The 133,760-nt window shown below is 45.9% G+C and overlaps 2 protein-coding genes, 1 long non-coding RNA gene and 1 other non-coding gene across 9 annotated transcripts; 2 read left to right on the top strand and 2 right to left on the bottom strand.

Annotated features, from left to right (window-relative positions):
- Window positions 1-29,646: 29,646 nt before the first annotated feature.
- DDX47 (DEAD-box helicase 47) lies at window positions 29,647-45,568 on the bottom strand. Its single transcript, XM_002712659.5, has 12 exons — window positions 45,416-45,568; window positions 44,709-44,802; window positions 37,632-37,820; window positions 37,309-37,380; window positions 36,990-37,108; window positions 35,428-35,499; window positions 35,183-35,299; window positions 34,493-34,639; window positions 33,538-33,675; window positions 32,521-32,591; window positions 31,848-31,977; window positions 29,647-30,185 (listed from the first exon to the last, which is right to left on the bottom strand). The coding sequence occupies exons 1-12, from the start codon at window positions 45,500-45,502 to the stop codon at window positions 30,054-30,056; spliced, it is 1,368 nt and encodes a 455-aa protein (XP_002712705.1). The 5' UTR covers window positions 45,503-45,568; the 3' UTR covers window positions 29,647-30,053.
- Window positions 45,569-66,329: 20,761 nt separating this feature from the next.
- APOLD1 (apolipoprotein L domain containing 1) lies at window positions 66,330-132,196 on the bottom strand. Of its 6 annotated transcripts, none has more exons than XM_051850267.2 (4): window positions 131,901-132,196; window positions 117,450-117,588; window positions 93,575-93,696; window positions 66,330-70,478 (listed from the first exon to the last, which is right to left on the bottom strand). In XM_051850267.2, exon 4 carries the CDS (start codon window positions 70,298-70,300, stop codon window positions 69,560-69,562), a length of 741 nt encoding a protein of 246 aa, XP_051706227.2. In that variant the 5' UTR covers window positions 70,301-70,478; window positions 93,575-93,696; window positions 117,450-117,588; window positions 131,901-132,196; the 3' UTR covers window positions 66,330-69,559. The 6 variants fall into 6 exon arrangements, with proteins under 6 accessions (XP_051706227.2, XP_069905501.1, XP_051706228.2 ...); XM_070049400.1 differs by lacking the exon at window positions 131,901-132,196 and adding an exon at window positions 119,055-119,625; XM_051850268.2 differs by lacking the exon at window positions 93,575-93,696.
- Window positions 112,400-115,234, top strand: LOC138843874 (uncharacterized). Its single transcript, XR_011378997.1, has 2 exons — window positions 112,400-112,827; window positions 114,154-115,234. It is a non-coding gene; the product is annotated as an uncharacterized lncRNA (long non-coding RNA).
- LOC127492203 (U6 spliceosomal RNA) lies at window positions 125,441-125,542 on the top strand. Its single transcript, XR_007921363.2, has one exon. It is a non-coding gene; the product is annotated as a U6 spliceosomal RNA (small nuclear RNA).
- Window positions 132,197-133,760: the final 1,564 nt, after the last annotated feature.

The raw sequence follows: 133,760 nt of genomic DNA, 5'->3' as shown, positions 1-133,760 counted from the left end.
TGCTCTGGTGGCTCCCGTGGGAGTCATTGTGTAAGCTACTCCAGGGCATTTAGCTAAGCAGGAAAGCCTAGGATGGGACCAATGCTTGTTTAGTCTTGTCCCTTTGGTGTTCACTCACTGTTTCTTCATGGCTGGATTTGCTTGGAGTGAGGAGAGCCAACAAGATAGAACAGTTTTAAGCGGATATGCACATACACACACATACATAGATAGCATAAGTAGACATACATTACACACATGTAATTTAAGGCAGTAGTAATTGGGCTTAATCAGATGCTCACTCATGAACCCAAGCAACATTGCTTGGCCTATCAGGAACCACACTCTGGAGAAAAGGATGTAAATTAAGTTTTCCCTGTCCTTAAGGCCTTCGCAGTCTAACAGGAGACACACATGTATAAGGACATGATTACAGTACAGTGACATGTGCAAAGCTGCAAATAACCTGGGAATTCAAAAGAAAGGGCAATTTCTCCTGGAAGGATAGAGAAGTAGGAAAGCTTTTCACAGTAGAAATTGCCTGTGAGAATGAATCTTTAACCGGGTGGTTAAGATGCTCATTGGGACACCCAGAGTGTCATATCCAGAGTGACTGGGTTCCATGCCCGGCTCCAGCCCCTGACTCCAGCTTCCTGCTAATGCAGATCCTGGGAAGCAGCAGGGGGTGGCTCAAGTACTTGGGTCCCTACCATTCATGTGGGAGACCTGGATGGGACAGGGAGCTGTGGTGGACAATGTGCAGGGCACTGCCCCTTCTCCAGAGTGAGCAACACAATTTGCAAAGGCAAACACCCTGGTGGGAAGGGATGGGGGTCACTTGAAGAGCAGGAGATGGCTGAGCACAGAGGTTGGATAAGGAAAGTTTGTTCCCTCTCACCTCTCGCTCAGTGGAAGGCAGCCTTTGACATGAGCTCCAGCGGGAAGGCCCATCCAACCTCCCTATCTCTTGCCAGAAGCCTGTTGTCTGTCTTAGGGTTCAAAACCATTCTTGTTTTAAAACGTGAATGCTATAGAAGGTATTCAGCCTGGCAGATAAGACCCTTATTTGGGACATCTGCATCCTATACTGGAGTGCCTGGGTTTGAGTCCTGACTCTGCTAGTGACTCCAGCTTCCCACTAATATGAATGAACCCTGGGAGACGGACTGGCAGAGCACCCGACAGTGCCTGATATTATTACTCTTTGACTTTCACATCCCAATCTCAGACTTTCAAAAAGCCAGTGATGGAAGCTGCCATTCACGGCACCCTGAGATGAAGGCTATGCACACATTTTCTCATGCATTCCTCAGAACCACTGGATGGAGTGGACATTACTTGTATCTCCACTGTACAGGAAAGACCTAGAGGCTGACCAAGGTTGAATCACTGGCCAAGGTCACAGACCTGGCCAGAGAGAGAGAGAGACAGAGACAGAGACAGAGAGAGAGAGACAGACAGAGAGAGAGAGAGAGAGCCAGAAGACAGGCACTGGCCCTGCTGGGCTAAGGAGACTCCACAGAGGAGCTATCTGCTCAGGAGATACCCATTCCTAGTGTGGGGCTTCCAAAGGGAGCAAGGAAGAAAGACTGTTCCTCTCACCTGGTGCCTGATGGTGTCACTTGGAGGTGAGAGGAGACTCCCATGAGATCCTGCTCTGAAAGGGGGAGGCAGTCTAGTCTCTCCAGAGAGGCAGTGCTGCTGCCCTGGAAGAAGTTCTTCATTCACTTGACATTTAGTTACTGTCACTCATCCATCACCAACTGTGCCTCAGTTTCTGTGCTAGGCCATGATTAAAATAAACATAAAACATAGAAAAGATATCAGAGGGGTGGGCATGTGGCACAACTACCAGGACTCCACTTGGGACTCTCCCTATCCACATCAGAGAACCTGGTTCAAGTCCTAGCTCCTTCACCTCTGACCTGGCTTCCTTCTAATGCACACCTTGGAAGACAGCAGGTGACGGCTCAAGTACTTTGGCCCCTGCCACCCACATGGGAGACTCAGATTGATTCCAGGCTCCTGGCTCTGGGGTGGCCCAACCCTAGCTGTTACTAGCATTTGGGAAGTGAACCAACAGATGGGGAATCAATCTCCATCTTTCATATAAAATAAGAAAAAGAAACCTAATAGTCTAATTTGTAAAGGAGCCAGGTAGGGAAACATGTAACACACTATAGAAAGTACTAAAAGCAAGAAGCAGTTTAACTATGTTAGGGTGAGACAGGCTGGGTTTTCCTTCTGTGTTTGGCACCTAATTGTGGTGGATTCATTCAAATGGCAAACTTCAGTTTCTTCATCTCTAAAATGGGAATAATAGGACCTACCCCAGGGTTTGTTGATGTCTTGCGGATGTTTGTGAAATGTTTAACCCCAGGACAGTCGCTGGCTCACTCCTGAATGAATACCAAGCTTTACAGTCCTGGCAGATGGCTTCACCCTTCCTCCTCCTCTGCCCAAGCTATAAAGTGGCAAAGTCTTCCATTTCTGGATCTGCCAACCAGCAGGGGTTGCCTGAGAGGTATCATGGGGATACAGAAGGAATGGAAAACCGTCAGGGGGCTTTAGCAAAGCTGTGAGGTGTTGAGGGCAGCACCACATTAGACAACACGACACCATGTGGGAGTGGGCACTGAGGTATGTGGCAACCGCTCTTCCTCTGCGTCTCTTCAAAGGCCACAGAAGATGAGTGATGGGTGGGTGCCCCACAAGGCCCAGAATGGTGAGGGAAGTCTTCCCACAGAGCTGGAACCTGAGCTGAGCTTTGAAGAACATATAAAACTCTAACCATTAAATCCCCCTAGGGAAGCAGGAACAAGCCGGGATGCCTGCGGACAAGCAAAGAGATCCCAGGAGACTTTCCGTGTCGCCTCAAGTAGTGGACGAGAACACCACAGCCTCATTCTTCTTTTTCTTTTTTTTTTTTTTTTTAATGCTTTTAATTCATCCTATTTGAGAAGCAGACAGAGACAGAGAGCCCCTATCCACTGGTTCACTCCCCAAATGCCTCCCAGCAGCTGAGGCTGGGCCAGGCCAAAGCCAGGAACCAGGAACTCAATCCAGGTCTCTCCCACATGGATGACAGGGACCCAACTACTTGAGTTATCATCTACCTTCCAGGGTGCACATTAGCAGGGAACTGTTATCCAGGGTAAAGCCAGAACTCAAACACAGGTACTCCCTATGGGATGCAGGCATCCCACGTAGTGAATTAGCTGCTAAGCCAAATGCCAACCCTACCTCTATGCTCATTCTTTGTCCAAGATGCTGGCAGACACCCTGGCCATTTCATCTTTCCTCAGAAGCCCACTCCCCCATAGGGTTCCTCTCCACTCATCTCTACACAGCAACCTGAATCCAGGCCTGGACCTTCTAGGAAGGTGAACCCCGTGACCAACCTGTGTTAGTCCACAGAGAATGTTTGAGGGAAACAGTGTGAAAGACCAACATCACTGCAATGAAGCAGCCAATCACCTCTTACCAGTGTTTATAACCCAATTAAGTCAGAAAAGGCAAATAAACACTCCCAGTCAAGCCACAGGAGAACAAATGAAGAAGTTATGAGAAGATGGGTTGGGACCCCATAAATATAAACCAATGGTGGGGGGATAACCCTCCCCTCCAAAAAGGATGACTCTGCCCATTTCCCTTGGAGAAGGGAGTCTCAGGACACATGAGTTATTATTATTAGCAACTGCAGGCCCAAGCAATGGAAATGAAAACCAGACCTCCCAGAAAAATCACCTCTCCCCAGGCACTTGTAGCCACTTCTCTATCAAATCACACATATAAAACTCATGCCTAAATCAACAAGTATAAAAGGTTAATTTCCTGGCAGGAAATTCCTGTGTACCTAGTCAGCAGCTCCAGTGCCTGCTCTGTCACTAACTAGCACTGTGACCTTTACCAAGTACACCTCTCTCCATCACATACATACCCTTGGGCCAGGCCACCATGTCCCTTGCTGACCATGATAGTTGCTAACTGACCTCTCTGTCTCAGGTTTCACCTCCCTCATGCATCCCATCTGCAGAGACCATTAGTATAGCGGGCTTTCCAAAACCTCAAATCTGGAAAACTCCCCCCTGCTTAACCTGTCTTCATTTACTCTAGGATACAATTCAAACACCTATGTGTGACTTACAACATCGTTCATGACCTGGCTCCTGTGGACCATTCCAGACTCATATCTCACCATTCCCCAACTGGAATTCTATGTTCCAGCCATATTTACATTCCCACGGTTCCCTCTACAGTGTTGATAATCGCAACAATGGCCACTTACTGAGTGTTTTCTATGCATTAGGTATTGTGCTAAACAACTCTTCATGAATCAAGGAAGTTAATCTTTACAACTCTGCTCAGTAATGACAACCACCACTTACTGAGTGTTTTCTATGCGTTAGGTATCGTGCTAAAGAACTCTACATGGATCAAGGAAGTTAATCTTTACAACTCTACTCAGTAATGACTATGGATTATTTCCATTTCACAGATGAGGAAACTGAGACACCAAAAGGTTAAATCAGTGTCCAAAGTCTCCCGAACCCGACCCCTGCAAGTAAGTGGTAGAACTTGAAGAGTCCATGCTTGTCATCCCTCCCCTCTTCCCTCTGAGTTTTCATACAAGTCTTCTGCCTGGAAAACTCTTCCCTCCCTCCTCTTTTCTCTTCCCCACATATATTTGCTTGGCTAACTCCTAATCATTGTCTTGGAATCCTCATGTATATATCCTCTCCTCTAAGAGGCTCTCCCTTCGCAGACTACCGACTCCCCTCTGGAGCACGTAATCTCCAAAGATGGTCCCCATTGCATGAAGCCTGCTGATATTCAGGCCCTTATGTAATGACCTCACATACTGAAAATCAGTTGACCTGTGACTCACAATGGAATATGGTAGACATAATACTGAGTAACTTCTAGGGTTCGGTCATAAAATGTCTCCACCCAAGTCTCCTGGAACAGTGACTCTGAGGAAAACTGACAGTATTTTTATAGCAAGTATCTCATGCTGTGAGAAAACTGTGCTGGCTACATGGAAACATTCTATGGAGTTGGAAAGATGCCTGACCAGTCCTCAGCTGTAATAGGCCATGCACTAGACATATGATTAAGAAGCCATCTTGGAAGCACATCCAGCTCATTTGAACCTTCAGCAATCAAAGGAGGCAACCCAAGAAAGAACCACAATGACGACTAAGCCCAGTCAACACACAGGACTATGAGATTTAATTACAAATTGTTCCTATAAGGCACTAAACTTTAGGGTGGCTTCATCATGCAGTAATAGATAACCACGACAACTGGGGACTCACTGGTGAACAGTAGATGTGTCTACCCTCAAGTAGCCTTGGTCTAGAGAAGAGAAGGTCAAGTATAACACTGAGGAATTAGTTTGGGTGGTGGGGGAAGGATGAAGAAATAACAGTCTGGTCCTTAGCACAAGTGAACTGTAAATCAACAAAAGAAAGCAGTTTGGTGTGGTTGATAAAAGCGTGAGTTTTTGGGGTGGGTATCTGGCACAGCAATTAAGATGCCACTTGGGGCTGGCACCGCAGCTCAATAGGCTAATCCTCCACCTGCGGTGCCGGCACACCAGGTTCTAGTCCCGGTCAGGGCGCCAGATTCTGTCCCGGTTGCCCCTCTTGCAGGCCAGCCCTCTGCTATGGCCTGGGAGTACAGTTGAGGATGGCCCAAGTGCTTGGGCCCTGCACCCACATGGGAGACCAGGAGAAGCACCTGGCTCCTGGCTTCGGATCAGTGCAATGCACCGGCCGCAGCGCGCTGGCCGCGGCAGCCATTGGAGGGTGAACCAACTGCAAAAGGAAGACCTTTCTCTCTGTCTCTCTCTCTCACTGTCCACTCTGCCTGTCAAAAAATAAAATAAAATAAAATAAAATAAAATAAAATAAAATAAAAGATGCCACTTGGAAAACCATGTCGCATATCAGAGTTCCTGGTTTTGAGTCCTAGCTCCACTTCCAGTTCTAGTTTCCTGTTTATATACACCCTGTGGAGACAGCAGGTGAAGGTCCAAGTACTTGGGTCCCTGTCACTCAGATGGAGACCCATAATAAGTTCTGGGCACCCGGTTTCCATCTGGCCAAGCCTGGCTGTTGCAGCCATTTGGGGCGTGAACAAGCATATGGATGATCAATTGATCTATCTATCTATCTACCTCTGTCTCTAGAATTTTTTTGTGTCTCTCTGCTTTTCAATTAAAAACTTTTTTTAAAAATTTTAGAGCATGAACTTTTGAGTTATATGGAGTTGTATTTGACTCCTGATCCTCAATTTGTTTGTCAAGTGACTAAAGAAAATTTTCTCAATCTCTCTTCATAATCTATAAAATGGAGACAATAATGCTTACTTTAAAAGACAGCTGTAAGGATTAAATTACATACTGATTCGTAATATTTATCATAGAGCCTACTATGTGGTGATACATATCAAATGTGACTAAATACACTCACAACTAATTATAAAATATACTCATAACTAATTATAGAAAAGGTATCTATATCAACAACAATAATAACCTGGGCTTTTCAAAGCTCACACCAAAATTAACACTGGAAAACGTGATTATCTCAATGTTACAAATTTTACTACAAAATCATTACTTGCACTCCATTTACTTTAAAGTGTATATCTCTGGAAAGAACCCAGAGGGAGACTGTCTCTCACACTTTGACTACTAAACAGGGGACTGACCAGGTTTCCTTCCTTCTTTGAGAGCATCCTTATACCCTGTGCCAATAATAGCACCTTATATATGGTAGCTGATTAATGAGTTTGAGATAGATAAATGAATGAGTGAATAGAAAACTCACAATGACTGAGCACACACAATGTCTCACAGTTAAGTTGAGCATTTTATCTATAGTATCTCATTTACTTCTCATAATCAGCAAGCAAGCTGATTAAAACTATCCTCCCATGTGCTACACCTTACGTTACCTGTCACACAAACACAGAGATGATCTTTCTTAGGATTAGCATGCCTTAACTTACCAGTCACAGAGAAGACTCTCACTGCCATAAAAATTTGTCTTTCAACGGCCACATGAGTATGTGCATAATCTTTGAGAGTTCAGATAAGCTGCAGAGGAAAGACAGCTGAGACAACTGCAGCATCTGGGGCAGGGTGAGGGCCACTCAGGCAGATCCCAAGACCATTAATGAACACTTGCACTTCATGGATTTCAATCAGGGAAATTCGAACAGACGTCAAAAGACTTGTTCAAAGACCCTGTCTTGTAAGAAAAGAAGTCCCTGCATTTTTGCTTCTTGTCAAAGAGTAACTACAACTGCATTAGTCCAGGTAAAATCAAAAAGCAGTATTCTAGGCGGTGGATGTCTGGTACAAAATCTTATGAAGCTCTGATAGGAACAAAACAATAAAATGTTAAAAATAACTCTAAAAGCTAAGGGAGAATAATCAAGGAGAGGTAAACTTGGAGGGAGGCCCCCTCTCTGAGCCTGGTGTCAGCTCTCACTGGAGACGTGGCTGCAGCATACTGGATGGCAGAGAAGCGGGCTGCCCAGGCCAGGCACAGTCCACAATCTCTGGGCAACCAAGAAACAGTCCTCCAAGGTGTAGATGACCAGGGTGTAGTTCAGGCAGGTGTGCAGAAGGAATTTAGGGCACCACTATGGATGCATGGCTTAGAGCTTCCCGCATATCTATAAGGAAAACCATAGGAAGTTGGTCACTGGGAATGAGGGGGTTGGGTCATTAAAAGACTGACTATCTGGTGTACACGCTGCGGTCATACTACCATTAGATGTCCTCATAGGCCTGTACTCCTGACCACTCATGAAGAAAGAGCAAGAAAAACCAAAAAACACCTGGGCTTTTCATTACTTTAACTAAAATAGGTGAAGGACCTTCCCAAAAAGGAAAAGGCTTATTTGGGCACCTTACAGTTTGGAGGTTCACAGTTTAGGACTAGGCAGCCCCATTAGTCTGGTGTCTAGTGGAGGTTGGCCATGGCAGAGCAGGTATGGAAGAACCATCAGATGGTGAGCCAGGAAGCCGAGAAAAAATCTAGGCTGAGTGCAGCTGAAATAATAACCGACTCTTTCATGAGAACCACTTTCTGAGGGGAAGGCCCCCGTGACCTAAAGGCCTCCTACCAGACCCACCTCCAGACACCGTAATTAGACCAAGTCTCCACGCTTAACCTGTCAACCTTTCACATTAACTTCAGAGTTTAAACATCTGCATGAGTTTGGAAGCCAAGTTCTGTTCAGTGCACAACACATGGGAATCAGGAAGCAATGCCTGAAACATTCCTCCTTTGCCCACTAGAGCCATCATTTAACACCACGGTCACCAAAGTCAGTGCTTTATCATGGAGCAAGTATGAAAGGGTGAATTTGGAGCGGATGGGTCACAAATTGATAATTAGCACAGCTATATGAAAGAAAAATAAATTAAGAATTTCCTATATAGACACAAGAACAAGCATGTACTCTTTTCCCTGCTACTCTAAAAAGCAAAATGAAAATTATTCTCTTTATCAGAGTTCTGACTCTCACCATGGTATAAAGAAGTGGGCATGGGTTTAGCTGCCCAAATCTGCCCTGGCAACAACATTGAAGTCTAAAGACAGTTCCCAAATGTCCTAGTTTTCCTTGGTGATTTCATGTGATTTTGTCGTCACTTATGCTACCTATGTGCTTTAACAAATGAGAGAAAAATCTCAACCTACTTCTCCCTGAGTAATTATTAGTTAATTTTTAAAACAATATTTATTAATTTTGGTCTACATGAAAGGTTAAGTAAGAGAAAGAGAGAGATCTTCCATCCATTGGTATACTCCCCACATGCCCACAACTGCCAGTGCTGTGCCAGGCTGAAACCAGGTGCTCAGACTTCCACCTGGGCTTCCCATGTGGGTGGCAGGGGCCCAAGTACTTGATGCATCATCTGCTGCCTCCCAGGATGGATTAGCAGGAAGCTGGATGGGAAGCAGAGGAGCCAGGACTCAAACGGGTACTCCAACACAGGATGCCAGCATCCCAAGCAGTGGTTTAACCTACTGTACCACCATGCCTGCCCCTTATTTAATCACACTGTGTGAATATCTGTATGCAGTGATGCAGCTCACAATGGCTGTAGACTCAAGGGTATCTGCTACTTAAGTTATTTAAGCAATTTAAGCTATTTAAGCAAACTTAAGTTTCAGCTTGCTCTATTCCACAGAACCTTGGTGAAATGAGTTTGAGTCTCCTTGTTTGTATCCTAACTGGCTTTTCATAACAAGATCTGGGGATGGTTTTGCCTTCAGGGAATGTGGATTAACTTCCTGGATTAGCTTGCCTTATCAAATTACTGAAACCAGGATGACTTAAAATAACAGAGATTTCTTCTCTCCAAATCTGGAGGTTAGAAGCCAGAAATCAAGGAGTCGGCAGGTCTCTGCTCTCTGAAGGCTCTGGGGAGCACCTCCCCAGCTTCTTCCTAGTTCCAGGTGATCACCACAAGTCTCACAGGTGGTCAGCTTGTAGGTGCACTACACTAGTCTCTACCTCCATCATCGCATGGCTTTCTCCTTGTGTGTCTTAATCTATGGCCAAATTTCTCTCTTAAGAGGATACCAGTCAGGGGCCAGCGTTGTGGCATAGTGAATAAAGCCACATTCTTCAATGCTGGTATCCCACATGGGCACCAGTTTGAGTCCTAGTTACTGGCCCAGCTCTGGCAGTTAAGGCAATTTGGGAAGTAAATCGGCAAATGGAAGACCTCTCTCTGTATGTGTGTGTATGTGTCTCTCCTTCTCTCTGTCTCTAATTCTGCCTCTCAAATAAATAAGTATATCTTAAAAAAAAAAAAAAAAAGAACAATCTGGTGCCCTGTTGTGGGTAGAATGATTGCACCTCTCCAAAAGTGTTCTCATCTCAATTCTCCAGTGCATTTGAGTGGGACTTTATTTAGGAATTCATTAGTCCTTCCATGTCTGTGGAAGGTGGGTTCCAGGACTCCCTATGGATACAAAACCTGAGGATGTTCAAGCCCTTATACAAAATTATGTAGTATTTGCATAGTACTTGCACAAATCCTCTTGTGTACTTCATTAGACTATGTGTGTTACCTAACTGTAAATGCAGTGTAAATTTGGTTGCTGTGCTGGATTGCTTAGGGAATAATGATAAGAAAACAAGTGTGCACATGTTTAGTACAGATGGAATTTTTTTTCCAGTATTTCCGTCCCCCAGTGGGTTAAATCCACAAATGTAGACTTCGCAGATAAAGGCTAACTGTCAGTCCTTGCAGATGTAATCAAGGTGTGATTAAGTCATCCTGGATTAGGTGGGCCTTTGCTCAATACTGGTGTTCTCTATTTTTTTTTTTAAAGATTTTTATTTTATTTATTTGAAAGGCAGAGTTACAGAGAGAAGAGAGGGAGAAATAAGCAGAGATCTATCCATGAGGCTAAAGCTAGGAGCTTAGAACTTCATCCTGGTTTCCCATGTGGGTGCAGAAACCCTGGTTTCCCATGTGTTTCCCATGTTGGGCCATATTCCATTGCTTTCCCAGGCACATTAGCAGGGAGCTGGATCAAAAGTAGAGCAGCTGGGACTTGGAACTTGTACCAGCACCCTCTATGGGTGCTGGTGCCATAGGCAGAGATTTAACTTACTACGCCACAATGCCAGCCCCCAGATTCTTCTTCCATTTCCTCTAAGCATGAATAAGCCACATGTAACACTCACCACCCAGCTAAGGATCCACTGAGCAATGGGAAAACTGCAGCACTAGAACACTGTAGAGGCTGAACCAGCTTCCACACCTTGGTTGAGGAGTCATCTATGCTTCTCAGAAATGGTAAGAGGAATCCTGGTCTGCCGGCGCCACGGCTCACTAGGCTAATCCTCCGCCTTGCGGTGCCGGCACACCGGGTTCTAGTCCCGGTCAGGGCACCGGATTCTGTCCCGGTTGCCCCTCTTCCAGGCCAGCTCTCTGCTGTGGTCTGGGAGTGCAGTGGAGGATGGCCCAAGTGCTTGGGCCCTGCACCCCATGGGAGACCAGGATAAGTACCTGGCTCCTGCCTTCAGATCAGCGCAGTGCACCGGTCGCAGCGCGCCGGCCGCAGCGGCCGTTGGAGGGTGAACCAACGTCTAAGGAAGACCTTTCTCTCTGTCTCTCTCTCTCTCACTGTCCACTCTGCCTGTCAAAAAAATAAAAAATAAAAAATAAATTAAAAAAAAAAAGAAATGTACCTAACAAAAAAGAAGTGGTAAGAGGAGAGGTATAATTTAGGGAGGAGTTTTCTGTATTTGGAGACACTCTTGGAATGAGGGTAATTCCAAAAGTGTAAGGTAAGTGAACCAGTCCAGCAGGCACAGGTACTACTACTGTGGGTCTGGGAACTGCCATGCTGGGGTTTTGTTTGCTTGTTCTCAGCTCATTTCTACAGAAAGATCACTTATGCTTTGCCTTATTTGTCTCCCTCCCTTAAGTGCTTCTTCTCACCTCCCCAACCTTTCCTAATTTTCGGCCTCTCCATGTCCTAGACCCCCTGTGGGGTCTTTTTCACTAATTCTCCAATTCATTCCACAAATATCCACTGAGTGTCTATTTGGTGGTTGGCACTTTGCTTGGTGCTCAAATACAGTGATATATAAAAACAGATTCTCAGTCTTCATAGGGCTTATAATCTAGAGAGAAAGTGATAGCAAACAAATACCTAGATGGATACAATACTGTGACAAGTGTGAGAGTAGGGAGAGTGTGTGTGATAGGAGTACCTCTGATAGGAGGATTGGACCTAGGCAGGGAACTCAGGCAAGGTTTTGCTGAGGGGTATGCTTGAGCAGGGGTCTGAGGGATAGGTAGAGGTGGTCTGGGAGAAGGGTGCAGAATTGCAGAAGAAGTAAGCAAAGTATGATGTGCAAAACCTTGCGGCAGTCAGAGGTCAGGCCAGTGAGGGAGAGAAGGCAGGTGAGACAGGAGCTGCAGAGGTCAGTGGTACCACGCAGAGCCTTATGGGCCATGCTAAGCTCTCTCTTTATTCAAGGGGAAGACACAAACGAGTACATGGTGAATTGGTTGGTGGTTTGTCTTTGAGGGGAGATAACATGACAAGTTTTGTTTTACCTGGTGGGGAGCTCTGAATAAAAATCAGAATTTGTGGCCAACCTCTCCTTAGGCTGATGTGAACTGCCTCCCCTTAGCTTATTTGCTCTTATGGTCTGTGTCCCTTTTTTCACAATTTACCAGCTGTGTGACCTTGAGAAAGCTACTGGTCTGGGCTTTAACTTTTGCTTGTGGAAAGGAAAATGCTTATCATAGCTACTTAGAGAATTTCTGTGCCAATTAAATTAAATAAATCACACACACACAAAAAAAACCAGCACTCTGAAAGCATTTGACACACAGCACAGGCTCAGAAATACTGTATTAGCTGTTATTATTTTATAATTACATCTTAACCATTATTTTCTCTCTTGATTCAGTCTTTAATTACTTATGCCAAATAATCAGCACTCCATTTCAATTTTCTTGAATTATCCCTTAATTGTGTACTTAATTGGAGCTCTCCTATTAGGAGAGCTTCTTAAAGGCAAACTCTATGAGATCGCTCATTGTTTAACATATTTGTTACCTGATTGGCTTGTTCTGTATGCACATACATGTATTTTGCAGCAGCATCAGAAGCTGAGAGAATGATGTGAGCACGTGAAAAGAGGTCAGAGAAGGGATGTAAGTTTGGATCATGAACATTGGACCTCCAGGTTAAGTGCTCCAAAGAGAAGCAGCACATGTGCACTTAGACACTTCTCAGAATGCGGAACAGAACTCATCACTGCCGCCATGGTCGTCATCACCACCACCACCATTTACTGAGTGTCTGTTCGCACAAGAGTTACACTTTCAGTCCTCACAGTAACACTGGGCAAAGTGGTATAATTATGAGGATACTTCAAAAGGTTCATGAGAAATGGAATTAAAAGACTGGTTTAGGGGTGGGCATTTGGCAGCGTGGGCAAGACCCTGCTTTAGACACCCACATCCCACTTCAGAGTGCCTAGGTTCACATCTCAGCTCCACTTTTGCTTGCAACTTCCTGCTAACATGAACCCTGGGAGGCAGCAGGTGGTGGCTGATGCAGTTGGATCTTTGCCACTTTCACGGGAAACCTGGACTGAATTTCTGGCTCCCAGCTTCCACCTGGCCCAGCCCCAGCCATTGCAGGCATTTGGGGAGTGAACCAGCAGATGGGAACTCTGTCTCTCTGCCTTTCAAATACATGAAAATAAATAAATAAAATTTTAAAAATGAGTTCATTTGGGAGTTAAATTTTTGAAACCCAGGCATGTGAAGGATCTCCAAAAAGTTTAGGAAAATGCATATTATGAAAAAACTAAGGATTTATAAACTTATCTTTTAATTCCATTTCCTTGAAATTTCTTGAGTAGCCTCCTATTACCCACAATGTGAGGTCAGAAGAGGAACAGCAGTACATAGAGCTGCCGGCCCCTTGGGCCCCCATGTAGCTTCCTGTCACTGAAGCCATTGAGAGTACCTTGGATTCCGCCATCACCCTTGGGTTTGAGTGGTATATCCTTGGCCTCGTTCCTGTTCTTTCAAGGTGCCCTCTATATTAGGCCTGTGCCCCAGGAAGCACTGCCTGCCCACATTACACTGTGTTCCACTCCACCTAGCAGAGGTTTAAAGTCAAATCACCTGAATTGTCCATCTGCTGTCTCCTAATTTGAAAAACAGGAAGTGTGAAAGGGGCCCTCATCAGCAATCTACACCTGCCTGGCACAGAGCAGCACACATAACCATCTCCATCAACCCCCTCACAGCTGTGGGGCCAGCAGGGTTCTGTGCCAGGCATCTGGGCTTCCCAGACCTGGGCATTCCCAAAGCTTCCCCTGTCACTAGTGACTGCATTTCACGCTGGGCTTTGTACAATAGTTGTGGCGTTTGGGCATCTGATAGACGTTGAGTTAGAAAGACTTATCATAGCATCGCTGCATGTATATTGCTTCTCCCTTCTCCCTTGGAGGATCTAGTCTCATTTTATGGCTTGTCCTACAGGTCTTAGTATTTTTCAAAATCAAAGGATGAAAAGGACACAGAGTCAAGCCTCCCCAGATTAATTTTTTTTTTTTTTTTTTTTGACAGGCAGAGTGGACAGTGAGAGAGAGAGAGACAGAGAGAAAGGTCTTCCTTTGCCGTTGGTTCACCCTCCAATGGCCGCCGCGGCCGGCACGCTGCGGCCGGCGCACCGCGCTGATCCGATGGCAGGAGCCAGGAGCCAGGTGCTTTTCCTGGTCTCCCATGGGGTGCAGGGCCCAAGCACCTGGGCCATCCTCCACTGCACTTCCCTGGCCACAGCAGAGGGCTGGCCTGGAAGAGGGGCAACCGGGACAGAATCCGGAGCCCCTACCGGGACTAGAACCCGGTGTGCCGGCGCCGCTAGGCGGAGGATTAGCCTAGTGAGCCGCGGCGCCGGCCTCCCCAGATTAATTTGACAGAGAACTGGAGGAGAAGATAAAAGAGTATTGTTAACATTGACTTAAGTTAAGTCTCCCAAAGGGAGGCGAGAGAGTCATGTGCCATTTAACCTGGTGGCAAATCCCAGGCTCCCCTTCAATACCAACCAAACCTGTCTCAGATTTACAAGGTGTGGTGAAAAGGGATGTCCTGTACCAGAAGACCTGAGTTGAAAATATCATACAAGAAAAGGCAAAACAATTAGGACAGAAAGCTGACGAAATGTTCTGATGGCAGGGTTCTAAAACTGGGTTATGGTGATAGTTGCACAAATGTGTTAAAAGTCATTGAACTGAACAATTACAATGGATGGATTTTATGCTACATAAGTAATATTTCAGCAAACTGTTCATTTATATATATATACAGATATAGAATGAAAGAAGAAACAAAAGCATCTCAACTCCAAAACAATTCCCAGATCAAAAAGGGTGAAGCGGAGATAGGATGGATGGCAGGACAAGGAAGGAGGTGTCTGCAACAGGGCCAAGGTCACCTCGGATCCTAAATCTGCTAATCAACAAACGTGTATATGTCCCAAACCATTAGGAAATGGGCCATATCACTACATAATAAGGCATCTGTGAGACAATGGTGTCTATCATTTTTCATCCCTCTTCCATATAGCTAGCAATTATCATTGCATCAGTTACGTTATAGTCATTTGTATGTGTATCTTTCACTCCCACTAGGCTGTAATCCCCTTATGGGTAGACACTGTGATTATCGACTTGTTTATATACCCCCACAGTCCCCACCTCAGGGTCAAGTTAGGAAATCCACTCAATAAATTCTTTATACACTTTATTTATATTTTTTAGAGTTATTTTGGGGATGGTAGGTAGGTAAATGTATTTGCATTGTTCAAAACTCAAAAGTTCATTAAAGGTATAGATGGTGAGTGATTTTCATCTCTTAGTTCCCTCAAACACCATTTTTCCATCCCTGGAGGTTATTGATGTCGGCTGCTATCAATTTCTTGTGTAGTCTTTGGGAGTTATTTCATGAATATTAAAATAAGCATATATGAAGTAAGCAATGCTACATGGCATACTAGGATTAATCCTAATGGTCTCTGAGGAGAAAATGGTTAATCACTTCTAATTACAGCCTCCTTGCCAAAAGAGGTCTCTTGGGAGACTCAAGACTTTTGAAGCAGATAGAATTATGGCTTTGCAGTTAAGGGTGATAATCTTACTAGAAATATGGATCTGGGTGACTTCCCTTACATCTTGATGTCATAGCTAGGGGACAGGTAGCAAGAGCAAGGCTACACCTGTCTTGCAACCAATCCTAACTAAATTTAGCAGCTGGCAGCCAACAGATTTTGATAACCTCAATGGTTAGCACAGCTCCTGACACACAGTAGGCATTCTGAATGAGTTAATTAATTATTTTGTGAATAATTGGCCTCAATACAGCTCAACTGAAATTCATCTAATGATATGATTATTGACTTTGATCTCTAATATTATAAAAATCATATACATATACAATGGTACTTTGAAAAGTTTGTGGAAAAATTAAATTTATTTTGGTGCAAAAAATTTTGAAATCTGTGAACATGAAAGATATTTCCATGTACTCACACAGTTCATGGAGAATGCATATTATGAAAAAAAACTATGCATGGATTTCAGAAATTTCTGCACCAGGACCAAGTATTTGGCCTAACAGTTAAGATGCCCATATCCCATATAGGACTACCTGAGTTCAGTTCTTAGTTCCTGTAACTATTAGCCACGTCTTCTGATCAGCATGAGCAGACTGCTCCAGGTTCCTAATACTTCTACACAGTACCAAGTACTTGGCCTTGAAGATGGCCTATGTGGTCTCATTTTGGGTAAACAGAAGATTTCTATTAGGCTCTAGAAATAGAGAAAACAGTTGACCTACCTCCAGTGAACTTAAGGGTCTGGAGAATAATCCCTGGTTTGAATCCCCTCCATCTGTGGAGGCCCCACTCATTTCCAATAACCTGTAATTTTAAAAATAGAAGACTGCATTGGCATTTCATTTGCAAATTAATTTCAGAATGAAACATAAATAATGCTTTCAAAGAACTGCTTTCAGAACAGTTCACTAGGGCTGTAGTCCCAAACTTTCTTGATAGTACACCTCTACTCAATGTAATACTTTTTAAATTTCTATGAAGGGAACAAATTTCATATATAGTTTTAAGAACATAAGGATACTTCCCATCTAACCTCCTTCCTTCCTTAATTAGCACCCTCCCTCCTCCTTCCTTTCTTATTTTTCCTTTAATTCTTGCAATGACATACTTTTAATTTATAATCGCAAGTGTAATCCTCCACTAAATCAAGGCTTCAACAAGTAGAAAAACCACTTCAACACAATATTTTCAACATGCCTTCATATTTGTACATAATTGGCGTCTGCAGGTTCAGCATCCATGAACACAACCAACCAAAGAAGGAAAATATTTGGGGAAAAACACTGCATCTGTACTGAATACATATAGACTTTTTTTATTATTTCCTAAACAATACAGTATGACAACCATTTAGACAGCATTTACATTGTATTAGGTATAAGTAACCTAGAGATGATTTAAAGTATCTGAGATGGGGCAGGTATTCAGCCAGCAGCTAATACTTCTGTGCACCACACCAGAGCACCTGAGTTCATTACCCACCTTCAGCTCCGAACTCCAGCTTCCTGCTAATGAAGACTCTGGAAGGTAGTGATGATGGTTGAAGAAGTTGGGTTGCTGCCACCCATGTGAAAGAGCTGGATTGAGTTCCCAGCTGCCGGCTTTGACCTCAGGCCAGCCCCAGCCACTGCAGCACTGGGGAGAGTGAACCAGTGGATGGGAGTGCTCCCCTTCTCTCTCCTGGCCTCCTAAATAAACAAAAATTTAGCCCCCCAAACTGGATTTCCACGTCCAGAAATATGAAGCAAGACCCCTACCTTACACCTTACACAAAAATCCATTCAAAATGGATTAAAGACCTAAATCTACGACCCAATACCATCAAATTACTAGAGAGCACTGGGGAAACCCTGCAAGACATCAGCCTAAGCATAGAGTTCCTGGAAAAAACCCCAGAGGCACAGACAATAAAAACCAAGATTATCAAGTGGGATTACATCAAATTGAGAAGCTTCTGTACAGCAAAACAAACAGGAAAGTAAAGAGGCAACCAACAGAAGCAGGGACATTATTTGCAAACCATGCAACTGATAAAGGATTAATAACCAGAATATATAAGGCAATCAAAAAACTCAAAAATAGCAAACAACCCAGTCAAGAAGTGGGCAAAGGACTTAAATAGACATTTCTCAAAAAGGAAATCCAAATGGCCTACAGGCACATGAAAAAATGCTCAGGATCAGTAGCTATCAGGGAGATACAAATCACAACCACGATAGGGTTTCACCTCCCCCCAGTTAGAATGGCTCTCATACAGAAATCAACAAACAATAAATGCTGGCGAGATGTGGGGAAAAGGTACCCTAATCCACTGTTGGTGGGAATGCAAACTGGTAAAGTCACTATGGAGGACAGTTTGGAGATACCTCAGAAATCTGAATATGGCCCTACCACAGGACCCAACCATCCCACTCCTCGGAATTTACCCAAAGGAAATGAAATCAGCAAATAAAAGAGCTGTGTGCACCTCCATGTTTATTGCAACTCAATTCACAATAGCCAAGACATGGAATCAACCTAAATGCCCATCAGTGGAAGACTGGATAAAGAAACTATGGGAGGCCAGCGCCGCGGCTCACTAGGCTAATCCTCCGCCTTGCGGCACCGGCACACTGGGTTCTAGTACCGGTTGGGGCGCTGGATTCTGTCCCAGTTGCCCCTCTTCCAGGCCAGCTCTCTGCTGTGGCCAGGGAGTGCAGTGGAGGATGGCCCAAGTCCTTGGGCCCTGCACCCCATGGGAGACCAGGATAAGTACCTGGCTCCTGCCATCGGATCAGCGCGGTGCGCTGGCCGCAGCGCGCCGGCCGCAGCGGCCATTGGAGGGTGAACCAACGGCAAAGGAAGACCTTTCTCTCTGTCTCTCTCTCTCATTGTCCACTCTGCCTGTCAAAAAAAAAAAAAAAAAAAAGAAAAGAAAGAAAGAAAGAAAAAGAAACTATGGGATATGTACTCTATGGAATACTACACAGCAGTTAAAAAAAAATACGAAATCCGGTCACTTACAGCTAAATGGATGAATCTGGAAAATATCATACTTAGTGAAATAAGCCAAAGGAAAAAATATCATATGTTCTCCCTGATCTGTGACAACTAACAGAGCACCTAAAAGGAAACCTGTAGAAGTGAAACTGACACTATGAGAAGCAAATATTTGAACAGCCTTTGTCTTGACTGTTGAGGAACAGTTTATTTTGCATTTTTTAATTCTTTTTTCCTCTCTACTTAATACCAGTGGTTGAACTCCTTACTTAACATAAAATTAATCATAGATGTATTAAGGCAATCGAAAATAGATCCCAGTTAAAAATAAGAGTGGGAATGAGAGAGGGAGGAGCTGTACAGATCAGCACACATTCCCACAGACTTACTCCTAAGGGTGAAGCTAAAAACTTTCGATGGGATTCCAAATTCCATTTAGCTGGGTGGCACTAATCCCATCTTATGTGATAAAGTGATCGTATTAAGTATGGAATTGATCATATAGATAGGACCATAAGTCAAAGGGATCACATAAATAAGACCAAGTGCCTATAGAAACACTATATCCCTAAAAGCTGTACATATGAAAATTTGTATTCATTAACTAAAAACCTTCAAAAAATTTAAAAAGAGACATATAAAAATTCCTCTTTTCAAATATACCCAGAAAAAAAAAAGCTAGCCTCTGTAGATTTTGATGTCTGTAGAGGTTTTGAAAGCACTTTCCCACAGATCTAGAGGGGTAATATATATGCATTATAAATTGTTGCTACAGCAGTACTTTGTGTACTTAGTGAAACATAAAAACACAGAGATGAATGTTAAAAACTGAAAGTTCTAGGGCCTTCCCTACACACCCCAGCAGATTGTCATACAACCTCTTGTCCCTGGATGCCTGTGCCCCACTTGGAAACGGCTCCTCTGTGTCACAGGGCAGGAAGACGAGCCCTGGCCACAAGCCACTGGCCGGTGAGTAACTCAGGGAACTTGCAGAGTGTTGGGACCAGGCAGGAAATGACTACCCCGCAGCTGGGCACCATAATCTCCGAAGTTGACGTCCAGGCTGTAAATCTCACCGGAGCACCGCTCCCCTTTCCTCTCTCCCTGACCCCGCCCAGCTGGGCAGCTCTGCTTCTATTCCCACACAACCCTCTTGGCCAGGACCTTGTCTTTGTGTAGTCTTCTGTCTCCCTCAGGGCTGCCCTTGGTGATCTAGGCATTAACTTGAGTATCCCAAGACAAAGTCATGGAAGGGCTAAGGTAAGAAGTGTCTTACATACATTCCTCCTGCGGTAACTTCTAGAACTTGGTTAGGGGCAACACCAGCATGTGTTAGGAAAATTAGGCTAACCTGAGTGAGCTACAGCATATTTTTGTCCTTAATAAGTCTCCCACCTCTCTTCTCAAAAATAGATTTCAGTCTCAAGATGCTAGCGCTGGGGGGCCGGTGTTGTGGAACAACGGTTCAACAACTACCTGCAACACTGGCATCCTGTATGCGCACCGGTTTGAGTCCCAGCTGCTCTGCTTCTGATCTAACTCCCTGATCCAGCTACTGGGCCTGGGAGACCAGTGGAATGGGCCCAAATGCTTGGACTCCTGCCACCCATGTGGGAGACCAGGATGGAACTCCTGGCTCCAGGCTTCAGCCTGACCCCAACCTGGCTGTTGCAGACATCTGGGAAATGAATGAGAGGATGGAAGGCATCTCTCTCTCTCTTTCTCTGTTATTCTGCCTTCCAAAAAAAAGTAGTCCTGAAGATCAGGCATTTTTCCCCAAAAAATATGAATTATGAACTAAACCCCACTACAGGAGCTGGCACCGTGGCTCACTTGGTTAACCCTCCCCCTGTGAGGCCGGCATCCCATATAGGTGCCAGGTTCTAGTCCCGGCTGCTCCTCTTCCAGTCCAGCTCTCTGCTATGGCCTGGGAGGGCAGTGGAGAATGGCTCAAGTGCTTGGGCCCTGCACCCACGTGGGGGACCAGGAAGAAGCACCTGGCTCCTGGCTTCGGATCGGCATAGCACTGGCTGTAGTGGCCATTTGGGGAGTGAACCAGTGGAAGGAAGACCTCTCTCTCTCTCTCTCTCTCACTGATATTAACTCTACCTGTCAAAAAACAAAACAAAACAAAAAACCACTACAACATTTTTTAATAAGAAGAATCTGCTTTAGTGTCTCTTTTTTTTTTCCCCTCAGGTTTTTCATTTGTTCTACTTGAGACACAGATAGACATTTCCTATCCACTGATTCACTCTCCAAATGCCCAGGTCTAAGACATGGTGGCAGGGACCCACGTACTTGAGCCATCATCCATTGAGCATGGACAGGAAGCTGGAGTTAGACACTTGAGCCAGAGCCCTGGCATCCATGCCAACGTGTGACACAGGTGCCTTAACTACTCTCCTAAATTCCCACCCCTAGTATGAGCCTGTGGGTACATTATAACACTTATAGAAATTTATACACATATGAATGTTTCCTTTAAGTTTCCAAAGAAGAAATAAACAGATTTTGGCTGATCAAAAGATTCTCTCAATCCAAAAATTCTGACTTTGTGTGAGGCAGTGTCCAAATGTCAACTTTATTTATTTCTACAGACTTGGTGCCAACACAAAACCATGAAGGGGAGGAAATTTGCTCCACTTCCTTCTTGACCCCAGTCCCTCGAAATCCACCACAACCAAATAGAAACAGAGCCACATTTTTACTTCATTTTGTCAACATAAGCTCACCCTACAACTCCACCTTGGGTGAATTTAGAAGTTATGGAAGACACCAAATAACGAATGACTAGGTTGTGGTTTTTAAATACCACAAACAAGTTTTCTGTTGCCTCCAGTCCATGTGCGAGGCAGCAAAAGCCAATGCTGTGCACACAGCAGGCTCACCCCAGCCTTCTTGTAAAGACTCACTCTTTAAAAGCAAATAAGCAGTCACTACAATGCACAAAAAGTACACCAAATAAGAAACCAGGGACAGTCCCCACTCTCCTGACCCAACACAACAGGCTATTGGTTTGAGGTTGGCACTGCACTGAATAGCCTGGGTTAGAGAGTGCTAAAGACATGGAGTACTAAGCATGAGTCAGCAATGGACTCTTGTCCCTACAGGAATGCTTAGCCAGCCCCCAAGTCAGTGAGCCCAGTATTTCCAACCACCAGGCCTGATTACTACTACTACTCCTTTGGACACAGAAGGACGATTATCCATCAGTTTGACCTGAAGGACATGTCTTTAGAACAAAAGGAATGAATAAGTGACTCATCAGCTACCCAGCACCAAGCTTATCTGATGAAGGGGTGAGGGCTTTGGAACAAGCCTAAGGGACTAATGACTCCGGGCAATTTACATTCATAAATACAAATCCTTAGCATGGTAGGCATGGGGAATACCAATATTCCTAAGTCACAGGCTGGGGTAGGGGACAGAGGGCAAGTGACCAAACATCCCAGGAGGGAAGGACAGGCTTTGGAAAAGAACATAGCTGCTCGTCACCTGGGGAGCCAAGAACACAGGCTGGGACACGGAAGTGGATAAAACAGTGCCATGCGGCTTTTTCTTCTTACCGGGTCTGGACTTCGGTTTACTTTGGTTCACCCAGTTGCCATCTTCTGAGTCAACCCACTTATCCTTCTTGAAGGCAGGCACTCTTCAAACACCTGTAGGTGCTTCTCATAGCCACCTGCCCATGAGCCCTTGGTCACCTTGGGCCACACACCACACAAAGAGCCCCACACCCTGCCTCTGTGCCCCAGTCACGCTCACTACTCATCCTGCTGCCCAGAATGAACTCTTTTCCATTTGGGGGTGATTGTTTTTTCCTCCTGCCATCTACTGGTGAAAGTGAAAATGTCAGATTCTATTACCTGGCTGCTGGCAATTTGAAAATAGGTTGGCATCTGAAAGCTCAAGTGTACTTATTTATTAAAAAGAACATTTTCTTTTCCAAAGGGGAAAAAAAAAAAACAATAAATGATGGTTCAGCCATTTACTCAATAAGCACTGACTGAATGAATAATATAACATGGAATTACACATACACACACACTAACAGCACATTTAGTGTAAAGAACAGGGACTTGGAATCAGCTTTGGCTTCAAACTCTTACTTAGCCCCTTACCGGTTCTTCGACCTAAGCTGGCTACTTAACCACTGTTCACTTGCACTAACGGTAAGAAGGATTATAGTGGCTGACATTTACAGATCATCATGATGAGCCATAGTATGACAGCACTGCAAAAAGTTCATGGAAAATGGAAAGCAAAGACGGGTTTACTTTGAATCAAAATACATGTTGAAATCCATGCATAGTTTTTATATAATACACATTTTCCATGAACTTTCTGAAGACCCCTTCTATGTTTGTTTAAACCTCACAAGCCAAGGAGGCAGGTACTATGATGATGATGATGATGATGGTAAGCAGATTGAAACAAAAACAGGTTAGGTAATGTGTCCAAGGCCTCATTGCCATAAGGGGCCATCGGGCAGTCTGACTTTGTGGCTCATAATGGAAATGACCATATCCGCCTTTCAGGACTAATGCATATGGCGCTATTGACATTTATTGAGTTACTGAACACACTTTGTGTGTCAGACCCTGTAGATGTCAGTGACATCACTGAATCAGCCATGGTCCGCAGTGTAAGCACAGTCAGGAGCAAGGCCAAGGCTGACTTTTACATTTGTCTTTGTAGAGCCCAGCACTGTGGCCAGGACATTACAGACGCAGGAAGGCAGAGAGAGGGAGAACAGGATTTCTAAAACTAGGTTCCAGACTCTGTGAGGCAGAGAGGAGGGATGGTCATATTTCCATACTAGCAAATGGGAAAGGTTCACAGAGGTCAGGTAACTCGAATAAGGTCACACAGCAAGGGCAAACGGGTCCTGTGACACTTCCCACACTCGACTGTACTCCTCCTGCTCCTTCCAGCCCCTTGAGGACATGGACAGGTTATTAAAGAGTGACAGTTAACAGGGGACATCCTTCCTGTTTGGAAGGTTATCTGCTAATCAAATGAGCAGACAGAAGTGTGCAGGACATCAACCACCACCTGCCCCCACCTGAGCCCATTTGCTTCCTGACTCCTTCCTCCTTGGCACACATCAGCTCTCTATGCTAGTTGCCACTTTTCAGTGCTGTTCCAGACTTCAAGTTTCGGCAGTTATTTTTAGCTACTGTTTTAGTGCATACCTGGCACAGGTGAGGCATGAAAAGGAATGTAGGTGTGGGTCACTCTTAAATCTCTAGGGCCCTGCTCGGGATCTCTTGTCATTCCAGCTAAAGAGAAGTGACTCACACCTTGATTTATTATCTGCCCTGAGGCCAGATTTCACCTTAAGCATTAAGCAGAGTAGAACTTCTGGTATTCTCATTTTAGTTTCAAGGACCAACTTTCTTGATGGTGTTGTTATCTGCTTTCAGTAACGGGGGACCTCTCATTTACTGTAACCCACACCATAACCTGCAGTTCTCTCTGATCCTATCTCCCAGGGTCTCAGGGACCTGTCTGTGGATATCCCTGTAGGTGGGGCTTCAAATGGAAAGCAGTCTCTGGATTAGGTCTGTGAATACCTGTGCAGCTGGGATCCTACCTGGAAAGCACTGTGGCTGTAAACTTGCTGTCTTTCAAGAGCCAGTCATGTCCCAGGGTATTCATCTACTTTTGTGAGACTGAGAATCTTCTTGGTTGAGTCTACACTGCTTTAAGCTACAACTACAATCCACTAAAGGGTGCTTTAAGCCAATTTCACCTGATTGAAAGCCCATGACTGGGATCCTCAGATGCCCTCCTAAGAAAGGGGTTTTCCTCATTCTCATTTTCAACTCTGTACAGAGGAAGTAAAACCAGTAGTATCATGAAGCCAATTCTGTATACAATTCTGTATACATCTGGATACAATGAATACTTTATAAATTGGTTTTATGATTCAGGTGAGGAATGAGGGAGAAATTTACTCTGGGCTGGCCTAACATGACTATGGCCTTTACTAAGTCATAAAAGTTAGGTGTGTTTGTTCACAATTTGGGTGGAGGGAGGTTGTTCAGGAGCCCACAGAGTAACACCAAGGAAGCAGGAGAAAGGTCAGAGGGCTCCTTCCCTGCTTCTACATCTAGAGTCTGGTATTTTGACTGCAAAGGAAGTTTACACTTCATTTAAGAGAATGTCATTTTAAACTCTATACTTCTACCTAGGCCACTTCTGAAGACCTATCTGCTGTCTTCTCCTCCTTCTTTGCAACCAATTCTACCCATCATTTCTATTCCACAGTGTGATCCTAGACCCCAAAGAATGCAGCAGGATCTACAGACACTTTGAAGTACACTGATAGTGTCCCCCCAAATTCATGTCTACCCAGGACTCTGGGTGACCTTATTTGGAAATGCTTTTGTGGAGGTAATTAAATATGCAATCATACTGGATTAGGCTACACCCTCAATCCCATGACAAGGAGGCTTATGAGGAAGCCACGTGAAGACAGGAAGGCACACAGGACAGCAGGCCACGTGAAGGTGGAGCACAGGAACACCAATGATCGCCAGTAACCATCAGAGGCTAGGAAGGATTCTTATCCAGGCGTCAGAAGGTGCATGACTCTGCCACACCTGGATTTTGGATTTCTAGAATCTAGAACACTGAGAAGATGAGTCTTTGTTGTTTCACGCCATTTGCTTGGTAGTATTTTCACTCAGCGGCCCTCAGAAATTAATCACACCTCATATGGGTTTCAGTAGAAGATCCGACAAGTCGGCCACAGCAAACAAGAGTGCACAGGGCATGCTCTGAGCAACAGGCAAACCCACGGGTCTGTTGCCCTTTACTCACGGATCACAGGCATTTAATTCTGTGCAAGAGCATCTTTGCTTTCTATATGGGACTTGGGCTCTGGCCCTCTTACTATGCCTGATGCCATGTCATCCACATTCTCCCCGTGTCCCACCTTCCCATCCCAGCAGTGTCCCTATATACAGAGGCAAGGGTGATGCTGTGGAGTGGTGGCTTTTAACCTTCTAGCCTGCCTGGAAATATGCACATACCTCAGGAGCCCACAGACAGGGTAAGAGAACACTGCCACGTGGAAAGTTCAGACTCTTTCAGGAGAATTCCAATCTGTTCCCTTCCCCCACTGGTACCCCAATTCAATTTCAACTTGCTTCAGTCCTCCCTGAGTTGAAACAGCACTCACCACTGGCTCAGAGGCAGGAGTTCTTACCCAAAGCCTCCCTCCCACCCACCCAGGAAAAATCTCTATCAGGAAAATATGTTAATAGAGAATTAGCCCCAAATGGTAGTCCCAGCTCATAACAACTAGTCACAGGTGTGGCTCCACCCAACTATTTGCCCCTCCTTTTCTTTTATCCATTTCCCCCTTTCCTTTCACTTTCTGTATTTTGGCTCCTCTAATCTATCCTTCATTCAAATACACCATAATGAACAGTACTGACACAGCAAAATAAGCCATGTGCTAGATCTCAATTCATTACAAATACCTTCAGCAGAGACTCCCTTTAACTGTGGTTGAAAATACCCTACCCCTACATTTAAAAAGATCTTCCTGGAGTGGATGTTTGGTGCAGCAGTTAAGACATTGCTTGGAAATCCTGCTCCATGTTGGAGTTAGTTTGAGTTTCAGCTCCTTCTTCCAATTCCAGCTTCCTGCTAAACGTATACCCTGGGAGGCAGCAGGTGATGGCTCAAGTATTTGGGTTCCTGACATCTACCTGGAAGACATGGACTGAATTCTCAGCTCTCAGCTTTGACCTCAGTCTAGGCCCAGCTGTTGAGGTTTTTGGGGGAGTAAAATGAAAGAGAAAAGATCTCTTTCTGTGTCTCTGTTTTATTCCACTGCCTTTCAAATAAATAAAAATAAAATAAAAAAATTTTAAAGACCTTCTTAAAGATTTTCCTGGAGCAAGCATTTGGCCTAGCAGCTAAGACACTAGTTAACACATCTGCAACATGTATCAGAGTACTTGGCTTCAATTCCCAATTCTGGCTCCTACCTTCAGCTTCCCGCTATCAGCTTCCCGCTAATGCAGACCCTGGGAGACAGCGGTGATGACTAAGTAACTGGGTCCCTGCCACCCATGTGGGAGACATGGATTGTGTTCCCGGCTCCAGGCTTTGGTCCAACCCAGTCCTGGTTATTGTGAGCATCTGGGGAAAGAAAACAGCAGATGGCAGTTCTCTCTGCCTCTCAAGTGAAAAACTGGATTTAGGGTGGGGTGTGGGAGAGGCAGCATCATGGCAGGACACCCACATCCCATATTGTAGTCCATGGGATCCAGTCCTGCCTCTCATTCTAATCCGGTACCTGGGAGGTAACAGATGATGACCCAAGTACTCAGGTTCCTGTCATCTACATGGGAGACCCAGATGGGACTTCCTGGTTCCAACCTGGCCAAGTCTCAGCTGTTGTGGGCATTTGAGGAATGAACCAGCAGATGGCAGATCTGTCTCTTCCTCCCTGTCATTCTAAATTAACTAATAGAGGCCAGCGCCGCAGCTCACTAGGCTAATCCTCTGCCTGCGGTGCCAGTACCCTGGGTTCTGGTCCCGGTTGGGGTACTGATTCTGTCCCGGTTGCTCCTCTTCCAGTCCAGCTCTCTGCTGTGGCCCGGGAAGGCAGCGGAGGATGGCCCAAGTGCTTGGGCCAGGCACCCGCATGGGAGACCAGGAGGAAGCACCTGGCTCCTGGCTTTGGATCAGCACAGAGCGCCGGCCATAGCAGCCATTTGGGGGGTGAACCAACAGAAGGAAGACCTTTCTGTCTCTCTCACTAACTCTGCCTATCAATAAATAATTAATTAACTAATGTAAATCGATAAATATCTTCCTGCAATGAAGAGTCTACCTCTGAACTACTACAGAGAATTTTACACCTTGTATCTCACTTCTCACCAGATACCTAAGCAATACAATCTTTGAAACTGCGCTTTTCAGGGCTGGTACTGCGCGATAGCAGGAAAGGCCACTGCCTGCAGTGCCGGCATCCCATATGGGCACCAGTTCATGTCCCAGCTGATCCACTTCCGATCCAGCTCCTTGCTGATGTGCCTGGGAACATGGCCCAAGTGCCTCAGCCCCTGCACCACGTGGGAAACCTGAAGAAGCTCCTGGCTCATAGCTTCAGTTTGGCCCAGCTCTGGCCATTGAGGCCATTTGGGGAGTGAACCAGCGGATGGAAGTTCTCACTCTCTCTCTGTGATTTTGCCTTTTGAATAAATAAACCTTTAAAAAAAAAGAAAAGAAAAACTCCACTTTCCACACCAAGGCACAGAGTTACTATTCTGCCAAACTTCATTCCCAGAATTAATCCAGCACAGTGACTATTTGGAATCTCTTTACCTTGGTTCTGTCTCTGTGGATACACCCTAATAATAAAACTGTTGTCATTAACAAAATGAGGTATTTTCTACATGTGAAGCCCTAGGACAAAAGACTGCTCATGACTGGGAAGCTCAAAGTTATTTCTGGTTTCCAGCAATCCTCCCTCCCTCCCCTGGTCCCTACAGGGCCAATAGCTTCTTCCTCCCTCCTGAATTCCATCACCCAATAGATGGGGGCCAAAGGAAGAAGATAACTGGCCAGTGGGCACCAATGACAAGTGAATGAAATGGGTCTTAGAATGACCCTACCTTGGCCGGTGCCACAGCTCACTAGGCTAATCCTCCGCCTTGCGGCACCAGCACACCGGGTTCTAGTCCCGGTCGGGGCACTGGATTCTGTTCTGCTTGCCCCTCTTCCAGGCCAGCTCTCTGCTGTGGCCAGGGAGTGCAGTGGAGGATGGCCCAAGTACTTGGGCCCTGAACCCCACGGGAGACCAGGAGAAGCACCTGGCTCCTGCCATTGGATCAGCGCAGTGCGCCAGCCGCAGTGCGCCGGCCGCGGCGGCCATTGGAGGGTGAACCAATGGCAAATGAAGACCTTTCTCTCTGTCTCTCTCTCTCACTGTCCACTCTGCCTGTCAAAAAAAAAAAAAAAAAAAAAAAAAAAAAGAATGACCCTACCTTCCTGATGACTTCTGATTTTAACCCTCATCACCTAGGGATGAAGGTCTACATAGGAACCCAGTCTTTCCAAGCACCTGCTTCACCCAAGGAACAGGGAACCAGGGAAGTGAATCTGTTTAAGGATCTCAAGACACTTACAGTGGGGCAGGCATTTGGTGCTGTAGTTAAGATGCCCCTTGGGATGCCCACATCCTGTATCAGAGTGCCTGGGTTTAAGTCCCACCTCTGCTCTCAATTCCAGCTTTCTGCACAATCTGGGAGATAGCAGATGGTAGCTTATGTAGTTGGATCTCTGCCTTCAACATAGGAGAACTCAATCAAGTTCCAGCTCCTGGCTTTGGTCTGGTCCAGGCTCCGCTGCCATGGGTATTCAGGGAATGAACCAGCAGACAGGAGATCTCATCTCTCTACCTTTCCAATAAATAAATAACATTTTTTGAAAAAGACCCTTACAGGACCAGTGCTGTGGCACAACAGGTTAAAGCCCCATCCTGCAGCACCAACATCTCATACAGGTGCTGGTTCAAATCCCAGCTGCTCCACTTTCCATCCAGCTCCCTGCTAATGTGCCTGGGAAAGCAGCAGAGGACTGCCCAAGTGCTTGGGTTCCTGGCTTCAGATCGGCTCAGCTCTGGCCGTTGCAGCCACTTAGGGAATGAACCAGCAGATGGATAACCTCTCTCTCTCTCTGTAACACTTTCAAATAAATAAATCTAAAAAAGAAAAGACAAGACCTTGGCACTCTTACTGATTGTTCTCCAACCCCCCAAAAAAACACAACCTCCTTTTAAGCAGGATTTCCCTCCCAAAACTATCATCTTGTTGCTTTGATGAGCATTTAAAAGTCATAAATAATGTTTAAAGAACCACCAATGAATTTGACATGTATCCGCCACTGTCAAGTTCTCACCTGTCAAGAAAATCTTACTTAAATCTGTAAAGCTCTTTAACTCCAAGGTTTTCAAGGAGTTCGAGTCTTTAAGAACAATACTTAAATTTATTGTCTCACATAAGGTCTAATGATGGAAGCTAAGAGCTTAGGTCTCATTTACAAATATAGAAACTTCTTTCCTTTACACCTTGCAGTCCTGGCCGGGCAGCTGAGAAAGGCAAAGGGTCACTGGGAAGTGGTTGGGGCACATCCTCCTCAGGGAGGAGCAGGGAAGCCAAGCTGAAGATCAGCGACAGTCTTGACACCAGCAGGCCCACATTACTGTGCAGTAATGAACTCCAACACAGAGGGCAGTGAGCACTGAATGAGCTGAGCAGATTCTGGACATAATCGTGAAGACTTCAGTCTGAGGAACTCTGCTGGGAGGTTTCATTCGCCCCTGCGATCCCCTTTCACAGATGGGCAGTGGAACGCCAGTCTTTGCAGAACTGACTAACGGCCTTTCCGTTTCTTCATTTTTCCTCCGGCCACCTTATTCCTGACACCCATGGCACCCTCTGTGTCATCATTATCCCCAACATCCTCTCGCGCACGCTTCTTCTTTTCTCCGTGCTCCCTTAACTCCTGTAAGAAACCAGAAAGGAGGGGACTGAATTTGAGTGACTGTCACTGAGGCTAACACAGGAGCAAACACAAGTAAGCCCTGATACCTGCCATTAGCAGAAGACTATGACCCCACTCCAGACACATAAAACTGCTCACCTTACAAGAGATCACAGCATGAAAATTAAATTCATAAGGTACTATCATCACATGGCAAATTTGGAAAGATATAAGAGAATGGTCATACCCAGAACTGACCAAGGAGTTAGGAAATTCACATACACTATCATTGATGATATAATCTGCTGGCCGGCGCCGCGGCTCACTAGGCTAATCCTCCACCTTGTGGCGCCGGCACACCGGGTTCTAGTCCTGGTCGGGGCGCCAGATTCTGTCCAGGTTGCCCCTCTTGCAGGCCAGCTCTCTGCTGTGGCCAGGGAGTGCAGTGGAGGATGGCCCAAGTGCTTGGGCCCTGCACCCCATGGGAGACCAGGAGAAGCACCTGGCTCCTGGCTTCGGATCAGCGCGATGCGCCGGCCACGGCGGCCGTTGGAGAGTGAACCAACGGCAAAAGGAAGACCTTTCTCTCTCTCTGTCTCTCTCTCTCACTGTCCACTCTGCCTGTCAAAAATAAAAAAAATTTTAAAAAAAACCATAATAATAATCTGCTATTGTATTTCTGGGGAAGGAGGCAATGTGACATTTTAACTGTGTATATTCCTCAGCTCAACACTCCCAGGAATTTATTCTAAGGAAATAAGCTAAGTATGTGAAGTTATACATACTAGAATGTTCAACACAGTGCTAAATAGCAAAAAAATTACAAAAAAGCATAAACATTTATCAATGAAATCATGTTACATATCCATGAGGGAATTCTTTAAAAAATGATCACATAGATCTATATTGAAACAAAAAATGTTCATCATTTATAATCAGGTAAAGTCTAATTATGGCTAAAGAAAGAAAAACAGCCAAATATCATTAATGGTTCTCCACGGGGACTGGTTTACCCCTTCACATACTACTTTAATACTTTCTATATTTTCTGAATTTTTCCCCAATGCACATTGCTTACCAAAGTTAACACTTTTAAAAACACCAAACAAAAACTTCCACGTGGGCAGAAAAATAAAAACAAGGCTCAGAAAGCAACCCATGAGCGAAGTTCCTCCAACTCTCAGAGGAGACCTCAGGAAGCGGCAGCACTCCCCAGGGTGTGCCTCTAGAACCTTCTCATCCCCACCTCTACCGCTGCCACCACTATCAGTAGCTCTGTAGGTTCTATTAGCTTATCTGGTGATCATAAAAACCTTTAGAGATTCAGGTAATTAAGTCCAACTTATAGGACAGGAATGGACTGTGGGAGATTAGGCAAAATGTCCAAGTTCACGGTTCACAGCTGGGCCTTCTGAGTGGAGTTTTTGGGGTCATGTGATCCATATCCAGCAGCTGAGAATGTAGTCACTCTAATTAGCTCAAGTCCAAGCTTTGATTCAGGCACTCAGTTGGATGACTTAAGGCAAATTACCTATCATTTATGTGCTTTAATTTGCTCATCTTAAATCTGTAATAAAATATACCGAGCTTCAGTTTCTTACGAGGATTCACATAACCACATGTCTGACACTTGGTTAATATCATCTACATGAAAGCTGGTGAAAAAGAAAGTGGGGTGCATACCATGCGGGCAAATCTTTGGGCTTCAGCCACTCGTTCTGTCAGCATCATAACCTCATCATCCTGCGTTGGAAAGACAGGCAGTTTCTTCCCAATTAAGTGTTCTATGCGCTGGAAGAGTTCCACGTCATACCTGAGGAAGGAAAACGGGTATGGCTTTGGCTGTCCGACAATGCAAATGTGTGTCCATTCCCCAACCCCAGGGTTCTCATGCGCTAGGGTGCAGTGTGAGCCCCTGTTTGAGGAATCGGGGGCATACTCCTCCTCTGAATGCTGGCTAAGGGCAGTGTTTGTGCACCATCCATATGAAAATCACCCGCCGCATTCTCTACACACAGAAGAGCCGTGGATACCTAAACATTTGCTCCTTTTTTAAAAAAAGATCATAAATAGTTATTTTAATCCTTTCAGCATGAGGAGAAGGTCACTGCTGACTTTAGCAGCTGAAAGAAACAAGGACCACTGTGCTTCTAATGTGTCAAATACCATACTACATCTTTTACATACATCCTCTCCAGTTCTCACCAAAACCCTGGTAGGTGTTATTATTTCCATTTTTTCAAACAGGAAAACCAAGATGCAGGAGTGTAGGTGATCAGAAAAGCACAGGACAGAACCTGCCTATCACTCTGGCTTCAAAGTCCTGCTCTACGTTGCTCTGCCAATTTTTACTTACTGAGTGACAAAGGTAATAGCCTTTCCAGAGCGCCCAGCTCTAGCTGTTCGGCCTACTCGATGGATATAATCCTAAAACAAAAAGAGTTTATGAATTCAAGCTATAAAAACTGTAAGTGAAAAAACGACAGACGCAAAGTCTTACTGCAAACCTTTGAAAGAAAAGAGATTCATGTTGAAACATGGAGAAAATGGCCAGGACTGTCTCTTGAGACTAATCCATTTCATCTTTTTTATTCTTCTCGAAGTATAAAATTGTTCCAAAGGTTTCTTTCCTTTCTTTTATAGAAAGACAAATCTACAAAGCATTATCTAAACAGTTATAGGTAACATGGTATAAAGAAAAACCCTGGACCTAGAGGTTTTACCAACTGCCAGCTACACAATTATGTGCAAACCACATAACCTCTCTCAGCCTTGGTTTCCAGCTATAAAACAGTGACAGAAATACATACCCAAACTTACAGCGCTATTTGCGAAAATCACGTGACACAGCACTGTGCCTAGTCAAAATACAAAGCCAAGTGACACCCTTGTTCTCAACCAGGGGCAATTCTGTCATCCCTAGTGGACATCTGGTAACACCTAGAAACATTTCTGGTGTCTCAACCAGAAGGGTTGCATGCATGCAGTGAGGAGAGGCCACAAATTCTGCTAGCATTCCACAATGCAAAGAACAACACCCACAACAAAAAATTCACTGGCCTAAGAGGTTACTGGTGTCAAGGCTGAGAAACCCTGAGATACACCAAGAAGCACGAAGGAAAGGAGCCTGCCATGGGTCAGCACCTGCTGCTTCTGCCACTTCTGACTACGAGATCCAAAATTTGCCCTGGCAACCTACACTCACATTCATTAACGTTCTACACATGATAGAATGAAGAAATCAAAAGGTTTCTTGGTTCTGATACTTAACTAACTAAGCACAAAAAAAGTTTTATGTTGTAACTAAGGAAAGACAGAAAACATACCATTGCACACTCTAGGACTAGAAAGTCAAGTCAGAAATAAGACTCACCTTGGAATGAGTAGGAATGTCGAAGTTGACAACGACATCTACATGAGGTATGTCCAAACCTCGGCTTGCAACATCAGTTGCTAGAAGAATAGAACGAGCCTTTGCCTTAAATTTATTAAGGGATCCCAGGCGCTTGCTCTGAGATAATGAAAGAGAAATGAGAATTTTAATCTTGGAAAATTAAAGAGTCTTAGGATATAAGACATACAACCTAGACACACTGAACATAATAACCAAGGTTAAAAATTTTTATGTTTGTTTCCTCCTAAGTAGAGAATGGGGTTTCACAGGTCAAAATGGAAATACTGCACATTATGCCTAGCAGTACAAACTCTCATGTCCCATATTGAAAAATGCTCATGTCCCGGATGGGAGTACCTGGCTCAATACTAGCTCCTGATTCTAGCTTCCTGCCATGGCAAACTGTGGGGAGCAGGCAAGGGCTCAAGTAACTAGGTCCCAGCCGCCCAAGTGAGAGAACTGGATTTAGTTCCTAGCCCCTGACTCTGGCCCCTGGGGCTGTTGTGGGTATCTGAAGAGTGAACCAGCAGATGGGAGCTCTGTTTGTCTCCATCTCTCTCTGTCTCTCTGCCTCACGAATAAATGCTTTTAAAAATTAAAGACTTAGGCTAGGAAATAGCCTAAGGGACTGTGTAACATGATAGATAATTAGGAAACAACTTATTAAAATCTTCAGAGACCAGAGAATCTCAACTACTATGAGGGCTACTCAGCAGTTTGCAAGCCAGACAACTCTGTGATGATCTAAGCTGGGCCTCTTGCTATCCTGAAAGGAGAAAGTAGGCATGCAGAGTGATACTGTGAAGACCATAAAGTCAGAATAAGCACAGGAACAGGCATCAATGTCATGTGCTCCTATAGTGCAAAACTGCTGTTACAAGGTTTACCTCACTTAGACTCCAGTTCATGGCTAAAGATGCCTAAGAACCCTTACCTGACTCATCTGTCCATGGAGGGGGATGGCAGTGAATCCGAGATTTCGGAGTAGCAAAGCTGTTCTCTGAGTGTTGTTACAGGTACTGCAGAATATCATAAAGGAGTTTCCAGCCAATTCATTTAGAATATAAACCAGGTAGGTGTCCTAAGTCACAAACAAACCCAAAAAAATACATGTAATCAAATCTTAAGAAAGGGTAGGAGACCTGGCATATACACTTAGATCAAGCCTACAGATGCTTCTCAATCTTCCAGACCACCAGCTGCCAGCTTTTCCTGTCTTCACTGGCACCGCCACCCCATGAACTAGGCATCAACAATCTAGGCTGAAGCCACACATAAGATATGCCCTCAGCAACCAACAACAGTCCTATGTCACACCACAAACCAGGCTCCCCTTCCTACAAAAAAAGTCAAATAAGCAGACAAGGGGAAAACTACCACGAGCATGGGGTAAAGAAGGAATTCTATCACTACATCATGACTTCATGACAGTGGGTTAACATGCTGTAAATTCCGGGCAAGTCTGACTTATCAGTGATGATGTAAGCACAACATGCACTCCGGGGCAGACAGAGCAGACGCCCATCTGAACCACAGCTCTCAGCTAATCAAATGTTGACACATTTTCAGATGCTTTGGTGAGAAGCAGAGGGAGAGGCAGGAATGATCAAAGTAAACACTTCACCTTGAATTTAGAGGGAATGAAAATATAATACTGTTGCAATTTCTCAACCGTTTGGTATTTAGAAGAAACAGCACATTTCACAGGATTCTTCAAAGCTGCTCGCTGAAGTTTTTGCACCTGAAGAAAGAAAACACTAATTCCTATATGCTCTATTCTTATTTTTACTTATTTTCACTATTTTTTATTATTGTTTTCAATATATCAATTCTTATAAAGAAGAAAACAAAAGCTCCAGAAAAGTTCACCTTCTTGGTCATGGTAGCAGAGAAGAGGAAAGTTTTCCGATCTCGGGGAATCACTTTGAGGATCTTGTCAACCTAAGGTACAAAGGAAAACACAAAAACATAACACTGACAGTGGACTCCTGCGAATCCTCTGGCTAGGAGAGGGGCAGAGAACAACATGAAACACATCACCGTGGGCTCTGCAGACTCAAACATTCGATTTAATCCAACAAAAATTTACTGAATTCTTACTATTTGGTACTCTACCAGATGCCATAAAAAAATGCCATTCAAAGAATAGAGCAGTTTAAGTTAGTAGATTAGAGCTAATCTAAGAGAAAGGTTATCAATGAGTATTTTTTTTAAAGATTTGTTTATTTATTTGAAAGACAGTTACAGAGAGATCAGAGGCAGAGAGAGAGAGAGAGGGAAGGAGGGAGGGAGGGAGAGAGGGAGGGAGGGAGTGAGGGAGGGAAAGAGCAGTTTTCCATCTGCTGGTTCACTCCCCAGATGGCTGAAATGATCGGAGCTGGGACGATCTGAAGACAGGACCTAGGAGCTTCTTCTGGGTCTCCCACATGGGTGCAGGGGCCCAAGGACTCGGGCCTTCTTCCACTGCTTTCCCAGGAAGTGGAGCAGCCAGGATTCAAACCAGTGCCCATATGGGATGCTGGCACTGCAGGTGGTGACCTTACCTGCTATGCCACAGCGCCAGCCCCCATCAATGAGTATTAATTACCTAAATAAGTATGATGAGTGGGTCATCAAAGAAAATAAAAACATTTCAAGGTGTATAAAAAGGTATAAATTAAAATGAAGTGGGACAGAAAATCTGATTCTGACATTCCTTATCTCTGAAGTCCGAGGACATTCCACAGCACGGGTGGGGAAGTTTCTGTCTGCCAAGGGCCATTTGGATATTTATAACATCATTCTTGGGCTGTACAAAATTATCAACTTAAAAAATACTATGCTATAGATTTACTGAATTTTGAGTCCTGCCTATAGTTGCCTTGGCAGGGCCAGACCAAAGGATTCTGTGAGCCAAGGGCTGAATGTTCTCCACCCCTGCAGAGAATGCTGAGACACTGACAACAGAAGACCATCAAGAATGAAAATGGGCAGCTGGGATGTTAAAATTAACTGAAACTAGGACCAGCACTGTGGCATAGTGGGTAAAGCTGCCACCTCCAATGCCGACATCCCATATGGGAGCCAGTTCGAGTCCTGGTTCCTCAACTTCTGATCCAGCTCCCTGCTGATGGCCTGGGAAAAGGAACAGAAGATGGCCCAAGTGTTTGGGCACCTGCCACCCACATGGGAGATCCAGAGGAAGCTCCTGTCTCCAGCCTGGCCCAGCTGTGGCTGTTGTAACCATCTGGGGAGTAAACCCATAGATGAAAGGTCTCTCTTTCTCTGTCTCTCTCTCTGTAACTCTTTCAAATAAATCTTTAAAAAAAAAAAAACCTAGAAATTAACTGAGACTGACGCAGTACTCACATAACACAGGTATACAATAAAACAAGTCTGAAACAGGGAATTTGAGAGATGCCTTAAAAGGAAGAAAGAAATTGAAAACTCACCTCCGTCTCAAAATCCATATTCAATATTCTGTCTGCTTCATCCATGACCAAGTATTTGAGAGCTCTTAAGTTGAAACCTTTTGTATTTTCCAAGTGGTCAATCAATCTGCCAGGGGTTGCTACCAAGAAAGGTTGAAGAGAAAGGCCAATGTCCCAGCAAGGACAAAAATAAGATAATCTCTTCCTCCCACCACCAAAAACAATTAAGAAATCAACCAACGTTACAAAAATTTGTTTCCCAAAGTTTTCCTAGCCAACACTGGTAGATCTGTCTCTAATTCAAGATGGCCAGTGTCTTGTACCCAAGTCAGCTACTCACCTATTACTATATGTGGCTTCTTTGCCAGGGCCAGAGATTGGGACATTGAATCAATTCCCCCTACAATCACAGCTACAGAAATAAAAAAGAGAACACAGAAAAGAGATCCTTCATTGTTTCCATAGTCCACTGAACATCTTTTAAATCCAATGTTGGATTTCTACTTAAATTTGTTTTCCCCTTAAAATTCATACTTTTCCCAAAGCCAAGACATTAGTTCCTGGGTCAATAACTTCTGTTAACAAACTTCCTTCTAGTCTCCTTGCACACCCATTCTCCACTCACAATGACACACTAGGCTCCCTTTCCCCTTGGACACTAACCACAGTGCACTCCAATAGAGGACCCCAAGGCTTCAAACTGCTCTGAGATCTGAAAGGCCAGCTCTCGGGTTGGGGTGAGAACCAGGGCGAATAATCGCTGCGGCGTCTCCAGCAGGGCATTCAGGATGGGCAAAGCAAAGGCCCCTGTCTTTCCAGAGCCAGTTTCTGCCAATCCAATGATATCACGACCTGCAAGAGAAAGAAAACACCTAACATCAAAGAAATGCTCTCTGCATTCTTTGCATTTTCTGCAATGGCCCAGTGCCAGGTACGAAGTAGACACTGGATGTTTGATAAAGAGGAGAAAAGAAAGCTAAGTAACAGAGAAAACAAGGCCTCTGTTCTAGAAAAGCCCCAAACCCACTGGTGAGACAAATACCCAAATGTGTTAGAACATGGCCAGGGCTTCGACAGAGGCACCTACAAAACCCAGTGCAGGCCAGCACAGCAGCTCACTAGGCTAATCCTCCACCCGTGGCACCAGCACTCTGGGTTCTAGTCCTGGCTGGGGCGCCGGATTCTGTCCCAGTTGCTCCTCTTCCAGTCCAGCTCTCTGCTGTGGCCCGGGAAAGCAGTGGAGGATGGCCCAAGTGCTTGGGCCCTGCACCCACATGGGAGACCAGGAGGAAGTACCTGGCTCCTGGCTTCGGATCAGCGCAGCATGCAGGCCATGGTGGCCATTTGTGGGGTGAACCAACAGAAAAAGGAAGACCTTTCTCTCTGCCTCTCTCTCTCTCTCACGGTCTAACTCTGCCTGTCAAAAAAAAAAAAAAAAAAAAAAAACCCAAACAGTGCAAACACAAAGGAAGGAGTAACTTACTGCGCCCAGAAGGTCAGGGAAGGCTAATAGGTGATGAGTGAGCTAAACCAGAAGCCAAGAAAGGAAGGGAGGATATTCCTGTATGAGGAAAGAGGAAGGGCTTTATAGAAAAGAGCACGCATAGAAGAGTGAGAAGAGCAATTGCAGCAGAGCACAGAAGTGTTAAGGGATGAAAGGAAGAATGAACCACAAAGGAAACTCAGAAACAAGCTAAGGAATTTTGATAAGCAGGGAATTTCAGGACTGTGGCTTTTTTTAGGAAGTTACATTGCTGGCTTGATGGCATAAGGAGAGGTCAGAGAGCTAAACTCCTTAAGAACAGGTCACCATGGTTCAGTGTCTCTACTCAAGCAATACTTGGGAAATTAGCTGCAAAGCCAAGACCACAATCTCCACGCTGGCTGCAGCCCACAGGCAGCTGTGCACTAAACCCTGCCCAACGGGATTGCCTCCCACTGTGGAGTGACGCCCCCCACCTCTGCTCAGGTGCTGCTCATGCTGTCCAGTGACCATGCAGCTGCTGAGAAGGCAGTTCTCCACAAGATAATCCGACAACAAAGCCCTTTACTCTGAGGCAACCTGAACAGGACTTCTGTCCTCACAGTCTACAAGGATTTAGGAGCAGGCCTTTGGTACGCAGTTAAGACACTCCATCCCATATCTGAATTCTTGGGTTCAGCTTCCAGCTCTGCTTCCAATTCCAGCTTCCTGCTGACATGCACCCCTGGGAGGCCACAGGCAATGGCTCAAGTACTTGTATTCCTGCCATTCGAGTGGACAACCTGGACTGAATTCCTGACCCCTAGCTTCAGCCTGGCCAGCCCTGGCAGTTAGGAATTTGGGGAGAGAACAAAAGGATGGGACCTTGTCTCGCCCCCTCTCTCTTTCCCTCTAAGGATGAAAACAAAGGTAAATTCCTTTTACTCTTTAAAATTAAATGATTTTTTAAAAACTTTCTTTTCAAAAATAAACAAATAAAAGGACATAAACAACAAGACTAAGGAAAACAAGAACTTAAGGAAGATACCACACTTAATTCAGGGAGATGAGATGGGAGCCTGACCTAAGGCAAGTCAGTGAAGATAGGAACAAGTGACAACTCAAAAGAAACTAGAGGTAATGTAGGTGATATGCACACAATTTCTTTAGTATGGGAAACAGAAATCATAAGATAGATGCTAGAGACCAGTACTGTGGCACAACAGGTTAGCCCACCTCCTGCAATGCCGGCATCCCATATGAGCACTGGTTCCAGTCCCCGTTGCTCCACTTTTGATCTAGCTCCCTGCTAATGTGCATGGGAAAGCAGCAGCAAATGGTCCCTGACACCTAAGGGGGAGACTTGGATGGAGTTTCAGGCTCCTGGCTTCAGCCTGGTCCAGCCCCAGCTGCTGCAGCAATTTAGAGAATAAACCAGCAAATGGAAGATCTTTCCCTCCCTCTCTCTGTTACTCTGTCTTTCAGATAAATAAAAACAAATCTTTAAAAAAAAAAATTCAAGGGGCCTGTACTGTGGTACAGCAGGTTAAAGCCCCAGCCCACAGCGCTGGCATCTCATATGGGTGCCAGTTCAAGTCCCGGCTGTTCCACTTCTGATCCAGCTCCCTGTTAATGCACCTGGAAAGGCAGCAGAGGATGGTCCAAGTCCTTGGGACCCTGAACTCCCATGGGTGACCCGGAAGAATCTCCTGGCTCCTGGCCTTGGATCAGCCCAGCTCCGGCCATTATAGCCATTTGGGGAGTGCAGCAGGTTGAAGCCGCTACCTCCGACACCAGCATCCCATATTGGAGCACTGGTCCAAGTCCCAGCTGCTCTGCTCTCAATCCAGTGCCCTGTTAATGTGTCTGGGGAAGAAGCAGAAGATGGCCCACGTATTTGGACCCCTGCATCCACATGGGAGACCTGGATGGAATTCCAGGCTCTTGGCTTTGGCCTGGCCCAGCCCCGGTTGTTGCAGTTATTTGAGGAAGTGAATCAGCGGATAGAAGAGCTCTCTCACTCTGCCTCTCCCTTTTTCAAATAAACCAATTTTAAAATAATAATAATAAATCAACTCCCAAAGGTGCTCCAGTGCCTTAGAACTACAAAGGCAAATTTCCAAGTCCCTTACAATCTGGCTCAATCACCTTACTAAACCTTTACCATTCTGTGTTAAGTAACTGCAAATCTCCATACCTGCCCATTCTTTCCAGCTTCCTTGGCTTTTTTTCATGCTGTTCCATAGGCCTAAGAAGTCCTCCTGGGGCTGGTGCTGTGGCATAGCAGGCATCCCACATAGGCGCCAGTTCAACTCCCGGCTGCTCCAATTCCGATCCAGCTCCCTGCTAATGTGCCTGGGAAAGCAACCCAGTGCTAGAGCCTCTGCCACCCACATGGGAAAACCAGAAGCAGCTCCTGGCTCCTGGCTTTGGCCCAGCCCTGGCCACTGTGGCCATTTGGCAAGTGAACTAGTGGATGGAAGATTTTTCTGTCTCTGTCTCTGTCTCTCTCTCTCTCTCTCTCTCTAACTCTGCCTTTCAAATAAAAATAAACCTTAAAAAAAAATTTTTTTAAGAAAGTCAGTCCTGGGGCTGGTGCTGTTGAAGTGCTGGCATCCCATATGTCAAGTCCCGGCTGCTCCACTTCCGATCCAGCTCTCTGCTATGGCCTGGGAAAGCAGTAGAAGATGTGGCCCAAGTCCTTGGACCCCTGCACCCACTAGGAGACCCAGATGAAGCTCTTGGCTCTTGGCTCCTGGCTTCAGATAGGCGCAGCTCCAGCTGTTGCAGCCAATTAGGGAGTGAACCATTGGATGGAAGACACCGCCCCCCCTTCTTTTCCTCTTTCTGTGTAACTCTTTCAAATAAATAAATAAATCTTTAAAAAAAAAAAAAAAAAGAGGAAAGAAAGTCCTCCTATGCTATTATAACTGAATGTCTAAATTCTAAGGTTTTTTTTGTTAAAGACTTATTTATGTATTTGAAAGACAGAGTTAGAAAAAAGGAGAGGGGGGCCGGAGCTATAGCACAGCAGATTAACGCCCTGGCCTGAAACGCCAGCATCCCATATGGGTGCCGGTTCGAGACCTGGCTGCTCCTCTTCCGATCCAGCTCTCCGCTATGGCCTGGGAAAGCAGTAGAAGATGGCCCAAGTCCTTGGGCCCCTGCACCCCTGTGGGAGACCTGGAGGAAGCTCCTGGGTCCTGGCTTCGGATCAGTGCAGCTCCAGCCATTGAGGCCAACTGGGGAGTGAACCAGCAGATGGAAGACCTCTCTCTCTCTCTGCCTCTCCTCTCTCTGTGTAACTCTGACTTTCAAATAAATAAATAAATCTTCAAAAAAAAAAAAAGAGAGAGAGGCAGAAAGATGGAGAGAGAGAAAGACAGAACTTTTTTTTTTTAAGATTTATTTATGTATTTATTGGAAAGGCAGAGTTACACAGAGGCAGAAGCAGAGAGAGAGAGACAGAGAGACAAAGACAGGTCTTCCATCTGCTGGTTCACTCCCCAGAAGGCCACAAATGCTGGAGCTGCGCCAATCCAAAGCCAGGAGCCAGGGGCTTCTTCTGGGTCTCCCATGCATGTGCAGAGGCCCAAGGACTTGCGCCATCTTCCACTGCTTCCCCAGGCCATAGCAGACAACTGGATCAGAAGTGGAGTAGCCAGGACTTGAACCAGCATCCATATGGGATGCCAGCACTGCAGGCAGTGGCTTTACCCACAACGTCATGGCACCAGCCCCAAGAGAGAACTTTCTTCTGCTGGTTCACTCCTCAAATGGCCATAATGGCCAGAGCTGAGCTGGTCCAAAGCCAAGAGCCAGGAGGTTCTTCTGGGTCTCCCACGTGGGTGAAGGGGCCCAAGGACTTGGATCATCCTCAGCCACTTTCCCAGGCACATTAGCAGGGAGCTGGATCATAAGTGGAGCAGCCAGGACTCCAACCAGCACCACAGGTGGTGGCTTTACCAGCTACACCACAGCACTAGTCCCAAAATCCTTCTAAGTCTTCAAAGTTAGCTCAAATGTCTTCCCAACTCCCTAGCCAAATAAATCAAATGAAATAAATCTTCTCAAATCTACTCCAATTAGAATGGACAACTCTCTGTGTGTACCTGGAATATAATTTCTTATGTCCCTGTTCACCCTGTCACAAATTTATAATTACATTATCAGACTGCAGTCTTGCAGAGGACAGACTCTTACCACCTAGCACCTCAATACATCAAATACTTAGTAACTACTTATGGAAGAAGCAGATGGAATTAGAATAAGCCTGATCCATTCTCCATATGACAGCTCTTCACATCATTAAAACCAGTCATTATCATCTCTTCTCCAGGCCAAATGCATTCAGCTCATCTATTTTGTGACTATCCTTTTCTTATTTTTCATTTTATTTGAAAAGTAGAGAGAGGAAGAGAGGGAGAGAGGGAGGGAGGGAGGGAGGGAGGGAGGGAGAGGAGGGGAGAGGAAGAGAGAGAGAGAGAGATCATCCATCTGCTAGTTCACATTCCAAATGTCTGCCCCAGCCAAAAGCTAGGAACTTAATCCGGGTCTTCCAAGCAGGTGACAAGGACTTAAGTACTTGAACCATCACTTGCTGCCTCCCAGGATGGACATTAGTAGGAAGCTGGAATAGGGAACAGATTAGCAAGAAGCCTGATTGGAACCCAAGAACTCTAATAAGGGATGGGAGCATCCCAAGAAGCCATTTAACTGCTATACCAAAAGCCCATCCCTATTTGTGAGTAATCTTGACACTATATCATAGGCATTGCCCCTCAGCTGGTCCCAGGAAACTGTGGTCTCCAAATCTAAGAAATATGGTACTCTAGGTATGTTCTAACAGACACAAAGCACTACTGTCTCTCTACACTCTAGGAGCTGTTCATCTTAGACATATGTGAGAGGAATTTGGGGTGAGGAGGGTCTTGAGCTCTATGAAATTATGCATAAAATTTTATGTGTAGATATTTTTGGGAAGAGGGGACTCCAGAAACATAATACTCTTCTTATAGCAATGTAGCTAAGATTACATTCACTTCTCTGGGGTTTATTTTTTTAAATATTTATTTATTTATTCGAAGGGCAGAGCTACAAGGAGGCAGAGGCAGAGAGAGAGAGAGAGAGAGAGAGAGGTCTTCCATCTGCTGGTTCACTACCCAAATGGCCACAACAGCCAGAGCTGGGCCAGGCCAAAGCCAGGAGCCAGGAGCTTCTTCCAGGTCTCCCACGTGAGTGCAGGGGCCCAAGCACTTGGGCCATCTTCTACTGCTTTCCCAGGCCATAGCAGAGAGCTGGATGGGAAGTGGAGCAACCAGGACTTGAATCAGCGCCCAGATGAGATACCAGCACTGCAGGCAGCCACTTTACCCATTACGCCCCTCTCTGGGATCTTCATGCACTCCAGTTGGCGAACGCCTTTGGGTCTCTTACAGCCCACCCTAATCCTGTAAAGTTAGTACTTTAAGTATCAAGAGCAGAGATTTACTTCTATTCCTATTAAAGTGCAGCTCGTTAGTTTCCGCCCGGTAGCTATCAACCAGCAGTTTAACCATTCTTCTGCAGAGCTCATAAAGAAGCCTCACAGCAATGGCCCTCCACTCCTCTGGACACAAATACATGCCTGAGGTGATCCTACACGTATGTGCGCACCCACTGACGCCTAATTCCCAGCAAGGTTCTCACTAATACACTCTTACCCAATGCTTCCTTACAGGCCCTACCTGCGTTGCAGAACAAATCTCTTCAGCCACTAAGACAAAGTAAGCTCAGTAAACCAAGACATCATTGACTTTTTCAAAAGCCAGTAAATCCACACATGTTATCTTTGGAGATCCTATCTTTATTTCACTTTATGCATGTAAGTAATTGCTCTCAAAAGTGGTATTTAATTGAGTTTAACTTCACGTTAAATATGTGCCAGGCCGGGCCGTCGCCATGGCTCACTTGGTTAATCCTCCACCTGCGGTGCTAGCATCCCATATGGGTGCTGGGTTTTAGTCCCGGTTGCTCTTCTTCCAGTCCAGCTCTCTGCTGTGGCCCGGGAGTGCAGTGGAGGATGGCCCAAGTGCTTGGGCCCTGCACCCGCATGGGAGACCAGGAAGAAGCACCCGGCTCCTGGCTTCAGATCGGAGCAGCACAGGCCATAGCGGCCATTTGGGGGGTAAACCAACGGAAGGAAGACCTTTCTCTCTGTCTCTCTCTCTGTCTCTAACTCTGTTAAATAAATTAAAAAAAAAAATATATATATATATATATATGCCAGGCCAACATACCTTGTAAGGCCAAAGGAATAGCTTCAATCTGGATCTTGGTGGGCTTTGTCCATCCCAACTGGTCGCAGGCTTCACACAACACATCTGTCACACCCTTAGAATTCAGAAAAACACACCTTAGCCACCTACACAGCTCATGTCCTGGCACTTAACAGACCCTGTCAGAGGCATCCTGCTGGTGACATGTACAGCCTTTATGACAGATTTAAAAGATATTTATTGTGCACCTCAGAACTCGCTCTTTAACAATGAGACTTGTTTTTCTTATCTAATTACCAAGGCTCTGCGAGGTTAGTGCTTAACTATTAGACCCAATTTACAGATGTGCAAAACGAGGCGGAGAGCTGCAACAAACTTGTCTCTAGCAAGTGACTGGGTAAGAATTTAAGTCTGATTGGTTTACCTGACTCCAAAGCTCCCACCATAGAAACACCGGCTAAAGTACAATCTCCCGGACAGGTAACAAACATGGCCATAACGAAGAGGAGAAAGAAGCAAATTGGGCCCCTGAGGGTCCGACAGCTGTCCCACCACCCACTCAGGCCAGGGGAGCACGTCCGAGACACGAGCTTCCGAAATTCTGGGCAAAACCGGAGGCAGGCCCCGAGATGTTTCTGTACGATACTGGCCGGGATCTACGGCAACCGAGCCCTGCCTGAGCAGGAGCATTAGAAGACGCCGGCACCCCCCCACCCCCAAACTCTCACCAGATCTTTAAACGTTTTAGTTTCCTCCTCCTCCACTGCCGCCTCGGAAACTTCGGACGGAGAATCGTGCTCCACGGACGCCGCCATCTTGTTCACCGGTTCCCGGAAGTAGGTCGGCAACGCGCGGGAAGCTGGGAAATGTAGTTTTAGCTCTGCCCAGAGGGCGTGTCCTGAGCGCCCCCTGCGGGCTGCCCGGGGTTTGCAGCTGCCAGACAGGAAAAGTGGTAAGTTAGGGATGGGTATAAACTTGTGACCCAGTGGAATTGAACAGAGTGCAGGAAGAGACTGGTGACCAGAGCCCCCAGCTTCCCATTAGATCTCCTTTTAATTATATTAATTTGTTTGCTGGAAAGGCTAAGAGAGAGAGATCTTCCATTCACTGGTTGGTTGACTCCGGAGGCTTCCCTACCTGTCTTGCCTGTTACCCACTTTTCTAACCATAGCATTTGGAACAGACTGGCAGCACAGCACTATTTCTTGGTTATTTCATTCATTTATCCAGGAATGTTCGTTGAGAGGCTGACATATTCTAGGAGTGTGCTAGCTGCCTGGCGAATGGGACCATGTCCCCTGCACTGATGAAGAGCAGACAGTAAGCAGTCACAGATCATTACAAATCATGAAAAGTGCTACAATGTAACAACCTAAAATGACAGAGTAACCTGGGGAGGGTGAGTTGTGGGGATAATTCTGTGGTTAGGAAGTCCTCTCTGAGGCAGTAGCATTTGAGCTGAGATCTTACTAATGGACAAGAGAAAGCCCTTTAAGAATCCATTAAAAAATATTCCAGACTGCAAAGAACTGAAAGTGCAAAGGCCCTGAGGCCAGTTAGACTGCTCTAGAAAGAAATCTAGGGCAAACTGAGTACATTGCATGCCTTTGTGCCAGCAAATGCCCTTCTGTATCCTATCATGCAGGTTCTGGAAGTTCATTGCAACAATATTCCTGGAGGTAGGCAGGTGGGGGCAGTCTGATGTCCACCTGGGAAAGTGGACGGTTGGACTGTGTATGTAGTGTGTACAAACATAGCACTGGCAGTGTGGTCTAAACCTCAGATTCCTAGTGGTAAGAAAGGCATAGCAGGTAAAGTCACTGCCTATGATGCCAGCATCCCATAGGAGCACTGGTTCATGTCTGGCTGCACCACTTTCAACCCAGCTTCTTACTAATGGCCTGGAAAAAGCAGCAGAAGTTGGCCCAAGTGTTTGGGCCCAATAAACCCACCTGGAAGACACAGATGAAGCTCTTGGCTTTGGTTTCTGGCTTCAGCCTGGGCCAGCCCTGGCCATTGCAACCATCTAGGGAATCAGTGGATGGATTCTCTCTCTCTCTCTCTTTCTTTCTCTTTCTCTTTCTTTCTCTCTCTTTCTTTAATTTTGACTTTCAAAATAAATAAATAAATAAATCTTAAAAGAAAGGTGTCAAATTTATCATGTATATTCAAAATACATGTGCACAAGATATTGCATTCTGGTAGAAGACATACAAACATGGCCACCCTCTCATTTTTCTTAGAACTCGGAATTAGGCCCCAGAGATCATCTCTAAGTGGATAAAACACCTTGAGATAAGAAGAAATTGACTCACCCCAAAGACAGTCTCCCTCTGCCTCCCCCGACCCAGCTCTGGCTCACCCTCTTCTGTTTCTGTGTCCCATAGACCTGCTGGGGAACCTGTACTCTTTGTTTGACAAATAAGGAACTCAAGTCCCAGCGGTCCCAGGTCACACAGCAAGGTCACAAGAGACAAGACTAGAACCCAAGCCCCTGGAAGTGCGGAGGAACCCCTCTGTGGACGGGAACGTGGTCTTACGTAAGCAACAGCAGCCTTCTCCTGCTTTGTCAGAGTTTGCTTCCCTTGGAGTTACTCTCCGGTTTCATTTGGGAGAATGGAAGGGGAGCTGAGGAGGGGTCAGAGAGAGTGAGTGGTAGAACTAGCGGGGGGCAGGAGGGCCGAGATTAGAGACTTGAAAGGGGTGCCCAGATGTGAAGGATCATGAGGGCCATCAACTTGTACATGAAATAACATCCCACATCACCCAAGCTTTGCCCAAATGCGTTACGCAAAGAACGAAGGATTGCTTGTAGGATTCCTGGAGGCCAGCTGCTGCTTTAAATGGAAACTGACTTAAACCAGCCCACTGCTATTGCATCAGCAAATCCTCTCTGGACAGAAGTCTTTTCTGTTTGTTCTTGGATAATTCAGACTTGGGCTATTTTTAAAACTTCCTCTGGTGCCAGTGTCCCCAAGGCACTGAGGGCCGCGGAGAGGGTGTGGCTGTCATGGTGGCAGCACCAGCCTCGTTCCGTTGCTTGGTCCAGAGCCTGCTGATGAGGCCTGGGCCCTCCTTCACCCAGCACCCAGCCCCGAGACAGGACCCAGGTCAGCCCCACCGAGAGAGTGCAGCGGGCTCCTAAGAAGACAACCTGCGTCACTCGAGGACATTATGGGCTTTGGTCTCTTCCTACCAGGCTTGGAGTGCTTGGATATTTATATTGTGGTCTTGGAAGTCGCAGAGGTCCATGCTAGCAATGGAGCCAGGTCACGTCCTGTGCTTTCAGAACAATGAGGAAGGGTAGGGAGGAAATCTAAATAAACACTCCAGACGATCAAGGGGGAAGCAAGCCTGAAACAATATACAGGCTCCAGCAGGACAGCTCCCAGTCGCTGACCCCAGCTCACTGAGCAAGCCTGCCACGGGCCCTGGGCACTTTTGCTTGTGGGAAGCCCTTCCTTCCCAAAATAAAATTTACAAGTGCATTTGCACAAAGATAAACGTGCTGATAAGTTGTATTAAAATATTTCCTTTGACTTAAAAGTTCACATTGTTCTTGTGATTTTAGAAGGAATTGAAACCTAGAAGTACAGTGGGCGGGGCCAGCGTTGTGGTACAGTGGGCTAAACTGCCATCTGCGCCACTGCTGCCAGTCCCAGCTGCTCTGCTTATAATCCAGCCCTAGGTTAATGCATCTAGGAAGTAGCAGCAGATCACCCAAGTGCTTGGGCCACTGCTACCCATGTGGGAGACCCAGACAGAGTTCCAGGCTCCTGTCTTCAGCCTCATCTACCCTAGGCCATTTGTGGCCATTTGGGGAGTGAAACAGAAGATAGGAGATCCCTGTCTTACTCTTTCTCTCTGCCACTCTGCACTTCAAATAAATAAACCTTTAAATAAATAAACAAGGGGCTGGAGTTGTGGTGTAGCAGGTAAAGCCACTGCCTGTGAAGTTGGTATGGCATATGCATACCGGTTCAAGTCTCTGCTGCTCCACTTTCCATCCAGCTCCCTGCTGATGCACCTGGGAAAGCAGTGGAAGATGGCCCAAATCCCTGGGCCCCTGCACCCATATGGGAGGCCCAGAAGAAGCTCCTGGTTCCTGGGTTCAGATTGGTGTAGTCTGGCCATTGTGACCAACTGGGGAGTGAAGAATGAACCAACAGATAAAAGACTTCTCTCTCTCTCTCTGCCTCTCCTTCTCTCTCTGTGTAACTCTGACTTTCAAATAAATAAAATTTTAAAAAAGAAAGTTTATGAAAAATGAGTATTTTGAAAAAAACTATCCATGGATTTCAAAATTATTTTCACCAATATATACTTATTTTTTCATTCCATTTTCCTTCAGGCTTTAGAAGTGCCCTCGTATGCAGGCTCCTAGACCACAAATGAAATCAGCTGGCATCTGAGACACACGAGCTCTGTGGAGGACTCAGAGAAGAATCAGTGCTGAGCATCTGCACAAAATCCTCCCAGAATTGTGTCCACATGGTCTATTTTTTTAAAAGTTTTTTTTATTCATTTGAAAGAATTACAGGGCAGGGGGAGGGGGGAGTCTTCCATCTGCTGGTTCACTCCCCAAATGGCTGCAGTGGCCGGTGATGTGCTAATCAGAAGCCAGGAGCTTCTTCCAGGTCTCCCATGTGGGTGCAGGGGCCCAAGGACTTAGGCTATCTTCCACTGCTGGATTGGAAGTGGAGCAGCTGGAACTCCAACCAGTACCTATATGGGATGCCAGCACTGCAGGCCAGGGCATTAACCTGCTGCGCCACACACCGGCCCCAGCATGGTCTATTTTGGAGAAAGCTCACTTATTAGAAAGTGTTCTTTACACATCAAGAAGGAACCAATGCAAATGTAATCAGAGAATGATCTTTAGACTTCTGAGTTGTCACCATTATGAATATGGATGTTCAAATGAAGAAGACGCCCATGACATGATAACGAAGGTGAAGGGAGAACAGGCTAAAGTACAAATGCTTAGTTATCTAACTGAGTTCTGTTCAGAAGATATTATGTGATGGTTTCTTCTCATTTTTTGTTGTTTGCCTTTCATTTGAAAATTTTTTAAAAAAGTACAAAAAGCCTATTTGTTTAAATCTTTATTCACGCGAAAGTTAGAGAGACAAACAGAAAGAAAGAGATCTCCCATCCACTGGTTCACTCCCCAAATGCCCACAATCGCGAGTAGGCCAGCCAGAGTCAGGAGCCCTAAACCCAATCCAGGTCTCCCACTTAGACAGCAGGGAGCCAAGTAGTTGAGCTGTCGCCTGCTGCCCCACCACCACCACCCAGGGTACGCATTAGTTGGAAGATGGAATCAGAAGCAGAGTCACGTCTCCAATCCATAAACTCTGAAATGGGATATTGGTGTTCCAAGCAATGTCTTTTTTTTTTTTTTTTTTTTATTGACAGGCAGAGTGGACAGTGAGAGAGAGACAGAGAGAAAGGTCTTCCTTTGCCGTTGGTTCACCCTCCAATGGCCGCCGCGCTGCGGCCGGCGCACCACGCTGATCTGATGGCAGGAGCCAGGTACTTCTCCTGGTCTCCCATGGGGTGCAGGGCCCAAGCACTTGGGCCATCCTCCACTGCACTCCCTGGCCACATCTGAGAGCTGGCCTGGAAGAGGGGCAACCGGGATAGAATCCGGCACCTCGACCGGGACTAGAACCCGGTGTGCCGGCGCTGCAAGGCGGAGGATTAGCCTAGTGAGCCGTGGCGCCGGCCTCCAAGCAATGTCTTAACCCCTGTGCCATGCCCACTCCAGGAAACATGTATTTATTTCTTTGTTTATTTAACAAATATTCACAAGCCCTATGCCGGGCCCTATGCCAGGCATTAGCAATCCAGCAGCAGGCGTGAGACCCATGTTTCAGTGGGGGAGAGAGCCTTCTAAAAAATAATAAGAAAGAAAGAAGTCCTCATAGTCAAATGGGGCAGACAGATGTGCGCGAGTAACAAGTGAGAAGAATGCTACGGAGCAGAAAAGCAGGCACCGAAGCCGTATGTAATGGCCTGACTGAAGCTTTCTCTGTGATTCGTGGACATTTTCCCTCTCTCTTCCAAACTGAGACCTGAGGGTGGAGCAGCACTTGTGATGAGGCCAGCAGTGCAGGTAGGCAATAGGCTATCTAGGACCCTAAAGACCAGGTTAAGGATCTGGGAGCCAGGGACTTTATTCTGAGGGCAATGGGAAACAAAGATGCATTTGAAATGATGACTCAGCTGCACTGGAGGAGGGGCCTGGGCATGGGGTCTGGATGCAGGAAGATTACTTAGGAGCTGTCCCAGCAAAAGATGATGGTGTTTGGGACTAGAATACGGGCAGTAGGACTGGAGAGAAGTGGACAGGTAAGGGTGTGTAATGGTTGACTTAATCCTTATGATAGACAACATGGAAGATGAAGGTCAGGGATTCTTAGGTTTGTGGCTGGAGTAGAAAGGTGACAGAGCCATTAACATGGCTAGGCAAGTTGGAGGAGGGGCACATGTGTTGTGGGTAAGGGCAGCAAGGCCATATTCAGGAGACAATGGCCATACATGGACCAGGACTTGAACTTGGGCCATCTGGCTCCAAAGCCCATGCTCTTACCACCACCCTACGCTATCCCTGGCATAGTGACATTCCCACTGTTATCCTTAGTGTGGTGAAGGAAAATGGAAATATCAGTAATATGCCCTTGAACTTTTTAATTTAGCCCAAGCCAATTTATCTTGTCTTCTGCATGGTCCACGTCCTCCTAAGGGTATTTATTCTGTGGATTATTTGAGTTAGTAAAGGTTATAACTTCAGGGGCCACTGTTTGGGCTAGCAGTTAAGTTGTCAGCATCCCTTATCAGAGCACCAACTTCTTGCTAATGCAGACTCTGGAAGGCAGCAGTGATGCCTCAAGTGAGTGGGCTTCTGTCAACCATGTGGGAGACCTGGATTGAGTTCTCAGCTCTGCCCACTGCTGCTGCCAGCATTTGGGGAGTGAATCAGCAAATGGGAGTGCTCTGTGTGTGTACGTGTGTGTGTGTGTGTGTTCCTCTTTTTCTCAAACAAATAAATGATCTTTTTAAAATAATTTTTTAACTTTAGCATTTAGATTTCTCCCCAGCACTTCATCTCACCCCACCTTTGCTTAAGCCACACCAGCAAGTCAGAATCTGAGTTCTCTACTTCTCCCTCTCCCTCACCATCACCATGGATCAAAATGAACGTGGTATGGTCTTCTCTCTCACTTGACTGTTAGCACGATAGGTGTAGGGACTACACCTATGCAGTATTGCAATCCCAAGGGCCCAGCACAGAAGAGGCATTCAGTAAATACTTGTCCAATGAATGAATCAAACAGGTTTGCAGATTATTCTCCTGTGAGTGTGTTTTGTATGAATCAATCCCAGGGCCTATTTATTGACTAATTACATGGTTTACAGGGAGTTTCTGAACCTGACCAGAAGATGGAGAAATCAATCTGGAACAGTGGTAATTTAGCAAAGCTGGGGCCATTTCCATGGTAGGGGGTGTGGCTGGGGTGGCAGTGAGCCAGTAAAGCTAACTTCTCTACCATGTCTGTTCTTTGGTCCTTGGAAGCCCTTGGTCCCCCTCCCCCCCCCCCATGGATCTTTAGGATATGAGATTGTTGTACTGGTATCCCCCTTCCAAAATCTGGCCTCTGAGGGCCAGCAATGTGACACAGTGGGTTAAGAAGTCACTTGTGGGGCCGGCGCCGCGGCTCACTAGGCTAATCCTCCACCTAGCGGCGCCGGCACACCAGGTTCTAGTCCCGGTCGGGGCGCCGGATTCTGTCCCAGTTGCCCCTCTTCCAGGCCAGCTCTCTGCTGTGGCCAGGGAGTGCAGTGGAGGATGGCCCAAGTGCTTGGGCCCTGCACCCCATGGGAGACCAGGAGAAGCACCTGGCTCCTGGCTTCGGATCAGCACGGTGCGCCGGCCAGCCGTAGCGCGCCGGCCACGGCAGCCATTGGAGGGTGAACCAACTGCAAAGGAAGACCTTTCTCTCTGTCTCTCTCTCTCACTGTCCACTCTGCCTGTCAAAAAAAAAAAAAAAAAAGTCACTTGTGACACTGGCATCCAATATGAGTGCTGGTTTGTGTCCCAGCTGCTCCACTTCTGATCCACATCCCTGCTAATGCACCTAGAAAAGCAACAGAGGATGGTCCAGGTGCTTGGGCTCCTGCTACCCACATAGAGACCCAGATGGAGTTCTTGGCTTCTGACTTCAGTCTGGCCCAGCCCTGGCCATTGCAACCATTTTGGGAGTGAATCAGTGGATAAAAGCCCATCTCTCCCTCCCTGCCTCTCTCTCTCTCTGCCTTTTAAATAAACAAATAAATCCTTTTAAAAAATCTGGCAGGTCCTAGATTGTGATGTGGTGTGCCTGCAACACCAGCTTTCCATATGAGCACTGGTTCAAGTCCTGGCTGTTCCACTTCCAATCCACCTCCCTGCTAACACATCATGGAAAGCAGAGAAAATGGCCCAAGTGCTTGGGCCCCTGACTCCCATGTGGAAACCCAGATGAAGTTCCAGACTCCTGGCTTTGGCCTGGTCCAGCCTGGTCATCTGTAGCCATTTGAGAAATGAATGAGCAGATGGAAAAATTCTCTCTCCTCGCCTCCCTCTCTCCCTCTCTCTTACTCTGCCTTTCAAATACATAAATCTTTAAAAAAATCTGGCATGTCAGCTTAGAATTACAGTCAAGTACAAATGATGTACTAAGATGTAAATAAAATACCTAAGGATTGGTTTAGCCTATGTCAATAATTAGCAGGAAATTCAACTGTTATGTTATAATCCTTACATAGAAAGCCACAAGAGATAGATTTCAAGGTCACTTCATATTACAATCTGTAATAAAGGAAATATTTTGATTCACTTCCTGGTTTCCTGGTTTTTGTGTTTTTGTTTTTTTGTTTTTTTTTTTTTTTGGTTTTTTTTTGTTTTTTTTTTTTTTTTACAGGCAGAGTGAATAGTGAGAGAGAGAGACAGAGAGAAAGATCTTCCTTTGCCGTTGGTTCACCCTCCAATGGCCACCACAGCTGGCACGCTGCAGCCGGTGCACTGCGCCAATCCGAAGCCAGGAGCCAGGTGCTTCTCCTGGTCTCCCATGGGGTGCAGGGTCCAAGCACTTGGGCCATCCTCCACTGCACTCCCGGGCCACAGCAGAGAGCTGGACTGGGGGCAACTGGGACAGAATCCGGCGCCCTGACCAGGACTAGAACCCAATGTGCCGGCGCCGCAAGGCGGAGGATTAGCCTAGTGAGCTGCGGCGCCTGCTTCCCGGTTGTTTCTTCTTCCTTCCTTCCTTCCTTCCTTCCTTCCTTCCTTCCTTCCTTCCTTCCTTCCTTCCTTCCTTCCTTCCTTCCTTCCTTCCTTCCTTCCTTCCTTTCTTTCTTTCTTTCTTTCTTTCTTTCTTTCTTTCTTTCTTTCTTTCTTTTTAAGATTTATTTATTTGAAAGTGAGGGTTACACAGAGAGAGAAGAAGAGGCAGATGCAGAGAGAGAGAGGGAGAGAGAGAGAGCGAGCGAGCGAGCTTCCATCCATGGTTCACACCCCAAATGACGGCAATGGCTGGAGCTGTGCCGATCTGAAGCCAGGAGCCAGGAGTTTCCTCCAGGTCTCCCACGCGGGTGCAGAGACCCAAGGACTTGGGCCATCTTCTACTGCTTTCCCAGGCCATAGCAGAGAGCTGGATTGGAAGTGGAGCAGCCAGGACTTGAACCGGTGCCCATGTGGGATGCTGGCACTGCAGGCAGTCGCTTTACCTACTATACTACAGCACCAGCCCCTCTTATTCCTTTCATACAAGTGTTTTTTTTTTAAATGCCAAATATTTTAAAATAAATTACTAGAAATGAAGATGTTTATAAAATCCCTTGACGACCCAGATACCCTTTTCACAATGATACAATAGTTGTAATACACACAAGCTTTAATTAACTTTAAAGTTGGAGCTTGTGGGGACAGGCACTTAGCCTGCATATAGAGTCCCAACTCTGGCACCTGACTTTACCCTCCTATCAGTGCAGCCCCTGGCGGTAGTGTGCTGGCTCAAGTTACTGGATTCCCAGCACTCACACAGGAGAACTGGATTGAGTTCCCTGCTGCTGGCTTTAACCTGGCTCATCCTGGCCACTGTGGGCATTTGGAGAGTGAACCAATAGAGGGGAGTTTTTTTCTCTCTCTTTCTCTGTCTCTCTCCTCTGTGTGTGTGCATGTCTGTCTGCCTTTTGAATAATTAAAAAAAAAAAAACAGGAGCATGTGGATTTCAGTATAATGAGTTTAAATGAAAAAATTGTGGGGAGCAACTCGGACTAGACTAAGTTACTGGAATTAAGACTTATTCTATGCATCTGCTCTCCCACAATATGGCGCTGGGAGAGGAGGAAACAGCTTCTACACAGCTGCCTCCAGTTCAACCAATAAACAGCAGGACCTGCTCCTGATTGGAGGAGAGCAGCGTACTCGGCGTGTGGGTAGCAGAGTTGGGATTGGTGGAAGAGGACTATAAAGGAGGAGAGAGACAACATGCACCAGGAACATCTAAGGGGAACATCTGAAGGAACACCTGAGCAGCCCCCGAGAGAGCTGGCCGGCGGTGTGCCGCTCCCCCGTGGAAGTGGGGAAAGTGGCAGGGGGAACCGCCCTTCCACGGAGGTGGAAGGGTCGGTAGCCAACCCGGGAAGAACCAGCAGCAAACCCGGGGAGGGCCGAGCAGACAAAAGAACAGCGCAGGGTCCTGTGTCGTTCCTCCACGAAGACGGGGAGCGACAAAAATGTTTGAAGCAAATAAAGAAAATAAAACATTAACTCCACTCCTTGCTGTACTGAACATTTCTCATGCTTGGTGAGGGCCCAACATCTTTTTTAGAACTGTTTTCCACTGTTCGGCAAATCTCTTCAAATATAAGTTCATCTCCTCAAAGTGGAAACCAGAGACTCACTCTCCCACCTTTCTTTGAATGTAGGTCACAGACACATGACCTGGTCTCTACCAAGACACACCCACTCCAGAGCCTAATTCAGAAGAAAGCAAATTAAGGGCCTGGACACTGGCATGGGTTGGTAATGTAGGCAGTGTTGGCAAAGGTTCTGGTGCCCAGAGGATGTGCAGGATGTGCAGTGTGGGGTATCCCAGCTTAGCAACGGCAGCAGTGGGGTTTCTGGAGTGGTCATCTCACACACAGGTTGGGTGTCCTTCCTGGCTGCGTCGCCCCCAAGCCTGGCTCTTCCCTTCTTGGAGATTCTATGAGCCTTCTAGTAGGCTTCAATTATGTCCTTTTCTACTCAACGAGCTAAAGAGGATCAGGTGTTTGCTTCTAAGAACATTAACAGAGCTGCTTTCCCAATTATCTGTTATTAAAACCCAACTTCCCTTCTGTAAGTGGTCCTTCATGCTGCCTGTGAATCCTTCCATTTCCTGTCTGTTCTCTCTCCCATGCTGGTAAGCAACCCTTCTCAATGGTCCAGTACACACTCTCCTATCGTCACTTTCAGCTTCCTGTTTCAATGAAAAATCAAAATAATTTCCCTAAGTTCCTACACCAACCTTCTCGCTTACATACCTACCTATTGTTCATTTTTTCTTTATTCATTTGAGAGAGCCCACCATATCTACTGGGTCACCCCTCAAATGCCTGCAACAACCACTTCTGGGCCAGGTCATAGCCAGGAGCCCAGAACTCCATCCGTATCCCCCACCTGGATAGCAAGGATTCAACTTCTTGAGACTTCACCACTGTTTTCCAGGATGTGCATTAGCAGGAAGTCACAATCTTTAGTGGAGCAGGACTGCAACCCAGGTATTATATTATGGGATGCAGGTGTCCCAAGTGCTGTGCCAAACACCTGCCCCTACCTCTTGTTGTTGAAGGTGTACTGTCAATGCTGCCATCCAAGCAAGGTCAGGCCCTCCACTTAGGCACCTGGGCTCAGTCTCACCCCCTCTTCCTTTCTCAAGGACCCTCCTGTACAGTCTCCATTTCCTTTCCTGCACTGTCAGTTTTCCCCTCTGCTACCTCATTCCTGCAGCACATATGCTGTTATTTCTTCCCATCTTGAATAGCATTTCCCTTAATTCCACACCCTCTAGAGCTACTGCTCGTTTCTCTGTTCCTCTTGGCAGAAAAACCCTTTGAAAGAGTCATCTAAATGTGCTGCCTCCCATCCCTGACTCTTAAACCCACTTCCACAAGGCTTTTGTCCTGCACTTTATTTCTGCTAACGCTTTTCTCTTCAAGGTAATGAGGAGTCCATGTGGCTCATCCCACGTCGATTCACATCCTTCATCCCATTTGACCTTGTAGTAGCATTTGACCACCTCTTCTTCACTTCACTTCCATCTGCCACAGACTCCTGGTTTTCCTCCTGCCTTGATGGCCACTTTCTGTCAGTCTTCATGGCCAGTTCTTCCTCCTCCCCACCCACCGTGACATACTCAGGGCTGAGTCTTTGAACAATTTGTATTCATCCCTTAGTGATCAGAACCAGGCTCATGAATCTAAATACCACCTATTTGCTAGTAATCCTCAAATGTATAGCCCTTTTTTCTGTTTTTAAGATTTGTTTATTTGTTTGAGCTATGGGGAGAGAGAGATCGATCAATCAATCTTCCATCAGCTGGTCTCCTCCCCAAATGGCTGCAGCGGCCAGGGATGGGTCATGATGAAGCCAGGAGCCTTGCCACGTGGGTGGCAGGGGCCCAAGCACCTGGGCAGTCCTCCACTGCCTTCCCAGGTGCATAATGGGGAACTGGGTTGGAAGTGGAGCAGCCGGAACTTGAACTGTTGCCCATATAGGATGCTGGTGTCATAAGTGGTGGCTTAAGTCATACCACAACACCAGCCCCGCAGATAGCCCTTTACAGATCTAGGATTCCTTCTTTGAATTCCACACTCACACATACTCAGCTGCCTCCTTGTCTCGTCCTTGGATGCTATCAGGCATGTCAATTCTGAGACTGAATTCCCGATTCCACTCTTCCCCAACTTAGTTCTCCCCAAGTCCTCCTATGCAGGATCATCCAAGACAAAATCCCTGTTTCTCTTGCCTCCCACATCCAATCTTCCAACAAATCCTGTTAGCCCACTTTGGCAGTCTGTCTGGAAATCTACCACCAACATTTCTCACCTGGATTGTTAATTCAACTCCTAATTAGCTTTCTTGTCTCTATTCTTACCCCTCAACAGGGAATTCTCAACATAGCAGCAAAGGGATTCCTTTTACAACACGAGTCTAGGTGTGGGCATTTGGCCTGGCTTGGGTCACCTGCGTCCGATATTGAGGTGCCTGGGTTCAAGTCCTAGCTCCAATCCTGATTCCAGCTTCCTGTTTATGCAGACCCTGGGAGGCAGCAGTGATGGCTCAAGTACCTGGATTCCTGCCACCCACATGAGAGACCTGGATTGAGTTCCTGGCTCTGGGCTTCTAATGTTGGAGGAGAATGAACCAGAGGAAAGAAGCTGGTTCTCTCTGTCTCTCTCTGTCTCATAAATAAAATAAAAAAAGAAAGAAAGAAAGAAAGTCTAATCACATCATTCCTCTGCTCAAAATCTTCTAGAGACTTCCCATCTCATCTGGAGTCAAAGTCAGAATCCTTACAACAGTCTAGAGAGCCCTGCACAGCCTGGCCCCAGCACCTCACCTGCTCCCTCTCACCCACTCCGCTCAGGCACACTGAGCTCCCCACCGTTCCATGCCTCCGCCTCAGACTTTGCACATTCTGTTCCCTCTATGTGGAGCACTCTTTCCTCATGGACCGTCATAGCTCTCTCCCACACCAACCTCAGTCCTCTTCACTCAAATGTCACATTTATGTTGTGCAAACCTGCTAAGTTTGCCGTGATTTTCTACAGAAGCAATGGGAATCAAATCTGCACCCTCTCCCTAACTAGACATTTACTGCTTTGTTTACGTCTTCCTTCTCTGCCGATCCTAGAATGAAAACTCCATGATAGCACAGATATTTGGCTGTTTTGTTCATTACTATATGCTCTGTGCCAGAAAAATGCCTGGCATGGAGTAGATCTTTTGTTGGATGAAAAGCATCTGTGCATTTGTGGCTGTGTAGTGTGCATGGGGAAGGGATGAAGAAGAGGAGAGATGAAGGAGAAGAGATGATGTAGAAAGATCAAATGCTGTGTGTAAAAGAAGTAGGACCTCCATTGAGCTTCTGAGGTCAGATTATTACACGAGGCCAAGATTACCCATCCTGGGGCTGGGGCTGTTGCACAGTGGATTAGGCTGCCACCTGCAACAACAGCACCCTTGATGTCACAGCCATTAGAGGAGTGAACCAGCAGATGGAAGACCTCTATCTCTCTATCTCTCTGTTACTCTGCCTTTCAAATAAGTAAGTGAATCTTTTTTTTTTTTTTGACAGGCAGAGTGGACAGTAAGAGAGAGAAACAGAGAGAAAGGTCTTCCTTTTCCTTTGGTTCACCCCCTAAAATGGCTGCTACGGCCGGTGTGCTGTGCCGATCCGAAGCCAGGAGCCAGGTGCTTCTGGTCTCCCATGCGGGTGCAGGGCCCAAGGACTTGGGCCATCCTCCACTGCCTTCCCGGGCCACAGCAGAGAGCTGGACTGGAAGAGGGGCAACCGGGACAGAATCCAGCGCCCCGACCAGGACTAGAACCTGGGGTGCTGGCACTGCAGGTGGAGGATTAGCCTAGTGAGCTGCGGCGCCAGCCCATGAATCTTTTTTTAAAAAATTAGCTATCTTGGGGAAAGAGAGAAGTTCAACAGCTTTCTATACACAAGGCAGGAGTGTGGGGAATAGATCTTGAATGTGAGTCGCCAAAGGAAAAATCTGTCTCAATATCTCTTACACACCAAAGGAAATAGTGTCCTAGGGTCCTCTTCTGAGAGACAAATGTGGATTACCAACCTGATAAGGAAGCTGGAGAGGTGGAAAGTGGTGCCCATAGAACTCTGAAGTCTCCTCTTTAGATAACATTCCTCATAAGGAAGCCCACTCTTGGGGCCAGCACTGTGGCATAGTGAACAAAGCCGCCGCCTGCAGTGGTAGCATCCCATAAGGACACCAGTTTGAGTCCCAGCTGCCCCACTTCCAATCCAGCTCTCTGCCATGGCCTGGAAAAGCAGTGGAAGATGGCCCAAGTCCTTGTGCCCCAGCACCCATGTGGGAGACCCAGAGGAGGCTCCTGGCTCCTGGCTTCGGATCAGCACTGCTCCAGCTTTTGCAGCCAGTTGGGGAGTCAACCAGAAGATGGAAGACCTTTCTCTCTGCTTCTCTCTGTCTCTCCTTCTCTCTCTGTGTTACTCTGACTTTCAAATAAACAAACAAATAAGTCTTAAAAAAAAAAAAAAAAAAGAAGCCCACTCTGGGCAGAGGACAGGAAGTTCATTCTCAGCACCGTAACTTTATGATTAAGCTACAAAACTGGATAGCTTTAGCAAGGGATTAGTGCTGGCCTAGGCCTGGGCTTGGGTTCTTATGCCAGCTCCATGTGTTCAAGAGCCCATGGGGATGAGACATCAGGTTCAACATGTAATTACCTTCCTCTGCTTTTGTCTTGCATCACTGAAGTTCTGCAGTTTGCTTTGCTGGTGCATGAAGGTCTGACTCTTTTCTCCAGCTCAATCAAAACCCCTAGGCTGGGGTGGATGTTTAGCCTTGCAATTTTTTTTATTTTTTTGACAGGCAGAGTGGACAGTGAGAGAGAGAGAGAGACAGAGAGAAAGGTCTTCCTTTGCCGTTGGTTCACCCTCCAATGGCCGCCGCGGCCGGCGCACCGCGCTGATCCGATGGCAGGAGCCAGGAGCCAGGTGCTTTTCCTGGTCTCCCATGGGGTGCAGGGCCCAAGCACCTGGGCCATCCTCCACTGCACTCCCTGGCCACAGCAGAGAGCTGGCCTGGAAGAGGGGCAACCGGGACAGAATCCGGCGCCCCGACCGGGACTAGAACCCGGTGTGCCGGCGCCGCTAGGTGGAGGATTAGCCTAGTGAGCCGCGGCGCCGGCCAGCCTTGCAATTAAGATGCCAGTTAGCACACCTGAGCCCCGCATCGGAGTGCCTGTGTTCGATGCCTGGCTCCAGCTCCAATTCCAGCATTCTGCTGATTCAGACCCAAGAAATAGTGGTGATGGCTCAAGTAGTTGAATTCCTGCCACCTGTAAAACAAGGCCAGTTTTTAAAATTTTATTTATTTGAGAGACAGAGACACAGAAGCAGAGACCCCGAGAGAGCTCCCATCCGCTGCTTCCCAAATGCCCAGGACTGGTCAGAATCAAAGCTAGGAACTGGGAAGTTAAGCCATTTATCCCACAGGGTGGCAGGAACCAATCACTGCCTCCTAGAATCTGCATTAGCAGGAAGTTGGAGTTGGGAGGCAGAGCTGGGTAGTGAACCAAGGTACTTCCATACGGGACGTGGATGTCCCAATAGGCACCTTTACTATTCCAGACACCTGCCCAGGCCAGAATGACAGAGGAGAAAAAGGATAGGTTTAGCTATCCATGTGCGAGGCAGCAATGCCAGCGTTTCCATGAGGACTGTGGGTGAGTAGATCAGTGTGTGTAGGACTAAGACTGTGGGCTACTTTGTTTATTCAACAAGTGCTCGTGGAACATCTCCTGAGGCAAGAGCTAGAGAAATGCTGTGGGTGTCGCTCCCCCTCTTCATGGAGGAACGACACTAAGCCCTGCCTAGGCTTCATATCCGAGTCACGGCACCATTATGTCGCTCCCCCTCTTCGTGGAGGAGCAACACAGGACCCTGCGCTGTTCTTTCGTCTGCTCGGCCCTCCCCGGGTTTGCTGCTGGTTCTTCCCGGGTTGGCTACTATCCCTTCCACCTCCGTGGAAGGGCAGTTCCCCCTGGCCGCATTCCCCACTTCCGCAGGGGAGCGGCACACCGCCGGCCGGCTTTCTCGGGGGCTGCACAGATGTTCCCCTTAGATGTTCCTGGTGCATGCCGTCTCTCTCCTCCTTTATAGTCCTCCTCCGCCAATCCCAACTCGGCTGAGTACGCTGCTCTCCAATCAGGAGCAAGTCCTACAGTTAATTGGTTGAACTGGAGGCAGCTGTGCGGAAGCTGTTTACTTCTCTCCCAGCGCCATATTGTGGGAGAGCAGATGCATAGAATAAGTCCTAATTCGAGCAACTTAGTCTAGTCCGGATTGCTCCCCACAGTGGGGAAGTGTTATGACATCTGTGACGGGCTTCTGCCCTTTAGGGCCTTGCGGTAGGCACAAATGCCCTTCATAAAAGGTACCAAGTGATAAGCCCATGTTGCAAAACACACAAACACGTTGTCCTTAGACGTTCAGAGGAGAGCAACACACCTAGTAGGAGACACACACCTGGGACTCTTTTATACATTATCCCTGAAACCGCCTTCGCTCAATGATTTCATTTGTTTTCATCTCACCTAATACCCACCAAACTCAAATCGGCCCAGGAAAATCCTTTATAATTGGTGCCATCCATACCAACAGCCAATCTGGTACAAGGGCATCATGGGAAGAGGACTTGCTCAGGAAGGGCTGGACAACGCAGGAGAGGGGGAATCGAAGCTTAGGTCTGTGTGAGGCTCAGGGAACATGGACATGGAGAAGAAAGACAAGCTAGCCAGGAAGCTAAACAATCAGCAACACAAGAAAGAAAGGCTGGTGTCACGGACCTCGAGAGGAGTGTTTTAATTGAGTAGTTAGCAATGTCAGAGGCTACAGGGAAGTTATAGAGAACGAAAGGTAAACAGCTAGCACTGTTTGACATGCAAAACCTCAGAGGAGAATGTCAAAAACAGAACACCCTCAGTAAAAGCTCTAGTATTTTGAATAGTTTTATGGCAGCCAAATATCTTATTCCTAACCAATTGACTCACCCACAAGCCTACAGCAGTTTTAATCCCTAACTAGTAAACTAAAACTGAGTACACACCCTTAAACCAGAAGAAAATTGATAATCAGAGTCAGAGGTAGTTTTAACAGAATGACCCCATGAAATGTCAGAGGTAGTTTCAACAGAATGACCCCATGAAATGTCATTTTCAAGGTTTTTAAAATAAGCTCGGGAAAGGCCTGTTGAACCAGTAATTCTTTTACTCATGTCTGCATTGCTTCTGTCGGTACCTTTAGTTCCAGCAGGTTAGTAATTAGCAAAAAGTTCTTATTAATCATGTTCTTCCATTCCAACTGGGCTTTTTTTTTTTTCTGGTGTATTTATTTACTTATTGGAAAGGCAGAGCAACACACAAAGAGAGGGAGAGACAGAGACACAGAGAGAGAGATCTTCCATTCACTGGTTCACTCCCCAAATGCTGGCAACTGCCAGGGTTGGGCCAGGCTGAAGTCAGGAGTTTGGAGTTCCTTCTGGGTCTCCTATAAGGGTGGCAGAACCCAAGTACTTCAGTCATCATCTACTCCCTGCCCAAGCACATTAACAGGAAGCTGCATCAGAAGCAGAGCAGCCAGAAGTCAAACTCCCACTTATATGGGCATCCCAAGAGGGGGCATCCACAATACCTGCCCCATCCCGGGTTGTTTTTTTTTTTTGTTTGTTTTTGTTTTTCACAAGAATCTTGCCATATTTGGGAGATCTGCAGCAGCATCACAAAATATCTGTCTGTACATAAGCTTTCTTTTTTATAAAGATTTATTTATAAGGGAAAGTTACAGAGAGGGAGAGAGAGAGAGAGAGAGAGAGAGAGAGAGAGGTGTCTCCATTTGCTGGTTCACTCCCCAAATGGCCACAACTGCCCGAGCTGGGCCGACTGAAGCCAGGAGCCAGGATCTTCTTTCTGGTCTCCCATGGGAGTGCAGGGGCCCAAGGACTTGGGCTATCTTCTACAGCTTTCCCAGGCCATAGCAGAGAGCTGGATTGGAAGAGGAGCAGCTGGAACTTGAACCGGTGCCTATATGGGATACTGGCACTGCAGGCCACAGCTTTACCCACTACACCACTGTGCTGGCCCCTGTATATAAGTTTTTATGATCAAAGCTAAAGTTCAATAAGTTTCAAGGCCCACCCACATCATTTATTGCAAATACTAGCCATGTGCAAACTACATTTTCATGACATATTAATTAACCTGCCAGCATAAGCTTACCCTGTTTAAACAATTAGGTTGTTAATGCCATGAGATCTAGAAATTTGTCTTGCTCACAAATTATAGCACATGGTATAAATGTTTTCAAGATGAACAGATGGATCTGTCAGCTTTTGGTTATTAATATAATCCCCATCTGAGCTACTACTTCATATCAGGCATATACCTGCTATCAGAATAGCTAAGAGCATTGCTCTGGAGGGAGATTTCCAGAACTCAAATTCTTAGGCTGTGTGACCCCTCAAGTTCCCTACTTTATCCAGTAATGAGAGATTATTATAGTGTCCATCTCACAAGATTTTTGTAAGGTAAATGAGATAGTACAGGTCAAATCGTACATAGAACTGGATCTAGTGAGTCCTCAATAAGTACTTGCTACTCTTATCATGAAATGCCCTACACGGATTTTCTCTCTTATGGAAATGTCATTTTATTTAAGCACTGAGAAAAGTACTGTCCTTAAATGACATTTCGAAATTGCACCTTCAATAATAAGGTAAGAGCAGAAACAAATGTTTCCATGACAACCAGGCAGCCTAGAAAAAGAAGTTTTTAGCTTTAATGATAGATTTTAGACATCATTCCCTTCCCAACGCAATCTACAAAAACAAAAAACCAAAAACTTCTTCCCATTACAGCTGTTGTGGTAAACTGGGTAACCACAGTCACACACAGTAACAAGCCAGGATCCAGCTGCTCCTGTGTGTGAGGCCTTGACTGAGACTGAGGCAAATGGAAGACCCTCCAGTACTGCTACCCCTACTGTCCACTGGGATTCAACATCATTTTCTGCAAATATAGCCTCATATAGTCCATCTGCATGTGCACAGGTAAGACGCATTGCAGGACCTTCTCTTACCAGGCCAGGCAGGTGCAGAGGGGCATTCCTGGCCCCTCCAGGGGTCACACTTCATCAGCACAACACCCCATCTCCTAAGGACTCTCTGGTTGCTAAGATATTGTGTCCACACCTTAGGACTCACTCTTCGTTCTGTTCCCGACCACAGCAGAGTTGACTTTCCCCCTTACGAGTGTGCCAGGAGCAAATAGTAACATTCCAGGCTCCTGTCCACTCAACATTTAGGGATTTAGTACAATTAGCTACCAGGATACTCGTGACCACAGGAATACTGAATGCTTCAGCCAAGGTAAGATCCCAGCTGTGGCTGCTTGGCCAACAGTCAGGATCTTGCTAACAAAGCCTTTCTGGGGGGGTTGTGCAGTCATCAACTGTGTGACATGCAGCCCAGGAATGTGTTGAAGGTGCAGACTCATAGGCTGGCATTGGAAGGTGAGGTCTCGCCCTAGTAGTCATTCCAGCAGACCACAGCAATCACAAGCAGTTTTCTGTTTGGATTGCTGGGTTCACATCCCACAGTCACCCTCTGTTTCTTCATTACTAACAGAATCCATGGTGTATGGGCTCAGCACTAAAAATACCACTTTTCCCAGCCTTCCTTATAAGGTTAAGATCAAGGGATTTCCCTTCCCGCTACAGATGCTGCTCCCTTCCTCACCCTATCTGCCTCTCTCTAGTACCTGGGTTTGATGAACATTAATTGTGTTGACTTTGGGTTTCCTTTCCTTGTACATCACATCTCTCTTTCTCTTCTTTCAGTAAATACTTTTGACTTGGACATTGTCTGTATTAGAAATGGCAGGTGGAGTGGGATTTTAGCCTAGTAGGTAAGATGCCAGTTGGGTTGGAATGCCAGGTGCATTCAATATCAGAATTTCTAGGTTCAATTCACAGCTTCAACTCCTGATTCCAGTTTCCTGCTGATGCAACTCTGGGAAGCTGCAGTGAGTTCCTGCCATCTACTTGAGTTCTTGGTTCCAAGCTTTGGCCTGGTCCAACCTGGCCATCGCAGGCATTTTGGCGCGCTCTCTCTCTCTCTCTCTCTCTCTCTCCCTATTTCTCTGCCAAAGAATGGAAGGAAGGAAGAGAGGAAGGAAAGAAGAACAGGTGTCTGAGAACAAGTGCATAAAAACAGATCAGAGGGGCTAGAAGAACAGGTGTCTGAGAACAAGTGCATAAAAACAGATCAGAGGGGCTAGAGTGGTGGTGTAGCAGGTTAAGGCCCCGCCTGCATCCCATATGGGCACCTATTTGTGTCCTGGCTGCTCTACTTCCTATCTAGCTTCCTGTTAATGGCCTGGGAGAGCAGTGGAGGGTGATCCAGGTCCTTGGGCCCCTGCACCCTTATGGGAGACCCAGAAGAAGATCCTGGCTCCTGGCTCCAGCTTGGTCCAGCCCTGGACATTGCAGCCATTTGGGGAGTGAACCAGCAGATGGAAGATCTCTCTCTGTATCTCTTCTCTCTCTCTCTCTGTAACTCTGATTTTCAAATAAATAAGAATAAAAAATAAAATTAATAAATAAAAAATAAAATTAAAAATCTTAAAAAAAAAAACAGATCAGAATGTTTACTGTGGACTATCTTTTTAATGGAGCAGTCTGTAGTTCTAGAGAATCTTTGAAATGCAAAACCAAATGAATCTCCTTTACTGTGAAACAAAACCATTCAAATGATTACCAACCCAAGAAAACAGAGAAACACTTAAATAGTTAATAAAAACACATTTGTATTGTGAAGCCCTGACATTTTTATGAAGTACACTTATAATCTAAATACTTCTCTCCCTTCTTCCCTTGACAACATACCATTTCAATCTGTTTACTCATAGAATGAAGACATTAAGGAAAAGGTTTACTGACATTCCCATAAAAGAAATAAGTAAGAATTTGTCTCCATGACCAACACAACTGAACTTGACCAAATCCTGGCAGAGGCTCCAATTTTCATAAGAGAAACACAAGGAAGGGTGTGTCTTTTTATTACCAAATTCTTGTTAACACAGCTAAGTGGTTAATTACTCAAATGCATTTATTGAGTTCTCCTTATGGGCAAAGTGTTGTTCTCAAGTAGACAATCTTCTGTAGAAATAAAGTGGGCTACTGTAATTATACATTTCAAAAAATTATAAATTATAACATCAGGAGTTCAGGACTTCAGTATACTCAAATACCCTAATGACAGGAAAAGCTCCCCCCTGCTCCTGTTTCTGGAAGTGGCCAGTTTATTTATAGGGAACAGATCAGGTATCAGAAAAATATAATCCAAATTTAACCATTCATAAAAGATGGAGTTAGGGAATGATTGTACCTTTATGATATAATACAAACAACAACACAGTATATTCTGAGTCTAAAATGCTAACATCTATGCAAGCCAATCAAGAAAATGACACAGCTCAATACAAACCAATATCAACTTCAAAATAAACCAACTTACAGACTAATTACAGTTTATGGGAAAAATAAAAATATAAAACACCAATCCTTCCCCCTGGTGCTGAAATGATAGCTCCTTAGACACATGGTCTCAGTGCGAGGCAATGGGGTCGGCTGGGTAAATGCATGGCACACAGTAATCAAACAACACAACCAAGTTGACTGTGTGTGGTCCAATGACTTTTCAACATATTTTTCAACATTGCAGTTGTAGGAATGGAAATCGAAGAACTAAATATCTTCTTACACATAGCTGACAAGTTTCTTACTGCCCCAAAGTGAAAGCATGGCACATCCCCACCTCAACACAAGCTATTTTGTCCATCATAAGTAAGATGTGATTTCATAGGACATCAGGTTCCCAAGGTCTAAATGCTTCTTTCATATGTTCTCATTTTTTTTCCCTGAACTAAATAGGCTCCCTTTCCAGGTCAAGCGCTATCTTCTGGCAAAGTACCTTCAGGATAAACACGTGTTATCATGTATCTATACCACACTTCCAGACTCCAATGACAAACTTAACACTCAACTCCTGCTCTTTCTTTTCACAATTCCCTGTGATTTGCTTTAAACCATCATTTAAAACTAGAAAGAAAAAAAAAAAAAACCACAATTCCCTCTGAAGAAGAGACTTCTTCAAAGAGCACAATGCTGTTTCCAGCTCTTGCCCTGCCCTCCAAAGTCAAACTCAACCTCATGGAAGTGACATTCTCTTGGAAAGAGTAGTCTCCCTTTCAGAACTTGCTAATACTTTTCTAAATGTAGTGATTAAATAAAATTAAAAGCAAATAATAATTAAATAACAAACTTAAAATAAATTTAAAAAAATATGTGGTCTGGTGACTTTCAGAGAAAGTAATAGCGATAGGTCAGTTTCCAACAAATTCACATTCCTTTCTGTACCAGTTTCCACAATGAGTGGGCAACACTGCCCCCTAAAGGATTTCTGGTGTACATGTCCCTCAGCTCCTAAAACCGTCCCAGATGCACTACCTAGTGCCACCACACATTCTTTTGTTTCTGGGACGCAGTCTGCTCTGGACCACCTGCTAAAGACCTGAAGACATGGTGTTTCCAGAAAGGCCATGAGACCTCCGGAAGAGGATCAGAAATCAGCGTTTGTTACAGTGGTTTCAAAACCTTAGCCTGCAGAATCGCCCGGAGGGCTTCTATTACCTCAGGTTGCTGGGCCCCATATCCAGAGATTCTAATTTGTCTATCAGGGTTGAGTCCAGGAATTTGCCTTTCTAACGAGATGTCAGGCGATGCTCATTTGCCAGTCCAAGGACTGGTGAGCCAGGCACTGAACTCAATCCTCACAACTGGCTGAGAGGTTGTATGCACTGTTTTACAGGACAGGAAGCCAGTCTGGGTGAGATCAGGTGGCCCAGGCCATGCCATTGTTCACAAAGCCTGTAATAAACCCACAGCGTCTGACTCACAGCCCACCACTCTCTTCCCTGAACTCCATGGCAGGGACTGAAGGGGTCAGTCACCTCCCCGCTTTCTGGCCTCAGCTTCTTCATACAACAGGCAGGACTTCATGACTGCTCAGCTGGCCTCCCCTCTCGAAGCATCTGCAGGTCTGGCTTGAAGCCAACCAGGAAAAGTCAGCTCCATTCCCAGGCTACTGGAGGGAGGAGCGGGGCAAGCCAGTTCCAGGTCCCTCTCTGGGTCCTGAATCTTCCTATGAAGCTTAATGAGGCGCAGGTTTGCTCTGGGTTCTGAAATTCCTTGTTACCACAAACTCTGGAAGAGCGGCTTAAAAACAGGTGTCTCCTCTTAGGGGCACTTTGAGGACATCAAAGCCTAGTGGAATTTGGAGGGGACGGGGGGGGGGGGGTATCCTCTCCAGTCTCAGCTCAAACCACCAGAGCAGGGGCAGGCATATGGTGCAGGGGCCTCATCCCATGTCAGAGTGCCTGGATTCCAGGCCCAGCTCTGCTTCCAATGCCGCATCCTGCCGATGCACACCCTAGGAGGCAGCAGGTGATGTTCTAAGAACTTGAGCCCCTGCCACCAATGTGGGAAATCCAGATTGATTTCTGGGCTACTTGCTTCTGTCTGACCTAGCCCTGGCTGTAGCAGGCATCTGGAGAGTGAACCGGTAGACAGAAGATCGCTATCTGTCTCTCTGCCTTTCAAATAAATAAAAAATAAAGAAATAAAAATTTAAAAATAAAAGCCACCATGGTAGTGAGCCCTTGCCTCCTCCGTCCCACCCCAAATGACTTTGAAACAGGAGTGTCTCCCACTGTGGAAGACAGAAAAGGGGAAAAGGTTTCAGTTCACATTGTCCCTCAGGAACACGCAAAAGTCCGCAGCCCCCAAACCCAGACAGGAAGTCACACGTGAGGGTAAAGGGCCTTGGAGACCCTCCCGCTTGGCACAGTTTTCCTCAGTCTTTGCACTCAGCTCAGGGTTTTCCTGCGGGAGTTACAGATTTGGAGCATCCCATGGGGATGGCGTCTGGCCTCGGTCATGGGCGGGAAAGGATGTTCTCAGAAAAACAGCCCCGCGGGCGGGTCAGCTGAGATCTTGAGGTCGTGGCCGAGGCTGGACTTGGTGCAGAGCCGGACCCGGGCCTCCAGCTGCTCGCTGAGTTCGTCCAGGGCCCCCGTGCAGGACTCCAGGCTCTCGGCCAGTTTCTGAATCTTGGCCTTCAGCACGGCCTGGCTCACCCTGGTGGCCCCCTCTGCCCGCCTGGGGACGAGGAAGCCGCGTGAGCCGAAGAAGACGATGAAGTAGACGGAGTTGTACAGGGCCATGGAGGCGTTCCTGCCGCTCTGCAGCAGCTGGCGGTCCCCGCGCCCGTGGCAGCTGCAGAAGAACTCGAGGCAGCTCAGGAGCTCCCGCATCTGGTCCTGGCACGTGGCCGCGATCTCCTGCACCTTCCGTAGCTCCCGGGAGTTGCAGAAGATCAGGGAGAGGTCGGACGTGATGGTGACGGCCCCTCCGGCCGTGGCTACCCCCAACCCCACGGCGGACGCCAGCAGCGAGGCCCCTAGCGTGACCGGGCTGAGGGAGAGCCCCACGACGGCGGCCACAGCGCCCGCCGCGCTCAGCGAGCTGCCCGCCAGGTTGGCCGCCAGGGAGCGCCGGCGGAGGCGCTTGAGGCGCCGCGCCACCTCGCGCAGGCGCAGTAGCTCGCCGTGCAGCCGGCCGCGCCGGTCCAGCAGCAGCCCCTGGAAGCGCCGCAGCGCGTCGGCGTCCCGCCGCTCCCAGGCCGCCGGGCCTTGCATGGCTTGCGCGGACTCGGAGGCGCGGTCAGCCAGGGGCCTCGCCGCCGTCCTCAAGCTGGGGGTCGTCGAAGTTCCGCGGAGCCGCTACTGCCACCTTGCGGGAAGCGGGTCAAGTCCGCGGGAGCCGGCGCTGGGATCTGAGCGGGAATCACGGGTCCTCTGTTCCTCAGGTCCGCATCTGCGAATAGGAATAATGCTCTTTGAGCGTCTTCCCCGGGGAACCCTGGTGATGGACTGCGTCCACTATCTGTTAAGCAAGAGCTGGGCTTGGCGTGATGGGAGAGGGCATTAGATGGCTACGCCAATCCTGAAGCCGTAGCTCTGTTTGAAAGAGCCTCACAAGTGGTGGATTGCACGGCTTGCGAAGCTCTTTCGTTATAGTTTTGGGCAAGGGAGATTTGGAACACAATTTCTCTCTCTCTTCCTCCCTCCCCCCTCCTCCCTGTTCCACCTCTCCCCCTTTCTCTGTCATAGGTGAAAAAAGTCATATTGTCCATAAGAAGCCAAGCCTGGTGCTCACATGAAGCAATTCTTGGCTAAATATTCATCCAGCCTAAGGTGTGGTTGGGGTCACTGATTCCAGCTGGGGCACATCTGGTCTTCAGATAGCTCAATATTTGGCAAAAGTTTAATTAAAACTATTAAATTAATACCATTGTGGCTCTCTTTGTTTTGAAAGTGGCTGACAGCAAAATTAAGTGGCCAACATGTGTTTGCTCTACCAGTCACTGAGAGCCGCCTGGTACCTTGATGGATTGAAACCAATGGGAGGAAATGGAGAAAATGGTATGTCCTAGGGTAAAAAGCCCATCTTTTCTGCTCGCCAGGGGTTCTTGCCTTGGTATCCACTGTCCTCCTCTTTCTTAGGAATTTCTAGTGGCAGATAAGTCATAGACATAGAGCATTTCAAAACCATGAGATATCAGGGCAGAATTCATTCTCACCTGGGTGATGAGGAAGTTGAAACAGAGACACACTCTAGAGACAGCTGACTCTTCACAGAGCCTAGAAGCCAGGTCTCCTGACACACAGCTGCTGATCTCACGTGCCCATTTCCATATTCCAACCCACCAGAGATAAGTTTCCAGGGAAAAATCATCCCCGATACCTAATGGACCTGAATACAACCCAGCATCACAAGGCCTATGGCTACTTTTCAGACGGTCTCCCCCTGGGCTCCCCACTTACCATCCACTTCGGGCTGCCTCTGGGAAGGAGAAGTTCCAGGCTGTTTCTGGATGGGTGAGCTTTATAGTTCCCGAGAACCAATAGCAGCCCTGGGAAAGCCTTGTCTCATCCTGAGAATTCACTGTTTCCTGTGCTGGCCCCTGCTGCCTTCATCCAGAAGGAAGTGACACAGTGGAAAATGACCTGCTAGCACAGCACATCCCGCAGTTAGGAAGTGGACATTGTGTGTTCGCTTTCCCCCACACGCAGGAAGAGAACCACAGGCTCTTCCCCGACTTGAAACACGTGTTGTCATTCTCCCAGGGGGGATACCCTGCCTTTCCTCTCCTGAGAATAGCTAATGACGCCATCTGGGAGGCCTTCGAACACACCCCAGGCTGACCGATTATAGTGTTTCTTGGAAGGTCACCGTTACAAAACCGTTTTGAAAAAGCAAAGGGTGGGGGTGTCCAGCCCTCTTCTAGCTGATGTAGCCACTCAGACTCCACGCCTGTGTTTGAAAAAGCATTGCAAGTCTGTGAGTGGTGGAAACACACGCGGCCCCATGCAGCTTTAAGAATGCAAGGCCGCGCCCCACGGGATGTGCTGCGTGCTGGGCTGGGCGTCTCCATCTGTGGAGAAGAGATTGGAGGTCTCAGGGCACACGGCAGGCCGAGTGGGTCGGAAACGCCAGCAGGGTCAGGCTGCACCAGGAGCTAATTATACACTTTAAACGGCAGCAGGGACATTGCGTCCCTGGTTTTCATCTGATGCAGCGGTTGTAGCCAGTGTGATAGTGTGATAAATGGGTTCCATCTACAGATTAGTGAAGCACGGGCTGAAGGACAAGTATCTGCATAAATCAGGACTTGCCTCAGCCCCCAATATGTGGAAGAAAGTTGTCAGTGGGGCGTTCTCAGGAGTTGGAGTCCAGCTTGGGAACTCAGTCCTGCCACAGGGCCCCAGATACGTCACCCTTCTAACATTCTCACCTTCAGATAAGGAAGACCAAATTGGTATATAACTTAAATGGTATTCTCTGGTTCATTTGGAAATCTTGTTTTTATTTATTTATTTATTTATTTAAACTGAAAGTATTTTCCTTTTTTTTTAAGATTTATCTATTTTACTTGGAAGTCAGAGTAACACAGAGAGAGGAAAGGCAGAGAGAGAGAGAAGTCTTCCATCCACTGGTTTACTCCCCAACTGGCTGCAATAGCTGGAGCTGCGCTGATCCAAAGCCAGGATCCAGGAGCCTCCTCTGGGTCTCCCACACAGGTGCAGGGGCCCAAGGGCTTGGGCCATCCTCCATCACTTTCCCAGGCCACAGCAGAGAGCTGGATTGGAAGTGGAGCAGCTGGGACCCAAACTGGCACCCATATGAGATGCTGGCACTGCAGGTGGCAGCTTCACCCGCTGCACTACAGCGCTGGCCCCTATTTATTTTTTATTTATTTGATAGGCAGAGAGACAGAGACAGACAGACAGCAATCTCCCATCTACTGGTTTCCTCTCTAAATATCCACAGCAGGAAAGGCTGGTTCAGACTGAAACCAGGAGCCAGGAATTCAATCTAGATCTCCCAAGTGGGTGTCAGGGACCCAAGTATGTGAGCCGTTACCACTACCCCCAAGGGTGCACATTAACACAAAAGCTGGAATTGGAAGTGGAGCCTGGACTTGAACGCAGACACTGATATGTGATACGGGCATTTTCACTGCTACTCCAGACACCCACCCCTATTTGGAAAGCCTTAGCAGCCATTTGATTCTAGAGCATGATTAAATCCCCATTTCATAGAAATACTTTGTATTTAGCAACAAAACCATAGACCTTTTGAACATGATGGCTCTGAATTCGATTCATCTTCAAATACTCTGTTTACAGCTCCTTGAAAGGGAAATATCACTTCAATCAAGATGCCTCTGGTATGTACCTACACTTTTGCAGTAAGATGTGGAAGAATATTTTCCTCTGCCCCCGCAAACCTGAGAGATGTGCCAGAAGCAATGGCACGGTGGGGGTGGGGAGGCAGGGTGGATAAGGAGGGAGCAAACCCTCTTTTTTTTTTTTTCTTAAAGATTTATTTATTTGAAAGGCAGAGTTAGAGACAGGAGAGAGAGAGGGATGTGCCATCTGCTGGTTCACTCCCCGACATGACCCCAATAGCCAGGGCTGGGCCAGGCCAGAACCCAGGAAGCAGGAACTCCATCTGGGTCTCCCACATGGATGGCAGTGGCCCAAGTACTTGGACCATGTTCTGCTGCTTTCCCGGGTGCATTAGCAGGGAGCTGGTTTGCAAGTGGAGCAGCCAGGACTCAAACTGGCATCCAAATGGGGTGCCAGCCACAATGCCAGCCCCTCCCTCCCTTTTTTGAAAGAGCCCTGACTCTATAGTTCTGTTCTGCTCCCCAGATTCCCTGGACATTGTCTTTATTTTGTGGCTGAGGAATTTTCCTGGGATCTTCTTTAGAGCGTCAGGAATGACAGGACACAAGGAAGATGGAGAAATTGAAGGTGTAGGAGAGTAGACCACAGTGTACTGCGATCAGCCCCTATCCTGCACTGTTTCTCACTTCGCTCAGCACCAGTTTTTCCCATATTTCCTTTATCATGGAAGAAGGGAGAAACCCAGTCATCTGACAGTTTGGGATAGTTGCAGTTTTTCTGGCTGCAGAAGCTTGACCTTGACATTATTTACAAGAACTGAGACCAGAGCATTGTTGACTCGACACTTGTCTACTTTCATACAGCAAAGCATGGTAAGAAATTTGAGAAACAATTGAAGGTATTTTGATCATAAATTCTATGTGAGAATTGTTTCCCCTCCAAAAATTTGTGGACTGGGGGCAGGCATTTGGCCTGGCAGCTAAGTGGCAGGTTAGGGCACCCGCTTCTCACATCAGAGTGCCTGGGTTCCTTTTTTTTTTTTTTTTTACAGGCAGAGTGGACAGTGAAAGAGAGAGACAGAGAGAACGGTCTTCCTTTACCGTTGGTTCACCCTCCAATGGCTGCTGTGGCCAGCGCACCGCGCTTATCCGAAGCCAGGAGCCAGGTGCTTCTGGTCTCCCATGCGGGTGCAGGGCCCAAGCACTTGGGCCATCCTCCACTGCACTCCCGGGCCACAGCAGAGAGCTGGCCTGGAAGAGGGGCAACTGGGACAGAATCCGGCACCCCGACCGGGACTAGAACCCGGTGTGCTGGCGTCACAGGCAGAGGATTAGCCTATTGAGCCATGGCGCTGGCCCAGAGTGCCTGGGTTCTATACCCAGTTCCAGTTCTTGATTCACCGTGCCTGCTAAGGTGCACCCTGGGAGTCCATGGTGGTGCATCAAGTAGTTGAGTTCCTGACACCCATGTGAAAGACCTGGGTTGAGTTCCTGGCTTCATGCTTCAGCTCCCACCCCAACCATTGTGGACATTTGGAGAGTGAAGCAGCAGAAAAGAGATTCTCTCTCTCTTTTCCCCTCCCCCTCTCTTTCTCTCTCCCCCTCTCCCTCCTCCTCCTCCTCCCTCTCTCTTCTTTCCCTTGTAACACATCACTCCAGGGTGACCTCACTGCAGAGAGTGGTTGACCCTCATTATAGCCAGCTTGATTCCAAGACCTAGAGCCGTAAGGGCATTCAGTGCAGGAAGCAAGAGGTCAAGAGCTTTGTAAGCATGGGAATCTCCCCAGCCCTGCAGAGTCTAATTCCGGACGTCTGGAGCAGGGCCTGGGAAAATGCAGGTGAGTCTGACTTGCAGCTGCTGTTGGGAACCTCTGTTTTAGAAACTTCTGATACTCTGACCACTTGTACATGGCAGCAGAAACCATAAGGTTGGTGGACAGTAGTTTGCCAGGTGTTTATCCTGTATAATTATTAATAGCCTGTTAGTATTAGGCACCTATTTAAAACTATCGCTTTTTTAAAAAAGTTAATTTGAAAAGAAAACATGGCGGGGGGCAGACAAAGTACTTTCATTTACTAGTTCACTCCTCAGATGCCTGAAACAGCTATGACTGGGCAAGGCCAAAACCAGGAGTTGGGAACTCAACCCAGATCTCCCATGCAGGTGGCAGGAACCCAAATACTTGAGTTATCTCCTGCTGCCTCCCAGGGTATACATTAACAGGAAGCTGGAATCAGGAGCAAGGTTGGGCCTTGAACCCAGGCACTCCAGTATGGGATGTGGGTGGGTGTCTTAAACAGCATCTTTTTTTTTTTTTTTGAAGATTTATTTTATTTATTTGAAAGACAGAGTTACAGAGAAAGGTAGAAACAGAGAGAGAGTTCTTCCATCCGCTGGTTTATTCCCCAGATGGCCGCAACAGCCAGAGCTGTGCCAATCCGAAGCCAGGAGCTTCCCCCGGGTCTCCCACGCAGGTGCAGGGGTCCAAGGACTTGGGCCATCTTCTACTGCTTTCCCAGGCCATAGCAAAGAGCTGGATCAGAAGAGGAGCAGCCAGGACTAGAACTGGCGCCCATATGGGATGCCGGCGCTTCAGGCCAGGGCTTTAACCTGCTGCACCACAGCGCCAGCCCCCTAAACAGCATCTTAATCAATGCATCAAATACGTGCCCCAAAACTATTGCATTTTAAAGAGACTGATAATTATTCTCAGAATCCCCCTGATGCCCAGGCCACCTCCAGGCTGTTGGTGAATTTAAAAAATGAAGAAATTCTAAAACAGAATATAAAATTATGTTTAATTTATAATGTAACCACAGGATTTAATGATATTAATTCATAGTGCACTGCAGTAGTGAGATAGCACAAGTTTCAAATTATACAACAATCACTTTTCCCTTTTACTCCTCATGCATGTATCTCAGTGACTGTTTACAGAACCTCTTTTGGAGACATCAAAAGTATGAAATTGAAACAATCTGTGAATGTGAAGTTTAGGCCACAGGTCTTCCAGACTTCTCCTTGTAATCTGTTCTAATATGGATATTCACTCACATGAAGAAAAGTGAATTACACAACAGATACTCACTTGAGGATTTTTGGCCGTGATTTTTGTGAATTTCATGAGAATGTAAGCACTCTAGGTATAAACTCTCAAAGTTGCTTGCTGAATTTAACTCATGAAAAGTATTCAGTTCACTAGGAGAAATGTCATTGTTTTAATAGCAGTTTTACGAGAATTTAACATTAAGTAATCTCTTGGAATATACAACCTAGTAGATAACTTAGAGTACTTTTTCTGCCGATGATTTTGAGGATATCTAGCTCGCATGGGATCTCATTAATATTGTCAAACATTCTTGGAAGCCAGGAAAAAAACAACACAGTGAACACTGAAATCTGGTCATTTTTATTTCTCCAAATTGGCCTCCGATCTTTGTTAATGTACACAAACATTCTTCAACACGAGTGTTTAAACACGAGTCTGAGTTCGTTTTTCCACCTAACGTTCCTGCAGTTACACACTTCTCTATGTTGACATAGTCCTCACCTCTGTCATTTTTAATAGTTATGTAATAATCCTGTTGTTTGCTTAGTCATTTCCCTGTTAGACACTTGGATTGCTTCCAATTTTTTCCACTGTTACCGTTAGCATTTCTAGGACATCTGTGTACACTCTCTCCCTTAGGAGTATTTCTTTGGGGAATATTCATAATGAGAAGAAATCAAATGAATGGGAATGAACATCTTTCTAGAAGGACCAATTCATAATGCCATCAATTTTGTAAGAATAGCACCAGAAGGCCTTGAGACAACTCAGTTTTGTTTTAAGATTTATTGTGTTTATTAGAAAGGCAGACTGACAGGGCGATTAAGATCTTTCATCCACCAGTTCATTCCCCAGATGGCCACATTAGCCAGGGGTGGGCCAGGCCAAAGTCAGGAACCTGGAACTCCATCCAGGTCTCCCACATGGGTGGCAGGGGCCCAGGGACTTGGACCATCTCCTGCTGCTTTCCCAGGTGCATTAGCAGAGAGCTGGATTGCACGTGGAGCAGCTAAGACTGGAACTGGTTCTCCCATATGGAATGCTGGCATCACAAGTGGCGGCTTAACCCACTGCACCACAATGCCAGCTCCAGAATTTTCTTAAATTAATGCTTAGTTTGGCTTATTTCAGCTCCACAAATGTGCATTGATTCCCTATCATGTGCCAGAAAATCAGGCTAGTTTGAGGCTAAAAAGTTGAACAAGATACAGTGTCTATTCCAAGAGATGGCTGAGCATTGGAAGAGAAAGATACAGAACCAAACATTTCCATTTAGTGTGGGAAATGTAAGAAGTATGTGTCGGGAACAAGTAAGCACAGAGAAAGTGCCTGCCTGGGAAGTACTAGGGAAGATTTTCTGGAAGCACTGGTATTTAGCTGACCCTTGAGATTTGAACAGAATGGACGAAGATTTGGAGAGAAAGGAGGTGCAGGATGAGAGAACATAATAGACAAAGGCACAGAGGATTGTTCAGGATGTTTCAGGAAGTTTGGCATTGCTAAGAATAGAGTGGGAAGCTGGGAATGCCCAGAGATGAGGTTGAAGGGTTATAGAGTAACCAAGCCACAGTGGCTCTCAAACACCATGTTAGGGGAAAACTGTATTAGCCTCCTTTTCATCAATGTTATGAAATACCAGATGCGGGCTAAGTTTATAAAGTAAAGTTAGGACAGCTCTGTGGCGCAGGTGATAAAGCCGCCACTTAAAGCACAGGCATCCCACATGAGTGTCTTTTTGAGCCCTGGCTGCTCCATTTTTGATCTTGCTCCTTTCTAATGTGCCTGGGAAAGCAGCAGAGAATGGACCAAGTGCTTGAGGCCTTGTACCATGTGGGAGACCAAGAGGAAGCTCCTGGCTCCTGGCTTTGGTTTAGCCCAACCTTAGCTGTTGTGGCCATCTGGGGAATGAACCAGCAGATGGAAGACCTCTCTCTCTCTCTCTTTCTCTCTCTCTCTGTAACTCTGCCTTTCAAATAAATAAAATAAATATTTAAAAAAATAAAAGGAAAAAGGTTTGTGTAGCTCACAGTTCTGGACATTCAAAGGTAAAACCAGGCAGCCCTGTCGGTTGGCCCTCTGACCAGGGCCTGATGGCAGATGGTGTCACAATGGTGGAAACGTGTGGGAGGAAGAGATCACATCTTTAAAAAAATATTTATTTGTTTATTTGAAAGGCAGAGTTACAAAGAGTATAGGAGAGAAAGAGAGAGACTTCCATCCACTGGTTCATTCACCAGATGGCTGCAATGGCCAGGGCTGGACTGGGCCAAAGCCAGGAGCTCCAGGTCTCTCATATGGGTTCAGGGCCTAAGTACTTGGGCCATCCTCCACTGCTTTTCCAGGTGCATTAGCAAGGAACTAGAACAGAAGTGGAGCAGCTGGGACATGAACTGGTGCTCATATGGGATGCCAGTGTTGCAGACAATGGATTAACAAGCTATGCCACAATGCGAGCCCCCAAGATTACATCTGAAAAAGGAAGCCAAAGCATCATTCAGGGGTTTAGTTTGCTATTTTAATAATTCACTCTTGGCAACAGTTCAGGGATCCACACAAGGGCTACTTTAATCCCTTCCAAGGACACAACTCCAACTGATCCAAGGACCTCCCACTAGGCCCCACTTAAAGGTTTATTGCCCGGCTGGTGCTGTAGCAGGAAAAGATACCACCCGCAGTGCTGGCATCCCATATGGGCACCGGTTTGAGTCCTGGCTGTTTCATTTCTGATCCAGCTCTCTGCTATGACCTGAGAAAGCAGTAGAAAATGGCCCTGCACCCACGTGGGAGACCTGGAAGAAACTCCTGGCTTCAGATTGGCCCAGCCTGGGCTGTTGCAGTCATGTGGGGAGTGAACCAGTGGTTGGAAGACTTTCTCTCTCTCTCTCTGCCCTGCCTCTCTCTAACTCTGACTTTCAAATAAGTAAATAGATCCTTTTTTTTTTTTTTTTTTTTTTTTTGACAGGCAGAGTGGATAGTGAGAGAGAGACAGAGAGAAAGGTCTTCCTTTTTGCCGTTGGTTCACCCTCCAATGGCCACCGCGGCCGGCGCGCTGCGGCTGGCGCACCGCGCTGATCCGATGGCAGGAGCCAGGTGCTTCTCCTGGTCTCCTGTGGGGTGCAGGGCCCAAGTACTTGGGCCATCCTCCACTGCACTCCCTGGCCACAGCAGAGAGCTGGCCTGGAAGAGGGGCAACCGGGACAGAATCCGGTGCCCCGACTGGGACTAGAACCCGGTGTGCCGGCACCGCTAGGCAGAGGATTAGCCTATTGAGCCGCGGTGCCGACCAGTAAATAGATCTTAAAAAAATTTTTTTCATTGTCTCCCACATCACCTCAATCTTAAAACACATGATCTTTCAATGGGACAAATCACATCCATACCATAGCAGGGGAAACACTAAAGATTTTTCAGCTGTAGCCTTGCGGGGTTGGTATCATTGACAGTTGTGGGAAGAGTGGTTTTTAGAGCCACTAAAGCCAGGGGATAAATTAGAAGGTTACTGAGTTGTTGAGAGAGAGTATCAGGGGTGTGACTAGTGTTGGTAGGATGGAATGGAACAGATAAAGTACAAAATACGGTGGAGACAAAGTTGGCTAATGATACTCAGAGCTTCTACTCAGGTCAGTTAAGTCCATCAAGCCACAACATCAAAGGAATAGAAGGTAAACCCCTGCCATGAGGGGAGGCAAGAGAAAAAAATGGAAGCCATCAGACCACCTCCAGGTGCTTTGCTTGTAGAGAAGCTAATCCAAGGTGAAACAACCACCAAGTGTCTCATAGTCCCTCTTCCTTCTCAGTATTTCTTTGGAAGTGCAGTCTTCATGTGGTCATAAGAAGACTCTCTCTGTGGCTGACTGTTGCTATGAGTCTGAGGAAACATGATTGATGGTGGGAAAGGGGCTCTGGAGAACCAAGAAACTGGAATGACAATAGCTGTTTTGTGGTTAGCAAAGACTTTAGGTGCCATTGACCAACCACTACTCCTTCTTGTCTTTGCATTTACCTAGAAATCAAAGTTGGGGCTGGCCTGGTGGCACAGCCAGTTAAGCCACCACCTGCAATGCCAGCATTCCATGTCAGAACACTAGTTCAAATCTTGGCTGCTCTGCTTTTGATTCGCTCACTGCTAATGTGCTTGAGAAACAATGGAAGATGGCCCAAGTACTATGATACCTGCCACCCATGTGGGAGACTTGGATGAAATTTGAAGCTTCTGGCTTCAGCCTGGTCCAGACCCAGCTGTTGAAGCCATTTGGGGAATGAATGGAAGATCTCTTTCTTTGACTTTCCCTTTATTTCCCTATCACTCCGACTTTCAAACAAATAAAATAACTCTCTAAGGAACAAAAAAGAAATCAGAGTTCTGGTGGGACAGGAAGTATGGAGCAGCAGGTTAAGCCACTGCTTGGGACATTTGCATGTCATAGTGCCTGGGTCAAGTCCTGGATACTCCACTTATAATCCAGCTTCCTGCTAATGCATCGCCTGGGAAATAGCAGATGATGGTTCAGGTACTTGAGCTCTGTCACCCTTGAGGGAGACATAGATGGAGTCCCTGGCTCCTGGCTTCAGATTGGCCCAGCCCTGTATTTTACAGGCATTTGGGGAATAAACCACAAATGGAAGACCCACCCCTCTCTAACTATTCCTACCCATCCAACCCATCATTTTTTCCAGCAGGAGAAAATAAACATTTTAAAGAAATCAAAGTTGTGGGGTAGGTGTTTGGTGTGGTGATTAAAGTACTGCTTGGGATGCCTACATCCTATATCCAAATATGTGGGTTGGAGTCCCAGCTCTGCTCCCTATTTCAGCTTCCTGCTAATGTGTCTCCTGGGAAGCAGCAAATGATGGCTCAAGTACTTGTGTCCCTGCCGCCCATGTTTGGAGACCTAGACTAACTTCCCAGCTTCTGGCTTTGAACTGGTCCAGCCCCAGCTGTTGCATTTGAGGAGTTTACCTGCAGATTGCCTTCCAAATACATTTTTAAATCTTTTTTTAAAAAATCCAAGTTCTAGTAGTTGATCACTGGGTTTTCCGAGCTTAGGTCAAGTGCCTGTTCACTGGCTGCACTGTATAGGGAAATGAAACAAGCAGAAATGGGTAACGGGACTTCACCCTTCCAGCAGTATTACCTGTAATCACAGAGAAGAATTCTCAGGCCAGGAAATCACAGTGAAAGTGGTATAATATGGGAAGGGAAACTGATGCTTAGAAAAAGCTAAAAAGAAAATAATCACAATAAACATTTTAACCTAACTGACCCAAGTGGAGTTTATTTTAGTGCAAGGTGAATGTAAATTCTTCTCCTGTTATAATGTTGATCACTTTTTGTTTAAAAAAATGCTTTTCTATAAATGTGTTATTGCTTGTCTCATATTAATTTACTGCCATTGTTTACATATACTTCTTTAAAAAAAAAGAGGTATTTATTTATTTGAAAGACAGAGTTACAGAGAGAGATATAGGCAGAGAGAGAGAGAGAGGTCTTCCAACTGCTGGTTCACTCCCCAAATGGCTGCAATGGCCTGAGCTGGGCCAATCCAAAGCGAGGAGTCAGGAGCTTCTTCTGAGTCTCGCATGTGAGGGCAGGGGCCCAAGCACTTGGGCCATTCTCCACTGCTTTCCCAGACATATTAGCAGGGGGCTGGATTGGAAGTGGAGCAGCCGGGACTCGAACCAAAGCTCATATAGGATGCCAGCGCTGTAGGCCAAGGCTTTGACCCACTGCCTCACAGCACCGGCCCCCATTATATACATATACTTCTATAAAATCTGTTGTATTTCATTGATTAACTTACCTGCCTTTAATTCAATAAAATATAATTTTGAAAAGTGCTGCTTTATAGCAGCATTTTTCCTTTTCTGTTTAAGTTTCATTTTTTATTCATTTATTTGAGAGTCAGAACAAGACAGAGAATGAGCTTTCATCTGCTGGCTCACTCCCCAAATGCCCACGACAGCCAAAGCTGTGCCAAGCTGAAACCAGGAGCCTGTAACTCAAACCAGGTCTCCCATATGGGTGGCATGGACTCAAGTACTTGAGTCATGACCACTGCTTCCCAAAGTCTACATTAGCAAGAAGCTGGAGTCTGGAACTGCATGTGAGATTCAAACTCAGGAACCCAGATGGGGGATATGAGCATCTTAACCCCTGAACCAAACACCAACTCCCAGGGGTTTTATTTGTAAAGAAGGACTCCACCATCCTTGCCTATTGCTTTCAAAATAGATGTGTTTCGTGCTCACTTCGGCAGCACATATGCAAAATGAATGTGTTTGGTAATCTTACTTGATTATTCGTTTGGATAAATCTAACACTGGGAGTTCCTCAATTGCCCCAGGTTTCCTAATGGGATCAACTGAAGGCAATTTAAGTTGGTCCACTTCCTTCTCCACAGGTGTACACACCTGCACAGAACACCTGGGAACCTGTGGGTTAAACACACTCTATATCATTAATATAGAAGTGTTTGCCCCACAGTCCCTATTAGTCATATCTAATTTACCACAAGTCTTTTCCTCTGATGCCAGGAAAACTGCAGCTGAGTCCACACTCCTCCTGAAGCTATAAAGACTCTCTTATCTCCCAGGCCACTAGGAGACAATCGCTTTTGTCTCTCCCTTTCTTGGGCTTAGTCATTATCTTCCACTGCAGTCCTTGCAACCTGGATTGTAACACCTGCTTTTTTTTTTTTTTTTTTTTTTTTTTTTTTTTTTGTATCTACAGAGGCATAATAAATCTTAAACTGTCCTTCAACGTTAAGACTCCTTGGAATAGTTTAGTTTTTACCATGTTTCTTAGAGGCAAGAGAATGTTGGATATTGGTTTTCTTTTTTAACTCTTCTTAAAGCCTATTTTTGATAGAAGACTTACGTCAGTTCACACTAAACAACAGAAGGAAGCAAAGTGTGTATTTCCTAGAACCCTGAAAGTTGATCATTTTTGTTCTAATTATTTTTAAAATATAGTGAGTTTTCAATTTTAGTTGCTTTTGAATTCAATGAGAAAATTATGTAATTCATCTTTCTACAATCTTTTTTGTTTCCATTAATTTTTAGAGCAGTGTTTGGCTCATGGAGGGTCACAGCAAAATTGAGTGGGGGAACAGAGATATCCCATACTACCCCTGCCTCCAGGCATGCATAACCTCCCCTGGTATCATCATCCTCATAGAGTGGTACATGTGTTACATGTAATGAACCTACCTTGACCCCAAGCCCACAGTTTGTATTAGGGTTCCCTCTTGGTGGTGGACATTCTGTGGATTTGCTCTTCACTATAATATCGTAAAGAGCAGTTTCACCACCCTAAAAAATAAAACCCTTTGTCTTCCACCTGTTCATCACTCACTCCCCCCGAGCCCCTGTCAACCACTGATCTTTTTACTGTCTCCATCACTTCTTCCTTTTCAGAATGTCATATAGTTGGGAACATATATACCCTTTTTCAGATTGGCTTTTTTCACTTAGTAATATGCATTTAAGTTTTCCCCATGTCTTTATATGGTATGTTAACTCACTTCTTTTTAGCACTGGATAGTAGTCCATTACCTGGATGTATCATTACATACCCATTTACCCACTGAGAGAGACATCTGGGTTGCTTCCAAGTTTTGGTAATTACAAATATAAATGATATAAATATCTTCATGCACAGTTTTGTGTGAATATAAGCTCTTAACTCCTTTTGGTCAATACCAAGGAGTATGACTGTTGGATCTTATGGTGAAAGTATGTTCAGTTTTGCAGCAAAGTACCAAACCGTCTTCTAATGTAGCTGTGCCATTTTGCATTCCCACCAGCCAGGGATGAGAATTTCTGTTACTCTATATCCTCACCACCAACATCCTATATTGTCAGTGTTCTAGATTTTGGCCATACTGACAGATGTGCAGTGGTATCTCACTGCCATCTCATTTTGTATTTCCCTGATGGGACGTATGATTTGGACATCTTTTCATATATTTCTTTTCCTTCTATGTATCTTCTTTGGTGAGATATTTGTTAAGGTCTTTGGCAGTTTTTAAGTCAACTTTTTTGTTTACTTATTGTTGGATTTTAAGGGTTCTTTGTATATTTTGGGTAATAGTTCTTTATCATATATATCTTTTGCAAATATTTCCTCCCAGAGGCCAGTGTCATGGCACAGTAGGTTAAGCCACCACTTGCTATGCCAGCATCCCATATAGGAGTGCTGGTTTAAACATCGGCTACTCCACTTCCAACCCAGCTCCCTTCTAATGCACCTGGGAAGTTTCACATTTTAAATTTGTGCCTGTGACCCACTTTGAGATAAGGTTTGTGAAGAGTGTAAGGCCTGCTTCTAGATTCTTTGTGTGTGTGTGTATGTGTGAATGTGGATAACCAGTTTCCATGAACATTTGTTAAAAAACTGTCTTTGCTTCCTTGCATTGTTTGCTCATTGGTCAAAGATCAATTGACTCTATTTATGTGGGATTTTTGGGGGGCTTTTTATTTTGCTCCATTGTTCTGTTATTTGACCATTGCCACACTGTCTTGTAGCTGTACAGTTAAAGTCATGTAATGTCAGTTGTTTGGATTTATTCTTCTCTTTCAATAATGTGTTGTCTATTCTGGGACTGTCTCAGACTTTTTTTATTTGATTTATTTGAGAAGCAGAGAGAGAGAGAGAGAGAGAGAGAGAGAGAGAGAAAGAGAATGCTCCCTCTGCTGGCTCATTCCCCAAATGCCTGCAATGGCTGGGGCTGAGCTGGGGCTGAAGCCAAGAGCCAGAAACACAATCTAGGACTCTCAGGTGGTTGGCAAGCCATCATCCCTATTTCTCAGAGTCTGTGTTGGCAGGAAGCTAGAGTTAGGAGCCAGAGCTTGAAACTGAACCCAGGCCCTCCAGTGTGACATGTGGGCATCTTAACCACTAGGCTAAACACTGATTCTTTTGTAAAAACTTTGGAGTTGGTTTGCCAGTATACACAAGATAACTTTCTGGGATATTGATTAGGATTGCATTGTTAAGGTACATTTTATGGCTCAGGAATTCAATCAAGGTCACCCATGTGGGTGACAAGGACCCAAGTACTTGAGCCATCAGCTTCTGCCTCCGAATGTCTGCATTAGTAGGAAGCTGGAATTCGAATTCAGAGCCAAGGCTCAAATCCAGACACTCCGATGTGGCATGTGGGCATCTTAACTGCTAGGTCAAATATCCACCCAGATGGTGTTATTAAATCAACCATGTCCTTACCCATATTCTGCCTGCTGAATATATCCATTTCTGATCGAAGGGCGTTAAATTCTCCAGTTTTAACTGTGGATTGGTTTATTTCCTCATTCTGTTCTGTCATCCTTGGGCTCACATACTCTGACACTGTTTGAAAGTACATATGTTAGACAAAGGATTGTTGTGTTTTCTTGAAGAATTGACCCCTTTATCATTATGTCATGCCCCTGTTTATTCTCAATACCTTTCCTTGCTCTGAAGTCTGTCCTGCTTGAAATTGGTACAGCAACTCTGACTTTCTTCTGACTCGTTGTTAGGAAGCTATGTCTTTCTCCATACATTTACTCTTTTTTTTTTTTTTTAAAGATGTATTTATTTGAAAGTCAGAGTTACACAGAGAGAGAAGGAGAGACAGAGAGAGAGAGAGGTCTTCCATCTGCTGGTTCACTCCCCGATTGGCCGCAACTGCTGGAGCTATGCCAATCTGAAGCCAGGAGCCAGGAGTTTCTTCCAGTCTCCCACACAGGTGCAGGGGCCCAAAGACTTGGGCCATCTTCTACTGCTTTCCCAGGCCATAGCAGAGAGCTGGATTGGAAGTGGAGCAGCGGGTCTTGAACCAGCGCCCATATGGAATGCCGGCACTGCAGGTGGCGGCTTTACCTGCTACGCCACAGTGCTGGCCCCCATGCATTTACTCTTAATGTATATGTGCCTTTATGTTCAAAGTGGGTTTTTTGTAGACACACATATGTACTTGGTTCTTGTTTTTTGATTTACTCGATCAATTTTTTAAACCGATATATTTCGACCACTGACATTTAAACTGTTTATTGATACAGTTGGATTTGTATCTGTCATATTTCCTACTGTTTCCTATTTGCTGTCCTTATTCTTTATTCCTATTTTTATGTTTCAGGTTTTGGGTTTTTTGGTTTTTTTCCCTTTTTATTTTAATTGATCACTTTTTGTGATTGTTTTCTCTCCTTTCTTAGTATATCATATATATCATATATATATTTTTATATTTTTTACCTTTTTTGTGGTTGCCCTAGATTACAATACATACTTACAACTAGTCCAAATCCATTTTCAAATAACAGCATACCACCTCTCAGGTAGTGTGGGTACCTTATAATAAAAACTCATCCTGGCCGGCGCCGCGGCTCACTAGGTTAATCCTCCGCCTTGCGGCGCCGGCACACCGGGTTCTAGTCCCGGTCGGGGCGCCGGATTCTGTCCCGGTTGCCCCTCTTCCAGGCCAGCTCTCTGCTGTGGCCAGGGAGTGCAGTGGAGGATGGCCCAAGTGCTTGGGCCCTGCACCCCATGGGAGACCAGGAGAAGTACCTGGCTCCTGCCATCGGATCAGCGCGGTGCGCCGGCCGCGGTGCGCCGGCCACGGCGGCCATTGGAGGGTGAACCAACGGCAAAGGAAGACCTTTCTCTCTGTCTCTCTCTCTCACTGTCCACTCTGCCTGTCAAAAAACAAACAAACAAAAAAAAAAACACAAACAAAAAAAAACAACTCATCCTAATTTCTCCCTCTCCTTGTTTTTTTTTTTTTTTTTTTTTTTTTTTTTTTGTTGCTGTCATTCATTTCACTTACACATAAACATACATAACCTTAGGTATTCCTACATTAGCAAAGATATTGTTCCTATTGTGTTTAACAAACTGCTAGCCGTTAGATCAATTATGAATAAGAAAAAGAAAAGGTTTTATTGTATCTTCACTTCTTCAAGGTTCTTCTTTCCTTAATTTAGATCTGAGTTTCTGACTATATGATTTTCCTTTTTTCTAAATAAGGTTTTTTTTTTAACATTTCTTGGGAGATAAGTCTACCAGCAATAAATTCCCTCCATTTTTGTTTATTTGAGGAAGTCTCTATTTCTCTTTCACTTTTAAATGTTAATTTCATGGGAACAGAATTCTAGGTTGGTGGGTCTTTTGTCTCAACACATTAAAATTTCCCTGGACTCTATTCTTGTGTGCATGATCTCTGGGGTGTTTGATGTAATTCTAATCTTTGCTTTTCTATAAGTCAAGTGTTTTTGTCTCTGAGTTCTATCAGAATTTTTTCCTTCATCTTTAATTTTCTGTAGTTTGAATACACTATGCTTACCTGTAGGGGGGCTTGTTTATTTGTTTCTGACATTTATCTTTATTAGTGTTATCTGAGTTCCCTCTCTGTGATTTGGTGTTTGACATTCGTTTGGGGACATTCTCAGTAATTGCTTCAAATATTTGTTGTTTCTTATTCTAGTATATTCATCTCAAAATATTATACTTTTTATAGTTTTCTACAATTCTTTATATTCTTTTTCCTAAGATTTATTCATTTATTTGAAAGGCAGGGTGACTGAGCTGGAGGTGGGGAGTGGTAGGAGGCGGGGGAGAGAGAGAGAGCATCCATCTGCTGGTTCAGGTTCACTCCCTTAATGGCTGTAACAGCTGGGACTGGGCCAGGCAGAAGACAGCAGTCAGGACCTCCCTCCAGGTCTCCCACATGGGTGGCAGGAACTCAAGTATTCCAGCCATCACCTGCCACTTCTCAAGCACGTTAGCCACAAACTGGATTAGAAATAGAGTATACCTTTCTCTCTGTCTCTCTCTCTCACTGTCCACTCTGCCTGTCAAAACAACAACAACAACAAGAAATAGAGTACAAGGACTCAAACTGGCGCTCCAGGATGAGATATGGGCACCCCAAGCAGCAGTCCAACCTGCTCCGCCACAGCACTGGCCCCAGTTCTTGATATTCTGGTGTGGATCTTCTCTTCAGTCTTTTTTTCTCTCTCCTTTTTGGATTTGGAGGTGCCTGCTGAGATACCCCCAAGTTCAGAGTCTTCCCTCAGCCATGTCCAAACTTCATTTCTGTTGTAATATTTTTGGTCTCTAACATTTCTTTTGTTTCTTAGAATTTTCTTCTCTCTGATTATATTACCCATCAGTTCTCCTATGCTGTCTACTTTATCCTTTGGATCTCTTAGTATATTAATCATGATTGTTTTAAATTCCCAATCTGATAGATAATTCCAATATCCCTGCCAGACCTGAGTCTAGTTCTGATGCTTGCATGGTCTCTTCAAACTGTTCTCTGCCCTTTGTAAAATGCCTTTTAATTTTTTCTGGAGAGCCAGTCATGGTGTGCTGGCCAAAAGGAATTGTAGCAACCAGGGCTTTAGTGATGCAGAACTAAGATTTATGGGGGAGAAGATACATGCTATATTGCCATGGTTAGGTCTCAGTCTTTTGGTAAGCCTCTGGCTCTGGACTGTGAACTTCACAAATGCTTTCCAGATCCCTCCTCCCTTAGCTGGGACAGAATAGTTAAGAGTAGGCCGGCTTTGGTCTTTCCCCTCCCTCAGGTCAGTTGCACTGTTATACAACTTCAGCAGGGGAAGCTCTGCCTAAATCATTTGTCCTCAGGGCAGACTTTATTAATAAGAATAGAATGCTCTGGCCTATTCCAAGATGGTTTCTATTTCCTCTCCCTGCTGGAAGCATGAGAGGATTTTCTTCCACTATTCACTTTGAGAACCTGGTAGAGTTCCTAAAGGTAAAAACCAGCAAAAAGATGGGAACCTCCCAATGACTCTTGAGTCCATGGAGTTTTTAGCCTGCAGACTGGTCCACACCAAGCTTCCAAAAATTCATGTTACAGTTCAGGTTTTGCTACCCCATCACTGTAAGTTGTGATTTTCTGCATTCAAAAGTTTCTACAAGTCTGGAGATAGTGGTTTTCTCTGTTACTTCATCTCTGTTATGGTTCTAATCAGAGTGGATTTTTCAGTTTGTTCAGCTTTTCATAAGATAGAATGGAGTGTGACTTCTAACCTCCTTATGATAAGAAAAGAAACTAAAGTGCCTAATCCACTTTTTTTTTTCTGAAAGTTTTAGCACTTTAAAAATTATTTCTGAGACAAGCATTTGGCCTTGTAGTCAAGACACCCAATCTCATATCAGAGTACCCAGGAACAATTTTCAGCTCCAGCTCCCTCCAGTGCTCAAATTGTTGGGTCCCTGCCACCTATGTGGAGAGCTGAATTGAGTTCCTGGCACCCAGCAGCAGCCTGCTCCAGTCCTGACTGTTGCAGTCATTTGGGAGTGAACCAGATGCAAGCTCTGCCTGTCTCTTCATCTCTCTGTCCTTTGAATACATTTTTAACAATAAAAAAGCTATTTTTGCCTATATTTAGCACTGGTTTGTGTCCAGTCTGTTCCACTTCCAATCCAGCTCCCTGCTAATGCACACAGGAGAGCAGTGGAAGATGGCCCAAGTGCTTGGGCCCCTGGACCCATGTAGGAGACCTGGATGAAGCTCCTGGCTCCTGGCTTCAGATTGGCCCAGCTCCGGCTGTTGTGGCCATTTAGGGATCAAAGCAGTGGGTGGGATCTCTCTCTCTCTCTCTCTCTCTCTCTCTCTCTCTCTTTCTCTCTCTCTCTCTCTCCCTCTGTAACTCTGCCTTTCAAATAAATAAATCAATCCACTGGTCCACTCCCCAAATGGCTGCAACAACCCGCCTATCCGAAGCCAGGAACCAGGAACTTCTTACATGTCTCCCATATGGGTGCAGGGGCCCAAGAACTTGGGCCATCCTCTGCTGCCTTCCCAGGCCATTAGCAAAGTGCTGGATTGGAAGTGGAGCTTCCTACTGGTGCCCATATTGGATACCGGTGCCACAGGCAGAGGCTTAACCACAGCACTGGTCCTATAAATAAATAAATCTTTGTTAAAAAAGAATTAATATCAATTTTGGAATGTTTATACCTTATTCTTAAGTGTATTAACCGTGTAATAAACATTTAGGTGTTTCTGTTATGGTTGCCTTCACCTTAAGTGTAACAGTGCTTTCTTTTCTTTGAAAATATAGGTTACATTTATTCTAATCAGAAAATAAAGCATGCTTCTTATGAAAAATGTATGCAGTATAAAAATGATGAATGGAAGTTTTCTCTTGCCATCAGTTCTCACCCTCTAGGAGTAATCCTGAACTTGATAGTTTGCTAATGTTCCTACATAATGTTTTTGGTTACACAAACAAGTATATTTCAAATGTGTGGTTGAGATTTTCTTTTACAAAAATAACATTATATAATGCTATGCAACTTTTTTTTAAAGACTTATTTATTTATTTGAAAGCAGAGTTAGAGAGAGAGAGAGAGAGAGAGAGAGAGATCTTCCATTTGTGTTGACTCACTCCCCAAATGGCCTGTCTTCAGCCCTGTCTTTTGCAGTAGCTATAACTTTCTCTGGCTGTGGTTCCAGATGTCACTGGGTCCTGTTGTACCACATATTCTCCTCCCATCTTAGGCCCTCCCTCGGATATAGCTTTCCACTGTCACCGGTCTTGAGCTATTTCATCTTCCTTTGTTTGCTTAGTCCCACTGAAGTTAACCCTTCCTTAAAAATATTTTTTGAACCAATGGAAATGAATTCTCTTTTTACAGACATTTTTCCAAGGTGGTACTGTCACTCATTATAATGACAGGCCATGATTTGTTTGTCCCTTTATTGATTGGCATTTATCATATTTTCACCTGAATAATTACAAATACTACAAACATCCTTGTGTGGATGGGGTGAGGTGTTGTTTGTGTGTGCACACTTTTGCAAGTATCTCTGTAGGAGAGATTTCTAAAATTGGGATTTCCTGAACAAAATACACATATATTTAATTTTTTATTTATTTTTTTAAAGATTTATTTATTTATTTGAAAGTCAGAGTTACACAGAGAGAGAAGGAGAGACAGAGAGAAAGAGTGTGTTTCATCTGCTGGTTCACTCCCCAATTGGCTGCAATGGCCGGAGATGTGCTGATCTGAAGCCAGGAGCCAGGAGCTTCTTCTGGGTCTCCCACGTGGGTACAGGGGCCCAAGGACGTGGGCCATCTTCTACTGCTTTCCCAGGCCATAGCAGAGAGCTAAGAAGTGAAGTAGCCAGAACTCGAACCGGCGCCCATATGGGATGCCAGTGGTGCTGGCAGTGGCTTTACCTGCTATCCCATTGCACCGGCCCTGACACATATATTTTAAATTTGGTAACTATTTTATTTCCCTACTGAGTGTAGATCCACAATATCTTCTCCCTAGAATATATTTACAACTAATGAACAACAAACAAGCTATAACTGTGATGGATGAAAAAATAAGACTCTGGTCAAATATGCATGTTTAGGCCATTAATCCGAAAGAAATTATGGATATTTTTAAACTTACAAATAAAGTAAGTCTTTATAAAAGAGTTTTTGAATCCTACAGTTATTCAGACAATGTAATCCTTCAATCAGCTTTATTTCAAGGAGACAGAACAATTTCCGACTGTTTGAACTAATCTGACCAGAAAGTTTCAGTGGCCCCTAAGTGTATTAAATTAAGCACATGATGAAAAATAAAAGTCAAAGAACATTCTGATGGGAAGTTTTAGTTTTATTCACATAACACACAACCTCTATTCAGGACCCAGATAGCAAGATGTTTGCTATTACATTCCACGTTTAAGTTTACAAGTTTTAATATTTCAAATAAATTGTTCCCAAAGAAATAGAGCAGAGATGTTCCTTGGGCATTATATGTAAGAATAAGCTTAAAATTATCTAAGTTTCCAACAGTAGGGAAGTAGATGGACTTGGGTACATCATACTGCAGAATACTGTACTGATTATTAGTGCGCCTGAACTCCTGCGCTTGGGGTTCTTTTACCCTTTCTGTATCTTCACATGTGAATGATCTGATTGTACCCTTTGCCCATTTTTCTACTGGGTTGTCTTTGCTTCTTATTCACTTATTGACTATGGGGCTGGCTTTGTGGTGTTGGGAGTTAATCTGCCTTTTAAAACACTGTCATCACATATCCCATTGCTAGAATCCTGGCTCCTCCACTTTTTTTTTTTTTTTTAAGATTTATTTATTTATTTGAAAGTCAGAATTACAGAGAGAAAGGGAGAGATAGATAGAGAGAGATTTTCCATCTCCTGGTTCACTCCCCAAATGGCTACAACAGTCAGCTGTGAGCCAGGCCCAAGCCAGGAGCCAGGAACTCCACCCTGGTCTACCCCATTGGTGTCAGGGACCCGAGTAACTGGGCAATATTTTGCTGCCTTCCTGGTGCATTAGCAGGAAGCTGGATTGGAGATGGAGTAGTCAGGACTTGAACCAACACTCTGATATGGGACACTGTCATCACAAGCAGGGCTTAACCCATAGTGCCCCAGTGCCAACTCTATAATGCGATTTTTTTTTTAAGCCAAGAGAGTAGTTACTTAGGGAAAGGAAGAGGGTAGAGGTGAGATGGGTCACACTAAGGTGACTGATAGGGCGCTCTCTTTTGGCTTGGGTGGTAGTTAAAAATATTTTTCTCTTTCTAGTAATTTGCTTCATACAGTTTCCTGAATCTGTTTTCTTTTTCTTTAAAAAGTTACATAGAGGGGGGCAGCTGTTTGGCTCAACAGTTAAAATGTTGCTTAAGACACCCTTATCCTATATCAGGGTGCCTGGGTTTGAGTCCTGGCACCACTTCTGATTCCAGCCTACCGTGACGGCTCAAGGAGTTGGGCTCTTGCCATTTGTGTGGGAGACTTGGATTGAGTTCCTGGCTCCCAGGTTCAGCCACAGCCTTTGTAGGCATTTGTGGAGTAAACCAGTGGTTAGGAGTTCAGTTTCTCTCTCTCTCTTTCTCTCAAATAAAAAATGTTAAAGCAGTTGTAGAAAGGATAAATACGGATAAATACTGCATGAAATTACTAATATGAGACCCCTGGATGTGAAAATTCATAGAGAAGGAAAGAAGACTAGGGGCAGCAGGAATAGTTAGTGTTTAATGGGCACAGAGCTTCTGTTTGGGATGATGGAAAACTTCTGGAAATGGAAGTGGTGATGGTTCCACAATGTGAAAGTGCTTAATGCCACCAAACTGTACACTTAAAAATGGTTAAAGTGGGGGCACACATTGGGCATAGTGGTTACATACCCTCAATCCACATTGGAGTGCATGGTTTCAAGTCGCAGCTCTGCTTCTGCTTCTGGCTTCCTGCTGATGCACACTCTGGGAGGCAGCAGGTGATGGGTCAAGTACTTGGGTCCCTGCCACACCTGTGGGAGTCATGGATTGAGTTCTGAGCTCCAGCCTTAGCCACTGTAGGCATTTGGGGGAAAAAACAGTAGATGGTTTTCTCTCTCGAGATCTCTCTCTCTCTCTCTCTCTCTCTCTCTCTCATCTCCCTGTGTCTTTCATATGAATAAAAATAATTAAAGATAGAATTGTAAATATTATGTTGTATATATTTTACTACAATAAAAATAAATCCCCATACATTGCAGAGGCAGAGGAGCTCACTACACAGCTTTGCAAAGTAACTGAAGGAAAATGTGAAATTCCTGAAAAGATTAGCCATATTAAAAGAGATTAAGATGGCCTAGAATTATCGCTAAAAGGTGCCAGCCTTCATCAAGAGACATGGGGAGCAGCAAGGCTGGAGGTTCCTGAGGACAAGCCACAGAATACAGGCCCCATCCTGTATCATGCAGTGAAGCAGATGTTATGGAAAAAGAACTCAAAAAGAGAAATTAGGAAATCTGAGTGCTGGCATGACCATAAGGATAAAAACACAACAAGACAAATCAAAATCCATGCAATCTGGTTTTTCCCCCCTTGCACTCCTTCTTCAAAGGGCCACAGCCCATTTTCACTCCTCTCCATCAAGAGTCTCTCTTTTTTTTCCTGGGCTTCTCTCCATGCCTTGTACTAGGGTTGGAGAGAGACAGAACCAGTAGGATAGAGAGAAGGAGGAGAAGATTTGTTTTAGGAATTGGCTCATATGATTGTATGGACTGATATATTTGAAATTTTTAGAGCAGGCCCTCAGGCTGAAAATCCAGGGAAGAATAGAGGTGGCAGTTTTTTATTTGTTTCTTTGGCAAAACAATTTTTTTTCATTATTTTAAAGAGAGACAGAGACAGAGAGACATCATCCATCTACTGCTTCACTCCCCAGATGCCCACAATGACTGGGGCTGGGGCAGGCTTAGGCCAGGAGCTGGAAAGTCCATCCAGGTGTCCCATGTGAATGGCAGGAACACAATTACTTGAGCCATCACCTGCTGCCTTCCAGGGTGCACATTAGCAAGAAGCTGGAAATAGGAGTAGAATTGAAACTCAAACCCATGCACTCTGATATGGGATGCAGGCATCCCAAACCCTGTCTCAACCACTGTGACAAACTCCCACTAGTGAGTCCAAAGTCTACAGGCTGGAAATCCAAGTAGGAGGACACACTGAGTCCTGAGGCAGAATTTCTTCTATTTCAGAAACCCTATCTTTGCTCTTAAGTTCTTCAACTGATTGAATGAAGCCCACCTCCATTATGGAGGATAATTTGGTTTATTGAAAGTTTACTGATTAAAATGCAAATCACTGACTGCCTGGTTCAAGTTCTGGCCGCTCCACTTCCAATTCAGCTTTATGCTAATACAGCCTGCTAGGCAGCAGGTATAACTGGGTTTCTGCCACCACGTGGGAGACACAGATGGAGTACTGGGCTTCTGACTTCAGCCTGACCCAGCCCTGGCTGTTGTAAGCATTTGGGAGTAGACCAGAGATGGAAGATCTGAGTGTGTGTGTGTGTGTGTGTGTGTGCATTTGTGTATCATTCTGCCTTTTGAATAGATGAAAATAAATACACTGTTTTTAAAAGTAAAAGACACCTAAATAATACGTTTACAGCAGTATCTGGACTGAGTTTGACCAAACAACTGGGCACCTTGGCCCTGCTAAGTTGATACACACAATCAACCATCACAAACCTCACTGCCAGTCCATGGCTCTTTGCTGCCAATGGATCGAGGCAAAACTTCTTCCTCCTGCTTCCCCAGAAAGCATGAATGGACCAACCCTGCTGCCTTCCCACCCAACGACTTTTCAGCAGCAATGAGAAATACCTGTCTACCAAAGTGTTTCCCTTTTTTTCTTCACCAGCACTATATCCTGCAGTGGCTTCTTTGCAGGGTTGGGTCAGCTTTCAATCAAATCTGCATCTGAACCAGAAACTTTTTTTGTTACTTTCCCAAATGAAGCTTGAATTATTGTTCACTTTCAGTTTAGGAAATGGCTGTTACTTATTATATTTTTACTCAAATGGAAAATTTGTAGTACGATTATTATAGATGAACTGTAAATTTTTAATTTTTGTTAATTTATTTGATTGAGAGACAGAAGCACAAAACTCCCATCTGTTGGTTCACTCTCCAAATGCCTGAAACAGCTCAAGCTGGGGGCCTGGAACTCACCAAGGTCTCCCACATGGGTGCGTGGAGTCTGACTACTTGAGCCATCACCAGCTCCACACAGGGTCTGCATTAGCAAGACACTGGAGTCCGGAGCAGAACTGCGTGTGTGGCACCGCAGTACTCCCGGCATCCTCGTTGGTGTCTTAACCACTAGGCTAAACATGTGTCCCCTTTTGCCATTTTAAACCTTGTACAAGCAGACTGGGCATTTGGCACAAGCAATTAAGATGTCACTTGGGACGCCTACATTCCTTGTCAGAGTGCCAGGGTTCAGGTACTATTTCCATCCCCAATTCCTGCAAGTGCATACCCTGAGAGGTAGCAGGTGATGGCTGAAGTACTCAGGTACCTGCCACCCACATGGGAAACCTATACTGAGTTCCTGGCTCTGGCTGGCCTGCCCCAACTACAGCAGGCATTTGGAGAGTGATCCAGAGGGTGGGCGCCCTCTCTCTTTTGTGTCTATTTCTGTGTGTATGTGCGTCTGCCTTTAAAATAAATGAATTTTTAAAAACTAGGTATTAAAACATTCTTTAAAAAATAATAAATTATATAAAGTGATTCCTACCGGATGTATTTTTGGCCATTTTTTTCCATTCCACACTGTATTTATGAAAATAAGCCCTATTCTAGATGTGCAGCTCAAGTTGCTAATCGTCCAATCATATGCTCTTTCATGTAGCCTTTTTTCAATGAATAGAATTCAGTCTGGGGCCTGTGTTGTAGTATAGCAGGTTAGGCATTCGCCTACAGTGCCGGCATCCCATTTGGGCACCGGTTCGAGTCCTGGCTGCTCCACTTTTGATCCAGCTCCTTACTAATGCGCTGGGAAGGCAGCAGAGGATGGCCCAAGTACGTGGGACCCTGAACCCATGTGGGAGACCCATAAGAAGCTCCTGGCTCCTGGCTTCTGCTTCACCCAGCCCCAGCTGTTGTGGCCATTTGAGGAGTTAACCAGCAGATGGAAGTTGCCTCTCTCTTTCTTTATAACTCTACCTTTCAAATAAATAAAACAATTTTTTTTTTTTTGACAGGCAGAGTGGACAGTGAGAGAGAGAGACAGAGAGAAAGGTCTTCCTTTGCCGTTGGTTCACCCTCCAATGGCCGCTGTGGCCGGCGCGCTGCGGCAGCGCACCACACTGATCCGATGGCAGGAGCCAGGTGCTTATCCTGGTCTCCCCTGGGGTGCAGGGCCCAAGCACCTGGGCCATCCTCCACTGCACTCCCTGGCCACAGCAGAGAGCTGGCCTGGAAGAGGGGCAACCGGGACAGAATCCGGCGCCCTGACCGGGACTAGAACCCGGTGTGCCGGCGCCGCAAGGCGGAGGATTAGCCTAGTGAGCCAAGGCGCCGGCCTAAAACAAATCTTAAAAAAAAAAAAAAAAAAAAAAAAAAAAGAGAGAGAAAGAAAGAAAGAAAAATTCAATTTAGCATCCCAGTTTCTATTTCTAATATACATTTTGAATTTTTCCACTTTGTACATGTACATTTTTTTTTTTTTTGACAGGCAGAGTTAGACAGTGAGAGAGAGACTGAGACAGAGAAAAAGGTCTTCCTTTCCATTGGTTCATTCTCTAAATGGCTGCTACGGCCGGCACGCTGCACCCGATCCAAAGCCAGGAACCAGGTGCTTCCTCCTGGTCTCCCATGCGAGTGCAGGGCCCAAGCACTTGGGCCATCCTCCACTGCACTCCCGGGCCACAGCAGAGAGCTGGCCTGGAAGAGGAGCAACCGGGACAGAATCCGGCGCCCCAACTGGGACTAGAACCCCAGGGTGCCAGCACCGCAGGCAGAGGATTAGCCAAGTGAGCCGTGGCGCCAGCCCACTTTGTACAATGTTGCTCTGAACATTCTTCTCCAGGTCTTGTTGCCTCTCTTTGTTGAGTTTCTCTAGAGTCAATGACTGAGTGGAATTCTAGGTCTCGGGGCTTAGGCATCCATAACTCTTCTGCAGTTGACCAAATCATTCTCCAAAGCAGATAAACCGGTTTACCTTCCTCTAAGTGGTGTAGAATAGGTGCTTTGCCCCTACACCCCACGTTGATTGGTGTCATCACAACTTTATTTTTGCCAAACAGATGGCTGAAAAATTGAATAGGGACCAGGATTGTGACACAACAGGTTAAACCACCATTTGTGTTGCTGGCATCCTATACAGGAGCACCAGGATTCAAGTCCTAGGTGTTCCACTTCTGATCCAGCTTCCTGCTCATGCACTTGGGAAAGCAGCAGAAGATGGCTCAATTACTTGGGTCCCTGCCAACCATATGGCAGCTCCACATGGAGTTCCCAGCTTCTAGTTTTGGCCTGACCCAGTCCTGGACATTTTGGCCTTTTGAGGAGTGAACCAGAGGATGGAAGATCTTTCTCTCTCTCTGTCTCTCTGCTTTCAAATAAATAAAATAAATCTTGGGGGGAAAATTGAACTATATTTTTTATTTGCATTTTTATTATTACTAACAAGGTTGATCATCTTATTGTCATTTGGTTTTCCTTTTCCATGAATTTCTTGTTTATATTTTGTCTTATCTAGTATGTTTTTTTCATTTGCAGGAGTTCTTAATGTAATCTGAAGGTTAATCCTTTGGGTAAAATAAGGGGTCTTCAAAAAGTTTGTGAGAGGCATAAGCATTTCGCCTAGCAATTAAAATGTGAGCGTCTCACATCAGTACCTGAGTTCAATGCCTGGCTCCAACTCCTGACTCCAGCTTCCTGCTAATGTACACCCTGGGAGGCAGCAGGTAGTGGCTCAAGTACTAGTGTCTCTGCCATCTACATGGGGGTCCTGGTTTCACCCTGGCCTACCCCTGGCTATTGTAGGCATTTGGGAAGTGAATGAGCAGATGGAAGTATCTCTCTCTCGCTCTGCCTTTATTTGAAATAAAGTTAAAATTAACAACAACAACAAAGTCACTGTTTCCCAAAACTACAAAGCTATCATGGCATTGATTTTTTTCTTTTTTTAGAAAATATTCTTTTAGGGGGTGCTGCTGACCCCTACACCATTCAGAGAAAGGTAAACTGGTTATAGACACACACACACACACACACACACACACACAGAGGGAGAGGGAGAGAGGGAGAGAAAAAGAGAGAGAGAATCTTCTATTGGCTTCAATGGCTGGAGCTGAGTCAATCCGAAGCCAGGAGCCAGGAGCTTCTTCTGGGTCTCCATGTGGGTACAGGGGGCTAAACACTTGGGCTATCCTTTGCCGCTTTCCCAGACCATCAGCAGGGAGTTCAATAGGAAGTGGAATAGCCAGGACTCAAACTGACAACCATATGGGATGCCAGTGCCACAGGCAGAGACTTAACCTACTATACCACAGAGTCCCAATATGAGTGCCAGTTCAAGTTCTGGCTGTTCCACTTCTAATCCAGCTCCTTGCTAATGCTCCTGGGAAAGCAGCAGAAGATGGTGCAAATATTTGGGTCCCTTCCACCCACCTGGGAGACCCAGATGGAGTTCCAGGCTTCAGCCTGGTCCAGCCCTGGCTGTTGTGGCCATTTGGGGAATAGAACAGCAGATGAAAGATATTCTCTCTCTGTCTCTCTCTCTGCTCCCCACTCTCTGTTGCTCTGCCTTTCAAATAAACATATAAGTTTTTTTTTTTTTTTTTTTGACAGGCAGAGTGGACAGTGAGAGAGAGACAGAGAGAAAGGTCTTCCTTTGCCGTTGGTTCACCCTCCAATGGCTGCCGCGGCCGGCGCGCTGTGGCTGGTGCACCGCGCTGATCCAAAGGCAGGAGCCAGGTGCTTATCCTGGTCTCCCATGGGGTGCAGGGTCCAAGCACTTGGGCCATCCTCCACTGCACTCCCTGGCCACAGCAGAGAGCTGGCCTGAAAAAAGGGCAACCGGGACAGAATCCGGTGCCCTGACCGGGACTAGAACCCGGTGTGCCGCAAGGCGGAGGATTAGCCTATTGAGCCACGGCACCAGCTACATATAAGTCTTAAAGAAAAGAGAGAGAGATCTTTTGGCAACTGCAGCTTAACCTGTATCTCATTGGAAGAGGGCAATTCCTTTAGAGCCTCAAATTGGTCAGGTTTGGGTTGCATCTTTTCTTCCAAAAGATTTTGTGGATTCAGTAAAACATGTACAATGATAATAGCACCGACTCTAAACCCACCGTATTCAGAAAACAAGCCAATTCCTAGCAACTCTCAGGCTAACGTGCATATCCAGAATCAATACTTGGGATTGCCCAAGACCCTTGCAGAGATTACCTGCTCACCAAGATGCCAGCTGATCGATGCCAAGTATTCAGAACCTGGGGCCTGCAAATTTAAACCCCATTAGTGGAGGTGGGCATTTGGCCTAGTGGTTAAAACGCTTGTATCCCACATTGGAATACCTGGGTTTGATACCTGCCTCCAATACCCAGGTCTGGCTCCAGACTTTAGGTTTCTACAAATGCACACCCTGGGAGGCAGCAGTAATGGCTCAAGTAGTTGGGTCCCTGCCACCCAAATGAGAGACTCAGATTGAGTTCCTGGGTCTCAGCCTCTGCTCAGCCTGGCTGCAGCCATTGCAAGCATTTGGGGAGTGAACCAGCGGACAGGAGCGCTGTCTCCCCTAACCTTTCCACCTTCTCATTAAGTAAGTAAGTAAATAAATAAATAAACCAAGTCAGTGGCAGTCTCCTAGCAAGGTGTTGACATCAGTATTGCAGCACCTGGCACTTAACATACCTAAGAAGCTGCGCCTCTCACTGCCATCCTCTCTCTCTGACACACAGCATTTGGAAGAATGCTGCCTCTCACAAAGCTGAGACACAGACAGCGGCCCCACCGTCAATCGTCACAATTTCTTTGGGGAGCTGCTCTTTCCCACCCAGCTGTAAGTCTCCATGTCCCTTTGAACTCCAGGCGCCCGCACGACGGTGCTTGCCATGAAGATGAGCTCCGTGGAGCAGCAGCCCCAGTGCAAACCAGTGAATTCTTCTGTCCCTGTGCCACAGCGGCTTTTTTCCCATTGCCTCTTTCTGTGGGAGTCCTCAGACCTAAAAACCCTATCACCTGGGGAGGGTTTCTTCATCGCATCGGAGCACCCAGCTTGCAGCTACCTTGAGAACAAGCAGAGGGAGTGACTCTTGAGCCACCTGGGTTCAGACTTAGGCCATTCCCCCTGCCCTCTTTTGCCCTTGAGCGTGGTTCAAAACAACATCAAACAGGAATTAAAATTAGGACTGTTTGTTTACATTACCCACCTAGCCCTAACACATTGCAAACTAATCTCTCACTAAAGCTCTCTGGTCCGTAGAGAACCCAGCTGTTGCAGTTTTCAAAACAAAAAATATTTTTCCTCTCCCTTCAATATCGATAAGGGCAGTATATGAAAAGACTGTTTTTCTCCCCTTATAATTGAATGCTCGTCTCAGCTGTGCCTGCTCATTAAGCCCTCCTCAGCCCGCTGGCCCCCGCTGAGGCCCTCTCCCAGTCCTTGTGCCCCTGCCAAGGCCCTCTTCCAGCCCCTGCGTGGCTTCTCCAACACAAGCACAGCTGTTCAGAGCCAACCGCACCACTCTAAAACCCTACCTGGCTCCCTGTAAACCTAGGCGAGCCGCCAAGGTCAGGACTGTCCCGAGCACCCGCTAAAGAACAAGGCCCCAAGGCCAGTCCCTCATCATGCAGAAGCCTCCACCGCTCCACGTGGATTCCCTCGCCTCTCCCTAACCGGGCTCCCTCTTTCTTTCATTGCAATTTTCTGGCCAGTGCACCCGATATTACAACGCGACAGGAGTACCCAATAAATAACACTCCTCCTTCTTTTCAGAGTTCAAAACAAACGAAGAAGTAAGATAAAGAAATGAAAGGGGAAGGCCACATGACTGTTTTATTCCCGAGAGAGTTGCAGAAGCAGTGGAAGATGAAAGTTATAAGAGCTGCCTGACACCCTGCCGGAGCACAGGATGCAGCAGTTCTAGGGGAACAGGGTCAGCCTGGCCCCAGTACAGACTTCGCCCTGGCAGGACTCCCAAAAGGAAAGCGGACAGGCATGAGAGCTCAGCGTGCCCACTTTATTTTCCCCAGATTTGCCAATTAAATCACCAGTGCAGAAGCAGAGTTAGGAAAAAGGTAGAGAAAGGCCAGTAGTTAAACAAACACAACTCCCCTCATCTACAAGGACAGTTTTTGTTTTAATTTTTTTTTCCGAGTTAAAGATATGTTTGTGTTACTTGGGTGATTCAATACCTTGATTGTTTTTTTTTTTTAAGCCAAGATGGTAAAAAGCTGCTTGCTGGTGCCATGGTTATAATCTGCGGTGCCGTGGTTATAATCTAGCAGTCTAAAGATAAGCTTATCTTAACATTAGAGAATGTTTTCCCAGGTTCTCAATTTTTCCTGTCTTTATGAAGACACTCAAGTTCATATATTTATTAACCAGGCAGATGATGCACCATTTCAAGCAGGACGTAGGTAAAACTTCCCTCCACTGTCCCTTTCCTTCTTTGCTTTGGCCACTGCCAGCTTTCAGACTTAGATGAAACAGTCACATGGCAAGGTGCACAGGGAGTATCCTGGGTGAGCACTGAGTGCCAGGCAGTACCTCCTGGGAGCCCAGGGGCTTTTGTTCCACGGACGGTGCACCTTGGCCCAGGCAAATGGAGACAAGTAACAGGTGGCAGATGGCAGATCAATGCCACCCCTGTCTCAGGCTACGCTGGGGTGCAGTTTCTTCTTGGAACCATTCTGGAGGATTCCTGACTCACTAGCCAGTGTGCCTGCTGAGACTTGCTGTGGCAAAGTCTTGCTTCCCCTGTTCTCCACCCCTGCCACCTGCAGTCTTAGTGGCTATTTTGGCTCAACCTGCCCTTGCCTCAAGGCCAACTTCAGCAGTTAATGCACTCCCACCTCCCACAAATCCAGTACTTACTGAATGTTTCTTAGGGAGGCACAGAGAACGTGACTTTACAGCACAACACATATAGGAAACTTCCTTTAAAATATGATTCGAGTTTCTCTTTCTTTAAAAGTCGTCAGCTCACCCATTGTGGCTTCCTCCTCTCTATTCCTTTCTTCTGCCTGTTCTCTTCAATCTTCTTATAAAATTGTCTTCCAAGTTTCTTCCTTGTTTTGGTCTCCTCTTAGCATTTTAATTCTCTTCCTTGCAAATTATCCTGCTTAACTCAACAAAGACCCTCTGTGTACTGCATACCCAAAGAATTCACTCTTCCTTGGAGACAAGAAGGGAGGTTTTGGCAATACATCATTTTAATATCTTTTCCCTCTGTCACACGGGCATAAAACACAACTGCAAGCAGGCAAGTGGAAGGGAGAAAAAGTTCTGACAGCGTAAATCGAGGGTGGGGTCTGCGTAGGCACATGTTTGCCGTAATATTTGGTGGAGTGAAAGATGAGTAACAGGGGCAGACTTGACATAAAACTGGGTTCAAAATGAGACCCAGTCACCTGTGCAAGAGGAGATCAGGCACTGCAAAAATAATTTCAGTCATACCAGGCACTGGCAGCAGGAGTACAGTTTAATAGGCAATAAACCTAGTGATAAAGCAGAACATGCCATAAATGTAGAGACAGGGTCACAACTGATCCCAGTGGCAATGAGACTGTCCACTTACTATTATCATAATGAAATTACCAGAGTCAGGCTACTTAAGAAGAAAGAGACATTTATTTAGCTCACAGTTTTGGAGGCTGAAAGTCCAAACAGCATAATGTAGGCTCTGGGGACGGCCTCTGGCAGAGGGCACGAGCGTGTGTAGCAGGAAGAAATCACATCTCAAATGATAACTCACAGAGTAGATGGAGCCAAGCACAGGCTTTTTATTGTTATTTATTTATTACTTGAGAGACAGAGAGGGAGAGAGCTCCCATCCACTGGTGCACTCTCCAAATGCACAAAATGACCAGGACTCGGCTGGGCAGAAGAAAAGAGCTGGCCACTCAATCAAGTTCTCCCACGTGGGTAGCAGAAACCCAACTACTTGAACCATCACCAGTGCCTCCTAGGACCTGCATTACCTGGAGTCAGGAGCAGAGGCACTCCAATAGGAGACATGGGCATCTTAACCAGTGTCTCGACGGCTAGACCAAATGTCCAGCTCTGGGCTCAAGCTTTTTTAAGGTCGCTCCCAAAAGAGCCATCTCAAACCCTCCTGAGAACAGTGCCCCCAGCAGGTCCTAAGCCCTCTTACTAGGTCCCCTGTTCTTAAAGGTCCTGCCACTCTGATATCACCACTGAGCCTCCAAGAGATGGACCCAGGAGGAGCAAACCACATCCAAACCAAGGCAGAGACTGCTTGTGAAAGTGGACAATAGATCGCCTGCCTAGAGTTGAGAGCTCAGGAAGCCAAGTAAGTGGTTCCTTATTCTTCATATTCTCCCCTCACACTTAAGAAAAATACGTTCTCCCTATGGATCAGTTTCCTATTGGTGCTGCCACAAATTACACCAGCTGAGCGGCTTGACGCACAACACAAATGTACTGTCTTGTAGTACTGTGGGCTAGAAGTCCAACTGGGTTCTGACTGAGCTAAAATCAAGGTGTCCTTCCCAAAGGCTCTGGGGAAGAACCTTTCCCTTGACTTTTCCAGCTTCTAGAGGCTACGACCTTCTTAGCTCCTGGTCCCTTTCTCCATCTCCAAAACCAGCAACAGCAGGTTGAATCCTCACATCACATGATACCCCTCTGACCTCTCTTCTGCCTTCCTCTTCCACATTTCAAGACCTTGTGATTCAACCGAGTCCACCCAGATAAGCCAAGCTACCCTCCCTATCAGGAGGCCAGCAAATCAGCAAACTTAATTCTATCTGCCACTGTAATTCCCCCTTGCCATCTAACATAACCAATTCAGGGGCTCTGAGGATTAGGAGGTGCACCTCTTTGGAAGGGGGCCTTCTTAGAACTGCCTCTCACATGGTGAGAAAAAACAAAGGTGGGTGCAGGGGAGGGGAGGGAGTGGCCATTCTTCCCTAGTGGCTCCTTGCCCAGGGCTGGAAAGGTTCTCAGCTTTTGCTTTCACAGATTCCACTGGGCCCACCTGGATAACTCAAGTTACCCTCCCTATCTCAAGGTTCTTCAAATTCATCATGTCAAAAAGACCCTTTTGCCATCTAAGGGAACACTGGCAAGTTCTGGAGAGGAGTGTGTGGACGTATTTGGGGGCTATTATTCTGCCTGCCACATTGTATATGCACTGGAATTTTCTGGCCTCTAGACTTGTCATTGACTGTAAAATTTCTAACTGGTGCTCTGCCAAAGCGCTTGCAGAGAATTCAGCTGTTGGATATGATTATTTCCATTTATATTGCAGAAGTCAAGATATCTCACTATTAGCTCCACAGACAGGAAAAATGTATGCATCTTTCCTCTTCTCTTAACTTGGAAATGAAGCAGGAATATGGCCCTGCTCCTGCTTGGAAGACAGAAGAGTTCAGTGTTAGCCCAGCTGGATCCCCAGCACTGCCTTTGTCATCAACACTTCTGCTCACCCCAGACCCCTGACAACTGTTCGTGTTGTTTCCATTCCTTTGCTTTTTTGCCCTTTTAAGAATTCCATGTAGGGGGGAGGGGGTCAGTGCTGTGGTGCAGCAAGCTAAGCTATTGCCTACAATGCTGGCAGTCTGTATCAGAGCACTGGTTTGAGTCCCAACTGCTCGGATTCCAATCCAGCTGCCTGCTAACATGCCTGGGAAAGCAGTGGAGGATGGCTCAAGTTGGGTCCCTGCTACCCACATGGGAGACCCAGATGGAGTTCCAGGCTCCTGGCTACAGCCTGGCTAGCCTCAGCAGTTGCAGCCCTTTGGGAGTGAACCACCAGCTGGAAGATTCAATCTCTCTCTCTCTCTTAAATAAATAAATCTTAAAAGAAAAGAAAAAAGCAAAGAATGCCATGTAAATAGAATCATACGGTATCCCCTCTTTTTCTCTGGTTTGTTCTCACCTAGAAAACACATGTGAAATCACCCATGTTATTGTATCTATCAACAGTTCTTCCTGGGGTAGGAATTTGGCACAACGGTTAAGACACCACTTGGGATCCCATGTCAAGGTCCCTGAGTTCAAGTTGCAGCTCTGCTCCCAACTCCAGCTTCCTGCTAATGCAGCAGGTGATGGCTCAGGTGCTTGGGTCCCGATCACCAATGCGGGAGGCTCAGATTGAGTTCTCAGCTCCCAGCTTTGGTTTAGCCCAATCCTAACTGTTGCAGGCTTTTAGGAAGTGAATTAGTGTATAGAAGATCTCTCTCTTTATCTCTTAATGTCCTCCCCAATCCCTTTTTCTCTCTCTGCCTTTCAAATGGGTGAAAATTAACACATTAGAAAAATTTTAAAGAACAATGGCTCCATTATTTTTTAATTTTTATTTATTTTTTAAAATATTTTATTTATTTATTTATTTGAGAGGTAGAGTCACAGACAGTGAGAGGGAGAGACACAGAGAGGTCTTCCATCCACTGGATCACTCCCCAAATGGCCGCAACAGCCAGAGCAAGTCAATCCGAAGCCAGGAGTCAGGAGCTTCTTCTGGGTCTCCCACGTGGGTACAGCGGCCCAAGGACTTGAGCCATCTTCTACTGCTTTCCCAAGCCACAGCAGAGAGATGGAGTGGAAGAGGAGCAGCCGAGACTCAAATCAGTGCCCATATGGGATGCCTGCATTGCTGCACCACAATGCCAGTCCTCAACCACTTTTAATTGGACTGTTTTTTTATTGTTATTTTGAAAGATCTTATATATTTGTCAGGTGGATGATTTGCAAATATTTTCTCCCAGTCTGCAATTTGTCTTTTCATTTTCTTAATCATGTCTTGCACAAAATGTTTTTAATTTGATGAATTCCAATTTATGAATTCTTACTTTTATGGATAATGCTTTTGGTGTTGTATATACAAAATCTGTCCGTCATTTAAGGTCAAAGGACTTTCTCCTATGTTTTCTTCCAGAATTTTTCTAGTTTTGCATTTTACACTTAAGTCTATGACCCACTTTGAGATGATTTTTGCAAAATGTTCAAAGTAACAGATGAGGTTCTTTCTTTTCTTTTTCATTTTCTGGCACATGGCTGTCATCTGTATCAACATCATTTATTGAAAAGCCTTTCCTCCGGGGCCGGCGCTTTGGCTCACTTGGTAAATCCTCTGCCTGCGGCACCGGGCACCGGCATCCCATATGGGCGCCGGGTTCTAGTCCCAGTTGCCCCTCTTCCAGTCCACCTCTCTGCTGTGGCCCGGGAAGGCAGTGGAGGATGGCCCAAGTGCTTGGGCCCTGCACCCGCATGGGAGACCAGGAGAAGCACCTGGCTCCTGGCTTCAGATCAGCGTAGCTCTAGCTGTAAGCAGCCATTTGGGGGTGAACCAACAGAAGGAAGACCTTTCTCTCTGTCTCTCTCTCTCACTGTCTGTAATTCTGTCAAATAAACAAATAAAAATCTAAAAAAAAAAGAAAGAAAAAGAAACTTTGGGAGTAATGTAGTAGTGATTGCCCACCAAAGTCTGCTCTCCCTTTAAAAAAAAAAAAAAAAAGCCTTTCCTCCATCCATTGGATTCTATTTCTTTTTTTTTTTTTAAGATTTATTTATTTATTTGAAAGGCAGAGTTACACAGAGAGAGAAGGAGAGGCAGAGAGAGAGAGAGAGAGAGAGAGGTAGGTCTTCCATCTGCTGGCTCACTCCCCAATTGGCTGCAACAGTTGGAGTTGCGCCGATCCGAAGCCAGGAGCTTCCTTTGGGTCTCCCACATGGGTGCAGGAGCCCAAGGACTTGGGCCATCTTCTACTGCCTTCCCAGGCCATAGCAGAGAGCTGGATAGGAAGTGGAGCAGCTGGGACTCAAACCGGCGCCATATGGGATGCCGGTACTGCAGGCGACAGCTTTACCTGCTACACCACAGCATTGGCCCCAAATCCAACTATTTGAGCCATCACTGCTGTTTTCCAGGGGTCTGCTCTAGCAGGAAGCTGGAGTCAGGAGCCACAGCCAAGAACGAACCCAGGCATTCCAACTGTGGGATGTGGGTGTCTTAACTGGTAGGCCAAATGCCCACTCCTGATAATTCTGCTCTTTAACCCAAAAACCTCCATCACTCAGGATGTGCCATCTTGAGCAAGTTATACAACTGCTCTTAACATCGGTATCCTCAGCTGTACAAAGAGGACAGCGGTGATACTCTCTGGAAGATTCACTGTGGGACTGCTGAGACAAGGCGCGCCAGGCATTGACATGAGCACTGCTCACTGGGTTTGTCCGGAGCTCCTCTTTCTTCCGGGTCGGCATCTCCTTCATTTGGGAGCAGTGTGTCTTAATCACTTGAAGTGCGTGGCTGCATTACAATTGTCAGTCATACCACCGTGTCCCACCTGGGACCCCAGGGAAAGGACAAGAGCAAACGCGGGCCAAGCACAGCCAGGCAGAGGCCTCTCACCGGGAGCTGGGGAAGCTTGGAGGACTGGTCCTCAGCGTTGCTCGTCCCTCTGTTCCCTTCCCTCTCCTCTGTGTACCTTTCCAGGAAGGAGTAAGCGCATTTCCTTAGCTTCAGCCTGAGGACTGGCCTTGGGATTTGCTTTGGAACAGAAGTGACAGAGGAACAGCTCTGTCTAGGACTTAAAAACCCATAGGATTGTTCTCGTCCCTGCTTCAAGGGAAGAAGAAGGGAAAATTTCCGCTTGAGTGAAGATTGAGCATTGATTAGACATCAACTCGACAATTTTAATTTCTGAATAGACGATGACATAGAGTTTTTATTATAAAAGAATGGGCCAGTAAGGTAAAGAAGAAAAGCCCAAGATTGAGATTCAACACAAAACAAGCAAGCAGACCCCTCCCACTAGACAGACTTTAAGGAGGTAATGTGGGATCATGCAGAATTGCATTTTTATTAGACTCTTAGTATCATGTTTATTCCAAAGCGCACGGTAAAACTGTTTTATTTGGTGCAGTGGTTAAGATGCCGTTTGCAATGCAGCATCAAAGTGCATATCACAGTGCCTGGGTTCCAGTCCTGGCTTTGCTTCTGCTTCCAGCTTCTGGCTATGCACACCCTGGGAAGTAGCAGGTAAAGCTCCTGGCTTCAGCCTGACCCAGCCAAGGCTGCTGTGAACATCTGGGAACTGAACCAGGAGAAGGAAGACCTGTGTCTGCCTGGCTTGCTTGCTTGCTCATGCTCTCTCTCTCTGCATTTCAAATAAATAGGTTTTTTTTAATTATTTGATCTTTAGAGACTCCTCAGGCTCTTCTTTCCACTTGGCCTTTTCCCATCTTAGACCCCTTTGATTTCTGGCACTGCTCTTGGGTGCATCCTTTCAACCCCAGAGTCAGATGCTCCAGGGGCTGCTTTGATATATGGAGAGAATTTAAGGAGTCAGCAGGAAACCATTTGAAGAACAGGAGAAAAGAGACAGAAGAAAACCATGTAGGCCTGACCCTAGTCTAGGCAACATGAGTTGGTGTGACTCTTGAAAGCCAGCATTGTCTACCAAGACCGGAAATTCGTATCGTACAGAGTGCTTTTGCCTGGCGTGTACTCTCTGCCCATCACCCAGTTGATGGCAGTAGGTAATCAGTGGAGGAGTCAGCATTTCAGAGTTTCACTCATGTCTGTCTCCAGGTGGAGACGTGACTCAAAAGAGCTCTGCTGATAAGCAGAGGACAAACAATTTGGGTCTAGGAAAAGCAGATAAGTCTCATAGCCATAGAGAAACCTCAGGAGCACACCCAAACCCTTGCAGGAGCAACACCAGACCACAGCATCACAGTTCCCGGGGAATGGTAACAACACATCATCTTCCATGTTTCCCAAACAATTCCTCCATGCCCCATGCCTAGGTACTCTGTTCAGCCATATGAATGGCCTTCTTCCACTTTTTGTTTGGTTTTGTCCTAGTACAGTCCTGTCTTTCTTAGTCCTTTGGGGGCTGCTATCACAAAATAGCACAGACTGATTAGCTTATAAACAACAGATATTTTCTTTCTCATAGTTCTGGAGGCCAGGAAGTCCAAGTTCAACACCTGTGGCAGATTCAGAATCTGCTGACGGCCTACTTTGTGGTTCATAGGTGTCACCTTCTAGCTGTGTCCTTGCATAGTGGAAGGGGCTGCAGGTGCACCTTGGGTGTCTTTTGTAAGGGCACAAATTCCAGCCAGGTGGGCTCTACCTTCATGACCTAATCACCCCAAAGGCCACACCTCTTACTCCCATCACATTCGTGATGAGGCTTCAACCTATGAATTTTGTTGGGACACAAGTTTTCAGGCCAGAGCACCTTCAATATTTAAAAATCTCATCTCAGCAAAGTTTCTCCAGAGTTTCCTCTCACAAGAGGTTGTTCAAACCTATTTCACTGTACTGTGATTTCACACAAATACCTCTGAGTTCATAGAGGGCTTGAGATCAGGATAATGTTTTATACACCTAATGCCTTATACAGTAGGTACTTAATATTTGCTGAAAGGAAGAAGGGAAGGAAAGAAGAAAACTGTTTGATATGGAAATCCTTTCAAGATATTTATTCACCTGAATTTTGTGGAAATGTTTATCCTCAAAATTATGTTAGGTAACACACCAAATATGAGAGTCATAGTTTATATGGCTATTTTGCATATCTTAATGACCCGGCCAGATGACTACGGAATAAACTACACAGAGCACTGATGTAGTTACATCAGACTAACATGACTTGATTCTCATCTGATTAATTGAGGTATGTTTACACTTAGGAAGGAAGGACTGGTCTAGGAAGAAAACACACCTGTTATCCAAGACATGGGCCATGTTATGTTACATCAGATTATTAAGTAGTGTTACAACATGCCCTTGGCTTTGGATTGTTCTGGATGTTCCCAAAGCAAAGAACAATATGTAGTCAATGTTCACTTCACTCAGGACAGAACAACCAAGGAAAACAAATGCAATACTCTAGCTACTAAAAACTGACCAGAAGAACATATTTTTATGAAGAAATGATGCAGATTGAGAGACAGCAAGGAGTAATGGGAGTGGCTATTTTGAAAAGTCACCATGTGTGCCCGTAAACCAGCTTCCTCCAGTTAGGCATATTATTAGTTTGCACTCCTGTGAATAATATTTCCATTACCATTTTCACATAGCATGATAATAAAGTTGAAACGCACTTCCCCTTCAGTTGGTCATGACAACAACATTGTAAGTCAATCATTAGTTTTGTTTACAACCTTAAAGAGGTTAGGCACCAAAATAATGACCCAGGCCCAACTGCTGGAGATGTCTCCCGAGGCAGACTGCCTTAGATTTCAGCAACTCAGATCCACCTTCCATGTACCTCTCCCCTCTGCCACCCCAGCCCTGGGCCCTAAGTAACAGGCTCAAAAGACCCAGGTCTTAATTGTTCTGTGCGGGATTATCTCCAAAACACTACTGAAAAAAACAGGTAAATGAGAAAGCTGCCCTAGGAGTTCTTTAACAGCACAAAAGAAATGATCTTGTCAACAACATCCCTCACTAACTAAACGAATTGGCCAACAACACTTGACTCATGTTTTGACACCTACCCTAAAAGTAAGGCAAGTCCCCTCAAAGGCTAATGAGTGAGAAACCAGTGCACCCAAGCTTAGCAAATACAAAGCTTTTGATGGGAGCCTTCTCACCTACTTTGGAAGTAGGTGGTGTTTGAGGACACCTGAATCTATATGGAGATAAAAAGCAAACTGAGATTCAGAGGCAAATGCATAAGCAAACTTCCTAGGGCCCTCTGTGCTTCTCTCATTGTAAAAATGGGTGAAAATGGTCTGCATCCTTTGAAGAAAGGTTTCTCAACTCAAAATACCTTACGGTGGTTGTAGTTTTCACTAAAAAGTGGTCAGCAAACACCGTGAAGTGGCACCTGGTATGTCTCTTCTTACCAAACCAGCTCATAAAGTGGTAACTGTTCTGTCCTTTTTGTTTCAGGAGACACTGAGGAGCAGAGAAGTAAAGAGATGTGTCTAGAGTCATTCTGAATACAGCTGGAGCCCTATTCTGTTGTGGTTTTTAAGTTCTGCTTTTTTATTTTCATTTGAAAGGCGGAGAGAAACACAAAGACAGAGAGATTTTCTTCCATCTGCTGATCATTTTCCAAATGCCCACAACAGCCAGAGCTGGGCCAGGTCCAAGCCAGGAGTGCAGAACTCCATACAAGATTCCCATACATGTGGCAGGGACCCAGCTCTGCAACCATCAAACAGCCACCTCCCAGTGCGTGCATTACTAGGAAGCTGGAATCAGGAACAGAGCTGGGATTCAAAGCCAGGGACTCCAATATAGGATGTGAGTGTTCCAAGAGGTGTCTTAACTGCTATGCCAAACACTCACCCTGTTTGGTTTTTAATGAAACAATTATTAAAGATATTGGAGTATCATTTTTCAACAAATGGCTAGTCATTGATGGCCAGAAATATGTAATCCCCATAAGGTCTTCCAGTCTGGCAGAGAGTGAAAGGGAATAAGGCAGGATTGAGTGTCACACTGAAGCCATGGACCTTGTTATTGAGATTATTTATAAGAATAATAGGACAACCTCAAAACGCAGGCTGAGAGTCAGCAAAGCCTGAATTTGAGCCCTTGCTCAGTTGCCTGCTGTGACCTTGAATAACAATCCAAGCTCAGTTTCCTGGTTGATAAAGCTACTTCTCGGAATTTTCGTCAGGATTAAAAGAATAATGTAGATAAGCGGTTTTGCGCACACCAATGCTCCATAGATGTTGACTATGTTATTATTTATTTAACTGGAGAGAGAAAGAAAGAGAGAGAACATCTGCTTATCCAACTGCATTCTTTGGTTTGGTTTTTGTGCAGACTGTAGCAAAGCACAACCCAGGAACTTCAGGGAGACAGAATTTAAAAACGAATTGTTATCATTTTTGATATTTCTTCTCATTTGAAACAGGAGATAATCCATATGCCACTGTGAAAACTGAGCTGTAGCAAAAATACAGAAGTTTGCAACAAGTAATCCAGGTAACAGCCTAATGTAAGTCATTTGCCTTCTGGTGTAAATTTTCCAAGTTGGGGGTGGGGGGTGGGTCAGGACAAATGAGATGTAATTGTGAACAAGAATTTTTCAAGTAATACTGGGTACATCTGCAATTCTTTGTGCAAAGGGGGAAGGGCTGAAGGCCACTGCCTCAAGAGACCTTGAATTGGTAGCTAGGACAAGGTTTCTAGTAACCTGTCCAAGCCAGGCTTGCAAAGAACTTTAGAACTGCCAGCCCACGTTTAAGGAAACAAAGCGAATGGGATAGTAAGTCTGCAGGCTAGTTCAGAGGAGAGCTCTCCTGGAAGCTAAGGTTTCCCCTTAGGACAACATAGAACAGGAAGGTAGAATTCCAAAACAGAGGCAGATGGTTCCTCGTGGCTGCAGCAAGGTAGATATCCATAGACCATGGGATCTGAGAAGTACACTCATGAAGAAACAGTGAGAGTTAAAGCACTCAAGTTTGTAACATCCAAGCATAACTACATCATCATATTTTTATAACCTACATAAATAATAATTAAATTTCTTCTCATCTAAAAGGTATGGCATTACCTGCCCAGCTGCAAAATGAAAAGTTCACTATGCAAGCCAGTCACTCCTGAATGTGATTACATGAACCTTAGAGTAATTTAATAACTTAGATTTTTTTTCCTCCTTTAGAAACTTTCATTGTTGGAAATTATCTTTCCTTGGCAAGTTACTCCAAGGTATATTTTTAATGTTATTTACAGTTGCTATCCAGTAAAGGATACATTTCAAATGTATCTTGATTAGACAATCACAGGTAACAAAAGTTCCTTTCCTTGGAAATGCCCGCAGGAGCTCAGAAAATAGAATGGCTTCACTTTACTGTAACACTGATCCACCTTTCCTGTTCCAGCTTTCCCCTGCTTTTTAAGGCACAAAGAGCGCCCATCATCTCAATCTCCTTAGCTTTCAGGCCAGTTGACAATAGTAGAATGCAAATTACTCAATAACTACAAATTTAAAGAACCGCTGCACAATGGAGTTTAGCCGAGGTGTCCTGGGAAAAAAAACAAAATCAGTGACCCTGTGCAAGATGTGTCATCTCCTCATTCAGTCTTCCCTCACTCTCTGTCCCCACCTGCCAAGCCAACACTATCTCTTAGAACCCCTTCCCAACAGCCCCCTCCCGGAATCTGTCCTTGCAGAGCCACCAATTGTACAGAATCAGCCCCTCGCTCAAAAATCCTCAAGGACTTCAGTATCAGTTAAGATTTGCATTTGGCAGCTAGAAACAGAGCCCAGAAATAATAGTGGCTCCAACAAGATAAACGTTTATTTTTCTTTTCTGTAAAGGAATTCGGGAGATAAGCGGTACAGAGCTGGCATCGCCTATAGTTGCTGTATCTTTCTGCTGCACAATGCACCTTCTATCCTCAGCAACAAAGAATGCATCTCAAGTTACATCCATCTTATCCACCTTGTAGGCAGCTGGAAGGGGACAGACAGGCAGGTGTCAAACTTCTTTTCAAATGCCTTGGGGCCTAACACAGCCCAATCTACTTCATAAGAGCTCCTTCAATCATTTCAGGTACAAGATGAATTAATTCTGTAGCAGTACCCAAATAAGACAATTTCTCACTCGCAAAACTTCGGTTAATGTCAGCATCTTAGAAGCTACAGCATATCATGTGAAACTGTTAACACTCTGCTCTAAAACGTCTACACAACTGACTTGCCACAGTGCCTGAAATTCCCAGAGTGAGAGAGATGTGTTCTGTAAGAGTAAAAGGCAGGGGCCGGCGCTGTGGTATAGCCGGTAAAAGCCACAGCCTGCAGTGCCAGCATCCCATCTGGGTGCAGGTTCAAGTTCCAGCTGTTCCACTTCTGATCCAGCTCTCCTTGCACCCATGTGGGAAACCTGGAAGATGCTCCTGGCTCCTGGCTTGGGATCGGCACAGCTCTGGCCATTGCGGTCATCTGGGGAGTGAACAGCAGATGGAAAACCTTTCTCTCTCTCTCTCTCTCTCCTCTCTCTACTCTCTCTTTCTCTCACTACCTCTGCCTCTCTGTAACTCTGCCTTTAAAATAAATAAATCTTAAAAAAAAAAAAAAATAGAGTAAAGGCTGCTGGACTGATACTGTGGTGTAGCGGGTTAGGCTGCCATCTGCAGCACCAGTATCCCATATGGGAGCAGGTTCAATTCCCTGCTGCTCCACTTCCAACCCAGCTCCCTGCTAATGTTCCTGGGAAAACAGCGGAGTTTGGCCCAAGTGCTTGGGCCCTGCACCCATGTGGAAATCTCCTGGCTCCTGGCTTTAGTCTGCCCCAGCTCCGGCCATTGCAGCTATCTGGGGAGTGAACCAGTGGATGGAGTATCTCTTTTTGTCTCTCCCTCTCTCTGTAACTCTTCTTTTCACATAAAACAAATATTTTTTTTTTATTTTTTTTTATTTTTGACAGGCAGAGTGGACAGTGAGAGAGAGAGACAGAGAGAAAGGTCTTCCTTTGCCGTTGGTTCACCCTCCAATGGCCGCCGCTGCAGCCGGCGCACCGCGCTGATCCGATGGCAGGAGCCAGGATCCAGGTGCTTTTCCTGGTCTCCCATGGGGTGCAGGGCCCAAGCACCTGGGCCATCCTCCACTGCACTCCCTGGCCATAGCAGAGAGCTGGCCTGGAAGAGGGGCAACCGGGACAGAATCCGGCGCCCCGACCGGGACTAGAACCCGGTGTGCCGGCGCCGCAAGGTGGAGGATTAGCCTATTGAGCCACGGCGCCGGCTCCACATAAAACAAATATTTTAAAAATACAAAATAAAAGAGTAAAAGGCTGTATCTCCAGGAAAAGGCACTGTATTTTGCTGTGGAAGAGAGAAGAGTTACAATAAGTACAAGGGTCCTTCTGAAAGATTCTCAAAGATGGAATTAAAAGATGAGTTCTAGAGGTTGGTGCAGTGGCTCAGCGGGTTAAAGCCCTGGCCTGAAGCGCCGGCATCCCATATGGGCGCCAGTTCTAGTCCTGGCTGCTCCTCTTCCGATCCAGCTCTCTACTGTAGCCTGGGATAGCAGTAGAAGATGGCTCAAGTCCTTGGGCACCTGTACCCACGTGGGAGACCAGGAAGAAGCTCCTGGCTCCTGGCTTCGGATCGGCACAGCTCTGGCCATTGCGGCCATCCAGGGAGTGAACCAGTGGATGGAAGACCTCTCTCTCTGTCTCTACCTCTCTTTGTAACTCTTTCAAATAAATACAATAAATCTTAAAAAAAAAAAAGAGTTCTATTGTGGTGTGAAAAAAAGGTTGAAATTCATTCATAGTTTTTTCATAAAATGCATTTTCTGTCAACTTTTAGAAGACACCACATAGGTATGGGTTCCAAAGTTTTTGCATCAAAATAAATTTGTCCTTTTAAAAATTGTTTTATTAATTTAAAACATAGAGAGATCTTCTATCTACTGGTTGACATCTCAAATGCCCCCAAGAGCCAGGGCTAGGAACACTGAAGCCAGGAGCCAAGAACTCCATCCAGGTCTCCCACACAGATGTGGAGGGGACTCAGCTACTTGAGCCACTCCTGCTGCCTTCCAGGTTGCGAATTAGCAGGAAGCTGGAATCAGAAACGAAGCCAGAATTTGAACCAAGGGACTCCAATGGTGATGCAGGCTTCCCCAGCAGCATGTTAACCCCTGCACCAACCTTTTAGTTCCATTTTCCACAAACTTGTTTACATATCCTCATATAAGGCAACTTTTGACATACACACAAAAAATAGTTAATACTATCGAGTAACACAGAAATACCAAGATTAATAACCACTTCAGAGAAAGATAAAGGGTTTATAGACAGTTTTTGGAAGATTTTTGAGTCTAGCCCTTTGTTAATACCCTAAGAAGGCCCAAACAGAAAAAGGAAGTTTAGCAAGATAGGAAAAGCTACCCATGGCTGGTTGAAATAGCAGCACAGATAGGCCTGGCTGTGGAGGGATGGAGGCCTTGGACATGAACATGACTGACATACAGCAAGAGGAGCAGAAAGTACAAGTGAAAGAAATCCCTCTCCTACACAGCGCAGTCCAAGAACAGTGACAGTGTGAGGCCCATATGGGCGCCAGTACAAGTCTTGGCTCCTCCACTTCCAATCCAGCTCCCTACTAATGCGCCTGGAAAAGCAGCAGAAGAGGGTTCAAGTGCTGGGCCCCTATACCTATGTAGGAGACCACCCAGATGGAGTTCTAGATTCCTGGCTTCCGTCTGGCCCATCCCCAGTCATTGCACCCATTGGGGAGTGAAACAGTGGATGGAAGATCTCTCTCCACCCCCCCTCCCCTCCCTCTGCCTTCCTCCCTCCCTCTCTATAACTCTGCCTTTCAAATATATAAATAAATCTGAAAAAAAAAAAAAAAAAGATGTGGGAGTTCTGGCTTCCTGTCCTTTCTCAGTCACTCCCTAGGCCGGTGACCTTGGACAACTGTCAGCCTCTGGGCCCAGTTTTCTCAAAACAGAGGTTCGGACATTAACAGCACCAAGACAGTCACTACTTGATACAAACAGCTGGTGCTTTGGATCCAACATGGGAAGACAGAAAATGAGTACCACAAATAAAATAAATCTAAAAAAAAAAAAAAAAAAAAAAAAAGGCCGGCGCTGTGGCTCACCTGGTTAATCCTCCACCTGCGGTGCTGGCATCCCATATGGGTGCTGGGTTCTAGTCCAGGTTGCTCCTCTTCCAGTCCAGCTCTCTGCTGTGGCCCGGGAGGGCAGTGGAGGATGGCCCAGGTGCTTGGGCGCCTGTACCTGTGTGGGAGACCAGGAAGAAGCACCTGACTCCTGGCTTCAGATCGACGTAGCTCCAGCCGTAGCGGCCATTTGGGGGGTGAACCAACGAAAAGAAGATCTTTCTCTCTGTCTCTCTCACTAACTCTGTCAAAAAAAAGAGTGCCACTGTGGGGCAGGGGAGAAGACCAAATAGTCTACAATAAAAATATAATTATAAAATCGCACACATGCACACACACAGCTGTTACCTTAGGCAAGCCTTGTTCTAAGTTTTTCACGAATACTAATTCCCCGCCCCCCAGGGAAAGGTGTTTTTTAAGATTGTGAAGAAAGGAGAAACAAGGGGGTAGAATGAAGGTGTGTAGGGTGCCTGGTCCAGGGCTGGCACATGCAGGCACGTAGTAGGCACTCATTATCACTGCTGTTGTGGCAAAGGAATGGTCTCCAGGACACAGAGTGCTTTCCCTTCCTAAATCAGGGCTTCCTTCTCCCTCTCCGCTATTGTGCACCCACGTTCCCACGGCTGAACAAACCCATCCGCGGCATCCCTAGAGACCAGAGCTCTTCTCAGGTGATCGCAGCCACCCCGGGCCCCAGCCTGGATGTGCCGCTGAGGGTGTGCCACAGATAAGCCCTTAGGTCCCCCTTCTCACTTTCTCTCAGCGGCACTCTCTTTGGAGTGAAGAGTGGTTTTATTTTGCTTTGCTGGAGGGGGGATGGAGGAGAGGTGAACGGCAGGAAAGGGAAAAGGAAAGAAAGAAGATAAGATAGATGGGGGAGTTATTTCAGGTCTGGGTTTTGAGATTTAGAGCTATTACTTTCAAGAAATATGAAGGCCTAACACTTTTCCCAAGGATTCAAACAGGCAGTGGGTATTTGGCATAGCAGGCACTTCTTGGGAGCACAAAGCAGGGTGCCTGGGTGTGAGTCCCAACTCTGCAGCCCATGTGGAAGACCTAGACTTCTGGCTTTGATCTGACCCTGCCCCAAGATACCTCTCTTACCTCTCTCTGTCTCTCAAGATACCTTTCTTACCTCTGTCTCTCTTGCTGTCCCGCTCTCTCACTCTCACTTTCACTCTCACTCTCTGTCCCTCCCTAACTCTGCCTTTCAAATAAATCTTTAAAGAAAAAAAAAAAAAAAAAAAAAAACAAAGATTGAACAGCAACTACTGTGCGTGGGCTGGGAATTATAGGTCTCTTAGATTAGCTCCAAAGAAGCCTGAATTAATAGCTAAAGACATAAACAATTGCTAAGAACTATAAAAGCTTGAGAGGCAGTTCACGCACCGGGTCCAGCATCTAGTCCCGCCGCCAGCCAACTCTAGGTCATTATACCAAGCCAGCCAGCAGAGGTCTCTCTTTTACTAATCTTCAATCTTCAAAACACCAACGAACACCCCTCCTGATTATTTGCTCCCATTATCCCTCTTTTGAAGTCTCCTTGCAAAGCCAAATAAATAACGAAACATTTGGCCACAGTACCTGAGAACACTTAAACCGGTTACTCGGGGAAAATGAAAGGAAACAGCACAGCGCTATGTCAAGGCTGTGATTCAGGATCCGCCTCTGAGTTTCCCTCTGCTTAGATCTTCACAGCGATTTCACAGACTCTCAAACGGCACAAGCCACCGACCCATCGTGACCATGAAAAGGAAGCTCCAGCTAAAACCAGTAGCTGGGTGGAGGAGGGGTGGTGGCGTCCACTGCTTCAGACCTGGGATTCGGCAGACTGACAGCAGGCATCGCTCTTGTTCGCACGTCCTCCTTCAAAGACACGACACAGAAGCGACTGTCTGACCTAGTGGCTACCCCGCCAGTCAGGATACCCACGTCCCAAATTAGAGAATGCCTGGGTGCAGACCCTGGGAAGAAGCAACAATGGTTCAAGTAACTGGGTTTCTGCCACCCGCGTGAGAGACCTGGATTAGGTTCCTGGCTCCTAACGCTGGTCCAAGAATTTGGGGAGTGAATCAGCAGGTCAGAGTTTTCTGTCTCTCCTCTCTCACCTCCCCTCTCCCCATCCCTCAGCTTTAAATAAATATTTAAAAAAAAAAAAAACTTGAATTGTACCACTTGGGGTCAACATCTGTCCTCATGGTTCAAGCACTTCACATTCCATCCTCCTCACCTAATGCAGAGAGTAAGTTTCTTTAAAATTTGTATTGTATGCGTTTCACAGTGTCATAGCAACATAATGTACGTCAAAGTGGAAGACATTTTCATGCAAAACTTCTGAAATCCATGCATAGCTTTTCCAGAATGTGCATGTTCCACACACTTTCTGAAGACCCCTCTTTACATGAATTTTAAGAGGTTTTTTGTGCTCAAATAAGTTATCGTTTAATTCTGTTTTCCACAAACTATTTTTTTTTTTTTTTGACAGGCAGAGTGGACAGTGAGAGAGAGAGAGACAGAGAGAAAGGTCTTCCTTTTGCCGTTGGTTCACCCTCCAATGGCCGCCACGGCTGGCGCGCTGCGGCCGGCGCACCGCGCTGATCCAAAGGCAGGAGCCAGGTGCCCCTCCTGGTCTCCCATGCGGCTGCAGGGCCCAAGCACTTGGGCCATCCTCCACTGCACTCCCTGGCCACAGCAGAGAGCTGGCCTGGAAGAGGGGCAACCGGGACAGAATCCGGCGCCCTGACCAGGACTAGAACCCGGTGTGCCAGCGCCACAAGGCGGAAGATTAGCCTAGTGAGCCACAGCGCCAGCCCACAAACTATTTTAAAGTTTACTTCTTTTTTATTTGTTTGAAAAGCAGCGAGGGATGGGGGAGAGAGGAGGAGAGAATCTTCCATCTGCTGGCTCACTCCACAAATGCCCACAACTGCTGGGGCTGGGCCGGGCCAAAGCCAAGAGCCAGGACCTCCACCCAGGTATCTCAAGTGGGTGGCAGGAACCTACATCACTTGAGCCACCGCTGCTGCACATTAGCAGCTGGCTCAGAAACGGAGACGGAACACCACCCCAGGCCCTCCCATGTGCAATGTGGGTGTCCGAAGTGGCAGCTTAACTGACTGCCACACGACACCTGTCACTTCCACAAACTTTATGAAGTGCCCTGTATAAAAATGAAAGCCTGAACTTTCCTTCCCACAGCCTATTGAAATGATCCTTCCACAAGAATGAGGCTTTTAACTAGAATTAGTTAAAGTGAAGAAGGAACCGAATTTAATTGGTGGTGATCAAGTTATTCTCTTAAATGATCCAATGGCTTCCCATTGCTCTTAGAGTAAAGCCCAGAATTCCTTACTGTGGCTTATAAAGTCCATCACCCCAACCACAGCACACATTCCTTCTGCTGCTGTTGGTTCACTGTATTCCAGGAACAAACACTTTTTTTTTCTTTTCATTTTGAAATCAGAGAAACAGATTTTCCATCTGCTGATTCACTGTCCACAACAGCCAAGACTGGACCAGGCCAGGCCCAGGAGCCAGGAACGCAATCCAGGTCTCCTGTGTGAGTGGAAGAAACTCAACTCCTTGAGCCATCACCTGCTGTTTCCCAGGCGCACACTAGCAGGAAGCTGGACTCAGAAGGGGAGCCATGACAGGAACCCAGGCACTGCAATAAGGGCTGCAGTCGTCCCAAGCAGTGCCTTGCCCACTGTGCTAATTGCCCATCCACCCAACACCCCCAAGCACTTTCTTTCAAATTCTTCCCTGGCTTGCTACCTTGGACCAGCTCTGCCCAGAACACTCTCCTTCCCCTTTCCAGCTACTTAACTTCTGCTCAGCCTCCAGTCCCCAGCTTGAAGTGCGTTTGCTTGGGAGAGATTTCTTCACCCTCACCCCCAGGTTAGACTTCCTGTTTCCCCCTCTCCCGGCATCCTGCAAGCAGCTACCGGAACACGAAGGAAGGCATCACTGCCGGGCTGATGGATTCTTACAGGCCCTTTGCTTTTTGGTGAGCAAAAGCTGACCTGGGGACAGAGCTTGGGTTTCAGGCCCTGCTCACTCCCCAGCTGTGCAACTCTGTGTGGGGCTCAAGGTGCCAGAGCCTGAAGCCAAGCTCTGAGGTCCTTTCACAGCACCTGTCCTTCAGCACTGTTGTCTGAATTCCAACAGCTCTGCCTCCTCCAACAGACTGTGGCTCCACCATTTGTCCTGTTGAGGACAACAGCCTGGCCCTTAGGGCTCCCTGAGTGTGCGTGCAAACAACGAAGCAGTGTTTGGCACCACTAAGCAAACATTCAGTTACACAGTCACATGCTGTTTTCTAGTAAGATAATAAACGTTCTCGGTTCATCCGACACGACCGTAGTAGTATCGTCTTCCTCTGACTTCAGTGAGTATGTGGTTTGTGGCCAAAAATTAGGAATCTAGTCCCTTGGAAAATCACTCGATCCTCAGGGGTGGAATGCACAATCTTGATGAGGTAGCAGGAATCGCCGTGTCGGAAGCCATAAGAAACCTGTACCTCATCCTGTGGAACCTCCTCCACTCCACAGGAAATTAAGAATAGGAATTTTCTTATTTGTAAATGGAAAGACCGGATGAAGTGGTACCCTACACCCAATAGCCTGAGCTTCTAAGATTTGTTTCAAGTTCCCCCTTGAAACTAACTTGAAATTGAAAATGACCACCCCAGCCTTGTGTCCCAAGTAACCAAGTTAGGGCAGGGAGTTGGCTTGCTGAATTCCCACACTGCTTCCCTGCATGTGCCAAGGACAAAGAGGAGAGAATGTGAGTTTTGGGTAGTTACCAGTGAAAGACGGGAAAGCTTCGATTTTCCATGGTTGGTTAAGATATCCCTGGGTTAAGTCGGGTGATACTTATACCTCACTTATGTGTCCTGGATGCCTAACTATATACATAAGCACACACACACACACACTCCTCATAACTCATCTGTGGATTTAATGGTTCTAAAAATGGCCTTGCACCATGCTGAGAAGAGACGTCTTAGACGTTGGGACTGGCACTGTGGCATAGCAGGTAAAGCTGCCACCTGCAGTGTCGGCATCCCATGTGGGTGCTGGTTCAAGTCTGGCTCAGATCCAGCTCTCTGTTATGGTCTGGGAAAGCAATGGAAGATGGCCCAAGTGCTTGGGCCCTGCACCTGAGTAGGAGACCCAGAAGAAGCTCCTGGCTTCGGATTGGCCCAGCTCCAGCTGTTGCAGCCATTTGAGAAGTGAACCAGCAAATGGAAGACCTCTCTTCTCTCTCTCTCTCTCTCTCTCTCTCTCTCTCTCTCTCTCTCTCTGCCTCTCTGTAACTCTGCCTTTCAAATAAGTAAATCTTAAAAAAAAAAAAAAAAAAAAAAAAAAAACACGTTAAAGGTGAAGAGAAAATTCTGGCTCTGATTACAGATTTGTTAAAATCCACAGCAGGAGTAGGCATTTGGCCTAGCGATTAAGACAGCAATTAGGACGCCTGCACCCTACATCAGAGGGCCTGGGTTCAACTCCCGGCTCCACTCCTGATTCCAGCTTCCTGCAGACTCTGAGGCAGCAGGAGATGGTTTAAGGAGTTTATCCCCACCACCTGTGTGAGAGGCCCGGATGGAGTTCCCAGCTCCTGGCTTCAGGCTGGCCTAGTGCTGGCCGTTACAGGCATTTCGGGAGGGAACCAGGAGGTGGGAGCTCTGTCTGTCTCCCCTTCTGTCTCTCTTTCTCTCTGCCTCTGGAGTAAATCTTTTAAAAATCAATTGTAAAAAATGCAATCAATACATAAATGTTTGAGAGAAAGTGTCTTTGCAATCAGAAATAGGAAACTTTAACATGAAAGATAACCTTCCAGGAAAATATTATGTGTATGGGCATATTTTTATTTTTCACAAAAAATATTTTTTATTTTAGGCTTATTTTATTATATGTTTTTATATTATTTTTATATTTCATTTTTCACAAAAATGCTTTCACACCATAAATATTGTCTGTGTTTGCTTTTCACCTTAAAATCTTACAGTTAATTTTTCCTATTAATTAATTTTTCCTATTAATGCTTAGGGTGTTTTAATGGCTGCAATCTGTGTAGTTCCTGAATATTATAAAGAGTTCAATAAAATTATTCATTCTAGAATCCTCTGTCTGAGGGGCTTTTATTTGGTTGTTTGCTTCCTTTAAAAGCTAATGTGTAACGTTATAATGATTATTCTGATAACAAAGCTTTGGTCATGAATCTGATTATTTCCCAAAAGTAAATTTGTAGACAGGAATTGTGCAATCATAGACTACACATTTTAAACCCCAGTATATAAAATACAAAATGCTTGTGTGTGTGTGCAGGTGTGTGTGCAGGTGTTGGAGGAATTTAACATTTTTTCCAAATATTTAACCATACTCTAACACCATTCATTGCATAGTATAGTCTCTACTGATTAGACTTTTCACACTTACCATGTAAGGTAATAATTACATTAAAAGGCAATAGAGGAATGGCTGGTGCAGTGTTTAAAATGCCACTTGAGACACCTGTAACCCATATGGCAGTGCCTGCGTTTGTGCCCTGGCTCCCCTTCCAATCCAGCTTCCTGCTAATGCACACCCTGGGAGGTGGCAGGTGATAAGTTCAGGTAGAGGAATCCCCACCACCTATGTAGGAGACCTGGATAGAGTTCCTAGCTCTGAGCTTTGGCCTGGCCTAGCCCTGGCTGACGTGGGGCATTTGGGGAGTGAATCATTGGATGCATGATCTCATTTTTTCCCCGCTCCTTTCAAGTAAATAGAAATACATAAATAAAAATTAAGAAAAAGAAATAATAATGGTTATCCATGTGTTTTGTGATGCTCACTGTACTTCCATTTAACTAAACTTACAGCTTCTCTATATAGTTTATATCCCAATAGTCTCAAACTACAATTGAGCATATTTTGTATTTTAAGGGCCTTTATTATTTTTCATTTTCTGAAGACCGTGTTCATAGCCTTTGCTTATTTTTTCTGTTGACTTGCTAGCTTTTTAAACTGATTTGTGTAAGCTCTTTCTTTATTAGGAAAATTAAGCATTTGATGGATGGGATGCAAACGCCTTTCTCAGTTTGCCACTGTCTCTGTAAGCAGGTCTGTCACAAATACATCTATACCAGGTCTTTTCAGAAATCATCAAAAACAGCCCTTAACTCAACAAATGCCTTATTTTTAATTTTTTTAAAATTGTGATGAAATATATATAACATTAAATTTATGATTTTAACTGTGGGGTTTTTGCAGTGTATTAATTCTGTTTATGAAACGTCATTTTAAAACATTGATTTTCTTAAGGATAATAGCAGTGGTAATTAAAAATGATGAAACAGGTGGGTATTTGGCCCAGCAGTTGGGACACTGGTGTCCCCCATCAGCTGGCCTGGGTTCCAGTTCCATTCCTGGACAGTAGCGGTAGCTCAAGTGATTGGGTTCCTATCACCCACATGAGGGACCTGGATTCAGTTTGGAGTTCCCAGTTCCCCACAGTTGGGGTCATTGCAGGCATTTAGGGAGTGAATGAGCAGAGGGAATTTCTCTTTCTCTGCATCTCTAAAATAAATAAATTTATGGAATTAAAAAAAAAAAAAAACAAGATTTCATGTGAATGTCATTTGAAAGTCTTATTTTAAAAAATATATATATATATATACATTTGGAGAAAAACTGCATCTGCACTGAACATACACAGACTTTTTTTCTTGTCATTATTTCCTAAACAGTACAGTGTAACAACTACTTACAAAGCCTTTACTTTGTATGAGGCACTATCCAGAGATGCTTTCAAGTATACAGGAGGATGCCTGTAGATTATACCCAAATACCATGACAATTTATAGAAGGCACTTGAGCACCCGAGGGTTCTGTCATCTGAGGGGCCCTGAACTCAATCCCCCGCAGACACCAAGGCACAACTGTGTGGGTTGTGGTCACTGTGAAAGGCCAATTAAGACCCGGATGCAGTGCTGACTTTACCAGCATGACACTGAAATCAGAAGGATACAGAGATCAGCAAGGCCTCTGTGCAAGGGTGACATGCAAATTCCTGAAGCACTCCATATTTTCACTTCTAATACAGTTCTTGATAAAATGCTATAATGCAATGTTACTTTTGTTCATAGCTGCTAATTTTTCTGCCAAAAGCATTCTAGCTTTTACCATATTTTAAAAGCTTTTTAAAAATCTGTTTAGCAAAGTTTTTTATCAGGTAATTTTAGTCAGTTTCTTGCTTTGTTCTACCTAATGGTCTGTTTAACTAGATGCACCAAGATAGAGCTATTAAAATTAAACCTAAAGTTAAGTTATAGACTTAAAAGCATTATTGTGTTAAGCATTAAACTTGGAAATTAAGATGTACAGAACAGGTTTTTCTTTAAAAAGCTTACAGCATGATTTTCCTGCTAAATGTTAAGTTAAATTTACTTGTACTTAGAACTCTTTATAATGTTAAAATTACAAAAAAAGAGAATTGGATGTTTCCATTAATTGCATTGTTTATTTATTTATTTATAAACATATAATGGTTATTATTTATTGTATACCAGATGACATGCTAAGCACTGCACATGCATTAATAACTCTACAAGAGCTATAAACATGCTTATTCCACTTTTTAAAATTTTAATTAATTTATTTTTATTTGGAAAGTGGGGAGACAGAAACATATCTCCTCCATTGGTTCACTCCCCAAACGCCTGCAGTAGCCAAGGCTGGGGCAGGACAAAGCCAGGAGCTCTGAACCCAAACAGGAAAATTACGCATTTATCATATGGTTTGCAAACATTTTTCCTAGTTTGCCATTGTCTTTGCACATGGGTGTGCAAGTTATTCATTTATTGCCACAATAAATTTATACTAGGTCCTTTCAGAAATCATTAGAAATGATACTAACAAATGCTTTACTTAAAAAAAAAAAAACTTTCTTTTATTGTGGTAAAATATGGTAGGTGGTAGGGACCCAACTACTTGAGCCATCACCTGCTGCCTCCCAGGGTCTGCATTAGCAGAAAGCTGGAATCAGGAGTAGAGCCGGGACTGGAACCAGGGTCTCCCATATAGAATGCAGGAATCTCAACTGATATCTCCACTGCTAGGCCAAATGCTTGCCCAAGTTCCTCTTTTTTATAAACAAAGAAGTAAACACTTCAAATAAAAGGTGAAATAGTGTGCAAAAGGCAGTAGTTAAATAACTGGAACACAAACTTGAGCAATCTGATTCCAGAGCCTGAAGTTAATCACTAAGCCAGGGGCAGGTGTTGTGTTGCAGCTGGTTAAGCCGCCACTGGCAACACCAGTATCCCATGTGAGCAGCATTGGAGTCCCAGCTGCTCCACTTCTGATCCAGCACCCTGCTGAGGCACCTGGGAAAGCAACAGGTGATGGGCTGAGCTCCTGTCACCATGTGGGACACCCAGATGGAGTTCCAGGCTCAGCCCTGAGTGTTGTGGCCACTTGGGGAATGAACCAGCAGAAGGAAGATGTCCCTCTCCCTCTCCCTCTCCCTCTCTTTTTTTCCTTGTAATTCTGCCTTTCAAATAAAGAGTAAATCTTTTTAAAAAAGAAAAAAAAAAAAACACTATGCCACGGTCTGACACAAGATGAGACCCAGGGCACCAAGTGAGGTTCTTTTAGATAGAACTTGGACAAACTGTAAACACTGTCAATCACTGTGTATTTATTTAGTTTTAAATTGTGGTTAAAAGGGCCAGCACTGTGGCATAGTGGGTAAAGCCACTGCCTGCAGTGCCAGCTCGAGTTCCAGCTGCTAAACTTCTGATCCAGCTCTCTGCTGTGGCCTGGGAAGGCAGTAGAAGATGGCTCAAATGCTTGGGCCCCTGCACCCATGTGGGAGACCCGGAAGAAGCTCCTGGCTTCGGATCGGCCTAGCTCTAGCCATTGCAGCTATTTGGGGAATGAACCAACAGATGGAAGATCTCTCTTGTCTCTGCCTCTGCCTTTCAAATAAATAATTCTTTTTTAAAAATTGTGGCTACAGACACAAAAATTTACCTTTTAAATATTTATTTATTTGAAACACATTTATAGGGAGAAAGGGGGGGAGAGAGAGAGAATCTTCCATCTATTGTTCATTCCCCAGATGACTGCAACAGCCGAGGCTGGGCCAGATAGAAGCCAGGAGCCAGGAGCTCCATCCAGGTGCAGGGGCACAAGCACTTGAGCGATCTTCTGCTGCTTTCCCAGGAGCATTAGCAGGGAGCTGGATGAGAAGTAGAGAAGCCAGGACTTGAACCAGCGCCCAGGTGGGATGTTAGCATCCCAGGCGACGGCTTAACATGCTATGCCACAATGTCTGCAAAATTTACCATTCTGAGCATGTTTAAATGCCCAGCTCGATGGCACGAAGAGCTTTCACACTACCGTGCAGCTATTGCCACCGTGTCATTTTCTTTTGACTTTGCTTATAGCAGGTTTGGCCATGCAGAACACTTTCAACTCATCACATTTATCAACATACTACATCTTATGAAATGAGTATTTTGTATTATACCTAGAAAGACCTTCCGCACTCTGAGATTTTGTTTTTCAAATCTTCTGATGTTTCTCTGGTGTCTACAGTTTCATTTTTATCTACTTCACTGTCTTTAAGTCTTTAGGAATGTACTCTGGTGTAGTATGCAAGATAAAGCAGCCGCTTTATTATTGTTTTTAATTCCAACAGGAATTATATCTTAAAATTCTTTATAAGTTTATTTGAAAGGCAAAGAGGGAGGGAAATGGGGTGGGGAGAGAAATGTTCCCATATACTTGTTCACTCCGCAAATGTCCACAATAGTGAAAAACCAGTCCAAGTTGCCCACCTGCTGCCTTCCAGGATCTACTTCTGCAGGAAGCTGAAATTGGGAAGGGAGCCAGGACACATACCCAGGTACTCCAATATGAACACCGGCATCTTAACCCAGGGCCTACCTGCCCCGGGAATTATGGTTAGAACAAGACAAATTTATTTTAAGTATATATGGGTGGAAAAAGCAAAGCAGAAAAAGCCAAGGAAAATTCTGAAAAGAAAAGCAAAGGGACCCCCTGGGGTATGGAAGACTAGTCCTACCAACAATTACAACAAACCCTGAATGCACAGTGTTTAAAATAATAGGGTCCTGAGTGCAAGCTTGGTAGAACATCAAAACGAAATGGGATGACCAGACCCCACTTTGGGGCAGGCCAACTGGCCAAGCAGTTATGACGTGCACATCCGACACCAGCATGCCTAGGTTCAATGACTGGCTCCAGCTTCTGACTCTAGCTCCCTGATAATGCACACCCCGGGAGGCGGCAGTAATGGCTCAAGTAACAGGGTCCCCGCCACTCACGTGGGAAACCCTGATATAGTTCTGGACTCCTGGCTTTAGCCTGAACCAGCCCCAGCTATTGTGCCCATTTGGGGTGCGAACCAGAGGATGGGAAGACCTGTGTCTTTCCTATCCCTGTCACTCTGCCTTTCAAATAAATAAGTTAAAAAAAAAAGAAACTGAAAAGAAAAAAAAAAACAAAGTTCATGGAAAACAAAATTAAAAGATAAGTTTATTTTGAAGCAAAATAATTTAAATCCATGTATATGAGAGACCTTCAAAAAGTTCATGGGAAACGCATAGTATGAAAAGGTTTTTCAAATTAAAAAAAAAAAATCTTGCTCCACAGCAGGCTTTTCATTTCATTCTGCCCATATTTTTTGAAATGCCCACATATGGTAATACAGCCTATTCTTCTGAGGCCACACACCTGCGTAGCATGTTCCTGTGTTGAATGCTGTGGGAGACTGTGACACACAATGGTGTTTGTGTCTCTAAACATAGAAAACGTACAGGAAAAATATGGCATAAAAGATGACAAATGCTGCACCTGGAGGGACACTTCCCATGAATGGAGCTTGCGGGACTGGAAGCTGCTCTGGGTGAGAGGTGGGGAAACAGGGAGGCCCAGCACACTCCTGTTATAAACACTGTGCACTCAGGCTAAGCTAAATTCATCTAAAAATACATTTTTTCTTTCTTCAACTTTAACCTAAATTTACCAATTGCTTCTTTACCTTTTTGGTCTTTTTAAACATTCTGACTCTTTTGTAATAACTCTTAGCTTAAAACACAAACCTAGTAGCTTTACAAAAATTCTCTATATATCAAGTTTTTTTATTTTTAATTTTCTTTTACTTTTTTTTTTTTTTTTTTGGTCAAACACTGAGAGAAAAACACACAACAGCCTAGACCTACACAGGGTCAGGATCATCGTCTTCCATCTTCACAGCTTGTCCTGCTTGGCGGTCTTTGGGGCTACAATGAGCAGGGAGCTGTCCTCTCCGATGAGAACAATGCCTTCATCCACAGTGTGTGCTGAAGGAGCTGCCTGAGGCTAACCTATGTGTGTGTGTATATATATATATACACATGGAGTAAACTCTAATTATGTGTGTGTGTGTGTGTGTGTATGGGGTGGGTGCTTGGCCTGGAGGCTGTCTACATCTCCCATCAGAATGCCTAGGACAGACACCCAGCTCCTGACTCCTGCTTTCTGCTAATGCTGATCCTGGGCTCAAATGATGGGATTCCTGTCATTAACAGAGGAGACCTGGACTAAGTTCCAGTTCCTAGCTTTGGCCTCCTCTTGCACATTTGAAGAGTAAACAACAGATGAGAGTTCTTTCTTGTGTGACTCCACCTCTCAAACAAATTTTAAAAAATTTAAATAATATGACAAATATAAGCTAGTAACTAGTCACTTATTATCAAGTATTATGTACTGGACCAACTTGCATGTGCTGTACATCTGGCAGTGCTGTAGATCTGTTTTTAACAGTCTCACCACAAACACGTGGGTAAAGCCCTGAGCCACACTATAACAACAGAAATTTTTCAGTTCCATTAAAATCTATGGAACCACTGTCCTATATGTGGTATCACTGACAATGTCGACCAAAATGTCACTGTGTGGTACTTGGCTGTATCTACACCACATTCCCATGATTTGGGCTCAGATCCAACATGATGTGTTCAAGATTAGACGCTGGCAGAACTGTATTTAACGATTCCTGAGGCTGAGTTTGGGCAGTGAGATGACAGCTGGAAGTTACCCTCTATGGGTCACCATGTTTCAGGAAGAGGCCTCAAGTCACCACAGGTGCTGGCTGACAACAGCAGTTTCCAACAGAGACAACTTGAGCCACATCTGAAAGTTAAACTGTCTAGTAACTATACTAAGAACAGTAAAAAGGAACAAATAAAATTCATTTTAATAACATTTTATTTAACCCAATGTATCAAAAACATGTTAACATGTAATAAATATAAAAATCGCTACCGAGCTATTTAACATTCTTAATTCATGCTATTCTGGAAAACCTGGTGTGCCTGTCACAAACAGCACAGCTCAGTGTGGACCTGCCACACTCAGGTGCCCGGTTACCACACTTGGCCACTGGCTATGGACAGCATAACTCTGAAGGATGTTAAAAACCAAGGAAAATGGTTTGCCTTAGCAGAAATTCAGAACTTCCAAGGTCGGAAAGACAGCATCTCAATGATCTAGAACAGACTTTGAAAGTCATCAGTCCAAACACTCATTTGATACTGGAATCTTTTTTTTGCAGTGTTGCTATGGAGGGGCCAGCAGACCTGTGCTTGACTCACACTTGGAAGGTTGGTGGGCAGCTCACCGCTTCCTGAGGCCAGCCAGTGCTTAACTCCAAACAGTCCTCTTCCTAGGGAGGCACACGTGTTTCCTTAGTGTCCACCCCCGTTAGGTGGGTCCACGGAGGTCCAGAGGGGACTACCGGAGCCTAATGACGTGGTGCTGGAGAGAATAAATGAGCACGGGCTTGCTACAGATCCGGGCGGGCTGGTTTATGATAGCTGGTGGTGCTTAGCTGGCTTGGATAATTAAGAGTCCGGTTAGGCTAGGACGGATTGCAGGAGTTCAGTGGAAAACGCCGCGTCTGGGTTAGGAACTGTTGAAGGCTAGGACTGGATACCTAGTTAGAACCCTTGGCAACACTGCAGGCAGAGATGTGTACACAAGTCATTCTGGACACAGAATGACTTGGCGAGTAATTCGAATTCTTAACTTTAAAAGCGTTCATTGGAAACCAGAACTGGGTGATGTCACATCTATTACAACTAACCTTATCCCAAATCTCAGTGAACTTTCTCGAACCCAGAAAGCCAACGCACGTCAAAACTCATTCCCCATCTCGATTTTGTTTGCCTCATTCCAAAACACTCCGGAAATCAAACAGAACGAAAAACGGGGGTTTCTTTCATTCAGGAAAAAAAAAAAATAATAATGACACCGACTGCGTGAATGACGACGTTCTGAGGGGCGCTGCAAAGCACACACTTTTGCTCATTTCCGTTTCTTCGGTTCTGGGTGTTCGCCCTCGAGCCCCCCTCCACCCTCCCGCCCTCGCCGCCTCTACCTGTCCAAGGCTGGGGACGGTGTACCTCTGGCCGGCAGCCGGTGGAAGGGCGCGCCCTGGACGTTCGCGCCCGCCGAGGCTACACCTCGCAGCTCGCGACGCTCCCCGGCCGCCGAGTCCCCGCGCACAGCGCTCGGGGGGCGACCCGGGGAACAGAAGCCCCCGCACGGCCCTGCCTGCCGCCGGCGCACGGGGCCGGGCCCACACAGCCCACCTCGGGTCGCCGAAGGAAGTCCCAAATCACATAAGCTGGGAAACTGTAGTTTTCAGAAGAAAACAAGCTCTCAAAAAAAAAAAAAAAAAAATTCAAACTGCACGCGCCGGCCAATGGAGAAGCAGCGGGAGAGGGGCGGGGGCGGCGCGGCGGCCGGGGTGGGCGGGGCGCGGCGGGCGCGGGGCTGGTACCGCGCGGGATTCTTAGGACGCGGCGGGCGCACGGTTTGGGGCTTTTTTTTTTTTTTTTTAATTCCACCCCCCCACCCCTGCAAAAACAGCTCCAGCGCGAGACTCCGCCTGCAGCTGCAGCCTCCACTCGGATCCACCTTAAATCTTCAGTGGACTCGGCGCCGGGGTCAGTGGGCGCAGCCAATGCCAATCAAGTTTACAACCACCAGCACGGGGTGGGGGGAGTGCGGGGGGGGGGGAAGAGAGGGAAAAAATAATCTTCAAGTTCTCTGCGGCACACACGCACACGCACACGCACACGCACGGGGAGGGAGGGAGAGAAGGGAGGCGGGCAGGCGCTCCCGGGAGGGGCGACGTTTGCAAAGCGCTGGTGCGCGGCTGGGCGGCTGCGGCCCGGGCGCCCCGGGCACTGCGCGCTGGAGACGGCGGCCCGGCCCCGGCCCGAGCGCCATGATGGTGGCCGCGCTGTGCAGCCCGGCCCGGGGCGGGGGCGGCGCCACGGTGATGCAATCCCCGGCCTCGCGCGGCGCTCCCCGCCGTTCCCCCGCGTCCCTTGTGCGGCGCGTCGAGGTTTCGCGCCCAAAGCCCTGGCTGCTTTCTCGATCTCCCCACCACCACCCCTTACCTCGTCCCTGCCCCTCCGTGGGGGCCCCCACGCGGGAGAGGCCGGGCACGCGCGCAGTGGCCGCCCGGGAACAGGAGTTGACGGGCAAAGCAGGCACTTTCGGTTCGACCGCGGCCCGACCCCGCCCTAGCCAGCCCCTGCGCGCGCGAGGTCCCGGAGGTGCCCCCCGAGGTTTCCCAGCGCGTTCGTGGGCGCCTTCCCCGCGCATTCGCTTGCCGGATTTTTTTTTGGGGGGGGGGCCTTTCAGCCTGGAGGAAGGAGGTGCCCATAGGGTGTGGCTCAGGTGAAAGAGATGACAATTAAAAAAAAAAGCAAGCAAAGTATACTTTGGAAAAACAGATCGGAGACTGTAGACGAGCTTAGAAAACACCTCCTAAATCCAAAGCGCTTAGAAGGGCAAGTGTGCAACCCCAACAAGCACGGCGATGAAATGGCGAGGGCGGTGGGCGCTCCCAGGCCTGAAGGGCTGCCTGCCCCGCTGCCCCTCGTTCGCCTAGGAAGCCCCCAGGCCTCCGATCTCGCCCCCAAGCCTACACTTGTCCAGTTCCTCCCGCCCAAGTGCCCGATGCCAGGCAGCTGGGGATACGGCCAGGGAGCTTCGCGAGGCGGGGCGCCGGCCGAGGCGACCCCCGTAGCCGGCGCGGCGCTCGACGCGTCCTGCGCGCGGCTGCGGCCCTCCCCGGCCGCCGGCGAGCCGCGAAGGCTTTCGAAAAGCGCGGGGCTGCGGATCATTGGAGCCCGGGGCAGGGGTGGGCGCGGGAACGGGCTGCTGCCCCGGAGGGTCCGCGCGCTCAGACCCGGTCTACCCGGCGCCCCAGTGCTCCCCCGCT

Source organism: Oryctolagus cuniculus, chromosome 9 (assembly GCF_964237555.1).
Source record: "Oryctolagus cuniculus chromosome 9, mOryCun1.1, whole genome shotgun sequence".
NCBI lineage: Eukaryota > Metazoa > Chordata > Mammalia > Lagomorpha > Leporidae > Oryctolagus > Oryctolagus cuniculus.
The sequence above is the reverse complement of the archived record's forward strand: the minus strand, read 5'-3'. Positions and strand labels throughout refer to the sequence as shown.

Excerpts from the sequence above, each read along its gene's own strand:
- DDX47 (XM_002712659.5), bottom strand. The coding sequence starts at position 45,502 with ATGGCGGCGTCCGTGGAGCACGATTCTCCGTCCGAAGTTTCCGAGGCG. Across the intron at positions 33,676-34,492 it reads TCCATGGACAGATGAGTCAG|AGCAAGCGCCTGGGATCCCT; the intron begins GTAAGGGTTCTT and ends TCATTATCTCAG. Across the intron at positions 31,978-32,520 it reads GCTATTACCTTTGTCACTCA|GTATGACGTGGAACTCTTCC; the intron begins GTAAGTAAAAAT and ends TTCCTTCCTCAG.
- APOLD1 (XM_051850267.2), bottom strand. The coding sequence starts at position 70,300 with ATGCAAGGCCCGGCGGCCTGGGAGCGGCGGGACGCCGACGCGCTGCGG.